This window comes from Cyprinus carpio, chromosome A3, assembly GCF_018340385.1.
Source record: "Cyprinus carpio isolate SPL01 chromosome A3, ASM1834038v1, whole genome shotgun sequence".
Lineage (NCBI taxonomy): Eukaryota > Metazoa > Chordata > Actinopteri > Cypriniformes > Cyprinidae > Cyprinus > Cyprinus carpio.
Window position 1 is genome coordinate 37,477,004 of NC_056574.1, and position 144,179 is coordinate 37,621,182.

General features: G+C 39.9%; 8 protein-coding genes and 1 pseudogene across 9 annotated transcripts; 3 read left to right on the top strand and 6 right to left on the bottom strand.

Moving 5' to 3' along the window:
* The first annotated feature begins 16,008 nt into the window (after positions 1 to 16,008).
* On the top strand, positions 16,009 to 73,702 carry LOC109108728 (annotated as a pseudogene).
* LOC109078363 (L-rhamnose-binding lectin CSL2-like) lies at positions 68,382 to 71,300 on the top strand. The gene is made up of 9 exons (XM_042731967.1): positions 68,382 to 68,609; positions 68,779 to 68,814; positions 69,291 to 69,335; positions 69,444 to 69,573; positions 69,643 to 69,752; positions 69,841 to 69,885; positions 69,977 to 70,112; positions 70,303 to 70,418; positions 71,097 to 71,300. Coding segments are annotated over exons 1-9 (705 nt in total). The 5' UTR covers positions 68,382 to 68,524; the 3' UTR covers positions 71,099 to 71,300.
* Positions 73,703 to 77,815: 4,113 nt separating the features above from the next.
* On the bottom strand, positions 77,816 to 83,334 carry LOC109105970 (14-3-3 protein beta/alpha-B-like). The gene is made up of 6 exons (XM_019119278.2): positions 83,177 to 83,334; positions 81,176 to 81,467; positions 80,841 to 80,964; positions 79,000 to 79,163; positions 78,556 to 78,651; positions 77,816 to 78,465 (listed from the first exon to the last, which is right to left on the bottom strand). The coding sequence occupies exons 2-6, from the start codon at positions 81,458 to 81,460 to the stop codon at positions 78,415 to 78,417; spliced, it is 720 nt and encodes a 239-aa protein (XP_018974823.2). The 5' UTR covers positions 81,461 to 81,467; positions 83,177 to 83,334; the 3' UTR covers positions 77,816 to 78,414.
* A 953-nt stretch (positions 83,335 to 84,287) lies between these two features.
* Positions 84,288 to 94,604, bottom strand: LOC109047901 (eukaryotic translation initiation factor 2 subunit 2-like). 2 transcript variants are annotated; one of them, XM_042731986.1, is made up of 9 exons: positions 94,445 to 94,604; positions 93,983 to 94,154; positions 93,700 to 93,800; positions 92,798 to 92,933; positions 92,548 to 92,642; positions 92,284 to 92,432; positions 85,487 to 85,543; positions 85,321 to 85,406; positions 84,288 to 85,198 (listed from the first exon to the last, which is right to left on the bottom strand). In XM_042731986.1, the coding sequence occupies exons 1-9, from the start codon at positions 94,457 to 94,459 to the stop codon at positions 85,023 to 85,025; spliced, it is 987 nt and encodes a 328-aa protein (XP_042587920.1). In that variant the 5' UTR covers positions 94,460 to 94,604; the 3' UTR covers positions 84,288 to 85,022. The 2 variants fall into 2 exon arrangements, with proteins under 2 accessions (XP_042587920.1, XP_042587915.1); XM_042731981.1 differs by having other exon boundaries at positions 92,798 to 92,966.
* A 547-nt stretch (positions 94,605 to 95,151) lies between these two features.
* On the bottom strand, positions 95,152 to 98,100 carry LOC109047902 (charged multivesicular body protein 4c). The gene is made up of 5 exons (XM_042731995.1): positions 97,776 to 98,100; positions 97,134 to 97,311; positions 96,927 to 97,041; positions 96,348 to 96,471; positions 95,152 to 96,144 (listed from the first exon to the last, which is right to left on the bottom strand). The coding sequence occupies exons 1-5, from the start codon at positions 97,957 to 97,959 to the stop codon at positions 96,080 to 96,082; spliced, it is 666 nt and encodes a 221-aa protein (XP_042587929.1). The 5' UTR covers positions 97,960 to 98,100; the 3' UTR covers positions 95,152 to 96,079.
* A 3,984-nt stretch (positions 98,101 to 102,084) lies between these two features.
* Positions 102,085 to 118,588, top strand: LOC109047900 (embryonic polyadenylate-binding protein-like). Its single transcript, XM_042731997.1, has 16 exons — positions 102,085 to 102,232; positions 102,921 to 103,127; positions 103,344 to 103,538; positions 104,970 to 105,084; positions 105,916 to 106,055; positions 106,248 to 106,342; positions 106,411 to 106,548; positions 113,077 to 113,169; positions 113,973 to 114,242; positions 114,327 to 114,408; positions 114,541 to 114,660; positions 114,926 to 115,065; positions 117,661 to 117,763; positions 118,006 to 118,136; positions 118,220 to 118,297; positions 118,407 to 118,588. Exons 2-15 carry the CDS (start codon positions 102,935 to 102,937, stop codon positions 118,277 to 118,279), a joined length of 1,875 nt encoding a protein of 624 aa, XP_042587931.1. The 5' UTR covers positions 102,085 to 102,232; positions 102,921 to 102,934; the 3' UTR covers positions 118,280 to 118,297; positions 118,407 to 118,588.
* Positions 118,589 to 120,119: 1,531 nt separating this feature from the next.
* On the bottom strand, positions 120,120 to 125,776 carry LOC122138796. Its single transcript, XM_042733418.1, has 5 exons — positions 125,756 to 125,776; positions 125,439 to 125,678; positions 124,997 to 125,256; positions 124,588 to 124,833; positions 120,120 to 120,528 (listed from the first exon to the last, which is right to left on the bottom strand). Exons 1-5 carry the CDS (start codon positions 125,774 to 125,776, stop codon positions 120,120 to 120,122), a joined length of 1,176 nt encoding a protein of 391 aa, XP_042589352.1.
* Positions 125,777 to 126,160: 384 nt separating this feature from the next.
* Positions 126,161 to 128,348, bottom strand: LOC109102841. Its single transcript, XM_042733422.1, has 5 exons — positions 127,993 to 128,348; positions 127,448 to 127,908; positions 127,017 to 127,344; positions 126,250 to 126,882; positions 126,161 to 126,187 (listed from the first exon to the last, which is right to left on the bottom strand). Exons 2-5 carry the CDS (start codon positions 127,615 to 127,617, stop codon positions 126,161 to 126,163), a joined length of 1,158 nt encoding a protein of 385 aa, XP_042589356.1. The 5' UTR covers positions 127,618 to 127,908; positions 127,993 to 128,348.
* LOC109056028 lies at positions 127,629 to 130,629 on the bottom strand. The gene is made up of 6 exons (XM_042733427.1): positions 130,504 to 130,629; positions 129,320 to 129,855; positions 129,118 to 129,230; positions 127,993 to 128,084; positions 127,760 to 127,908; positions 127,629 to 127,659 (listed from the first exon to the last, which is right to left on the bottom strand). Exons 2-6 carry the CDS (start codon positions 129,850 to 129,852, stop codon positions 127,629 to 127,631), a joined length of 918 nt encoding a protein of 305 aa, XP_042589361.1. The 5' UTR covers positions 129,853 to 129,855; positions 130,504 to 130,629.
* Between the last annotated feature and the right edge of the window lie 13,550 nt (positions 130,630 to 144,179).

The window sequence follows — 144,179 nt, forward strand, 5'->3', positions numbered from 1 at the left end:
ATTACATGGAAAAAAAAATCACCATCCATTACAGTATAACAACAAAAGAAGAAGAAGAAAACAGCTTGGCAGCTAGTGTACAGGTTAAGTCTTAAAACAACTCTGATTTTGAATGAACTTAGCCATTTTTGGAAGGTAACTATAGAGTTCAGGGTTGCTTTAACCCTGCTTTTCTGGAAATAACCCAATCAGTTCTCAACTTGCCTCTGTGTGAATGTTTCTGTGTACACTCAGTTCACACTCTGATGAGCTATGTTTTCAGGTGCTGGGACAAACAAAATGTGCAGAGCAGTGGGTCCCGAGGCCTTGAGTTACCACTGCCCCACAAATATGTTTCTGAGCTTTTAGTATCAACAAATATGGTTACAACAACCAAAGAAAAAAGTAAGACAGAAGTCAAGGGGTCAAGAGCCCAACTAAAGCAAACACTGATCTCTAACATGGTTACTTCAAATGAAACAATAAATCACATCTAAACCTTAGTTAATTCTCAATCAGATCTTCTGTAGACGTCTGACAGAAATAAAGTCAGTCTGGTTATTAATAAGTGGAGCTGGTGATGCTGTTTGTGGGGTTGTTTAATCAGATCTTGAGAGATTTAATGTATTTTATTTTAGTTGATTTAATCTAATTCTGTGTCTGAAGTCAGTTGGAGTTCTTGTGTTTCTCTTTTCTTCAGCAATTCTGTTTGTTAACAGCAGCTGTTCATCACTAATGCTCAATTATCACTCAATTAATCACTTAATTACTTAATTGCAATGTATATCTTCTTTCAGTGAACTCGACTGAATTAAGTTCAGAGTACTCACAACTATTAGTTTTAGTTTTAAACTTAAATGGTTTAAGGCAATTGGTTTCCTCAAACTGTTTGAGTTAACATAACTTGTCAGGTTTTTAAGGATATCTGTTTACTCAAACGGTTTGAGTTACGTTACTTGTCGAGTTTTACAGTGCAATTGGGGTCAGCGGTGATGTGACAAAAGTCAGACAGCAAGTTGTGTAAATATGGATAGACTCCAGAAGCAACATTTCTGCCTTTCACAACATGATCTCCCTCAGTGTCATCATATTTACCTATAAGGTTTTACATTAATTAAACTATTAAATAAACTATTTAAAATGCACATGCAGACCATGTGAAGCTTCAGCCTGACACAACCTGTATGATTTGTGCATAGGAGTGTAAAAATGGTAAATGACATGTAACTCTCTATTCAGTGAGGTAAATGAGCAATGAAAAACAGCAAAGTTAAAACATTCAATATGGCAGGTCAACAAGCTGCTTAATGAACGTCATGATGAAAAGTGTGAAACTGGAACCACAGACAGACAGCTGAAGTAATTCAACAATGTCATCTTTTGTTCAACACTATGAATCAGAAAGTCACACTGTAACACTTTTTAGATCATTAATACAAGCTGTAGGGCAGGGATGTCAAACTCATTTAAGGTTGAGAGCCAGATTGGAGAAAATGTCCCCTTGTGTGGGCCAAATTACCTTTTTTTAAACCCTAGTGTGCTTACAATTATTAACCATACAAACAAAAAAATTATAGGAAAACTTTTTTTAAAGATGATTCTAGGTTATTTTAGGGGTGTGCAAAATTGACACAAAATTTTATTTTTTTCATTTGTTTGTTTGTTTCTGATAGTGATAATTACCATATTTCCCAGAGTGTGAATTCTATTTTGAGATAGAACCGTGGTTGGATTAAGCCTGTCATGAATAAATAAATATGACACTGAAGCCGCCAGTAGGTGGCAGCAAGTCTCCATCTTAACGAGTGATCCATTGACTCGTTCATTTCAAACGACTGATTCATTCAGAAACTAAGCTAGTGATTGTCTTTATAGCTGTGTCCCAAAATTGAGTGTGTACAATTCGAAGGCCACGGACTTCGAAGACCAGGGTTCCAAAGTGCATGAACGGTCCTCTGAAGTGTGTGAGCCTTTGCAGGATTTCCTAATTCTGCCACCAGGTGTTCCCGATTACAGCTTTGTTTTTATGTTTTACGTCATAAAGGAGGAGACGGTTATGTACCTCAGGCTTAGCCAAGACCAGGTAAATTACACTGGTTTGCTGCGTCCTTTGTCGGATTACAACTTTAAAAGCAGAAATTGGCTTGGAACTTACTTGAATTATGTAATGATACATATGAAAAACTACAAAATACACACACATAGCAGTTCAAATGCTGAGTGATATCTTACAAAGGTGTGATTTTATATAGTTTATTGTCTTGACCATGGTGATCATATGTAGACAGGTCTTGTCTCTCTCTGGAGTTTGATGTCCTCTCTGAGCAGCTCCACCAGCTTCCACTCACTCCCTCACCTGTCCCAGGACATTTGCAACCCTAAGGCAGAGCAAATAAACCATGCCTATTAATGTTGTAGAATTTTCCTTGTTCAAAATAAATTGCTAGAGAGGTTTTGAAGCCAGTTGACTTTACTGATCACACAACAAAGTTGAGTTACGATTTGCCAAAGGTAACTCCCAAATGTCTTTTCTACACAGATTTATAGATATATGCCTGGAGCTGGTTACCGAATTCCATATATGCATTGTTGTATTTTTAGACAGGTTCTTTTTACCATATGTAGCTGTCATGTATGTATTTCTAGGTCCTAAACAGATTCTTTCCATATATCCAGGGTCTTCAAGCTTTAAAATAGCTCACTCCGTTCTTTCACCGCAACCTTTAACACACAGTTACTACATACAGATTTTTAAATAATAATAGTAGAATAATGTCTTCTTATCTATAGGTATAATTTTATGCATTATCATAGCTGGGTAGTAACGGATTACATGTAATCTGGATTACGTAATCAGATTCCAAATCTCAAGTACTTGTAATTAGAGTAAACTACTTTTTAAAATACTCGTAATCAGACTACAGTTACTTTTTTAAGGATAACATGATTACATATTATTTACACAATGGTAATAAATTGTTCACAATTCATTGTTTCTCATTAGTTTCCTCTTTTAACGTTTATATTTTTTCCTAATAAACCTGCCGCTTATATACGTTCGTGATTCTTCAAGTTTTTCCGGCGGAGAGGGGGAGGGGTGTCAGAATCGCGCTCAGAAGAAATCAGCAACAGGATAATGGAAAATGGAGGGGAACGCAGCCCTTAATCACTGGATTTACAGAAATGATTTAATTTTAAAAGAAAGACACGGGAAAATGTCACTGTTCAGTGTAAACTCTGCCTACCACGGATTAATTTGCTGTCCACGGAAATCTTTGACCTACCAAAGTTATTGCTGGGAATTTCAAGTTCTTTAATATATTTTTTGTTATGTTGATTTTTCTTCATTGTTACTACCTTATGCACTTCAAGGCCCCATCCACACAGAGACGCGCTTCGCTGTATACGCATAAATTTTGTATCGTATAGGTGTTTCGTCCACACAGATCTGGCATTTTGGGAGAGTGAAACCGATATTTTTTTTAAACTGGGTCCTAGAATGGATAAATTTGAAAACGCCGCCTTTGGGTTTTCATGGGGACATCGAATCCATATATTTTCTGAAACGATGACGTCATCAGCCCACATCTTGCCCCTAGTCAGACACAGCTACGTCACGTAACAGCAACAAAAACATGAATAAACACTGAACGATTGTCTTTTTATTAACTAACATTAACACAGATTAATAAATGTATTGTTCCATGTTCGTTTGTATGCCCCGTGCAAAAGGTTTATGCACATAGTCCATGTCTTCTCCATTTTTAGTGTATCTCTGTGGCAGAATTACAGCACCACATGCTGGTCTGGCATGTATACTACATAGTTTTTTGTCGGTTTTGTGGTTTCGTGTGGACGCAGATATTTCTTGAGACGAGGGGGGAAAAAAAAGATCTGATAGGGAAAGCTGTTTTGAGATGAAAGATTTGACCTAGAAATGGTCTTTCATATAAATATTAGCAATGTTATTGTTGTTAGTTTCATGTTCTTTAATATTAATTTGTAATATTGTTTGTCTTTTCCTCATTGTTACTATGCACTTAAAATGTTTTGAGATGGATAGAAATGTCATTTCCGTGTAAATTTAGTCTTTTTCAAAATTCATGTTTGCAATGTAACTATTGTTTGATGTTTTTCATTGATACAGTCATATACACTTCTAGTATTTTTTTAGATTTAATATTTGACCTAGGAGTGATATTGCTGTGAATTTCATGGTCTTCATTATTGTTTTTTGTAATGTAGCTGTTTTCTAAATTTACTTAATTCTAAGTAAATATGCTTTAAAATCATAAGATTTGATTCTGTTTTATTCAGTGTTACTAGCAAACACTAACAGCAAAGTACATTAGTGTTAGTATTTTTTAAGTATTAACTTTCCATACATTGCACTTGAAAAATAAGCTATTGTGGCTCTTGTTGGTGAATTAAATATATATTTTTGGAATATATTTTGTCTTTGTATCTGTCAAAATAGTACAAGATTAGGCTAATTCAATATATGTGATATCAAATAAGGGTTAGCACAAATGTAATCTAAATGTAATCTAAAAGTAATCAGATTACGTTACCAAAAATGTGTAATCTAAGAGATTACGTTACTAACTAGAAATTTTGGACTGATTACAATTCATAAGTAATCTACCCAGCTCTGTGCATTATATTGAATTAAAATCACTGAACATTTTCTACATTAACAACAACAGCACAATGAATTTCAGCAAAAAAATCTCTCTATTAACTTGCTTACTTTGTATTTTTTTAAGTCTTTCCCCAGCAGGCTCATTTTCTCCAGAATAGTACTAAAACAAGAGAAAATTGAAACACTTATGAAAAACATAAAGACAGGTTTGCATTGCAATCTTAACATTAGAAAATATGACACAGCATACAAAAAACTGAAGTGCTAAAGTTCTTGAATGAAAGCACTACAAACTCAACAAAGGGATTCTGGGATATGGTAGAGATGTACACACTTCATTTTCCCGGGAAATGGAGGGCGCATTTGAAATACGTCAGCCTTCATTGCGCTGCGGTGACACAATCGGCCTTGGAATGCTGTCTTCGGAGGGCACATTCTGACTTTGAGACAGCTTACGTCATGACGCTGTGACGCAATCGCACTCCACATCCGCACTTCGGAGTCCACACACTTCAGTTTGGGACAGTCTTTGTCGCGCCGTTGTGACATATTCGCACTTCAAATGCACCCTCTGGAGTCCATGCACTTAAGTTTGGGACACAGCTTAGGAATGGGCCACTGAATCATTGACTCAAATGATTTGTTCAAAAACACAGATTCATTCAGTAATGAGCTCATTCATAACTGTGAATGAGCACAGTGCTGCTCGGAGACGCACAACTGGTCTTACTTTGGCTTCGTTAAAAACTTTTCCTTGCTGAAACAGAGATAAACGACAGCATTGTGACTAATATAACACTTAATACTAGCATCTTTTTTATTGAGCTGTTGTATAAAATCAATTCATTTGCGATCGTGCTGACATTCGGGAAAGCAACACTCTTGTTATACTTAGGCATTACTTAACTATCATGACATAAATATTTAAAATAAAATTTCTTACAGGGCATTTTTGCCCCCATATCTTGAATTATATTGTATTCTGATAGCCTTCATCCGGCACTGGAAAACACTCATGATGTGTTTTTTTTTTTGTTTTTTGTTTTTTGTTTTTTGCAAAGTTACAAATAGTCAGCTCGCACATCATTAAAACAACAGTTAGGATATTAGTACATGGTAAATATCGCACACTCCTCGCTCATTTACTTTCTCCATGCGAAGCTGTCCAGTGCGTCACAGTCAGGTTTTAATATTGCACACATTTACCACAGCCTCAAGTTGTGATTAAACATACACTGATCAAAATTATAAACGCAACACTTTTGTTTTTGCCCCCATTTTTCATGAGCTGAACTCAAAGATTTAAAACTTTTTCTATATACACAAAAGGCCTATTTCTCTCAAATATTGTTCACCAATCTGTGTTAGTGAGCACTTCTCCTTTGCCGAGATAATCCATCCACCTCACAGGTGTGACATATGAAGATGCTGATTAGCATGATTATTGCACAGGTGTGCCTTAGGCTGGCCACAACAAAATATGGAGGTAAATTAGTAGCTAAACTCGAGAGGTTGAAAATAGCATGCAGTGAATTGGAAGTGTTTTTGAAATGGAAGTTGAAGATTATTTGTTATGAATATTTAAAATGAAGTAAATTTAATGAAAATTATGTATTTTGAATGGATTTTTTTTTTTGAACTTCAGTTTCGCTGCACATTTGCACAGTCGGCACTTACAACCTCTCAGATCTGGCAGTTCAAGTTCAAATCCTAGTGCTCTGACTTTTGATACTCCTTTTGCGGTATTCCTATTGCAAAACTCACTTGTGTAGAAAATGCAGATGTAGAGATGAGCAGAGCTGGGGGGCAGGGCTTTGGTGTTACTGAAGACATTTTATTGGTCGATGCCTGACCAATGAACAACGCCAGCCATCGCGACTTGCCAAAAAAGAAATTTGTGTTTTATTCATATTTATCAGTTATTTGTAAAACCCTGCAAACTATTTCCACTGAATATCCTTAGCTTTTACAGGATTTTAAGACACTAGATTCATCTTGTCATTCAGGTATTTTCTGGTTGACAAGTAATGTAACATCTTTCATATGTATATCCCACTGCATATCACTGTACCAGTTACAATAATATTAATAATAATAATAAGCAGTTATGACCAGCAATACTGTTCTAAACAACTAGAGTAGAGCTAAATACATGTATTTATTAAACATCAATAATCCATCTAGTGGTCAAACAATGCCATTACATATGAATATTATCTTTCTGGTTTCTGAATGCATCTAATTTGTCTAATTTGCTAATTTGACTGGTTTTTATGGAATTTATTTATATTTTTTATATTTTAATACTAAATTCTACACTTATTAAATAATAAGCATATTAGAAATTGTTATATTTTAAATGGTCATTCATGGATCATAATTATTGCGCATATTATTTAGTACCATGATCTCTTCAAATGAACTTAACAGGACTCAGCTAAAGTGTAGTACAGTTATTTTATTGGTTAAAAGTTACACTTAAGGTGTTTGATCACATTTGACTGCCAAGGAGTATGAGAATATAATGCTGTTTCATTCCCCAGAATAAAATGCTATTGTAAAGCATATTCAGCTTAGTTATCCATGCACGATCAATGCACATTCTGTGTTAATAATTACTAGAAATCGCTGCAAATATAGTGAAACTGCTGTCTGTCCCAATTAATCCCATTCAGACATATTGCCAGCGCGATTTGTTTAGTACTATTAATAGCTTCATGAACTACATGACCGCGTGGCGGTGAGATCAAAGCATGTCACAAATGTTTCTCAGCTGCTCTGGTACAGCTATATTACTCTGCAATATGCAATAGGATATACATATGAAATATGTTGCATTTGTCTACCAGATAATACCTGAATGACAAAATGAATGCAGTGTCTTAAAATCCTGTAAAAGCTAAGGATCAAGTTCAAGTTCAGCTTATTGTCATTCCGCTACATGTGTGGACATACAGTGGAACGAAATGTCGTGCCTCAAAGGACCACGATGCTACATAGATACAAATACACAACAATGAAGTAAAACAGTAAAACCTATACACAACTAACCTACTGACAGATTTTGACTTTAAATACTATATATAAATGTTTACCTATAAATAAACTAAAAGAAAATAAATACAAACTATACAAATGCTACACATAAACACTGTACCTACCTATTCACAACTAACCTACTGACAGATTTTTAATATGAATATACTATATATAAATGTTTACCTATACATATACTGAACAGGAAAAAAAAATATATATATAGACTGATGAATGCTTCACATAATACTGTACATGTGCAAAGAGAAACATTGTAAGTCAAGCAGCTGGCTGGGGAACAGTGCAAGATGATTAGTAGTGCACGAGCATGTAAAAATATTTGAGTCTTTGTGGGATTATGTACACACAGTAGTGTGTGTGAAAAGTGTCTAGTGCGCATAGAGGAAATTTTCACAAAACAAAAAAAACTTTGGTTTTTCAGACAGTTTTTCTGTGATGTGGTATGGTTGGGTGGGGGGGGGGGGGGTGGAGTTGGTGAGATAGCCCATGTTTCAGGAGGTAGGGGGGTTTGTGTGGGGTTTCAGAGGAGGGCGGGGTGATTTGAGTTCAGGGTTCTCACAGCTTGAGGGAAAAAAGCTGTTGAGCAGTCTCTGGCTCTGATGCTCCGGTACCGTCTTCCTGATGGTAGGAGCTGGAAGAGACTGTGGGAGGGATGGGTGGGGACCTTCACAATACTGTTGGCTTTGCTGGTGCATCGTGTAAGGAAAATGTCCAGGATGGAGGGGAGAGGGGCACCGATGATCTTTGCAGTTGTGTTCACTGTCCGCTGGAAGTTCTTGGGGTCTGCTACACTACTGTTCCCGTACCACAGTGATGCAGCTGGTCAGCATGGTCTCTATGGTTCCTCTGTAGAATGTGGTGAGGATGGGTGGAGGGAGACTTGCCCTTTTTAGCCGGCGGTGAAAGTGTAGGCGCTGTTGTGCCGCCTTGGAGAGTGACATGGTGTTTGTGGTCCAGGTGAGATCCTCTGTGATGTGCACCCCCAGGAATTTAGTGCTGCTGACTCTCTTCACAGTTGAGCTGTCGATGGTCAGTGGGGGGTGATCAACGGAGTTTCTCCTAAAGTCCATCACAACCTCCTTTGTCTTCTCCACATTGAGGGACAGGTTGTTAGTGCCACACCATTCAGCCAGTTGTGCCACTTCCTCTCTGTAGTGCGTTTCATCGCTGTTGCTGATGAGACCTACCACAGTTGTGTCATCCGCAAACTTGATGATGTGGTTGGAGCTGAACTTGGCAGTGCAGTTTTGGGTCAACAGTGTAAAGAGCAGTGGGCTGAGCACACAGCCTTGTGGGGCACCTGTGCTCAGTGTGGTAGTGCTCGAGGTGTTGTGGCTGACACGGACTGACTGAGGTCTTCCAGTTAGAAAGTCCAGGATCCAATTACAGAGGAAATTGTTAAAGCCCAGCAGGTTTAATTTGTTTATAAGCTGTTGTGGTATTATTGTATTGGAAGCTGAGCTGAAGTCGATGAACAGCATTCTGATAGGAGTATTTATTTTCTAGGTGGGTAAGTGCCAGGTGGAGGGTGGAGGAGATTGCATCGCCTGTAGAGCGGTTTGGACGGTATGCAAACTGGAGCGGATCAAGTGTGTTTGGGAGGCTGGATTTGATGTATTATTTTTGTGATGACTAACCTCTCAAAGCACTTCATCATGATTGGAGTCAGCACTATGGGACGGTAGTCATTTAGACAGGATACAGGTGATTTTTTGGTACCGGTATGATGGTTCTGGATTTGAGACATGTGGGGACGACTGCCTGGCTCAGCGAGGTGTTGAAGATATCTGTTAGGACATTTATCAGCTGTGCAGCACAGTCCTTCAGTACACGGCCAGGTATGTCGTCAGGTCCAGCAGCTTTGCGTGGGTTTGTAAGGGTGGTTTCCCTATCTTTCTGAAAATAAGGTGGAGGTCTACCCCTACCCAGTGACCAGCATTTTTCCTCTGTATGGCCTATTTTGTGACAGGAATTACAAAACCTGCTATCTTTGCCACAGGGTTGTTTGCTGTGTTCTCCTGAAGTTTGAGGATTTTCATGACTCTCTAATTGCTTTTCTAAAACTTTCTGTTCTGGTATATGACTCTGCGCTATTATGATGCTGCATCGCCTTAAGAACTGAAATCGGCACACTTTTTTGAGCAGTGGCACATGCTTCCTCTGAACTAAAAGTTCTAGAATCATCACAGCAAGTCACCTCTTCCAAGAAGTGAACGTGCTTTTTAGCCCCATTGCTGTTTGAGTGTTTTGGGAGACATGAACTCTTGTTCATTTAGCTTAGCCTTAAGATCTGCAATGGTGCCCATATGATTTTTACATTTGTCACTTAGAGCGAACTGTTCAGCAAGTAATTTATCTAGCTGTGATTGAAGATTCTGAATCATTGCCTCTGATTTTTGTATTTCTGCATTTTTAGAATGCAGTTCTCTTTACAATTGGCATCTATACTTGAAGATAGATGTTTCATCAAATCACGGAGCCGAGTACAGCTTATGAAGTTTTTAAAGACTCAATTATTTCACCATGTTTTGATTTCTTTTGATGTTTACCAATTATGTCCCACCATCTGAACATTTCATCATCTGAACATCTAGTATCAATATATTCTTTCTTGAGTTTGCACAAGGTAGGCTCAAGTTTTTTGCTCCATAAAGCAAACAATGCATCACTTTCTTTAGAGATTTTCCCTTCCATCCCTGAGGAGATAATCTGAATAGTGTTGGATTGTACAGTAATGGGACTACTGAAGCTACTTTCAACCTTCTAATTACTATACCATGCAAAATGGAGAATGAAAACATACTTACCAAGTCCGCAATCAGAAGGCCAGCTTTAATCCATTCATAAGATCAACTATGAAAAAATCCTCATTCTGATGACCAAACCAAAGTAAATCTCAGAAAACTCACTGCAAGGGATCCTGTGTTTCGGCACCATCTGTAAGGGTGGTTTCCCTACAGTGGTTCAGGGCTGTAGGATTGCTGAAGGACTAAAGAACCGTTATCAGCATGATGGTATAATACTGTACATTTCTTGTCTATTACCACCCACTGCCACTTATTCCAACGACGGAAATAAGCGGAGTGACAATAGCTAAATTGTGGGAGAGCGTTGCTATTAAGTGACTATATTGTACTGCAATAGGTAGCACTTCAAAGTTAATATTGAATCAAGATTAGTTAGCACATAAATAATAATTGAAATGGTTTAATAACAATATTTGTTATGGTTACACTTGAATGGTTACAAAATAGACGAAGGATAGTAAAACATATAGTTAATTGTACCTAACATGTATGTAAAATATAACCTGAGAGAGAAAGAGAGAGGGGAAGATGGAAAGAGGGAGAGAGGGCAGAGGGCAGAGCCCTGAGAAGAGAGCTCCAGCAAAGAAAAGCCAGCAGAGAGAAAGAGACAGAGCAACATTTACAGTCTTCTTTTATCCCTTCCTTGACCATGTGACTGAAACCCAAATGTGAGACATTCAAAACTGACCAATCAGCAGACTACAGCTTCACCCACTGTGCAAAAGGTGTGACAATTAGCAGACCCCCGATATATAAACATGTTGGCCTACAGGCCTTGATCGATATCAGCAATTCTGTGCCTTCAGGAATGCCAAATGGTCCTTTTGTTACTCAAGATAGTTTGGGACAGGAAAACAGAAGTCTTTGATAATTTTTGACCCTACAGGTTAATCCTAGATAGGGTCTTCCTTACATCGGCTGGAGACAGACAGAGCACCTGATCGTTGGGAGGTATGGGCAGTTTTTGTGCGGTGTGTCATTCTGCATTTCAAACCGTGAATAAAAGTGGTTGAGTGCATCAGGGAGGGATGTGTCATCATCACAGGCCTGTGGCGGGGGGTTGAAGTCAGTGATGGTCTGAATGGCTTCCCACAGGCTCCGTGTGTCTCTGCTGTCTGTGAAGTGATTGTTGATTTTTTTGAGCATATGACTGTTTTGCATTTTTGATGCCACAGGACAGATTGGCTCTTGCTGTTTTGAGGGCTGCTTTGTCTCCCACGGACCTCTGCTGTCATCCACGGCTTTTGGTTTGCACGTGTGGTGATGGTCTTGGTGACTATAACATCATCAATGCACTTTTTTATATAAGCACTCACAGTTTCAGTGTACTCCTGCAGATCTGTGAGGTTGTTGTAGGTGGCTGCCTCTTTAAACATGTTCCAGTCTGTGCACTGAAAGCAGTCCTGCAGTTCTGAGGTAGCATCATCTGGCCAAACTGTGATGAGATTTTAAACACCGAAGTTGTTTCAGAAGTGGTCTGTATGCTGGAATTAGCATAACAGAGATGTGATCCGAGTACCCTAGGTGGGGGTGGGGTACAGCTGTGTATGCGTTCTTTTCTGTTGTGTAAACAAAGTCCAGTGTGCTATTTCCTCTTGTTGCAAAGTTCACATGTTGGTAGAACTTTGGCAAAACTGTCTTTAAGTTTGGGTGGTTGAAGTCACCGGCTATTATGAAAAAGCCGTTGGGGTTATTTGTTTGTTGTTCGCTGATGGCACTGTACAGCTCGCGAAGCGCGTCCTTCACACTAGCACACGGTGGGATGTAAACTGCGACAGTAACAATGGCCGTGAACTCCCGCGGCAGATGGAACGGTCGACACTTCACAAACATAAACTCCACCAGCGATGAACAGTGTTTTGTCACTACCACAGCATTATTACACCACTCTTTGTTGACGTACACACACAAACCTCCTCCGCGAGCTTTACCAGACAGATCTTTGTCTCTGTCCACTCGATAGCAGGCAAGTCCATGTAGCTGAACAGGGGAGTCTGAGAATTTGTCATTTAGTCATGTTTTGGTGAAAACAAACATACAACAATCCCTTGTCTCATGCTGTGTATACCGACTGAGTTGAATTAAGTCCAGTTTTTATTTTCCAGAGAGCAAAAGTTTGAGAGCATGAGTGATGGAATCGCTGGTCTAGTAGGGTTAGCCCTTAGCCTAGCTTGTGTACCTCCATGCTTGCTGCGCTTCTGTCCCTTCTCACACCGCCGGCGTCGTCGTTTTGTGCGGGTAGCGTCAGTAGGCGAGGCCGCGGTCTTGGGGTTCGGCTTCAGCAGCAGACAGAGGCCTCTTAGCTTCTCAGTAGTCTCCGGCAAAAGCTGTTGTTTGTACACACTGCCGATTTCCAAAAGGCTCTGTTGAATATAGATGTGTTTCCGAGTGTTTATCTGCTGGTTTTGCGATAAGGTGAGACTGTTTGAAGACGAGGAAATGAGACTAACAGACATAAAAACACCATTTTTGGGACCCGGAGTAGCCGCTGCATCGTGCCGCGCCGCCATCTTGGATCTTCAGTGAAATTAGCTTGCAGTGTTTTACAAATAACTGATAAATATGCATAAAACACAAATTCCTTTCTTGGCAAGTCGCAATGGCTGGCGTTGTTCATTGGTCAGGCATCGACCAATAAAATGTCTTAATTTGCACAAAAAAAGAAAGGCCCGCAGCTATGTTTTCTCTCTTATGTATGATAAATGTAAGTAAGTGAGTTTTTTTTGCAGGAGTAATTAATATTATGAAGCTGCAGACTCGGAGCCTGAGCCTGCTGCATCTACAGTCCCGCACCCAGAGTCCCGCATTCTTAGCCACCTCATAAAAAGCCACCTCATAAAATACGTACGAATTGGACGATTTGTCTAAACCCCATGTTTCAGTTAGGTTAAGGGGCGGGGTTAAGTGTAGGTCATTTGTACAAATTCATGCGAATTGTTCAACTCGTAAAATATGTCTTATCCCCTGTGTCGGTTAAGTTTAGGGGCGGGGTTAGGTGTAGGTCATTCGTACAAATTCATACAGGTTGCAAGGGGTCTGAGAATGCGGGACTCTGGGTGCGGGACTGTAGATGCAGCAGGCTCCAAGTCTGCAGCTTCATACTACTCACAGGAATACCGCAAAAGGAGTAGCAAAAGTCAGAGCGCTAGGATTTGAACTTGTACTGCCAGATCTGAGAGGTTGTAAGTGCCGACTTGACGTTGTGCAGCAAAACTGAAGTAAAGTGAAAACATTTGTGTGTGTCATTCTCTTTATGTGAATGTCATTTTACACATTTGTAACTATTAATCTACAACTTCTATTTCAAAACACGGGTGTTTTGATCATTGTCTGTATGTGCAAATTGAAAGATTCAGCTTTTCATATCAGAGCTGTGAGTGTAAATTTCAACTTACAAATACAAATGTTAATATGACAAGTTCTTACATTCAGATTTTCAACCTCTCGAGTTTAGCTACTGATTTAACTCCATAATAAAAGGCCACTCTAAAATGTGCAGTTTTATCACACAATGCCACAGATGTCACAAGTTTTGAGGGAGCGTGCAATTGGCATGCTGACTGCAGGAATGTCCACCAGAGCTGTTGCCTGTGAATTAAATGTTCATTTCTCTACCATAAGCCGTCTCCAAAGGCGTTTCAGAGTATTTGGCAGTACATCCAACCGGCCTCACAACCGCAGACCACATGTGACCACACCAGCCCAGGACCTCCTCACCCAAACATCTTCACCTACAAGATCGTCTGAGACCAGCCACCCAGACAGCTGTTGCAACAAATGATTTGCATAACCAAAGAATTTCTGCACAAACTGTCAGAAACCGTCTCAGGGAAGCTCATCTGCATGCTTGTCGTCCTCATCAGGGTCTCAACCTGACTGCAGAGTGGCCCATGGTGGCGGTGAGGTTATGGTATGGGCAGTCGTATGTTATGGACAACGAACACAGGTGCATTTTATTGATGGCATTTTGAATATCAACATGAATAAATGAGCAATTTGTTCTGCTTTATATTCAAAATAAAATATTGATGCGAATGCACTTTATTGATGGATTTTTGAGTATTTTGTTCTATTATTTTATATTATTGTTTAAAACCTCCGAATGCACTTTATGAGGGCCGATTTGGACACCTCTGTGGGCTGTATTTGCCCCGCGGGCCTTATGTTTGACACCCCTGCTGTAGGGTCACTGCTGCTGTTTTTTGTTTTTTAGGCTCTTTAAAATCTTATATGTAATTGACTCATTTACTTTCAGGTGAGTTTAATTTAATGGAAAAAATATGCACTGTGAAATATGCGATATGAAAATATTTGCACTAACTCTTAAGAAATTATCAAACAAGTTCCTATTATAATAGGAAGTGTTTGCTCAACATCACATTTTTTACAGAGACGGCATTTTGAATGCACAGAGATAACGTGACGAGATCCTGAGGCCCATTGCCATTCATCCACGACCATCATCTTATGTTACAGCATGATAATGCACGGCCCCATGTTGCAAGGATCTGTACACAATTCCTGGAAGCTGAAAACATCCCAGTTCTTGCATGGCCAGCATACTCACCGGACATGTCATCCACTGAGCATGTTTGGGATGCTCTGGATCGATGTACACAATAGAGTGTTCCAGTTCCTGCCAATATCCAGTAACTTCACACAGCCATTGAAGAGGAGTGATCCAACATTCCACAGGCCACAATCAACAACCTGATCAACTCTATGTGAAGGAGATGTGTTGCACTGCGTGAAGCAAATGGTGGTCACACCATATACTGATTGGTTTTCGAACCCCCCAATACAGTAAAACTGCACATTTTAGAGTGGCCTTTTATTGTGGCCAGCCTAAGGCACACCTGTGCAATAATCATGCTGTCTAATCAGCATCTTGATATGCCACACCTGTGAGGTGGATGAGAAGGAGAAGTGCTCACTAACACAGATTTAGACAGATTTGTGAACAATATTTGAGAGAAATAGGCCTTTTGTTTACATGGAAAAAGTCTTAGATCTTTGAGTTCAGCTCATGAAAAATGGGGGCAAAAACAAAAGTGTTGCGTTTATTATTTTATTCAGTGTACCTGTCGGCATTGAGATTACAAAACCTTTCTTACCATTTCTCCTTAAATAGCCTGTCTGCCCTTCCAGGTCAAATTTCGTCTTTTGGACAGGTTTAAAATCACCAGAAAATAGCCACACAAGCATCAGTTACAGCACAGCTATCATCATATCCTCCTGCTGCTAGAGATTCTGGCGCAGCTTTAAAACGCGTATGTTAGGTGTCCTGACTCCCGAGGCGTAATATCCCGAGGCATAAATAAATGAGCTATTTGTTCCGCTTTATATTCAAAATAAAATATTGTAGCAATTGCACTTTATTTAATTTTCAAAATGATGTTTTATTTATTATTTTATATTATTGTTTAAATCCTCCTGCGGGCCGATTTGGACACCTCTGTGGGAAAATATTTGCACTAACTCTTAAGAAATTATCAAGCAAGTTCCTATTATAATAGGAAGTGTTTGCTCAACATCACATTTTTTACACAGATGTCTTTACTTTCAAAATAAGTTTAAGAGTTTAAGTTTAAGATTCTTATCTGATTGAGTAATCAGAAAACAGACTATAGAAATATGGATCAGCTCATCAGAGGCTACATCCACACCTTCTACGGTGACAGCAGAATCATGTTCTCTCTCAGTGTCCTCCTACTTACCTGTAAGTTTCTTTCATCTGATTAAATTGCAAAATCAGATGCACAGTGGACACTATTGTATAGTTGCACATTTAGACATTTGGGTTAAATTTAGGGTTGAGAATAGTGTGAATGACTTTAAGATTAGCATTGCACAGTGATTTTAATCATGTATCTTCTGTTGTCTTACAGTGGTGCTTCTGAACTCCAGATTGCTGATATCTGCAGGTATTTCATTTGTCCATGAGCCACATCATCAGTCATCAGTTAAGCAAAGATTACTTGACTTAATTGTTCAGTTTTAAATGTCATAGTTGTTGTTTATTTGGATGGGTTGTGGTGTGAATGTCACTGCTGTATGTTTTTATTATTCTCATTAACATTATTAGGTTAGTTCAGGTTATATGTTATGTGGTGCAACTCCCCTTAAACATAATGATATTTATGAATGAACAATTCCATATATTTATAATAAAAGAGTACATTAAACCACCATAAATACAATAAGTACATTTGTAAGAACTTTGCATGTGTTTTGAACTAGTGTTTTTTTTTTTTCTTCTCAGTATTGGACAGTCTTATATGTAAATCTTTCAAATTTAGTATTTCCCTATCTTGAGTTTATTGTTTTTATATATATATATATATATATATATATATATATATATATATATATATATATATATATATTTTTTATATGAGCTTATAGTTTGTCAATCACACCTTGACAAATAATATCTTAAAGCTCCACTCTTTAATTTTTCAGAGACTGTAGTTACATGTGATGGCTTTGTCCAGTATCTCAGTTGTGGTAAGATGTTGTTGTGTCTAATAACTAAAGTTATTTATTTATATAAAGCTTACTATTGTTATTGTTGTGAACAGTAATCTATTGTGTAACGATGTTTTTCTTCTGTTCAGGTACTGGTGTGATCAGTGTACAATCAGCAACATATGGTCGCACAAGCGGCCAAACTTGCAGCGTTGGACGACCACAAAGTCAAATATCTAATACTTGGTGTTCAATAAATGTCCCAATGATCTTTAAATGGTAAAAGGAAATAGATAGAATTATGAGTATGTTGCTGGTTTACTTACATATGTCCTTATCTTTAAACAGGTGTAATGGACTGAGAACATGTGAAATGTCCCAATGAGGACTCGCCAGACCAGATCCATGTTTTGGCACCTACAAGTACTACACTACCAACTACATTTGCATCACAGCAGGTTTGGACTTTTTCTCTCTCTTCCTCCAATTCCAGTTGTTTATCATTTCCTTCTCTGTATAACTCTTATATGCACCATCATCTTCCAGAAACAAGTGTAACTTGTCATGGTGGATACGGTTATTTGAAATGTAGTGAGTGATTTTTCCACATCTCTTACTTTGTTTCAAGAAATCAGATCACATGGATTCATTTAAGAAATTTTTTATCTCCATATAGAACATGGTAAGATACAGATAAATACTGCAAACTATGGACGTACAGATAAAACCACCTGCTCTCAAGGACGTCCATCTCAACAGCTCCAAAACACCAACTGCTTTTCACCCAATGCACTGGATTTTGTGTCGAAAAGGTATATAAATGAATTGTTTTAAAGTTCATGATCTTCTTTAAATACCGTCTGCAGCTAACAGGGAATTTTCTGAAATTTAACAAATGTTCCTCCAGTAGAATGTTTGAAGTTGTCTAGTCTTTAATAGCACTTTGAAAATGTAGCCTATTGTATTAAAAAAAAACATTTATAATATGTTCATGGAATGTTTTTTTTTCTGAAATTTTTCTGATGTTTTTTTTTCTGAAATTTTTTAGTAGGATATTAGTCTAACGTTCAAAAGTCACATTCCCATGATAAAATGGAACATTTTCTTAATGTTTTCTTTAACTTTTGCATAGCTAAGAAAATGTTTTTAAAATATTCATAGATCATTCAGAAATAATGCTTAATAATGTTCCTATAACACATTTTTGTTTGCTGGGATAAAGATGCAATGAGTAATGAAAGTCTTCCTTTTTTGACATGTAAAGCTGCAATGGCCTGGAGATTTGTGAGGTGTATGCAACACATATGATCTTTACTGATCCCTGCTTTGGCACATACAAGTACCTTGCAATCTCTTATTTTTGCCTCCCGCATAGAATTCGTGAGTATTTGTTTGCTACTCAATTCATTCTGTTATCTTCAGGAAGTGTGTTTAGAATATTTTGATTTAAGAGACTTTTGAAACACATTAGTCAAAGTTCAAACGTTCAAACGCCTGCAAGCAACCCTTGCAAAAAAAAAAAAAGTACACTTTAGCATATTTTTTTTTAAAAGAGTACTTATTGTGGTTATAATATACTTTAAAAGAATATACTGGGAACTTAATGTTATGTTTTTGGACATTTAATTCCATGCTAATATCCAGAGGTGGAAAGTAACGAATTACATTTACTTGCGTCACTGTAATTGTGTAGCTTTTTTGTGTACTTCTACTTTTTCAAGTGATTTTTAAAATTTGTAATTTTAATTTTACTTAAGTATATTTTGTTTGAAGTATTGTACTTTTCTACATTTTAAAATGCATTAATTACTGAGTAAAAAAAATAAATAAAAATCGCTCCCTGGAAACTACTGCAGTAAATAATGGGTAGGAGAGCAAATCACAAGAAAGGTGCAGACGGACAGACAAGCGTTATGGTGCAGACCCAGCTGAAAACGAAACCCCGTAGTATTCTGCTGAAGTTGAACTCGAAGGAAATGAACTGAACCCCATGGCCATATTTATGCTCTATAATACAGTGTAGCCTAAGCTGTGTTTGCCTAGGGAGACCAAACTAGCAGTTTATAAAATCTCGAAATCAACCCTTTGCAAGCATGTAGAGGTAAGGTTAATACTTGCATTGTTGCACTGGTGGTTAAAATGAAGCTTTGACAGTTTAGCCAAAAAGACAGTGGTGCAGGGTGTGCAATCTGTGATAATATTGTAATTGTTGTTTTAACGATGTGCGATTTGACATTATCAGTATTTTGCCAAAAACCAAAAAACACTCCTACAGAGTGCCGTGGTCTAGTAGATTAGACTAGTGCGCACGCGCATTTAGAGTGCGTTCTTTCACTGCCTGATACATTCTGTTAAAATGCATTTACAATGATCACAAAACTGAAGATACAGGGGCAGAAAATGTATATATTTATATAATTCCATATAGTAAATCAGTATCACATGAAGAGTGGGTTTTTTCTTCCAAAAATCAGCATGATTACATAGGTGTTTTTTTTTTTTTTTTTTAAAGAACAGTTCAATAAACAAGAAGTTAATTAAGAGACTTGTGGTTTAGACACCATATTGCCTGTTTTTGACAACAAAAATAATTCCAAACACAGCCACCATAGCAGTTTTGCGTCTCTGGGGAATGACGGTCTTTCGTTCCTGAACGAATCAACTGTTTAAATGATTCAGTTCAATCGCAATGACTCACTTATTAACAGTGACTTGCTGAAACCTACTGGTGATTTTTATTTTACATTTAATGTATTATTTTATTATTTTTCATAATTTCAAATGAGTACTCAACATTTTATGTCTTATATATCAAAACAATCTTTTTGCATGTGTAACTGCAGGTTAAATGCATTCATGTCCTGCATTAAACAGTGTGTAAATACATCTAAATGCCACTTCAGATGCAGCTTCTCTGCATTGAAAAGATGAATTTTGTTGATACTGATTTAATTTGCCTGGTAACAGCCCAAATGTCTTATTATTATTATAAAAAAACTGATTCCTTCAACTGGTTTGAGATTTAAAGGCCTATCTCAGGGGTGTCAAACTCAGTTCCTGGAGGGCCGCAGCCCTGCAGAGTTTGCAACCCTGCTCTAACACACCTACCATGTAGTTTTCAAATAAGCCTAAATGATTAGATTAGCTGGATCAGGTGTTTAATTAGGGTTATATCTAAACTATGCAGGACTGTGGCCCTCCAGGAACGGAGTTTGACACCCATGGTCCCATTTTTGCCTCCCTCCCACTGTTAAAATGTAACTAAGTTATTTTTACTCTGAGTAAATTTTAAACGAGCTACTTTTTACTTTTACTTGAGTTGATTTTTAGACTGGTACTTGTACTTAAGTAAAATTTAATTAATGTAATGGTACTTTTACTTAAGTAAAATATTTTTGTACTCTTTCCACCTCTGCTAATATCAATAAAATGAAAATGTATACATTTATTTGAAATTCAATTGGTAGAACTTAAGAGTCCTTTTTTGAACCACTTAAGTAGGATCCAAGTACATCATTATATGTAACTGCAGAATTACTTCTGTTGTCTTTGAAACATGATTAAAGTTTTGAGGGTGGAAGAACCTCAGACACTTTGATCTCCTGAAATTTGTACAATACAAACAGTATATTAACATACAGACATCTCACCGAGTGAAGATGTGGGAGTCCTTCTTTTTCACCTGTCCTTCCTTCACATTTGTTCCTTCTCCAACATTTCCTTCAATTTACCCATCATTTCCTTCACTTAGTTCACTTAGAATTGTAAATTGCAAAATATATTGTTCCACATGAATGCCAGTGATATAGTGTTCATTTTGTCAGCTTTTTTAAAATTTAATTCAATTCAATTCAATTCAAGTTTATTTGTATAGCGCTTTTTACGATACAAATCATTACAAAGCAACTTTACAGAAAATTAGTTTTCTACAATATTTAGTAGTAGCTTATCAGTGGTGACTGTCAGTTCATGTGCATATGGCAGAAATGTTCAGAAAAATCAATAAAAAAACGTAAACAAACAGACGATTAACACTATTAACAGCAATTATGCAATCAAACTTATAGCAAAATGTGGTAGTTCTGTATGTTGTCTCTGGGTTAGCATCATCTGAGGTCCTCTGAGGGGCTGGCATCATCTCTTCTCAGGTGTTCTGGATCCAGACTGGAGCTTGTGTAAATCCTAGTTACCACGGGATGTAAATCCCGTGGCAAAGCAGAGAAACAAATAGAGACATAATTAGCGTAGCTGCTGTTCCAGCCAAGTAAAATTAATTAGTTTAACCCAAGCTAAAGAATAATAATGCACATTTGATCAGATATAACTGCAGTCCAAAATTATGAGATGCATTATTTGAATGCTTGGCCAAAGAGGTGTGTTTTTAATCTAGATTTAAACAGAGAGAGTGTGTCTGAGCCCCGGACATTATCAGGAAGGCTATTCCAGAGTTTGGGAGCCAAATGCGAAAAAGCTCTACCTCCTTTAGTGGACTTTGCTATCCTAGGTACTATCAAAAGTCCAGCGTTTTGTGACCTTAGGGAGCGTGATGGGGTTGTAGTGTGGTAGAAGACTAGTTAGGTATGCAGGAGCTAAGCCATTAAGGGCCTTATAAGTAAGTAATAATATTTTGTAACTGATGCGGAACTTAATAGGTAGCCAGTGCAGAGACTGTAGTATTGGGGTAATATGATCATATTTTCTTGACCTGGTAAGGACTCTAGCTGCTGCATTTTGGACTATCTGTAGCTTGTTTATTGAGGATGTAGGACAACCACCTAGAAGTGCATTACAATAGTCCAGTCTAGAGGTCATGAATGCATGAACTAGCTTTTCTGCATCAGGAACAGGTAACATGTTTCGTAGCTTGGCAATGTTTCTAAGATGGAAGAATGCTGTTTTTGTAACATGGGAAATATGATTTTCAAAAGACAAGTTGCTGTCTAATATAACACCCAGATTTTGGAAGTAACAGTACATCCGTCTAATTGCAAATTGTAATCTACGAGATTCTGTGTAATGTTTTTTGGTCCAATAAGTAATATCTCGGTCTGAATTTAACCTTTTGAGCGGTACGGTCCCACATATGGGATTCTAATTTCCGTGCCCCTGGGCGTATGGTCCCACATATGGGATTTAGAACGTTCAGTGACGTCGCATAACTGCCAAATTCAAACTGCGTTTTCGCGCGTTGGTTGGTGCTGAGCCAGAGAGAGACGTGCACTGCTCTTGTCATATTATCACCACTATGCAGTATTATTAACCACGTAATGCATATTTTAGTTTTCAGACATTTAAATACACATAAGTACTAGTAAAACAATACATTTAGAGTTTGAAAAATACAGGCATATGTCTATGGAAGCAACAATAATAATCAATTCAAATTTAATTTGCAGATGTTTTTATATTCATATCAGATACACATAGTGTAAGTTACTATAAAGCTCACTCTGTTCTTCACCCAGTTCATCGGCCACTTATTAGTTGTATTTTTTGGGGAGTAGTTGATTTATTGTGGTGTTGTTAATACTGATGGGAGTCTGAACTGCAGCGCGAAAAAACATGGCGGCGCCCATCTCACATTTCAGATCCCGATCAAGATCATTTAGAAAGCTTTTTAAACGACAAAACACACTCATTTACACATATTTATGAATCGGAATATCAGATTGTTCATGACATGGCATGCAAGTTTGTGAATATTTTAAATAAAAAAGGAAAAACGAAATAAAAGCAATACATCTGTCATACAGTGTTATTGTAGACGCGGTGTGTCACGCGACAAGCCTGACGCGTCGCCATGGAAACAGTAAGGGGAACGTTCTAAAATAACGGTCGTCTTAAAAAAACTCACTCTGGGGGGACCGCTGGAATATTTTAAACTCACCACTGAAAAGGTTAATAGGAGAAAATTATTGGTCATCCAATCTTTTACTTTTTTAACACACTCTGTTAGCTTAGATAATTTTGAAGTTTCATCTGGTCTCGTTGAGATATATAGTTGAGTATCATCAGCATAACAGTGGAATCTAATCCCGTATTTTCTAATGATATTACCAAGGGGCAACATGTATATTGAAAATAGCAGAGGACCTAGGACAGATCCTTGTGGCACTCAATATTTTACTGGTGATAAATTAGATGACTCCCCATTTAGATAAACAAAGTGGTAGCGATCGGACAGGTAGGATCTAAACCATCTTAAAGCCTGCCCTTGGATACCTGTATAGTTTTGTATAGTCTGTAGTCTTAGTCCTGTGTCAAATATACTCTTTAGTTTTTAACACATTTAGACAACCTTGTCCTGTTTTTGTTTTGTAAAGTTTTAGTTGAAGAAATGTCTGAGAATTAAAGTCTAGTTTTAATGAAAAGTTAAAGGGATACTCCACCCCAAAATTACAATTTTGTCATTATTCACTTACCCCCATATCGTTCCATACCCGTAAAACTTTGTTCATCTTCGGAACACAATTTAAAATATTTTGGATGAAAACCAGGAGGCTTGTGACTGTCCCATAGACTGCCAAATAAATAACAGTGTCAAGGTCCATAAAAGTATGGAAAGCATCGTCAGGATAGTCCATCTGCCATCAGTGATTCAACCGTAATATTATGAAGTGACAAGAATACTTTTTGTAGAAGCATATAACATAAAATAACAACTATTCAACAATTCCTTTTTATCAACAGTCTCCTCTGGGTCTCTCCGCATCACCATAGCGCCATTTTGAAGAATATAAGCTGATGCAGACAGCTTACGCTCTTCTGAGTCAGCCGTGCTACAAGCTTCATAACGTTACGGTTGAATCGCTGATGGCAGATGGACTATTCTGACAATGTCTTTCCATACTTTTATGGACCTTGACACTGTTATTTATTTGGCAGGTATTCAGCCAATCTCAACACACTGGATAGCTGGTCAATCACAGCACACCCTTGCTTTTCAGAGCGATGAAAAGCAAAAGTTTTTTCCGTTGAAAAAACAACCCAAACCATGCTGGCCAGGCTAGGAGACCTATATGTATCTATAGGTCATGATCAAAGGTCATGACCTCTATTTGGAGAAAACAGAAATGACATTGCTTATCGAAAAGAACAAACATGCAGGAAACCTTCAACCACCATTTGTTGGGCCAATTGGGTGGACTTTCCAAAATTATATAAAATTTACTTTTACAACAAAAATAATTTGAAATCACAAAGTGCACTTATGAAATGTATACTTGTGTTAAGAAACATTCATGAGAATATTAAGAGAGTGTTAAGTGGCCTTATATTTTATTAATATTATAAGATTTAAATACTACACTACAAGTAAATACTGTACTACAAGTGCACATTCAATACAATTATGCACAGCTCTTTTTCATAAGGCAAACCACATATAAATAAACCATTACTCACTAAGCCTGTTTCACATTTATTTTATATTTACATTTTTTAAACTGCTTTAAATCATCACTCTGTTTACTGTAGATTCAAGAATTGTCTGTGAACATGAGACGAGTGCCCTGACCTGTGGTGTGTATTCTGTTCTTAATTGATTGTTGCTTATTTTTAACATTTCAATTAATGCATTACAGTGTTTGCCAAAATCCCCAAAATTATATTATACAATTACTTTTTTTGCATCCCAGAGACTATAAAATGTTGAATTGATGTTTTCAGAGCATGGGACTGTCATACACATTCAGAGCGCTAACTATGGCCGAACTGACAGCAGCACATGCTCTAATGGACGACCTCCTGCTCAGCTTTCCAAAACTGACTGCTACACCTTAAATTCACAGACAGTAGTTGCTAGCAGGTCAGTTTTGATGCTCAATGTTCAGTTTTTCGCATGTAATTTAGTCTCCCCCTGTTGAAAAAAACAACCCCAACCATGCTGGCCAGGCTGTGAGACCAGCTAAGACTAAAGTCTAAGTATTTTCTTCCAGTAGGGTAATAAAATGACTAACTCTTTCCCCGCCAACGTTTTTGAAGTTGCCAGCCGCCTCCAGCATTTTTGATGATTTTCACTAAAATTTCATTGTCCCCAGAATATTTTGTTGTATGAATATCTCAATCTGTAATACACTAAAATAAAGAACAGATCTACTTAAAAAAAATGTATTCTAGCTTCAAGCATTCTTTTTTATCAACACTTGAATGTAGGTAGGTTTCATAAAAAAGCAACATTTTGAGTCAAAAGCTGAGAAAATCGCATTTTTTGCAAATACTACATATATCTGGATCATATTCATTAAAGGGATACTCACCCCAAAATGAAAATTTTGTCATTAATCACTTACCCCCATGTCGTTCCAAACCTGTAAAAGCTCTGTTCGTCTTCAGAACACAATTTAAGATATTTTGGATGAAAACCGGGAGGCTTGTGACTGTCCCATAGACTGCCAAATAAATAACAGTGTCAAGGTCCAGGAAAATATGAAAAGCATCGTCAGAATACTCCATCTGCCAGCAGTGACGAGAATACTTTTTGTACACGAAGAAAACAAAAATAACAACTTTATTCAACAATTCCTCTCCTCTGTGTCTCTCCAAATCAGCGTAGTGACATTTTGACAAATCTGAGCAGTACACAGGCAGTGTACACTCTTCTGTATCAGCCGTGCCACAAGGATACGTTTTTTACGTATATTTACGCTTTGCATTAAAAGAAAACAGCACATCAGTGCAGCGTGGCTGACACAGAAGAGCGTAAGCTGTCTACGTACAGCTCAGATTTGTCAAAATGCCGCTACGCTGATTTGGAGAGACACAGAGGAGAGGAATTGTTGAATAAAGTCATTAGTTTTGTTTTCTTCGTGTACAAAAAGTATTCTTGTCACTTCATAACGTTACGGTTGAATCACTGATGGCAGATGGACTATTCTGGTAATGTCTTTCATACTTTTTTGGACCTTGACAGTGTTTTTTACTTGGCAGTCTATGGGACAGTCTTAAGCCTCCCAGTTTTCTTCCAAAATATCTTAAATTTGTTCCGAAGACAAACTAAGCTTTTACGGGTTTGGAATGAAATGGGGATAAGTGATTAATGACAAAATTTTCATTGCGGGGTGGAGTATCCCTTTAAGATGATCAAAGCAAAGATGCAACAGATGGCTTCCATCAGCACCCCCAAAGCTTGCACAGTCCTTTGCCACTTCCTGGATCGACATTTTCACTTGCTAACATTGGGCAGTTTTTATTCATGCTTACAGAGCTCGCGTTCTGCGTCTTCCTCGTCTGTGTTTTTGATCAGGAGATACTGGACTCATTCAGGAGATGCGTAATAGCGCCCCCGAGCATTTAATAACCAAATGCAGAACCATTACGTCACAGCAGCGTGAGTCAGTTCAATGAATGAAACGAACTGTGATTGGTTGTTTGACATGTCGGTCAAACGGTCTCATGGGCGGGGCTTGGCTAATGAAAGCTGCCATAGATTCCAGACCTTCAATCTGAAGGTCTATGCGAGACTACATGACGAATAACGGAATATTCTGTGTTTGGCGGAGAAAGAGTTAATAATAATAATAATACAATAATGTTTTTTTAGATCAAGTTTTTGTTTCATTAATTTACATTTTATTATGGTGTAGATGTGAAGGGAAAGCAGCTGCTCCATATTAGACACTTCTGATCCATGTGTCGGCACATTCAAGTACCTCCTGAATACTCCTGCGGGTCTAAGTGTAAGTGTTATTGTATTGAGAAATTATACTGCATAGTTTTCTAATGTGTTGATTAGTTCTGGTTTGGTTTTACTCATGAACTCACACATCAGGCTAGACTGATAAGCTTATATTACTGTTAATGTTTTTGGCAGAGAATGACAGCTGATTTTGTGGATCTGGCCTCTTCAATTCACTCGGCATCTCCTCCACTTTAAATGCGCTGAAACAAAATCTATTTCTTAATTGTTAACGCATCTAATATTAAATGGTTTTTGAAAGCAGAGATGTCAGACTTACTCTGTATTCAGTGAAAATAAACTGCCAGTTTAATAACCATACAATAAAACCTGAAAATACAGATGAATTATACTAAAAAAAATGATCGTAAAAAAAAAAAAAAAAGGAGGATGAAAAATGCACAACCAGCTAAAGTGGAACGAATGGAATTATTAGAGTTCACAACCCCCGATCCCCAATACACTCACTCTCACTCACACTCACACACACACACACACACACACACACACACACACACACACACACACACACACACACACACACACAGTTACTCTCTTTTAGCAGCACACACAGTCTTACAATCCCTCAGACATGCATAAAGGACAGGGTTTGATAATCAGTACATGTTAAGTTCACAATCAAAATCACTGGACCTGCTCTAATGTCAGCATGCCACCCTGTGAGCCACCCCCACCCCCCTGCCAGCCACGGGGGCTTCGCTGAGCGTCTTCCTGCAGGTGCTGATCATCATTCAGAAGTTACAGGGGAACGGGGCTGGGAACTGGATTTTGAGAGGGGTGGGTGCTGTAGGGTGGAATGAGGTGGGAGCCATTTGTGTATTTAAGGTGGATGTGTGTGGGTGTTTGGAGATCTGTGCGGCTCCCCTAGTTCTCGTTGTCGCCTGCTTCGTCACCCTGGTTTTCTGATGTCCACAGCTGCAGGTATGAGAATTGATATAATGTATGAGCCAATAAAGCACTGAAACAGAAATAACACTGGTGCAGAATGTACGATGGAGGACTTACAGTGAGGTTGTCCCTTAGAAGCTGCATGATCAAGGTGCTGTCTTTGTAGGAGTCCTCATTAAAAGTGTCAAGCTCAGCAATGGCTTCATCAAAAGCCTGTAAGAGAGGCTCTGGTTTCTCATTTGGGTTGAATGAGCATCAAATACACTGGTGCTTGTATTGTAACAATGTTTACCGTCAAGATTTGCAAAGAAATAAAATACACATTTATATGATGAAGTGTAAGAGGCTATCCACATAGGACACATTCTTGTTTTTATGGTTTTATATGTACACATGCACTAGATGGGCATCTTTGGTGACTGTACTGTCTCTCAATACTTGGCAAGTTAAAATCAGTTGAATTTCTATAAGCAAGTCTCTTTTGTTAAATGCAAGAACCCGTCTTGTGTGAATGGCCCCTTATGTTGCTAGCGTTTAAAGAGATACCAACCGTCTTAGCGAGGTGACAAGCTTTCTCAGGAGAGTTGAGGATCTCGTAGTAAAAAACGGAAAAGTTGAGGGCAAGACCCAACCGTATAGGGTGAGTAGGCTGCATTTCCTGCTTACTTATCTCAAAGGCATCTTGGTAAGCCTTCTGAGATTTGTCAACCATGTCTGAAAGAACAAAAAATTGATCTTATGTTGATTACATTCAAAAAATATAATTATGTCAAAAATAGTCAGACAGATAGATTGTAGTGATGCACTGAAATTAACTTTTTTTTGAAGTAATAAAGGGGAGTTATTATTATTTAGTCGAAAACCAAAACTGAAAAGGACGTTTCCAGAATTCAATTTGGATAACTGAACTCATTATACTGTTGGGGGTGTAATTTTTTTTGGAAAAAAAACTTTTCAATGTTTCAGCCGAACAAATTTTACATACTGCTGCTCTAGAAGCATTTTTTTTTTGGTCACGCTGATGTGTGTCCACACTGCTGATGTGTTTACCTGTTGTAGCGTATCCACGCCATGTTCACAAAATAGAAGCTAAAACAGTCAAAACACATCTTTGGAGAAGTGCCAATTAAACTGTCAATCTAAGATTTTGGCTCTCTAAAAGTATTACGCCAGAATTTTCTGTTTTGGACAAATATTTCCGAAATTTAGGTGTATCACTCATAGATGGATAGTTAGATAAATGACAGACAGAGAGACAGATAGATAGAACAATATTATAATAGATAGAATGATAGATAGATTGACAGACATAACAGACAGACGGATTGAACGACAGACAGATAGAAACAGAACAGTGTTTCCCACAGACCTATACTCTATTTATGGCAGCACTTACCCCAATTGAAGGGGAGTTTTTTTTTTTTTTTTTGTATTGTAATACTAAAAAAAAAAACATGCTCCAATGCAAATATTTATGCGAAGAACTTTATATACATAATTAAACATCTCCCTCGCACATCATCTCTTAGCAACCTAGAGAGAGAGAAGAGACTCATCCCGGCAACATCTGCAGCTTGCAGGTAACGTTATGATTTCACTTCAGCTAAATTAGAAAAAAAAAAATCTACTATGTTAATTCTGTGACACTTAAAAGGTACTAGTAAGGCACTCGATGTGCTACAGCACAGGTGAAGAGACTGTGGCTCATTTCCAACTAACTTTAACTTGTTTAGCTAACGGTCACAGTAGCGATTTTTAAAATTAATGTTAATGCCTTAATGCTTTCCAGCAATTTCTCGGAGGGAAAATGTAAAAGCGGATTATTAAAGAGAATTCCAAACTGCTTTTTCGTGTGTTTTTCACTCTTTTACAGGCTACCAGAAAGAATCCGTCTCTATATGGTGAGCTATTGTTGCTGGTGCTTTTTGAACTACAAACCCGATTCCAAAAAAGTTGGGACACTGTACAAATTGTGAGTAAAAAGGAATAGAATAATTTACAAATCTCATAAACTTATATTTTATTCACAATAGAATATGGATGACATATCAAATGTTGAAAGTGAGACATTTTGAAATGTCATGGCAATTATTGGCTCATTTTGGATTTCATGAGAGCTACACATTCCAAAAAAGTTGGGACAGGTAGCACTAAGAGGCCGGAAAAGTTAAATGTACATATAAGGAACAGCTGGAGGACCAATTTGCAACTTATTAGGTCAATTGGCTATGGCGTTATTTCCCTGTCAAATGTCGAGAGCGCATTATTGTAGCGCGAAAGTACATTAATATAATGCGCGAGCGCGAATCTCTCTGCTCGCCCGCGGAATATAATGTGCGCGAGCGCGAATCTCTCTGCTCGCGCGCGGAATATGATGTGCGGAGCGCGAATCTCTCTGCTCGCGGGCGGGAACTGGGCGCGCGCTCTCAGATACACGTTGCTCTTGTAAGAATTTTCTCTGGGCTCGCTCAGAGAGTATGCCTGCACTTAAAACATGTTCAGTGCAATCGCGAATATCTCCTCTTCGCTTAAAGTAAGCGTGTATGTGCTTAGACTGTGTCCCGTGCATTCGCGCATGGCCAAGTACTGTTCTCTTCGAATTTCTTTCTCTTTGCTCTTGGCATAAACGCTGTCAAAACGACAACAACCAATCAGAAATAGACTTCAACGACTGACCAATGAAAACGCAACATCGTACATGGAATCTTATTGGTTGATATTGAACCGCACATGGAACACAAAGGGCATTTCGGCTCTTTTGGCTCACAAATGGTTCTTTAAAAAACAATAATGTTTTGACTATGATAGGTGTGAAAACAATTCTAATTAAATTATTAAATGAAGTCATACTCACAATGTCTCACAATTTCTTTAAAAATGCATTGATTTGTTATGGAAAAAAAGAATACTATTAAACATTTGCATTTAAATTACAACTTTTTTAATGTATAGAAACAACAACATTACAAAACAAATACAATCTGAATCTGAACAACATAATAGAACCCATATTAAAGAAAAATAAATAACTGAAAGGATAAAACTGGTCCCTCTTTTTTGGCATGTTATATAACCAGCATGAACTATCTCACTAGTTATGTTTTGTATAACTAGCATGAACACACACACACACAATGCTGATCATATTTTTATTTTATGAGAGATTTGCATTCAGAAATGCAAGCTGCCTTACTTTCGAGGGGCTGATGCGGTTTCTTCTCCGAGTTTGACACTGTGTGTGTGGTGTGTGTGTGTGTGATGGCTCGCCCCCTCCCTCATGCCATATAATTGGTTGACACCTCGTGTATGATTGACAGGAACAGAATGTGAGGCTGATCAGACAGTCGAAACGAATATGTGCGCCTTTAGGCCTATATAATATTTTTTTGTTCTTTGAATTAGTCAATTATTTTAAATAAAATAAAATGCATCCATTATTTCATTATTACCTAATGATTTAATTTCTATAGGCTATATATATATATATTTTTTTTTAAATAGAGTCGGCTCTTCAGATATGCGAGCCAGCTCCCGTCATTCACCTACAAGAGCCGGTGTTGTGCCCAATTTTGACCCCCTGCCAAAATATTATATTATATATTATCATATGGCGAACATGGCGGCAGTGTTGATGAGAGCCGCTGGTGGAGGCTCGGCTTGTCCCCGTACAAAACCTGCAATTTATAAAACGGACAATGGTGATAAGGTGATAGTGGAAGATGAACTGTTAAATTTCATCGTGGTTAAAATGAAGACGTTAAGCCATGATGAGATTGTTTTGCTAGCAACTAATAACTTTTCATCTGAGTGGATAGAGGAGTCCAAGCGGCTTTTGTTTGATGTATGCCCGGATACCACGCTACGCTGTATCGGACACAAAGGTCCACAGAAGGACGTGAATAATATCAAGGCCTGTTTGAAGGTTTTAAATGAGTGTGGTGAGAATATTCCGCGGTTTGTTTACACATTATTTGGATGAACGGCCACCTGTGGGATTTGGCCATATGGATGCCTCGGCGTTGCTTAGCCGAATGGAGCAGCTGAACCAAGAAGTTTCTGGCCTGAGGAGGGCATTGCAAATACAGGCAGAAGTGGGTGAAAACTTGGGGACAATTGTTGCGACCATGGATCGGCGAGTGACAGCGGTGGAAACGCACTGCACATCGGGTTATGATATAGGGGCTGATGGCACCGCATGTGAAGGGATGTCGGGGCGTGCAGGCCCTGATCGACAGGAGGAGTTAACAACGTCTCCTGCTGGGAAGTCTTGTCACCTGGGTCTGGATACTGAGATCGCTAGTAGCTCATGTGGGGGGGTGAAGGGACTGGAGGGTTCCGCTCAACACCAGGAGCTCCTGGATGTAGCAGTAACATCGCCACGATCACAAATACAGTCCTCACAGTGGAGTGTTGTTGTGAAAGAAGGTCGCAAAAAGTCAGGGGTCCCTTAAAGTAACTGTGCCACGGAAATCCCACAACAAGCAAAGTCACCTTAAACGTGGGCAGAGGAATGTGGGAATAATTGGTACCAGTACTGAGAGCAACATTGGTGTGGTGAAAACAAAGTTGGTGAATGTGTTTGCCACTAGGTTTTCTCCCACGCTGGATGCCGACACGCTACGTGGATATTTATCTGAGAAACTGGAGACAATCCTATACAATCCAAAACTCTGGCCCGACGGGACTTATGTTCGCCGCTATTATGAGGCCCGTGGCTCCAAAGTCTTGGGCAATGAGCGGGGTGGTGAACTGGATTGTCGTGGTACACTTGTAGCTCCACACGGGAGTCAGTCTGCAGTTGCTGCTATGTAATTAATTCATCTACATGAACATTTGTGTTGCGTCTTATAATACGCGCGGACTGCGTGTTGGCCACAGTGATACTGATTAATCACGCCGTGTTGTTGCGGACAAATTGATGGAGAGATGTGACATTTTGTGTGTCCAGGAGACGTTCCTTGCTAAACAAGAACTGGATGGATTAAATTCCCTGCATAGTAACTTTCATGGAGCGGGGTGAATCAACAAAACAGACTTAAGTGCTAAAGTTGTCCCGGGGGAGAATTCCTGGGGGGGTTGCTACGTTGTGGAATAAAAAATATGATCAGTTGGTCAGTGTTATAAGATTTGGAGTTGATTGGGCCATTGGTATTCAGCTGTGTTGTAATGACAGGAAGATAATAATTTTGAATGTTTATATGCCATATGAGTGCATATTTAATGAGGATGAGTACCTCAGTAGATTGGCATTCATTATGTCTTTTATTCAGGATAATTCATCCACCTGCATGTATGTTTTAGGTGACATGAATGCTGACATTACTGATGCAAACTCTTCATTTGGTAATCATTTATTGCAGTTTTGTACAGACAGTGGATTAATTTTATCTAGTAAGGTACTATTGCCAAATGATAGTTATACTTATATCAGTGAGGCCTGGCACTCTACTTCCTGGCTAGATCACTGCCTTTGTACAGTGGATGCCCATGACTCCATTGAGATAATGAAGATTGAGTATGATCTGGCTACTATGGACCATATACCTTTTTTCGTGGTGCTGAACACGGGCACTATACCGGTGTTGTTGCCTGTGGACAATGGCATTGATGTAGAGAAAATAAATTGGTCAAAAATTTCTAAGCAAGATCTTAATAGGTATGTTAATCATTCAGATGCTTTGTTGGCCAATATTGTGGTCCCAAATGATGCCTTATTGTGTCGGGATATGAATTGTAAGAATGTGCAACACTGTAAGGCTTTATGTTCCCTGTATGAAGCTATTGTGGAGTCTCTCAGTATTTCGAGTAGGCCTCTATATAAACCTAGGAAAAACTTGTGCATTGCTAAGCCAGGGTGGAAGGAATACGTAGAAGAGCTTCATGTAGAGGCCCGTAATGCTTTTAAAAAATGGGCTGAGTCAGGCAAAAGTAGGCATGGCCCCTTGTTTGAAACAAAAAAAAGCACTAATGCCAGATTTAAATGTGCACTTCGCTATATTAAAAGAAATGAAAACATTATGAGGTCTGATTCACTGGCATGGAAGCTGCAAAATAATAATGTTAATGATTTCTGGAAAGAAATTAAAACTATTAATAATTGCAAAATATCTCTTCCGTCTAATATAGATGGTGTGAGTGGTCCTGATGAAATTTCACAGTTATGGCGGAAACATTATTGTGAACTACTAAACTGTGTAAAAAGTAATCTGTTTGTGGTGGATAATGTGGAGTATAATGATGATGTTGTTGTTATTACTTCTGAAATCCATGAAGCAATATTGAAGCTAAGGGATAATAAGGCATGTGGTCCGGACCATATTACAGCTGAACATCTTAAACTTGCCAGTAAGAAACTGTGTCCTCTGGTGGCTACACAGGGTTTTTTGTTCATGGGGAGTTACCTGATTCTATGCTGTCTGTTGAGCTGGTACCTGTTATCAAGGATAAAGTGGGGAAGCTGAATAGCTCAGATAACTATAGGCCAATAGCCTTGGCCAGTGTTATGTCAAAAGTGCTGGAGACAGTTGTTCTGTGTAGACTTGAGAGGTACGTCCTGTCTACGGATAATCAATTTGGTTTTAAACGAAAGCATGGTACTGATTTATGTATTTTTGCGCTAAAGGAAATTTTAGATAGATATAATAAACAAAATTCCACAATGTTCTTGTGCTTCATTGATGCCTCTAAAGCATTTGACCGTGTTAATCATCAAAAATTGTTTTTAAAATTGATTAAAAGTTACTGTGGGGTCCCTGGTTTCTTGATTAGAATCTTGGTCTATTGGTATTCTCATCAGACAATGAGAGTTAAATGGGGGAGGGTAACAACGGCTCCCTTTAAAGTGACCAATGGGGTTCGACAGGGTGGAATTCTGTCTCCTTTTCTTTTTAATGTGTATATGAATGATTTGTCTATAATTTTAAATGCTTGTGGTACAGGTTGTAGAGTTGGTGACTCACTAATTAATCACCTTATGTACGCTGATGACTTGGTCATTTTTAGCCCATATAGTGCTGGTATACAACAGCTTTTGAGACTATGCACACAGTATGGTGTAGATTTTGATATAAAGTATAATCCAAAAAAAGCAGTAAAATTATGACTATAAGAAGTAGAGATGATAAACATTCTCATTTTCCTGATTTTTATCTATCTGGTACTGTACTTGATGTATGCACAGATATTACATATCTTGGCCATATTATTGCAAATGACCTGTCTGATGACAAGGATCTTTATAGGCAGCGTCGTAAGCTGTATGTGCAAGCGAACATGTTGTGTCGTAAGTTTAGTATGTGCTCTGTTCCTGTGAAGATTTCACTCTTTAGAACATACTGTACACCATTGTATACTGCCTATCTTTGGTGCCGTTATAAGCAAGATAGCATTAGAAAGCTCACAGTGGCTTATAATGACAGCATGAGGTTGCTGATAAGAGTTCCAAGAGACTCCAGTGCAAGCCATATGTTTGTTAGTGCCAGTGGTGGAATGTAACTAAGTATTTGTACTTCGTTACTGTACTTAAGTAAATTTTTACGTATCTATACTTTACTTAAGTAAAAAAAATAATGCATACTTATACTTTTACTCAAGTAGATTTTTCAGCAATTATCTGTACTTTGTACTCCACTACATTATTAAAATGCGTGTCGTTACATCCTTCCGAATCTTGCATAAAAAAAATTTTGGTCGACTGACGTTTTGGCGTTGCTGGCCAATGCACGTTGAAACAGATCGGAGATCTGATTGGTCAAAGAACTCACACGCTCAGCGCGCGTTTTGAAACAACACAAGCGGAACTGATGTAAATCGAAGAAAAGGACACGGTGGACACCAAATATCAAACATGGACGAAGAGCCAACAACGTCGACTGAGCTTGAGCCTGTGCCCTGCAGCTCTGATTTAAGCAAGTTATTTGAATTTAAAGGTTCAAAGAATGACTCCTGGCGTTTTCAATGTGTCAAGTGCCTACCTCAACGCAAAGAACTGTTGGCGTTTAAAAACTCCCCTTCAAATTTGAAGAAACATATAGAGGTAAGACATGCAATGCTAGTTATTAATATTTAAGATACAAACTTGCTATGACATGGTGCTATGACTGTTATAGAAAAACAGATGTCAACATAACAAAAATATCACACCAGTATAATATTTGTTTGACGTAAGTTAGGTGGTACCCTAACATGGCAACTTCTTTAGCTGGTTATTAGCACAGCAGGGACGATAGCTTGCTAGTACGTTACATTTTTGGAGATGAGCAAACTACTGGTATATCTGTATATTCGTAGTTGGCTAAAATAGCTGTTTGTTTTGACTCAATGAAAAAATGTTCAAACTTTTTATACGGCGTCGGCCCCTAGCTTCTTTACCATACAACATTGGGTATTTAGTTGACATTCACAAGTAAGCATGCAGGCAAAACTATATCTTGGTTTGATTCGATTGTGAACAATTTTGAACTATGACAGTTGTTTTTCGTCAATATCATGACATTTTTTAGAATTTGCAAACATATATATATATATATATATATATACATATATACATATATATACATATATACATATATACATATATATTATATATATATATATATATATATACATATATACATATATATATATATATATACAGTACAGGCCAAAAGTTTGGACACATTACTATTTTTAATGTTTTTGACAGAAGTTTCTTCTGCTCATCAAGCCTGCATTTATTTGATCAAAAATACAGAAAAAAATGTAATATTGTGATATATTATTACAATTTAAAATAATTGGTTTTCAATTTATTATACTTTAAATTATAATTTATTTCGGTGATGAAAAGCTGAATTTTCAGGATCATTACTCTCATGTTCTATAGGGGCATTTTGCCCTTTTGACCTTTGATTGCCTGGCCAAAATTTTTATTTGAAGGTCCTTTGTTTTTAAGTTTCTTATCGTAACATCTGCCTTTATATTGACTTCATTGTTTTTCACATAGGTTCTGTTTTTTTGTCCTGTTAATGTTAGGTTGATCAGAGTTCTAAATAGCAATATTGCTTGCATGTTTTAAGAGAAGCACTCACCCTTGTCAAATTTTGTTTGGTGCTTATTTTTTTCTCATTCTAATGTGTTATACATTATTAGCCTAATGCTTTTGGATTTTCTGTAATCAATGGAGTATAAGCCCTCAAATGCAGTTTTAGCTACGTTTTCCCTATGCAGGCCTAGGTAAAGGACTAAAGCAACTGTTGTTGAGCAGAATAAACTGGTCATACAAATTTGATTAAAGTGTTCAGAATAACACTCACCTGTGTACTTTTGAGTTTTTTTTACTGCTCTTAATAGTATAGTAAAAATAAAATAAATTGATGAGTAATAAGTAAATAACCAGATTTTTACAGTGTCAGTATTGCACAACAACTCTTTCCAGTACACAATAGATATTGTTTGTGATTGTTACAATTGAACAGCCCAGACATTGAGACAACTGATTGTACTTTTACTTAAAAAAAATACTTTAAAGTAAATTTAAAAGTATGTACTTATGACTTTTACTTAAGTAAGATGTTGATGTAGTAATTATACTTTTACTTAAGTATATATTTTGCAGGGTAGTTGTACTTTTACTTAAGTACTAAACTTAAGTACTTCCTCCACCACTGGTTAGTGCTGGGGTACCTACCTGTGCTGCAGTCTTGCGTAACTTAATGTTTAGATTTATGGGTAGGGTGTCTGAGTCAAAAAATGACCTAATTGCTGTGTTGGCTAACCCTAGACGAAGTTCTGTAAGATTTTCGTCCAGACTGTGGAACCATTGGTGTACATGTCTGTATGTTAGACACTGAACACTGTGGAGGGTCTATTTTTACTTCTTGTATATTTATTATTATTATTTTTTTTTTCCCTATGTATGTGTTTTTGTATTGTACTATGGATCCCTCTGGGTCTGGAAATAAAGTTTTATTATTATTACCCCCCTCGTTCAAATCGCTACCTGATTGCCTAATCCTAACCCCACCCCTAATCTTAACCCCTCCCCCAAAACTACTAATAAACCTACCAATACTAGGGGGGTAATAATCTAGCAGGGGGTCAGAATTGGGCACAACACCGGCTCTTAGAGTCGGCTCATTCGCGAACGACCCATCACATGGAATAAGTTCACTGAAGTTCAATCAAGACGAGCCGAGATGGATCCGCCGAATCGACGATCTCAGGTAACCAGATTTATTTGTTTTGATGTTAAATATGTCAAATGTATCTTAGAAATGTCTGGGAAGAGGGCGATTGGATTATTTTACATATAAATTACCTAGACTGTCAACCACATTGTTCACACTACGTGCCATGCCCATTGAAAGTGAGATTTTTTAGATAAAAAAAAAAAAAAGGTGCGTGATTGATTATAACACTCAATGCTGCAATCCGCGATAAAGAAAATCTATTGCAGATGACACTTTTCATTAATTTCACATCATTTCATTCATGACAGCCATAGATAAATGAAAGCTTTAGCATAAGTTCTGTCGGGAAGACTCAATTGTTAGCTTCACTTATTACCTCTCAATTGTCCAATCACGTTCTAATAATAGAAGTATAAAGGACCTGTGCTTACACTTGTCTGAGTTTGCAGATGCTTAACGCTTCACTCACCACCATCATCACCCACTCCAACACCAAGATGGTTTCCTCCCTCACCAATAACAAAGCTTCTTCTCTCCATCTTCCTTACCACCGCAGGATGTTCTTCCCCTCCAACCACTCCACCACCACCAGGATGGTCCCTCCTAAAACCTCACGGGGGTCGGCTGCGCCCCTGCCTTCGTCTTCAGGCAGGAAATGCTGAATCCGTACCCTCGGACTGCTAGTTACGGATGGGGCCTACGCCAAATATTATCATATGTATAGCTTGCTGGGTCATTAATAAATGGATGATTTGCCACAATATCTTCTCCGAGTCTTTCTGGTAGAACATAATTTTACTGGGGCATTTTGCCCCCTTATCTTAGATTCCCCCGAAATATTTGTTCAGATTTGAATTTAGCAGTTGATCTCGCTACGTACTTAATGTTTAATCACTGGTGTGATTGCACGAGACAATGTGTTAATTATCAGACGTAAAATACTATTTTTGCCTTTTGGAATCGGCTTTCAATGAGCATGGCACGTAGTGTGAACAATGTGGTTGACAGTCTAGGTAATTTATATGTAAAATAATCCAATCGCCCTCTTCCCAGACATTTCTAAAATACATGTGATATTTAACATCAAAAAAAATAAAAAAATAAAACTGGTTACCTGAGATCGTCGATTCGGCGGATACATCTCGGTTCGTCTTGACTGAACTTCAGTGAACTTAATCCATGTGCGGTTCAATATCAACCAATAAGATTCCATGTACGATGTCGCGTTTTCATTGGTCAGTCGTTGAAGCCTATTTCTGATTGGTTGTTGCCGTTTTGACAGCGTTTATGCCAAGAGCAATGAGAAAGAAATCGAAGAGAAGAGTACTTGGCCATGCGCGAACGCACGGGACACAGTCTAAGCACATACACGCTTACTTTAAGCGAAGAGGAGATATTCGCGATTGCACTGAACACGTTTTAAGTGCAGGCATACTCTCTGAGCGAGCCCAGAGAAAATTCTTACAAGAGCAACGTGTATCTGAGAGCGCGCGCCCAGTTCCCGCACGCGAGCAGAGAGATTCGCGCTCCGCACATCATATTCCGTGCACGAGCAGAGAGATTCGCGCTCCGCACATTATATTCCGCGCGCGAGCAGAGAGATTCGCGCTCGCGCATTATATTAATGTAATTTTGCGCTACAATAATGCGCTCTTGACATTTGACAGGGAAATAACGCCATAATTGGCAACATGATTGGGTATAAAAAGAGTCTCTCAGAGTGGCAGTGTCTCTCAGAAGTCAAGATGGGCAGAGGATCACCAATTCCCCCAATGCTGTGGCGAAAAATAGTGGAGCAATATCAGAGAGGAGTTTCTCAGAGAAAAATTGCAAAGAGTTTGAAGTTACCATCATCTACAGTGCATAATATCATCCAAAGATTCAGAGAATCTGGAACAATCGTAACAATGCGTAAGAGTCAAGGCCGGAAAACCAGACTGGATGCCCGTGATCTTCGGGCCCTTAGACGGCACTGCATCACATACAGGAATGCTACTGTAATGGAAATCACAACATGGGCTCAGGAATACTTCCAGAAAACATTGTCGGTTAACACAATCCACTGTGCCATTCGCCGTTGCCTGACCTAAAACTCTATAGGTCAAAAAAGAAGCCATATCTAAACATGATCCAGAAGCGCAGATGTTTTCTCTGGGCCAAGGCTCATTTAAAATGGACTGTGGCAAAGTGGAGAACTGTTCTGTGGTCAGACGAATCAAAATTTGAAGTTCTTTTTGGAAAACTGGGACGCCATGTCATCCGGACTAAAGAGGACAAGGACAAACCAAGTTGTTATCAGCGCTCAGTTCAGAAGCCTGTATCTTTGATGGTATGGGGTTGCATGAGTACGTGTGGCATGGGCAGCTTACACATCTGGAAAGGCACCATCAATGCTGAAAGGTATATCCAAGTTCTAGAACAACATATGCTCCCATCCAGACGTCGTCTCTTTCAGGGAAGACCTTGCATTTTCCAACATGACAATGCCAGACCACATACTGCATCAATTACAACATCATGGCTGCGTAGAAGAAGGATCCGTGTATTGAAATGGCCAGCCTGCAGTCCAGATCTTTCACCCATAGAAAACATTTGGCACATCATAAAGAGGAAGATGTGACTAAGAAGTCCTAAGACAGTTGAGCTACTAGAAGCCTGTATTAGACAAGAATGGGACAACTATTCCTAAACTTGAGCAACTTGTCTCCTCAGTCCCCAGACGTTTGCAGACTGTTATAAAAAGAAGAGGGGATGCCACACAGTTGTAAACATGGCCTTGTTCCAACTTTTTTGAGACATGTTGATGCCATGAAATTTAAAATCAACTTATTTTTCCCTTAAAATGATACATTTTCTAAGTTTAAAGGGATGGTGTGTCATCTATGTTGTATTCTGAATAAAATATTGAAATTTGAAACTTCCACATCATTGCATTCTGTTTTTATTCACAATTTGTACAGTGTCCCAACTTTTTTGGAATCGGGTTTGTACAAAATGAGTTTTAAATTCATTATTGAATTATTATTGAATGAGACTGTAAATTATAAATGTAATGTTTTAACTCTAGATGTTTGTTTGTGTAAATGCTTTGTCTGCCTTGAGTTCTGCACGAGCGGGGAGCAGAGTTGCCATGGAAACCGGGCTTCAACACAACTAACGTTACTGGTAAGCAGTAATCTCCATCTCTTGCTGCGGTTTTCACTGTTTTTAGGTAAGTTTAGTCCCTAAAATCACACAAATATTACATACAAATGTTCCTGACACGTTTCTTACTTGTTATTGACATGTTTTAATTAAATGTTTTACAAACTTTATGGTCTCCAGTTGTGTGTTCGTAATATGTATATACACTCACCTAAAGGATTATTAGGAACTGTCAGCATTCGACCTCCTGTAGTTTTTCTCCACGCCTCTAGAGGTCCCCTGTGTTGCTTTCTGCCTTAATTCTTCCTCGTTTACCCTTGTCAGCATTATGCAGGTCACCTGTGCCTTGTTTCTCTTAGAGTATTTTAGCAGTGTTTTTCCCTTTGTTCAACACTTGGTTTTTGAGTCTTGGCTGCGTGCTACCTACTTTGTTTTCCAAGTCTTTCCAAGTTACCTCAAAGTAAGGTGTTCTTTGTTATTTGATTGCCTATATGCTCTAGTTTTGGTTTCTCCCCTCGTGGAGTTTTTATTTTCCCTTGTGGTTTTTTTTTCCTCTCCATTTTTCTCTCATGTACTTATTCCTCTGTCTGAGAAGAACTTTTGTTGGATTTTTGGTTCGCAAAGACCTTTTTTTTTTAATAAACCAACCTTGCCCGGAGTACTGGCTTGAGTATTTCGTTTGGGTCCAACATTACACCCTCTGTGGCCTAGTGGCAGATCTCTCAACCACCACACCAGAGACCCGAGTTCTAGCCCGGCTTGTGACAGAAAAACCAAGTCACTCATGGACCCAGAAACACTCAGTTCCAAGGACCTGTTGGCAGTGATTGCTCAACACGAGGCATCTTTTCAGCGCCATGAAGCTGTTCTCAGCCGACAAGAGGAGCTAATGGCCAAACATTCTCAACTCCTGGCCGATGTGATGAGTTCCGTCCGCCAGCTATTCGAACACCTCCCGGGTTCTTCACCTCCGAGTGGCGTCAGGCCTATTCCTGTGGCGGAGCCCCGACTACCTCCTCCTAAGCCTTTTGCTGGAGATCCCAGTTCCTGCCAGGGTTTCCTCACCCAGTGCTCTCTCACTTTCGAGCTCCAACCCTCAAGTTTTCCCACTGATCGCTCCAAGATTGCTTACATTATTACCCTTCTCTCAGACAAGGCGCTCTCTTGGGCCTCCGCAGTGTGGCAATCCCAGGATGCCTGTTGTAAGTCCTATGTGGCATTCGTGGAAGAATTCAAGCGAGTGTTTGATCACCCTGTCTGTGGTCAGGAGGCTTCCAAGCGCCTATTCACTCTCCGTCAGGGTTCCCGTAGCACTGCAGATCTCGCCATAGAGTTTCGGACCATAGCAGCAAAAAGTGGATGGAACGATGAGGCACTGAGGGTCTGCTTTCAGGGAGGGTTGTCTGAGTCCCTTCAAGATGAGTTAGCCACGCGGAGAACAGGCTGAGGATCTTGAGTCCCTCATAGCAATGGCCATCCGCCTAGACAATCGCCTGAGAGAGCGGAGGGCAGCTCGTCGCAAGGAGTCTCAGTCCCAAGTTCCTCTGAGGAGGTCTGTTTCTCCAGGTTATATTCCCTCATCCAGAACTTCCCCAGCTCCTGAACAGCTCCATGAGCCCCCAGAAGACATGCAAGTGGGCCGTTCCAGGCTTTCTCCCAATGAGAGGGAACGACGCATGAGGGAGCGTCGTTGCCTCTACTGTGGTGCTTCTGGCCACTTCCGCTCCTCGTGCCCCGAGCTCTCGGGAAACGCCTGTCCCCATACAGCAACAGGAGGGCTGTGATGGGGAAAATTAGAGCTCCTCCTGCTAACGCCGTCCTAGCAGTTCCCGCCACTTTGTCCTGGGAGGGCCACCAGCATCAGGTCCAGGGTATGATTGATTCTGGGGCCGCAGGCAACTTTTTAGATCTAACCTTGGCTAAGAAACTTAAGATCCCGACCCAACTTCTTCCTCACCCCCAGGCAGTTACTGCCTTGGATGGCAGACCTCTGGAACCGGGCAAAGTAACAGAGGCCACTCAGTCCCTGCGACTTACCATCTTTCAACATCAGCAGGAGGAGACCCTCTATCTCATTGACTCCCCCGAGTACCCTGTTATCCTGGGTTACCCGTGGCTCTGCAGACATAATCCCCATATCGACTGGCCCACTGGCACTATTCTAATCTGGGGTTCTACTTGTCAACTCTCCTGCCTACTTCAGAGTCCCCCAGTCCCTAGTTCTGAGTTTCAAGAGTCTGTCGACCTGTCCCGAGTCCCAGTGTTTATCATCAGTTCAAGGCAGTGTTCAGCAAGTCCCGGGCTACCTCTTTACCACCTCACCGCACTTACGACTGTGCTATTGAATTACTCCCTGGCTCCTGCCCTCCCAGGGGTTGGATCTTCTCCTTGTCTCCCCCAGAGCGCTCCGCTATGGATCTCTACATCAAGGAGTCCTTGGCAGCCGGTATCATCCGTGCCTCAACCTCCCCAGCTGGGGCAGGTTTCTTCTTTGTTCAGAAGAAAGACGGGGGTCTTAGGCCTTGTATTGATTACCGGGGCCTCAACAAGATCACGGTTCGGAATCGATATACCCTACCCCTCATGGCCACAGCCTTTGAACTGCTTCAAGGGGCTTCCGTTTTCACTAAACTGGATCTCCGCAATGCTTACCATCTGGTGCGGATCCGGCAGGGAGACGAATGGAAGACTGCCTTCAACACCGCCACAAGGCACTATGAGTATCTCGTAATGCCGTTCGGGCTCACCAATGCCCCAGCAGTATTCCAAGCGCTAATTAATGATGTCCTCCGGGACCTGCTTAATCAATTCGTCTTTGTTTACCTTGACGATATTCTCATTTTCTCAAAGTCACTGGAGGAGCATGAGGGGCATGTGAGCAGGGTTCTCCAGAGACTCCTTGACAATCACCTCTATGTTAAGCCAGAGAAGTGCGAATTTCATGTTACCCAGGCTCAGTTTCTCGGATTTATTGTCACTCCTGGCCACCTGGAGATGGACCCTAACAAGGTAGAGGCGATCCACAACTGTCCCATACCTACTACGGTCAAGGAGGTTCAACGTTTTATTGGCTTTGCAAACTTCTACAGGAAGTTCATTAAGAATTTCAGCTCTGTGGTGGCACCCTTGACGGCGCTTACCAAGGGAGGAGGAACCAAGATTCAGTGGGGTCCGAAGGCAGCAGGGGCCTTCGAAGATCTCAAGCGCCGCTTCACTTCCGCTCCCATTCTTTTGATCCCTGACCCAGACAGACCTTTTGTGGTGGAGGTGGATGCCTCAGAGGTAGGGGTAGGAGCCATCCTGTCACAGAGAGGTGAAGATGGAAAATTACACCCTTGCACCTTCATGTCTCGTTGCCTGTCGGATGCCGAGCGCAACTACCATGTGGGGGATCGGGAGTTGCTTGCAGTAAAACTGGCCTTGGAGGAGTGGCGCCACTGGCTCGAGGGGGCCCAGCACCCTTTCCAGGTTCTCACGGACCACAAGAACCTAGAGTATCTCCAGCAGGCTAAGCGGTTGAACCCTCGGCAAGCTAGATGGTCACTATTTTTTAATCGATTCCAGTTTCTTCTATCTTACAGGCCCGGCACCAAGAACATCAAGCCAGATGCCTTGTCTCGAGCCTACTCTCCCGAGACTCAAGAGAAAATTCTGACATCAATAATTCCGAGGTCTAGTATCATCGCGCCCCTTCAGTGGGAACTGGAGAGAGTGGTGCGAGAGGCCCTTGCCCGTGAGCCGGATCCAGGTGGTGGTCCCCCTGGACGCCTGTTCGTTCCTCAAGCTGCCCGGTCCCGTGTCTTGCAATGGGCTCATGAGTCTCCCTTGACTTGCCATCCAGGAAGTGCCCGCACCCTTGATTTTCTCCAGCGGCGGTTTTGGTGGCCGTCCATCAAGAAGGACGTTAAGGTCTATGTAGAGGCCTGCCCCGTGTGCAACCAAGGAAAGTCTACACATCAGCGACCTCAGGGACTGCTCCGTCCCTTACATGTTCCCCGCAGGCCATGGTCACATCTCTCTCTGGACTTTGTTACTGGGCTTCCGCCATCCCAGGGCAATACGGTCATCCTGGTGGTTGTAGACCGGTTTTCTAAGGCTGCCCGGTTCATTCCCCTGCCCAAGCTGCCTTCGGTCAAGGAGACTGCGGAGCTCCTTGTGAACCATGTCTTCCGGATATTTGGTATTCCCCTGGACATTGTCTCTGACCGAGGTCCCCAGTTCTCATCCAGGTTCTGGGGAGCCTTCTGCAGGCTTATTGGGGCCACAGCCAGCCTATCATCTGGGTTCCATCCAGAGTCTAATGGCCAGACAGAACGAATTAATCAGGATCTGGAGACCACTCTTCTTTGTATGGCGGCTAGCAATCCCACATCTTGGGCCACCTATATAGTTTGGGCTGAATATGCCCACAACACCCTCCAGTCCTCGGCCACTGGACTATCCCCCTTTGAATGCCAGTTTGGGTATACCCCCCCATTATTTCCAGAGGAAGAGGCGCAAGTTGGTGTTCCCTCGGCCCAATGCTTTGTCCAATGCTGTCGGCTCACGTGGAGGAAGGCCAGACATACCCTCCTTCGGACTTCCCAGAGATACCAAGATCAGGCTAATCGCCGCCGCCGGACAGCTCCCAATTTCAGAGCTGGTCAAAGAGTTTGGCTATCTACTAAGCACCTGCCCCTCCGGGTCGATCCAAGAAACTCTCCCAGAAATACATCGGCCCTTTTCGCATAGCAAGGAAAGTTAACCCTGTTTCTTATCGTTTATTTCTCCCTCGTTCCCTTAGAATTAATCCCACATTTCATGTCTCATTACTAAAACCTGTCTTGTCTGCTACCTGCTTTGTTTTCCAAGTCTTTCCAAGTTACCTCAAAGTAAGGTGTTCTTTGTTATTTGATTGCCTGTATGCTCTAGTTTTGGTTTCTCCCCTCGTGGAGTTTTTATTTTCCCTTGTGTTTTTTTTTCTCTCCATTTTTTTCTCATGTATTTATTCCTCTGTCTGAGAAGAACTTTTGTTGGATTTTTGGTTCGCAAAGACCTTTTTTTTAAATAAACTAACCTTGCCCGGAGTACTGGCTTGAGTATTTCGTTTGGGTCCAACATTACACCCTCTGTGGCCTAGTGGCAGATCTCTCAACCACCACACCAGAGACCCGAGTTCTAGCCCGGCTCGTGACAGGAACACCATACTAATACTGTGTTTGACCCCCTTTTGCTTTAGAACTGCCTTAATTCTACGTGGCATTGATTCAACAAGGTGCTGAAAGCATTCTTTAGAAATGTTGGCCCATATTGATAGGATAGCATCTTGCAGTTGATGGAGATTTGTGGGATGCACATCCAGGGCACGAAGCTCCCATTCCACCACATCCCAAAGATGCTCTATTGGGTTGATATCTGGTGACTGTGGGGGCCATTTTAGTACAGTGAACTCATTGTCATGTTCAAGAAACCAATTTGAAATGATTCGAGCTTAAGTACCATCTATATATACATGGTTAGCTGAAATAGCTGCCACGTAAACTTAAAGAGTGGCTGGTGTTACTTCATCAGAAAAACGGACATATTAACTCACTCCACTCAGAGGCCACGCCAACAGCTTCCATAGATCTGGCCTTTGGTTACAAATCATCCCTCGTGCTTGCGATAGTAAGTCCTGTCTGAGGGGAATCTCCCACGGAGAGCCCGCTACAGATTGACCAGATCCGCAAACCATGGCTGTGTGGCTCCACACTGTCCAGCCAAATTCTGGATAGCACTGCTGGAATTAGTCGAATTGGAGGAAAAGCATAAGCTGGTCCTGGGCCAATTGTGAGCTAACGCATCCAAGCCTAGGGGCGATGGAGGGCATAGGGAGAACCATAGTGGGCAATGGGTAGTCGCGCTCGACACGAATAAGTCCACTTTCACTACTACAAATACTTGCCATATAGGGCTACCGTTTGGGGGTGCAACCTCCATTCCCCTTGCTCCAGGCTCTGTCTAGAGAACAAATCCATTCCGAAGTTCAAGTGCCCGGGGACATGAACCACTCGGATCGACAGAAATCTGTTCTGAGACCAAAGAAGAATAATCCTTGCCAGCCTGCACAGGTGGTGAGAGCGTAATCCTCCTTGCTGATTCAGATACGACACAACCGATATGTTGTCTGACCTGAGTAATACATGACGGCCGATCAGCAGATTCAAGAAATACTGGAGGACTAGAAAAACTGCCAGCAATTCCAACCTGTTTATATGCCAGCCGCGTTGTGTCGCCGTCCATGCTCCGTGAGCTGGGCGTCCTTGACAAACAGTTCCCCAACTGGTCAAAGACCATCTGTCGTGCCAGTCTCTCTGGAAGCACGAATCCCCAGCTGAACTCCAGTTTGAAGGAATTTAGCTGACATCCATGGTTTTATCGACATAACACACCTCTGTGTCACCGAAATCATCCAATGTGGAAAACAACGGGGTGAGATGTTTTGGCTTTTCATCCACCACTGAAAATGGGCGCATGTGAAGCAAGCCCAGACGGATTACAGGGGATGCCGCTACCATTAGACCCAAAGTCTGAGGCACAAACTCACCATCACTGCGCGACCTGCTATGAAATGGCGCAGGCATAATGTGAGAGACTGAACGCGCGGGAGAGATAGTCTTGTTGTCAAAGCGCGAGAGTCCAAGTCTATTTCCAGAAGGTTATCCGCTGAGAGGGAATTAAAACACACTTCTGGAAATTTGTGCATAAGCCCATGCTGTTTAGATGATTCAGCAAAAGATCCCGATGGGAGTGTGCTTGAGTCTGCGATTGTGCTAACACCAGCCAATTGTCCAGGTAATTCAATACGCGAACGCCCTGGAGCCGCAACGGGTCCAGAACTGCATCCGTGCATTTCGAAAATACTCCATGAGCCAAGGCTAAGCCGAAGGGAAGAATACAGTATTGATACGCTTTACCCTCTAAGCGAATCTGAGGAACTTCCTGTGTCTCTTGATGATCTGAATATGAAAATATGCACCCTTCAGATAGATTGTGTTAAATCTGAGACAGAATAGACTTTGCCATCAACATCTTGATTTTGCTCATCCTGTGTGCAAGATTCAAACGGCGTAAATCGCCACTTTTTTTTTTTTTTTTTTTACAAAAATAGCGGCTGTAAAACCTGACTCCATCTGAGAGCGGTGTACTTTTATAGCCCCTATTCCCAGCAGAGATGGTATCTCCTGCCGCAGCTCCATGATTTCCTTTGGTTTAACAACCATGGGAAGATTTCCGCGGTGAAGAGGCGGGCCTTTCTGAACTGAATGGTGTATCCGTGACGAATTGTGCGTAACACCCATAGTGAAAATGCCGGGCAAGCGCTACCCTGCGGCCCGGAAAAACGTAGTGGTTTCCAAGCCTCCGCCTGCAGTGTTCCCACATGCATTAATGTCCGAGCACGGAAAGCTCACAGCGTCCGTAAGCAAGGAAAGTGCATGTGTCAAAGTCACTATGTTTCGTTGTGTCTAATCCTGAAGCGTATCCACAGCAGGATTTAATCCAACAAAATGAACATCGGCCACGCCGCTAGCGTGATTATGGCAGCTGTGTGGGCCGTCATAAACGGGCCGTCTTAGTCAGCCTCTTGTGCCGTCCCTCAGACTCTGAAGGCTGGATTGTGCAGAGTGTCTGAGGGGGCGCTCAAGTGATAGCTCGATCCAATGATGCTCGAGGTGCCTTTGCTGCGAGACAGTCAATGTTAGAGTGTGGGGACTGCAGTGAGAGGGTTGGATGTGCATTAGCGGTCCAACAGCATTCTCCGGTGGAGGGTACAGTCCCTGACAAACAGGAAGGGAAGCGCATGCGTCAAAGTCGCTGCGTTTTGTTGTGTATAATCCTGAAGCGTATCCATGGCAGGATTTAATCCAACAAAATGAACATCGGGCCCCGCCGCTAACGAGAAGGCGGCAGCTGTGTGAGCTGACATAAACGGGCCGTGTTAGTCAGCCTCTTGTGCCGTCCCTCAAACTCTGAAGGCTGGATTGTGCAGAGTGTCTGAGGGGGCGCTCAAGTGATAGCTCTATCCAATGGCTTATTGAATATCAGGTCCCTTTCTACGAAAGCACTTTTTGTAAATAATATGATCACTGATCATAGTCTAGATGCACTCTGTTTGACAGAAACCTGGCTAAAACCTGATGATTACATTATTTTAAATGAGTCTACACCCCAAGATTACTGTTATAAACATGAGCCACGTCCAAAAGGTAAAGGGGGAAGTGTTGCTTCAATTTATAACAATGTTTTCAGGATTTCTCAGAGGGCAGGCTTCAAGTATAACTCGTTTGAAGTATTGGTGCTTAATATAACATTATCCAGAGGAACAAATGTTAATGATAAATCCCCTGTGATGTTTGTACTGGCTACTGTATACAGGCCACAAGGGCACCATACAGACTTTATTAAAGAGTTTGCTGATTTTACATCCGAGTTAGTGCTGGCTGCAGATAAAGTTTTAATTGTTGGTGATTTTAATATCCATGTTGATAATGAAAAAGATGCATTGGGATCAGCACTTATAGACATTCTGAACTCTATTGGGGTTAGACAACACGTCTCAGGACCTACTCATACTCTAGATTTAATACTGTCACATGGAATTGATGTTGATGGTGTTGAAATTATGCAGCCAAGCGATGATATCTCAGATCATTATTTAGTTTTGTGCAAACTTCATATAGCTAAAACTGTAAAATCTACTTCTTGTTACAAGTATGTTAGAACCATCACTTCTACCACAAAAGACTGCTTTGTAAGTAATCTTCCTGATGTATCCCAATTCCTTAGCATATCCAAAACCTCAGAACAATTTGATGATGTAACAGAAACTATGGACTCTCTCTTTTCTAGCATTTTAAATACAGTTGCTCCTTTACGCTTAAGGAAGGTTAAGGAAAACAGTCTGACACCGTGGTATAATAAGCACACTCGCACCCTAAAGAGAGCAGCCCGGAAAATGGAGCGCAGCTGGAGGGAAACCAAAACTAGAGGTATTTCGTATTGCTTGGAGGGAAAGTAACCTATCTTTCAGAAAAGCTTTAAAAACTGCTAAATCTGATTACTTTTCGTCTCTTTTAGAAGAAAACAAACATAACCCCAGGTATTTATTCAATACAGTGGCTAAATTAACGAAAAATAAAGCATCAACAAGTGTTGACATTTCTCAACATCACAGCAGTAATGACTTTATGAACTACTTTACTTCTAAAGTCGATACTATTAGAGATAAAATTGTAACCATGCAGCCATCAGCTTCAGTATCACATCAGACAGTGCACTATAGATCCCCTGAGGAACAGTTCCACTCATTCTCTACTATAGGAGAGGAAGAATTGTATAAACTTGTTAAATCATCTAAACCAACAACATGTATGTTAGACCCTATTCCATCTAAGCTCCTAAAAGAGGTGCTTCCAGAAGTCATAGATCCTCTTCTGACTATTATTAATTCCTCATTGTTATTAGGGTATGTCCCCAAAACCTTCAACCTGGCTGTTATTAAGCCTCTCATCAAAAAACCACAACTTGACCCCAAAGAACTAGTTAATTATAGACCGATCTCGAATCTCCCTTTTCTTTCCAAGATACTAGAAAAGGTAGTATCCTCACAATTATATTCCTTCTTAGAGAAAAAATGGCATCTGTGAGGATTTCCAGTCAGGATTTAGACCGTATCATAGTACTGAGACTGCTCTCCTTAGAGTTACAAATGACCTGCTCTTATCATCTGATCGTGGTTGTATCTCTCTATTAGCGCTATTGGATCTTAGTGCTGCGTTCGACACTATTGACCACACTATTCTTTTGCATAGACTAGAACACTTTGTTGGCATTAATGGAAGTGCATTAGCGTGGTTTAAATCGTACTTATATGACCGCCATCAATTCGTAGCAGTGAATGAAGAGGTATTATATCGTTCACAAGTGCAGTATGGAGTACCGCAAAGCTCAGTACTAGGGCCGTTACTCTTCATGCTTTACATATTACCCTTGGGAGATATCATCAGGAAACACGGTGTTAGCTTTCACTGTTATGCTGATGATACTCAGCTCTATATTTCTTCGCGGCCCGGCGAAAAACATACCAATTTGAAAAACTAAGGGAATGCATAGTCGATATAAAAAACTGGATGACGAGTAATTTCTTACTGTACACTGAAGAATGATCATATGTGTTAATTATAGGGCCTAAAAGCTCTCCATGTAATGACCTAGAACGCTGTCTAAGCCTTGATGGCTGCTCTGTCAATTCTTTGTCATCAGTTAGGAACCTAGGTGTGCTATTTGATAGCAACCTTTCCTTAGAAAGCCATGTTTCTAGCATTTGTAAAACTGCATTTTTCCATCTCAAAAATATATCTAAATTACGGCCTATGCTCTCAATGTCAAATGCAGAAATGTAATGCTCTATTGGGTGGTTGTACCTGCACGCTTAGTAAACAAACTCCAGTTAGTCCAAAATGCAGGAGCTAGAGTTCTTACTAGAACCAGGAAGTATGATCATATTAGCCCGGTCCTGTCAACACTGCACTGGCTCCCTATCAAACATTGTATAGATTTTAAAATCTTGCTTATTACTTAAAAAGCCCTGAATGGTTTAGCACCTCAGTATTTGAACGAGCTCTTGTTACATTATAATCCTCCACGTCCGCTCCGTTCTCAAAACTCATCAAAGTTGAATATCAAAGTCAACTGCAGGCGGCAGATCCTTCTCCTATTTACCGCCCAAACTCTGGAATAACCTACCTAACATTGTTAGGGAGGCAGACACACTCTTGCAGTTTAAATCTACATTAAAGACCCATCTCTTTAACCTGGCTTACACATAACATACTAATACACTTCTAATATCCAAATCCGGATTTTTAGGCTGCATTAATTAGGTAAACCGGAACCGGGAACACTTCCCATAACACCCGATGTACTTGCTACATCGTTAGAAGAATGGCATCTACGCTCATATTAGTCTGTTTCTCTCTTATTCCGAGGTCACCGTAGCCACCAGATCCAGTCTGTATCCAAGTCAGAGGGTCACTGCAGTCACCCGGATCCAGTATGTATCCAGCCCAGATGGTGGATCAGCACCTAGAAGGGACCTCTACAGCCTGAAAGACAGCGGAGACCAGGACTAGAGCCACAGAGACAGATCCCCTGTAAATACATCACTGAATTCAATGATGAACTGCCTTTAACTGTCATTTTGCATTAGTTGGAGATTTTTTTAATATTTATTGTTGTTATGTTGCTTTGGTTCTATCTTTTTTGTTTAAAGCGCTATATAAATAAAGATGACTTGACTTGACTTGACAATGATGCTCGAGGTGCCTTTCCTGTGAGACAGTCAATTTTAGAGTGTGGGGACTGCGGTGAGAGGGTTGGATGTGCATTAGCAGTCCAACAGCGCTCTCTAGTGGAGGGCACAGTCCCTGACGAACAGCAGAAGTATCAGGAACTGATGTAAGGGGATTGAGGACGAGAGGCTTTTGCCGTCCAACTCAGGTTTTCTATAATGTTGGCGAGATTAGCCAAGGTGGCACTCGACCGTTAACATCCCCATCATAGAACGGTTCACTGCTCGGGCAGTATGTTTGGTAGCACTTAGCTCCAAATCTGTTGCCCCCCCGCAGGTTTTTCACAGCCTCCGGTTGTGATATCTTTCTGGTTAAGAACCGCCATCAAGTGAAGTAAATTTGCCGAGATTAGACTCGACACGCCTTCGAGAGGGGGTGAGACTTTAGGCCGTGACCAAGTTCGGCGCGATATGTTCGGCTAGAGAGTTCATCCACAAGCGGCATCACTGTATAATGCCGGCCTGCCATGTCAGCAATGGTTGCGAAACCCGCAGCGTTCGTGACGCGCGCTGATTAAGGCTGCTTCCAGGACCTCGAAACCTCTTTGTGGAGGTCCGTGAAGAAGGGTAGCGGCTCACGGGGCTAGGTAGGGTTAGTTTATCCACCACGCGGGTAACCACATTCAACAGCTCACTGAGAAAGGGGAGGCACGTTTCTCCTGTCCGCTCGGAGGGAGAGAACTGCATGTGCCGGCCAGAGCGTACTCTGAGTCCGAAGCCGCGGTGGACAAACATAGTTTGTAAAAGCAAATCTGCTGATTTAACACACTCGAGTGGGGGAGAGCGAGCGAAGTGGAAAAACTCCAGCGCATCACTGTCCTCATAGTCCAAGCCGCACACATCGCCCCAAACCACCGCCTCGTGCGGCGCCTTGGTGACCGCAGAAGCGTAACGGCGGGGGTTAGACGTGAGGCGACCTAGAGAAAATACACTCCCAAGCACAGAGAGAACATGTAGAGAGGCTGCTAAATGAACCTCTCATGAGTGCCTCCCTGTGATAAACCTGTTATACGGCTCTTACCTTTCGTTGACTCATCGCGTCTGCGAAGAGGAGTTGAACACTGCTCGAAGAAAAAAACGCTGAGAACACAAGATGGTTTCCCTAGGGCACAGATGATTCGCTTTCCTGAAGGAAATGAAATCTGAGCGAAAGGTATACTATGCGTATGCATGCGTAAGGCAGTGCCAATAGCTATTTGGCCAATAAAATTGGCGGGATGGTATAGGGCTTCAGACATTCATCACACCGAAAGGTGTTACCATATGGTGACATCACCGCAGCATCGAAGTGACCTATGAAAGGGAACCAAAAGCACAATGGGAAATGACTTGTTGATGACACAGCTGAAAAGGATAGTTTACCCTAAAATGAAAATTCTGTCACTAATTACTCACCCTCATGTTGTTCTCACCCGTAAGACCTTTGTTCATCTTCGTAACACAAATTAAACTCCTTTTGATGAAATCTAAGAGCTCTCTGATTCTGCATAGAAACATAGTAAGGACAATAGTAAAATAGTAAAAGGTTAATATATTATTTCTTTTAAATGCAAAACCCATATTTTAAGATGCTTGTTAACAGCAAACAAATATTATTCATTTTGTCGTTTTTCATGTCGGGAGTTGGAGCCTTTTTTTCTGACTGACGGCTGGAATGCTGCCATAACAGTGATAACATCAACTGGTGAGTAAGTTAAGGTCACCTACACTAGTCGAAATAAACCTTAGTTAAACCGAGAAACATGTTTGTACATTCTGCTGCTCTTTAATGCAAGTTAGTTAATCTGCTGATTTATTATTAACCTTCACAGTGAACTAACGTGAAATACTGACAGCATTAATGCCGATGTATATAACAATCTTACTGAATTTATGTTTAGCATCAGCCAGCACTTGAATTTGCCAAGATGTCAGGCACTCTGACTTCCGGTAAATGTTGGACTATGGTGGCTGGTGTCTCTATTTTCACGTTCCGTACAATAGAATGTATTTGCATATCGCCCCAACCGCTCTACAGATGGTGCTATCTCCTACACATTGAACTCTGTCTTATCACATCTGATATGTCAGAATGCTGTTCATTGACTTTAGCTCAGAATTCAATACAATCATTCCACAGCAACTACTGAGTTAACTCTCTCTACTGGGTCTCAACACGCCACTCTGCAACTGGATTCTAGACTTCCTGACAGAGAGACCACAGTCAGTGCGCATAGGTGGCAGAACATCAGGCACCATCACATTAAGCACAGGTGCCCCTCAAGGCTGTGTTCTCAGTCCACTGCTGTTCACGCTGCTCACCCACGACTTCACAGCCAAGTCAGAATCCAACCTTGTTGTCAAGTCTGCAGATGACACGACAGTAGTGGGCCAAATCAGCAATGATAACAAAACACCATACAGAGAGGAGGTGAAACAACTGGTGAGCTGGTGCTACCGTGCTGCTAGTGCTGCTGTAGAAAGAGTCAGGAGCACCAAGTTTCTTGACGACCTCACCTGGTCCATCAACACTAACTCCACTGTGAAGAAGGTGCAACAACATCTTCATTTCCTGCAGAAGCTGAAGAGAGCCAGCCTCCCACCACCCATCCTCACCATTTTCTACAGAGGAACTGTGGAGAGCGTCCTGGCCAGCTGCATCACTGTGTGGTTTGGAAACTGCAAAACAGCAGAACGCAAGACCCTATCTATCAGGCACGCTGTGTACCCAGAGCCTCTGCCATTGTGAAAGACTCATCTCACCCCTCCCACCATCCATTTGACCCTCTGCCATCAGGCAGAAGACTATGCAGCATCAGGACCCACACGGCAAGGTTCTGCAACAGCTTTTCCCCCAGGCTGTCAGAATCCTGAATAAGCTGATACCACCCAGCATCATACTCCCATCATAAACTGCCTTCCCTACTACATGTCTACAGAAAAAGAAAAAAAAACATATTCCAATGGACATTTGCATACTGCACTCTGCACTTTCACTTAGCTGTGCACTATAAACACTCTTGCACAACTGCACAATGGTGAGTTTACATACATCCACACTCAACTCACCCAATGTGCACTAAAGAAGCTCTGTGCAAATGTACATATTCTAACATAATATCTGCTCTGAACCACCTCAGTTATGAACAAGCACTTTATTCTTAAACTCTAACATTTATTACATTCCTACAATTTCACATTCTACCTCATTTAACACTTTTGCCTTGTTATATTTATTGTGCTCGTCATGTTTATTGCTCGTTATATTTAATGTGCTGTTATGTCTGATCCCTGTTGTCATGAACACGTGTGTATACTTGTTTTGTCAGTGTCTTTGCACTTTGCTCAGTCAGAAACAACATTCCATTCTTCTGAATACTGTGTATGACAGTAAAGTGAAGTTGAAGTTGAAGAATCGCCAATAACTAGAGCACTTTCATCAGGTGCGTCATTGAGTGAGGAGAACCTGTTTGATGTTTTGATTGGAACGGAAGAGTGATGATTTGACCCGCGACTATGCTACCTCACAGTCACCCAGTTGCCCTGCTGTGGAGGCTCTGTAACCGGAACCGAACAATGTACAGGACTCCCTGAGCGATAGGCAACGGAATGTATGGTTTGTACAGTATAAAAACCATTATGCTTATGGAGAGTCCCCACAAGGATAGCAAACCAGACGTGTATGTGTTTTCACTGGTTTGGGTGGTTTATGGGAACACAAATTTGTATAATGACATGGGTACAGTATTACAATGTGAAGGTGGTTTATGATGACACTGCTTATGTCCCTGTTATTCAAAAGGCTTAAAAAAAACACACACTAAATGGTGTTTTTTTTTTTTTTTTGAAAATATAAAAATGCAGAAAGTTTCCTTTAAGGGGTAGGTTTAGGACAATTGAAAATAGAAAATACAGTTTGTACAGTATAAAAACCATTACGCCTATATGAGTCCCCATAAACCAAAAAAAACTAACGTGTGTGTATGTGTTAGGTTTGCCAACTTCAAAAAAGGAAAATACAGGACAATTGTGGTTTATAAGCGACAGAATAAGGGACATACTGTATATATGAAAATATGTATTTTTTCAATTAAAGATAACTTATAGATTTAAAATGGGCTGCTTTTGGTGCTTGACACTTTTTTATTAGTCATTTTTTAATTCAAGAATAAGGTCCAAGTTTAAGGATACGCTAGAAGTTACTTAAATGTAAAAAAAAAATTCTATTTAACAATATTACAATAGTGAAAGACAACTTCCTTATTGATCACGTCTCAGGTAGACTGCATGTTTTCTCACACGGTTAGGGAAGGGAATTGGCATTAGCACAAGAGACCAGCCGGCAGAGGATTCTGCAGCGTTCCTCAAACAGTTGTTCCCAATTTCTGATTTACTGCGTGAGAGGTGGCTGTCAGTGCATGATAACAGGTGATGGTGATCATTCTAAAGTGTCGTGATCAGAGAGTACCAAGTACCTCAGAAATGTGTTAAATCCTTTTATTCCCAGAAAACCAGACAGATAGAAAAATATTTTTTGGGTAAATAGGATGTCAGAAATACTTCCATACAGATTTTAACAATATTTTTCTTGTAAATTTTTTCTGTGACAGAAAATATATCTGTCCACAATGGACGTCATGCACCAAAGGGTATAATTCTGCCAACATGGGCCTATATATAGATTCTTTATCATTTATTTCAATACTTACAGTCTATATTTATTTGATCATATGAAAGTGTAGGCATGTATACATTTATACTGTATGAGTGCAGATATACAGGTGGATATTGTTAATTTAGGATGTGGTTTGGAAGTTTCTGATATAACATATTTTCCTCTCTCTTGTGAAACTTGTGTATTAAATAAATCCAGTGCATTTCCACTGTCGGGCCAGTGCGAGCCAGGTCTTAAAACGGGCCGGGCGGGGCTAATAGCCTCGGGCCAGTAGCACGAGGCCAGAATAGCGCAGCGTTTCCACAGTCGGGCCAGAAGCTCCGCTGCGCTTCACTAAAACCCGCCCTTTACATGCCTCTCAGGAACAACGTCATGCAACCCCATCGTTTCACCAACAAAGAGAAGTTATCAGAAAACTAATCAGAAATAAGTCACTGGAACTAGCGCGATCACAGAACGAACATGATAACAGCGGCCTTTTGTTTGCATGCTTTGTTAAATATTCAAATTCAAAAGCATCGATGTTTATCTATAAGTGATACATTGAGCATAATGAATCAATTTATCAGGACTCAAAATTAATCACACAGAAATAAATGTATTTCTATTTTATTTATTTATTTTTAACGCTTATGAAAATAGCCTGCTTATTCAGTCGAGTCTGTTTCTCTTTGTTTGTAGCCACAGTAGCCTATATACGTCACATTTAGAATGAATGATAATAACTCTATTTTTATAAAAGCTCCCGAACAAAAATCATTATTATATTTTGATGACATGCTATGCGGAGCTAAACTCTTGAGATGAGACCTATGACAGATAAAATATGGTACTAAATAAATACACAATTGTGATAGAGAATAAGAAGCTGACATCTGATTTCTCCAAGTGGTTACATTTACCATTTATTATGTAACGTTAATGTTTAGCGTGCATAGTCTTTTACATCGCTTATAAATATTTTTCAAACACTCGCTGCTGACTGAAAGTGAGTTTTGAGCTCAGCTTATTTTAAAAAGTTTTTAATGTTGATGTTATAGCTGTTATTTTTCTGAAATGATCCGCGGCACTGACGCTCTCCAGACGCGGAGAAACTCCGCCTTTGTTCATAACCTGCTTTGGCCCAAGGTTTTCATCGGGCCAAAAAACCCTGGCCGTTGGCCCCAAGGAAGCCCCGACGAGGCACGATCAAGCCCCGGAAGTGACAGTGGAAATGCTACTGGCCCTGGCACGCACTAGCACGCCCGCTTTAAGCCCGACAGTGAAAACACGGCTATTGACACCCTTCACAAGGAGGGTAAGCCACAAACATTCATTGCCAAAGAAGCTGGCTGTTCACAGAGTGCTGTATCCAAGCATGTTAACAGAAAGTTGAGTGGAAGGAAGAAGCGAAGGAATGAAAAAGATGCAGAACCAACCGAGAGAACTGCAGCCTTATGAGGATTGTCAAGCAAAATCGATTCAAATATCTGACTGAGGCTCGGGTCAAGGCATCAAGATCTACCACACACAGACGTGTTAAGGAATTTGGCTACAGTTGTCGTATTCCTCTTGTTAAGACACTCCTGAACCACAGACAACATCAGAGGCGTCTTACCTGGGCTAAGGAGAAGAACTGGACTGTTGCCCAGTGGTCCAAAGTCCACTTTTCAGATGAGAGCAAGTTTTGTATTTCATTTGGAAACCAAGGTCCTAGAGTCTGGAGGAAGGGTGAAAAGCTTATAGCCCAAGTTGGTTGAAGTCCAGTGTTAAGTTTCCACAGTCTGTGATGATTTGGGTTGCAATGTCATCTGCTGGTGTTGGTCCATTGTGTTTTTTTAAAACCAAAGTCACTGCACCCGTTTACCAGGAAATTCTGGAGCACTTCATGCTTCCTTCTGCGGACCAGCTTTTTGAAGATGCTGATTTCATTTTCCAGCAGGATTTGGCACCTGCCCACACTGCCAAAAGCACCAAAAGTTGGTTAAATGACCATGGTGTTGGTGTGCTTGACTGGACAGAAAAATCACAAGACTTGAACCCCACAGACAATCTAAGGGGTATTGTCAAGAGGAAAATGGGAAACAAGAGACCAAACAATGCAGATGAGCTGAAGGCCACTGTCAAAGAAACCTGGGCTTCCATACCACCTCTGCAGTGCCACAAACTGATCACCTCCATGCCACGCCGAATTGAGGCAGTAATTAAAGCAAAAGGAGCCCCTACCAAGTATTAAGTACATGTACAGTAAATGAACATACTTTCCAGAAGGCCAACAGTTCACTAAAAGTGTTTTTTATTGGTCTTATGAAGTATTCTAATTTGTTGAGATGAATTGGTGGGTTTTTGTTAAATGTGACCCAAAATCATCACAATTAAAAGAACCAAAGACTTAAACTACTTCAGTCTGTGTCCATTGAATTTATTTAATACATGAGTTTCACAATTTGAGTTGAAATACTGAAATAAATGAACTTTTCCACGACATTCTAATTTATTGAGAAGCACCTGTATGTGACCCTGCACCACAAAACCAGTCTTAAGTCATTGGGGTATATTTGTTATGGGTCAAAATTAAAAAAAAAGTTTTATGCCAAAAATAATTAGGATATTAAGTAAAATCCTAATTATTGACACTTTAAGACTGGTTTTGTGGTCCAGGGTCACATGGACCTGACTGAATAAGTGATATAAGTACAAAATAACGCATGAGAGGGGTTTAACCATTTACTGGGCAAAGACATCACAAAGCCTTTAATCCCATATATGTGGGATGCAGTACTTTTGATCTGATGTTTGTTAAAAAACAATCAAATGTAATCTGATTGTTTACTCATCTGACCAGACTGCCAAAAATGAGGACATTTTTGTGGACATGGAAAAGTAAACCTGGTTTCTTTATCGTGAAAGAATGATGTTAAAGTCTGAGTGAGCTAGAATCCTCAACAATGATTCAACATGTGAAATCATGCAGTTTCAGCTGAATCATTTAACAGAGTTCAAACACACAAATGTTTCCACATAAATTCTGCAAATTCATCTCACTGTAGAATTCAGGAAACGTCTTGTTTTGCTCTTTTACAGCTTATGACACAACAGGAAGAGAATAATGAAGTTCAAGCTGTAGGGCAGGGGTGTCAAACTCATTTAAGGTTGAGGGCCGGATCGGAGAAAATGTCAGTGCACGAAGGGCCCTCTGAAGTGCGTGAGATGCTCCGCCTTCGCAGGATTTCCTAATTCCCCCACCAGGTGTTCCCCTTTGTCACATAGCAACGGTACAAGAGGAGAGCTGATGAGAGGACAATCCTGTCAGGATAGGTGCGATTTTATATAGTTTATTGTCTTGACCATGGTGATCACATGTAGACAGGTTTGCAACCTGGATTTTTTAGACAGTTAAGCATAAAAATAAAACTGAAAAAAAAAAAAAAAAAAATAGGGCATAGTACAGCTTAATGTTCAGTGGCAGCGGTCACAGCTGTTCGGTTTGACTGGTCCGAGTCCAACAGATGCAGCCTTTGATATTAGCAAGAATTTGTTAATAATCTGACAATAAATGTTCTTACTTTCATTTTCAAAATAATCAGAGGTGGACTGTATACTTGTACAAATATGAAGTCTAAGTTTGACTAAGTTTTATTTATTTATTTTTTCTCACAGGACAGCAGCACTACAACAATATGGTCTTTTACAACATGATGCATTGTAGTAGATTAAACTACCCAACATTATATTTAGTAGGCAACTTTAAATGTTATAACCTTGAACATATTTAGAAGTAAAATGCAACATACACGGTACAGTAGTAATATTAATGTAAAACCATTGTGACTAATTCTTTTTTTTTTTCAGAACAATACTGTATACCTTTACTTTTACTCTCAATACATTAAGCATATTAGAGTATGCAAGATAATATTTTTACTTAAAGGGTAGTTCAGCCAAAAATGAAAGTTCTGTAACCATTTACTCACCCTCAAGTCCAGGTTTGGAATTTTCATTTTTGGGTGAACTGTCTCTTCAGCTAAGGTTTTAAATATGACTAGTAGTTTTTCCCCAATGTGGTATTAGTAGTTACTAAAAATAGTTTATTAAAGAATCTTAGTATTTCTTTTACTAATTACGTTGTCATAGCTCTAAACAATTTCTCTCTTCCTTCTTTCCCTAAATCAGACCAGACCCCTGTACTGCAGGATAAAGCTGAATGTGCCAGTGCTGGACGGGTGTTTAATGGTTTTTGGCGGAGCAGTGAGGCCCTGACAGTGCTGCTGGATCTTCTGAGAAGATCCAAAATCCAGACCCTGGTGTTTCTCTTCTGTCTGCCAGTGGTACATCATACAGAGTGGTCTCCAGAGTGTTTGACATGTGCCTCGTTCCACTGTCACCGCATTATCCTCCGAGTCTCTGAGGAGGTGCTGGGCGTTCACCAAGAGATTCACCTCCCGAAGACCCTGGAACACATGGAGGCAGCGCTGGGCACAAAACTGATTATGTTTTTCTGATGTTAAACCTAAGCTATGTTGTAAATAGTTGTATTTTTTTTTAAGTACTTACAGTAATGTATAGAACAATTTGTTTTAATGTGTAAAAAAATTATAAACAAAGAATGTTTGGTGAAAAAATTATAAGCGCCGTGAAAAAATTATAAGCGCCGTTAAAAAATTAACAATGTAAATAATCACTTCTCTTTTATATAAAAAATAAACTACAGAAATTAGGTTGTTTCATTGACAATGTGACATTTAAAAAAATATATTGCAAAATTGTAATGTATTTTTTCCACTGCTTTCTCTTGGCTAATAGAGAGTGGCTAATAATTTTTGTATTTTTTTGTAATTTTATCAATTTTTTATACTGTTTTTTCTTTTCTATTATGTGCTGTTGTCTTGTCTCTGTCTGGAGTTTGATGTCCTCTCTGAGCAGCTCCACCAGCTCCCCAACTCCCTCACCTGTCCCAGGACACTTGCAACCCTAAGTCAGAGCAAATAAACCATGCCTGTTAATGTTGTAGAATTTTCCTTGTTCAAAATAAATTGCTAGTGAGGTTTTTAAGCCAGTATACTTTACTGATCACACAACAAAGATGAGTTATGGTTTGCCAAAGGTAACTCCCAAATGTCTTTTCTACACAGATATATAGATATATGCCTGGAGCTGTTTACAAAATTCCATATATGCATTTTTTTGTATTTTTAGACAGGTGCTTTTTACCATATGTAGCTGTCATGTATGTATTTCTAGGTCCTAAACAGATTCTTTCCATATATCCAGGGTCTTCAAGCTTTAAAATAGCTCACTCCGTTCTTTCACTGCAACCTTTAACACACAGTTACTACACACAGATTTTTAAATAATAATAGTAGAATAATGTCTTCTTATCTATAGGTATAATTATATGCACTATATTGAATTAAGATCAATGACCATTTTCTACATTAACAACAACAGCACGATGAATTTCAGCGAAAAAAATCTCTCTATTAACCTGCTTACTTTGTATTTTTTTTAAGCCTTTCCCAGCAGGCTCATTTTCTCCAGAATATCAAGTCAAGTCTGCTTTATTGTCAATTCTTCCACATGTACAATATATACATACAGAGAATTGAAACTGTGTTACTCTCAAACCCATGGTGCATACAGATAACACTAACAGTAGAGCCTAAAAATACAGATAGATACAGATCAAATCTAAAATATAAATACAACTATACAAATAAGGGCATGTAAAAAAATAATAAAAATAAAAATAAAGTTAAATAAAGCAGCGCAAGGCACATGGCAGATAGAGTGCAAACCAGTGAGGTGAACAAACAGTGGAGATAAAAAGACTGTAGTGCAAAAAAAGCTTATTCAGTCTGATTATAGTGACAAAGGGCACAGAGAGCAGTTCATTTATTTAAACTGACTGAAGAGGTAGTAGAATGACGTCAGTTCTATGCTGAATGAGGTAGTAAGCAGACCAATACTGCACAAAGTGACTGGTGCATGTGATCGTATGTTAGTGGGAGGGGGGGAGTGGAAGGACCTTGGGATGTGGGACCTGGGGGGGGTGATTTTCCTGGGGCAGATGAGGGAAGTGGGGGCAAGTTCGGGAGCGAGTTCAGCTTCCTGAGAGCCTGATGAATGAAGCTGCCCTTCAGTCTGCTGGTCCTGGCCTGGAGATTCCGTAGTCTCCTCCCTGATGGCAGCAGACTGAAGAAGCTGTGTGACGGGTGAGTGGGATCACCTGCAATGCAGAGGGCTTTGCGAGTGAGACAGGTTCCCTAAATGTCCTGGAGGAAGGGGAGAGAAACACCAATGATCTTCTCAGCTGCTCTCACTATGCGCTGAAGAGTCTTCCAGCAGGACGCGTTGCAGGCGCCATACCACACAGTGATGCAGCTAATCAGGATGCTTTCGATGGTGCCTCTGTAGAAGGTGCACATGATGGGGGCCGGGGCTCTGGCTCTTCTCAGTTTGTGGAGGAAGTAGAGATGCTGCTGTGCTTTCTTGGCCAGTGCTGCAGTGTTTTCAGTCCAGGAGAGGTCCTCTGTGATGTGCACACCCAGGAACTTGGTGCTGCTCACTCTCGCCACAATCGCACCGTTGATGGTCAGAGGAGCATGCTGAGTGTGCACTCTCCTGAAGTCAACAACAATCTTCGTTCCACAACAACAATCTCCTTCGTCTTCTCCACGTTCAGAGAGAGATTGTTGTCACTGCACCACCCAGACAGGCGACTCACCTCACTCCTGTAGTTTGTCTCATCTTTGTTGCTAATGAGACCCACCACAGTCATGTCATCCGCAAACTTAATAAAGAGGTTGGAGTTGTGTGACGGTGTGCAATCGTGGGTCAACAGAGTGAAGAGGAGGGGGCTCAGCACACATCCTTGGGGGGCCCCAGTGTTCAGTGTGATGGTGCTGGATGTGTTGCTACTGACCCGTACTGCCTGAGGTCTTCCAGTCAGAAAGTCCAACAGCCAGTTGCACAGCGAAGTGTTGAGTCCCAGCTGGACCTGTTTGTAAATGAGTTGTTGAGGTATATTGTGATGAATGCTGAACTGAAGTCTGTGAACAGCATTCTGACATATGATTCCTTTTTGTCTATATGTGTGAGTGCTGAGTGGAGGGCAGTTGCGATGGCATCATCGGTCGAGTGGTTGGACCGATATGCAAACTGGAAGGGGTCCAGGGAGGGCAGACTTGATATGGTGCATGACTAGCCGTTCAAAGCACTTCATGAGGATAGGAGTAAGTGCAACAGGATGGTAGTCATGAAAGCAGGATGGAGACAGCATCTTCGGGACTGGAATGATGGTGGTAGCTTTGAAGCATGTGGGAACAACAGCCTGACTAAGCGAAATGTTGAAAATGTCTGTGAAGACATCAGTGAGTTCCACTGCACAGTCTCTCAGTACACGCCCAGGGATTTTGTCAGGACCCGGAGCTTTGCATGCATTGATCCTGCTGAAGGATCTTCTCACGCTGTCTGGGATCAGTGTCATCACCTGGTCACCAGGAGGAGGTGGAGTCTTCTAAAACAAGAGAAAATGGAAACACTTATGAAAAACATAAAGACAGGTTTGCATTGCAATCTTAACATTAGAAAATACGACACAGCATACAAAAAAACTGAAGTGCTAAAGTTAAACATTTGTAGACATATCTTGAATGACAGCACTACAAACACAACAAAGGGAAAGACTATTGCCTTATATAGTGGTTGTCTTATTGTTTGTGGGCTTTGTGTTAAAAAAAAAAAAAAAAACCTGGCTTTTAACACTTTCGCTAGGTATTTGAGTAAATGAAAACACAATGCTTACATTTCAATGTGAATTCCTCCACAGAACTCTTACCCGCTGTGTTCTTTGAATATAAACACGTCGTCATCTGCGCAAGTGATTCCGGAATATAGTAGGGTGCGAAGTGTCCATCGTGCCGTTGTGACGTATTTGCACTTCAAATGCGCCCTCTGGAGTCACTTGCACTTAAGTTTGGGACACAGCTTAGGAATGGGCCACTGAATCATTGACTCAAATGATTTGTTCAAAAACACAGATTCATTCAGTAATGAGCTCATTCATAACTGTGAATGAGCACAGTGCTGCTCGGAGACGCACAACTGGTCTTACTTTGGCTTCGTTAAAACCTTTTCCTTCCTTAAAAAAACGACAGCATTGTGACTAATATAACACTTAATACTAGCATCTTTTTTATTGAGCTGTTGTATAAAATCAATTCATTTGTGATTGCGCTGACATTCGGGAAAGCAACACTCTTGTTATACTTAGACATTACTTAACTATCATGACATAAATATTTAAAATAAAATTTCTTACAGGGCATTTTTGCCCCCATATCTTGAATTATATTGTATTCTGATAGCCTTCATCCGGCACTGGAAAACACTCATGATGTGTTTTTTTTTTTTTTTGTTTGTTTGTTTTTTGCAAAGTTACAAAATGTCAGCTCGCACATCATTAAAACAACAGTTAGGATATTAGTACATGGTAAATATCACACACTCCTCGCTCATTTACTTCCTCCATGCAAAGCTGTCCAGTGCATCACAGTGTCGTTTAATATTGCACACATTTACCACAGCCTCAAGTTGTGATTAAACATACACTGAACAAAATTATAAACGCAACATTTTTGTTTTTGCCCCATTTTTTATGAGCTGAACTCAAAGATCTAAAAAAATTTCTATGTACACAAAAAGCCTATTTCTCTCAAATACTGTTCACAAATCTGTCTAAATCTGTGTTAGTGAGAGTTTCTCCTTTGCTGAGATAATCCATCCACCTCACAGGTGTGGCATATCAAGATGCTGATTAGACAGCATGATTATTGCACAGGTGTGCCTTAGGCTCGCCACAATAAAAGGCCACTCTAAAATGTGCAGTTTTATCACACAGCACAATGCCACAGATGTCACAAGTTTTGAGGGAGTGTGCAATTGGCATACTGACTGCAGGAATGTCCACCAGAGCTGTTGCCCGTGAATTGAATGTTCATTTCTCTACCATAAGCCGTCTCCAAAGATGTTTCAGAGAATTTGGCAGTACATCCAACTGGCCTCACAACCGCAGACCACATGTGACCACACCAGCCCAGGACCTCCTCACCCAGCATCTTCACCTCCAAGATCATCTGAGACCAGCCACCCAGACACCTGCTGCAACAATTGATTTGCATAACCAAAGAATTTCTGCACAAACTGTCAGAAACCATCTCAGGGAAGCTCATCTGCATGCTCGTTGTGCTCATCGGGGTCTCGACCTGACTGCAGTTCATCATAACCGACTTGAGTGTGTAAATGCTCACATTTGATGGTGTCTGGCACTTTGGAGAGGTTTTCTCTGAATCCCGGTTTTCACTGTACAGGGCAGATGGCAGACAGCGTGTATGGCGTCGTGTGGGTGAGTGGTTTGCTGATGTCAACGTTGTGGATCGATTGGCCCATGGTGGCGGTGAGGTTATGGTATGGGCAGGCGTATGTTATGGATAACGAACACAGGTGCATTTTATTGATAGCATTTTGAATATCAACATGAATAAATTAGCAATTTATTCCACTTTATATTCAAAATAAAATATTGTAGCGAATGCACTTTAATTTTCAATATGATGTTTTATTTATTATTTTATATTATTGTTTAAATCCTCCTGCGGGCCGATTTGGACACCTCTGTGGGCCATGTTCGGCCCACGGGCCTTATGTTTGACACCCCTGCTGTTGGGTCACTGCTGCTGTCTTTTGTTTTTTAGGCTCTTTAAAATCGTATATGTAATTGACTCATTTACTTTCAGGTGAGTTTAATTTAATGGAAAATATGCACTGTGAAATATGCGGTGAAAATATTTGCATTAACTCTTAAGAAATTATCAAGCAAGTTCCTATTATAATAGGAAGTGTTTGCTCAACATTTTTTACACAGTTGACATTTTGAATGCACAGAGATACCATGACAAGATCCTGATGCCCATTGTTGTGCCATTCATCAATGACCGTCACCTCATGTTACAGCTTGATCTGTACACAATTCCTGGAAGCTGAAAACATCCCAGTTCTTGCATGGCCAGCATACTCACCGGACATGTCACCCATTGAGCATGTTTGGGATGCTCTGGATCGGCGTATACGACAGTGTGTTCCAGTTCCTGCCAATATCCAGTAACTTCGCACAGCCATTGAAGAGGAGTGGACCAGCATTCCACAGGATCACAATCAACAACCTGATCAACTCTATGTGAAGGAGATGTGTTGCACTGCGTGAGGCAAATGGGTGGTCACACCAGATACTGACTGCTTTTCTGAACCCCCCATACAGTAAAACTGCACATTTTAGCGTGGCCTTTTAGTGTGGCCAGCCTAAGGCACCAACCTGTTCCAATAATCATGCTGTCATCAGCATCTTCATATGTCACCCCTGAAGGTGGATGGCAAAGAGAAGTGGCTCACTAACCAGATTTAGACAGATTTGTGAACAATATTTGAGAGAAATAGGCCTTTTGTGTACATAAGAAAAAGTCTTAGATCTTTTAGTTCATCATTAAAAAAATGGGGGCAAAACAAAAATGTTATAATCTGTTTTCAGTGTACCTGTCGGCATTGAGATACAAAACCTTTCTTACCATCTCTCCTTAAATAGTGTCCGCCCTGCTACAGCATTCCACAGGCCACAATCAACAACCTGATCAACTCTATGTGAAGGAGATGTGTTGCACTGACAGCTATCATCATATCCTCCTGCTGCTAGAGATTCTGGCGCAGCTTTTAAACGCTCATGTTAGGTGTCCTGACTCCCATAATATCAACATAAATGAGCAATTTTTTCCTCTTTATAATCAAAATAAAATATTGTAGCGAATGCACATTTAATTTTCAAAATTATGTTTTATTTTATATTATTGTTTAAATCCTCCTGCGGGCCGATTTGGACGCCTCTGTGGGCCGTGTTCGGCCCGCGTTGCTTATGTTTGACACCCCTGCTGTAGGGTCACTGCTGCTGTTTTTTGTTTCTTACAACAACAACAAAAACGAGTGAACATCATTTTGTTTCTGGTACAGCCATCCTCTGCTAGGAGACAGCCTTTACCTTCTGCTGACCTCCAAGGAAAACAAGAGCTGGTCAGAGGTCCTAAGCTCCATGTGCAGTCCAGGGTGCATCTCCCAAAAGCATTGTTGGCTAAGGTCCTATAAGTTCCATTGAACTCTATTGGTAATGACGGAACTTGTGACCATAGTTGCTTTTGGAAAACGCACCCCGGGGCATCTGTGTTGAAGCAAGGTCGAGATGTGAAGTATGCATCCTTCAGGTCAATCACTGTAAACCAATCTTGGTGGAACACGTGAAAATTTGCCTCTGCATCAACATGTCGAACGGGAGTTTGTGGAACATTCAAGACCCGACTTCATCTCTGTTGGAGGGACAGGCTCTTTAAAATCTTATGTAATGGAATCATTTACTTTCAGGTGAGTTTAATTTAATGGAAAAAATATGCACTGAAATATGTGATGTGAAAATATTTGCACTAACTCATATCATAACTTGCACTAAATTATCAAGCAAGTTCCTATTATAATAGGAAGTGTTTGCTCAACATCACATTTTTTTATACAGATGTCTTAACTTTCAAAATAAGATTCTTATCTGATTGAGTAATCAGAAAACAGACTGTAGAAATATGGATCAGCTCATCAGAGGCTACATCCACACCTTCTACAGTGACAGCAGAATCATGTTCTCTCTCAGTGTCCTCCTACTTACTTGTAAGTTTCTTTCATCTGATTAAATTGCAAAATCAGATGCACAGTGGACACTATTGTATAGTTGCACATTTAGACATTTGGGTTAAATTTAGGATTGAGAATAGTGTGAATGACTTTAAGATTAGCATTGCACAGGGATTTTAATCATGTATCTTCTGTCGTCTTACAGTGGTGCTTCTGAACTCCAGATTGCTGATATCTGCAGGTATTTCATTTGTCCATGAGCCACATCAACAGTCATCAGTTAAGCAAAGATTACTTGACGGAATTGTCCAGTTTTAAATGTCATAGTTGTTTATTTGGGTGGGTTGTGGTGTGAATGTCACTACTGTATGTTTATATTATTCTTATTAACATTATTAGGTTAGTTCAGGTTATATGTCATGTGGTGCAACTCCCCTAAAACATGATATTTATGAATGAACAATTCCGTATATTTATAATAAGAGTACATTAAACCACCATAAATACAATAAGTACATTTGTAAGAACTTTGCATGTGTTTTGAACTAGTGTTTTTTTTTTTTTCTCAGTATTGGACAGTCTTATATGTAAATCTTTCAGATTTAGTATTTCCCTATCTTGTTTATTGTTTTTATATAAAAATATTTTATGAGCTTATAGTTTGTCAATCACACCTTGACAAATAATATCTTGAAGCTGCACTCTTTAATTTTTCAGAGACTGTAGTTACATGTGATGGCTTTGTCCAGTCTCTCAGTTGTGGTAAGATGTTGTTGTGTCTAATAACTAAAGTTATTTCATTATATAAAGCTTACTATTGTTGTTGTTGTGAACAGTAATCTATTGTGAAATTATTTTTCTTCTGTTCAGATACTGGTGTGATCAGTGTACAATCAGCAACATATGGTCGCACAAGCAGCCAAATTTGCAGCGCTGGACGACCACGAAGTCAAATATCTAATACTTGGTGTTCAAAAAATGTCCCTGTGATCTTTAAACGGTAAAAGGAAATAGATAGAATTATGAGTATGTTGCTGGTTTACTTACATATGTCCTTATCTTTAAACAGGTGTAATGGACTGAGAACGTGTGAGTTTAAAGCTCAAGGACTCGCCAGACCAGATCCATGTTTTGGCACCTACAAGTACTACACTACCAACTACATTTGCATCACAGCAGGTTTGGACTTTTTCTCTCTCTTCCTCCAATTCCAGTTGTTTATCATTTCCTTCACTGTATAACTCTTATATGCACCATCATCTTCCAGAAACAAGTGTGACTTGTGATCGTGGATACGGTTATTTGAAATGTGGTGAGTGATTTTTCCACATCTCTTACTTTGTTTCAAGAAATCCGATCACATGGATTTATTTAAGAAATTCAATTGTTTTATCTCCATGTAGAACATGGTAAGATACAGATAAATACTGCAAACTATGGACGTACAGATAAAACCACCTGCTCTCAAGGACGTCCATCTCAACAGCTCCAAAACACCAACTGCTTTTCACCCAATGCACTGGATTTTGTGTCGAAAAGGTATATAAATTAATTGTTTTAAAGTTCATGATCTTTTTTAAATACGTCTGCAGCAAAACTAAGAAAATGTTTTTAAAATATTCAGAGATCATTCAGAAATAATACTTAATAATGTTCCTATAACACATTTTTGTTTGCTGGGATAAAGATGCAATGATTAATGAAAGTCTTCCTTTTTTGACATGTAAAGCTGCAATGGCCTAGACACTTGTAAGGTGTATGCAAAACGTACGGGCCTTACTGATCCCTGCTTTGGCACATACAAGTACCTTGCAATCTCTTATTCTTGCCTCCATCATAAAATTTGTGAGTATTTGTTTGCTACTCAATTCATTCTGTTATCTTCAGGAAGTGTGTTTAGAATATTGTGATTTAAGAGACTTTTGAAACACATTAGTCAAAGTTTTTTTTTTTTTCTCGCCTGCAAGCAACTCTTGCGAAAAAAAAAAAAAAAAAAAGAGTACACTTTAGCATATTTTTTTTAAGAGTACTTATTGTGGTTATAATATACTTTAAAAGAATATACTGGGAACTTAATGTAATGTTTTTGGACACTTAATTCCATGCTAATTTCAATAAAATGAAAATGTGTATATATTTATTTGAAATTCAATTGGTAGAACTTAAGAGTGCTTTTTTTAACCACTTAAGTAGGATATACTATATGTAAGTACATCACTATATGTAACTGTAATGGTGGGCACCTCTCTCCGACTCATTCCTGCTGTTCATCCTTGTTTTGTCTCTGTCTGCTGCACATGGTGGTTTATTTTCCTGTCAGCTGCTACTGCACGTGGGGGAGCAATCAGTGCTAACTCACAGGGCTGTGTGCTCCACTAATTGCGCACCTGTTACTCGTTTCCCCTTCCTATTTATTCCCGTCGATGGCTTCTCTCTGTGTCACTATGTCATTTGTGTTACAGCTGCCCTTACCGTGTATGTTTTGAGATCCTCTCTGCTTATCATTTTTTGTACTGTGTCCAGGATCCTCAGGCGAGGATTAATTAATCCACTGGATAAAGTGTCTGGACTGGGAGCGCTTGACTGAACTCTTCTGTCATCCTCCCAGCCATCAGTCCAGTTGGTGTGGGCAATGGGAGCCCCGTTTTCTCCAGAATTTTGTGTTGTCTTGTTTTGATGTTATAATCTGAAGTTTCTAATAAACTTCATTCCTTTTTTGGCACAGAACTTGAGTCCTCCTGTTTTTACACAGTGTTTTTTTTTGTTTTGTTTTGTTTTGTTTTTTTGTTTTGTTTTTTTTACAGTAACTGCATAATTAATTCTGTTGTCTTCAAAATATGATTAAAGTTTTGAGGGTTGAAGAACCTGAAATTTGGACAATACAAACAGTGTATTAACATACAAACACCTATTTCCACATCTCACTAAGTGAAGATGCAGGAGTCCTTCTTTCTCCCCTGTCCTTCCTTCACATTTGTTCCTTCTCCACCATTTCCTTCAATTTGCCCATCCTTTCCTTCACTTAGTTCACTCAGAATTGTAAACTGCAAAATATATTGTTCCACATGAATGCCAGTGATACAGTGTTCATTTTGTCAGCTTTTTTTTAAATTTTGTCTGTAGTCTTAGTCCTGTGTCAAATATACTCTTTACTTTTTAACACATTTAGACAACCTTGTCCTGTTTTTGTTTTGTAAAGTTTTAGTTGAAGAAATGTCTGAGAATTAAAGTCTAGTTTGTGCAGACTGCCAAATAAATAACAGTGTCAAGGTCCAGGAAAGTATGAAAAGCATCGTCAGAATAGTCCATCTGACATCAGTGACGAGAATACTTTTTGTACACAAAGAAAACAAAAATAACAACTTTATTCAACAATTCCTCTCCTCTGTTTATCTATTAATCTGCTTAGTTTATTTTTGACAAATCTGAGCAGTACACAGGCAGTGTACACTCTTCTGTATCAGCCGCGCCACAAGGATACATTTTTTTTACGTATATTTACGCTTTGGATAAAAGAAAACAGCACATCAGCGCAGAGCGGCTGACACAGAAGAGCGTAAGCTGCCTGCATACAGCTCAGATTTGTCAAAATGATGCTACGCTGATTTGGAGAGAAACAGAGGAGAGGAATTGTTAAATAAAGTCATTATTTTTGTTTTAATTCGTGTACAAAAAGTATTCTTGTCACTTCATAACGTTACGGTTGAATCACTGATGGCAAATGGACTATTCTGACGATGTCTTTCATACTATTTTGGACCTTGACAGTGTATTTTACTTGGCAGTCTATGGCAGTGCTTCCCAAACCTGTCCTGGAGGCCCCCCTGCCCTGCACATTTTATATGTCTCCCTAATCAGACACACCCAGTTTAGTTCTTGCAGTCTCTACTAATGAGCCAATGAGTGCAAACAGGTGTGTTGGATAAGAGAGACATACAAAAAGTGCAGGGCAGGGGGGCCTCCAGGACAGGTTTGGGAAGCACTGGTCTATGGGACAGTGACAAGCCTCCCGGTTTTCATCCAAAATCTCTTAAATTGTGTTCCGAAGACAAACGAAGCTTTTACGGGTTTGGAATGACATGAGGATAAGTGATTGACAAAATTTTCATTGTGGGGTGGGGTATCCCTTTAAGATGATCAAAGCAAAGATGCAACAGATGGCTTCCATCAGCACCCCCAAAGCTTGCACAGTCCTTTGCCACTTCCTGGATCGACATTTTCACTTGCTAACATTGGGCAGTTTTCATTCATGCTTACAGAGCTCTCGTTCTGCGTCTTCCTCATCTGTGTTTTTGATCAAGAAATTCTGGACTCATTCAGGAGATGCGTAATAGTGCCCCCGAGCATATAATAACCAACTGCAGAACCATTACGTCACAGCAGCGTGAGGACAGCAGCAGGCCAACAGTCTGAGGCCGGAAATGGGCGGAGTCAGTTTGAAAATTCAATTTAAAGTTCGCGGCATAGAATCTTTAAAATATATCAGAGAGTTTTACACACTGGTCTGTTATTGTGGCAACATTTCCACGCCCCGAAACGTGACGCTGAATGAAACGAACTGTGATTGGTTGTTTGACATGTCGCTCAAACGGTCTCATGGGCGGGGCTTGGCTAATGAAAGCTACCATAGATTCCAGACCTTCAGTCTGAAGGTCTGGCTACACGAGACTACATGATGAATAACGGAAAATTCCATGTTTGGTGGGGAAAGAGTTAATAATAATAATTCAATCATGTTTTTTTTTAATCAAGTTTTTGTTTCATTAATTTATATTTTATTATGGTGTAGATGTGAAGGGAAAAGCAGCTGCTCCATATTAGCCTCCAACAGTGTCTTCTCGGATCCATGTGTCGGCACATTCAAGTACCTGAACATCTCATACTCCTGCGGGTCTAAGTGTAAGTGTTATTGTATTGAGAAATTATACTGCATAGTTTTCTTATGTGTTGATTAGTTCTGTTTGTTTTTCTCATGAACTCACACATCAGGCTAGACTGATAAGCTTATATTACTGTTAATGTTTTTGGCAGAGAATGACAGCTGATTTTGTGGATCTGGCCTCTTCAATTCACTCGGCATCTCCTCCACTTTAAATGTGCTAAAACTAAATCTATTTCTTAATTGTTAATGCATCTCAAATTAAATGGTATTTGCCATTTTTCTTCTTGTAAAGGTATGGCAAAAGGGTAATGGTAGAATACTACTATAGAAGTTGCTTTGATTTACAAACCCGATTCCAAAAAAGTTGGGACACTGTACAAATTGTGAGTAAAAAAGGAATGGAATAATTTACAAATCTCATAAAATTATATTTTATTTACAATAGAATATAGATAACATATCAAATGTTGAAAGTGAGACATTTTGAAATGTCATGCCAAATATTGGCTCATTTTGGATTTCATGAGAGCTACACAATCCAAAAAAGTTGGGACAGGTAGCAATAAGAGGCCGGAAAAGTTAAATGTACATATAAGTAACAGCTGAAGGACCAATTTGCAACTTATTAGGTCAATTGGCAACATGATTGGGTATAAAAAGAGCGCTCTCAGAGTGGCAGTGTCTCTCAGAAGTCAAGATGGGCAGAGGATCACCAATTCCCCTAATGCTGCGGCAAAAAATAGTGGAGCAATATCAGAAAGGAGTTTCTCAGAGAAATATTGCAAAGAGTTTGAAGTTATCATCATCTACAGTGCATAATATCATCCAAAGATTCAGAGAATCTTGAACAATCTTTGTGCGTAAGGGTCAAGGCTGGAAAACCATACTGGATGCCTGTGATCTTCGGGCCCTTAGACGGCACTGCATCACATACAGGAATGCTACTGTAATGGAAATCACAACATGGGCTCAGGAATACTTCCAGAAAACATTGTAGGTGAACACAATCCACCGTGCCATTCGCCGTTGCCGGCTAAAACTATATAGGTCAAAAAAGAAGCCATATCTAAACATGAACCAGAAGCGCAGGCGTTTTCTTTGGGCCAAGGCTCATTTAAAATGGACTGTGGCAAAGTGAAAAACTGTTCTGTGGTCAGACGAATCAAAATTTGAAGTTCTTTTTGGAAAACTGGGACGTCATGTCATCCGGACTAAAGATGATAAGGACAGCCCAAGTTGTTATCAGTGCTCAGTTCAGAAGCCTGCATCTCTGATGGTATGGGGTTGCATGAGTGTGTGTGGCATGCACTGTTAAAAATAATACACTATATTTACTTAATAAAATTGTGGCAACAGATTACATGCAATATTATTAATTAAATTTAACACATAAAAATTTGTTAGAATAAATCAAATGAGATGCTTAGAAATTAACCATTCAAAATGAGTCAAAAAGCACAAAAAAATAAGTAAAGTTTAAACAAAACAAAACAAAAAAAAATTCTTTGAGAAAGAAAAACAAAACACTATGCTAATGAATACTATGTTATGCATACCAGGCAAGTAGTTGACCATTAAGAAACACAGCGCAAAAATGTAATTCACAAATTCATGTTTTTGTTGCTTACATGGAGATGATACAGGCATCGTGTTCAAAACCTTATGTTTTCAAGCCCCCAACACAGAGTTATTGAAGACACCTGATGTTAACAAACAGAATCACTGAAGGGGAATAATCTACATTTTGGTTACCATTACGGTGGTCAGTGTTTGCTTTTAAACTTTTAAACAAATTTTTTGGTTGCTATAATTGTGATACAGCAGTTAGACAAGCCAATAAAGAATAAGATCAGGTGGTGTTGTTTGTTTTGACATCATTTGATCTGGGTTTCTGAGTTGGGTGTGTCTTATCAATAACAGGCGTCCTTTGGTTGTACAGTATAAGGTCAGGTATTTTCAGCATAACCAGAGAGATTCTTAGAAGCATTTCTGATCAAAACATAAAAAAAAAAAAGAAAATTTATTTCATTTAGGCACACAGACATCAAGAATCAGGCTGAAAACCTCAACAATGGTGACCATCAAAAAGCATGTTGCACTGCATTCTGGGTGCCACCAATCAAAACTCATTTATGGCTCCCATCATGCTTTGCGGCATGAATAAATTATGAGATGAATTGTCTTAGATTTATTCTTAATATTTTGTTTTATTTTTACTTTTTTATGCAATTTTTAGTAGCTTGTTTTGTGATGCTTACAGTTCATCTGTTAATCTGAATATGCTGTTTGTCACCGTTCTTGAGATTCATATGCTGGTTCTTGATGTCACTGTGTACCTGAAAGAAGGTTTCCCTTCCCCACTACGAATTTTTCTTAATCAGAATTCTTAAACTCTGCATTTTACAGAAAATTTCGGGTCTTCTATTGTTGAATTACAGGGGCTGTTATATTAAATGTTAGGTTAACTCAGAGAACAGGCTCTATTTCTAACACTCAGGATAAACAATGATTATGTAAAAGCATAACCAACACCACCTGAACATCTTTACTTTTAGCATGTCTAGTTGTTATAATTCAGTTACAACGGCCATACAAAATGTAACATTAAACAGTCAAGGGTCAAGAGCCCAACTAAAGCAAACACTGACCACTATAATGGTAACCCTATAAATTTACCCTTTTCTCCTTCAGTGATTCTGTTTGTGAACTTTAGGTGTCTTCAATAACTGTTTTGGGGGACTGAAGACACAAACTTCTGAATATGTTGCCTGTATCATATCTATGTAAGCAACAAAAATGTGAATTTGTAAAAAAGTTGACGTCATGTGCATGCATATAATGTTTTCACAGGGTGTTTCAGGATCGCCAACTACTGGCCTGGCATGTATAACATAGTATTCTTTAGCATAGTGTTTTTTGTTTGTTTGTTTTTCAATGAAATCAATATTTTTGTGTAAATTTTACTTAATTTTTTCATGTTCTTCTACTCATTTTGAATGGTTGCTTGTAAGCATCTAATTTAATTATTTCTAATTAATTCTAATGTGTTCAATTTAATTAATAATATTGGATGTAAAATTTTAAACAATTTTATTGAGTAAATAAAGTGAATCATTTTTTAAGGTACCATCAATGCTGAAAGGTATATCCAAGTTCTAGAACAACATATGCTCCCATCCAGACGTCGTCTCTTTCAGGGAAGACCTTGCATTTTCCAACATGACAATGCTAGACCACATACTGCATCAATTACAACATCATGGCTGCGTAGAAGAAGGATCCGGATACTGAAATGGCCAGCCTGCAGTCCAGATCTTTCACCCATAGAAAACATTTGGTGCATCATAAAGAGGAAAATGTGACAAAGAAGACCTAAGACAGTTTAGCAACTAGAAGACTGTATTAGATAAGAATGGGACAACATTCCTATTCCTAAACTTGAGCAGCTTGTCTCCTCAGTCCCCAGATGTTTGCAGACTGTTATAAAAAGAAGAGGGGATGCCACACAGTAGTAAACATGGCCTTGTCCCAACTTTTTTGAGATGTGTTAATGCCATGAAATTTAAAATCAACTTATTTTTCCCTTAAAATTGGTAAGTTTTATAAGTTTAGTGATTTGATATGTCATCTATGTTATTTTTTTAATAAAATATTTAAATTTGAAACTTCCACATCATTGCTTTTCTGATTTTATTCACAATTTGTACAGTGTCCCAACTTTTTTGGAATCGGGTTTGTAATAAATTTTTCTATAGTTATCGCTTGTACACTATGTTGTGGGATTTTCCTTACAATAAACGCTTTTTGAAATGGAAATCAGGTGTGTCCCTATTGTTCTTAAAGCATGTGAACTGTAAACACCGTAACATCATTTACCAAGTTTAAGGATAAAGAATACATCAGGGTACACATTGTTCATTTATTACAGACACTGTAACAATGCAATACTGGTTAGCCTTATCCTTTAAAATATCAAGTGCAAATAATTGCACAAACCAACTTATCTTTCATTCACTGAAAAAACATTATGGTGCAACATCAAGTTTGAGGTTAGTAAATTTAAAATAAGTTAATGTCTAATAATGTCTAACCTCATTTGATTGTATTGCAGGGTTATAACCCTATATGTATTTATGTACTTCATTGTATTATTAACATAGTATGTCAAAGCAGAAAGAGAACTTAATAGCTAGCTGTACTCATTCAAGTTAATACCATTTAAATTAGTTCAAAATACTTTAGTGTTCTCTTTAAAATTAACGTTTAAAAGCGTCACTGCTAGTGTTTAAGAATATGACATTAATGAAAAAAGCTTAAGCAGCACAGAATTGAACAAGAAAGCAGAGATGTCAGACTTGTACTTGGTGAAAATAAACTGCCAGTTTAATAACCATACAATAAAACCTGAAAATACCGATGAATTATACTAAAAAAAAATATGATCGTAACAAAAACAAAAAAAGAGGATGAAAAATGCACAACCAGATAAAGTGGAACGAAGGGAATTATCAGGAAGGACGATTAGAGTTCACAACCCCCGATCCCCAATACACTCACTCACTCACACACACACACACACACACACACACACACACACATATACACACACAGTTACTCTCTGTTAGCAGCACACACGCTCTTACAATCACTCAGACATGCATAAAGGACAGGGTTTGATAATCAGTACATGTTAAATTCACAATCAAAATCACTGGACCTGCTCTAATGTCAGCATGCCACCCTGTGAGCCACCCCCACCCCCCTGCCAGCCACGGGGGCTTCGCTGAGCGTCTTCCTGCAGGTGCTGATCATCATTCAGAAGGTATAGGGGAGTGGGGCTGGGAACTGGATTTTGAGAGGGGTGGGTGCTGTAGGGTGGAATGAGGTGGGAGGGTTGGTGGAAGCCATTTGTGTATTTAAGGTGGATGTGTGTGGGTGTTTGGAGATCTGTGCGGCTCCCTAGTTCTCGTTGTCACCTGCTTCGTCGCCCTGGTTTTCTGACGTCCACAGCTGCAGGTATGAGAATTGATATAATGTATGAGCCAATAAAGCACTGAAACAGAAATAACACTGGTGCAGAATATACGATGGAGAACTTACAGTGAGGTTGTCCCTTAGAAGCTGCATGATCAAGGTGCTGTCTTTGTAGGAGTCCTCATTTAAAGTGTCAAGCTCAGCAATGGCTTCATCAAAAGCCTGTAAGAGAGGCTCTGGTTTCTCATTTGGGTTGAATGAGCATCAAATACACTGGTGCTTGTATTGTAACAATGTTTACCGTAGTAAAGATTTGCAAAGAAATAAAAAACACATTTATATGATGAAGTGTAAGAGGCTGTCCACATAGGACACATTCTTGTTTTTATGGTTTTATATGTACACATGCACTAGATGGGCATCTTTGGTGACTGTACTGTCTCTCAATACTTGGCAAGTTAAAATCAGTTGAATTTCTATAAGCAAGTCTCTGTCCAAATTTTGTTAAATGCAAGAACCCGTCCTGTGTGAATGGCCCCTTATGTTGCTAGCATTTAAAGAGATACCAACCGTCTTAGCGAGGTTACAAGCTTTCTCAGGAGAGTTGAGGATCTCGTAGTAAAAAACGGAAAAGTTGAGGGCAAGACCCAACCGTATAGGGTGAGTAGGCTGCATTTCCTGCTTACTTATCTCAAAGGCATCTTGGTAAGCCTTCTGAGATTTGTCAACCGTGGCTGAAAGAACAAAAAAATCATCTTATGTTGATTACATTCAAAAAATATAATTATGTCAAATATAGTCAGACAGATAGATTGTAGTGATGCACTGAAATTAACTTTTTACCGAAATCAAAAGGAAAGTTATTATTTAGTTGAAAACCAAAACTGAAAAGGACGTTTCCAGAATTCAATTTGGATAACTGAACTCATTATACTGTTCAGGGCGTAAACTTCTTTGGCAACCAAACACTTCTCAATGTTTCAGCCGAACAAATTTTACATACTGCTGCTCTAGAAGCATTTTTGGTCACGCTGATGTGTGTCCACACTGCTGATGTGTTTACCTGTTGTAGCGTATCCACGCCATGTTCACAAAATAGAAGCTAAAACAGTCAAAACACATCTTTGGAGAAGTGCCAATTAAACTGTCAATCTAAGATTTTGGCTCTCTAAAAGTATTACGCCAGAATGTTCTGGCCAAATATTTCCAAAATTTAGGTGTATCACTCATAGAAATACAGATAGATAGACAGATAGATAGTTAGATAAATGACAGACAGAGAGATAGAACAATATAATAATAGATAGAACGATAGATAGATTGACAGACATAACAGACAGACGGATAGAACGACAGACAGATAGAAACAGAACAGTGTTTCCCACAGACCTATACTCTATTTATGGCGGCACTTACCCCAATTGAGGGGGAGTTTTTTTTTGTTTGTTTTTTTGTATTGTAATACAAAAAAAAAAAACATGCTCCAATGCCAATATTTATGCGAATAACTTTATATACATAATTAAACATCTCCCTCACACATTATCTCTACATTTTTTCAGCAATTTAACACTCTCTATTGTTTGAAGATACTAATTTACAGGGCTTTCTGAAAATTCTTTTTTGGAAAATATTTTTGAATTTTCATCTGGATTGAAGGAGGAGACACTGAACAACAGAGTTAAAGAAGTTAACATTATAGTTAATATCATTTAGCCTATGTCAAATTTAAGGCTTTTAACCACCTTTAAAAAAATCTGCAAAATGAATACTGTAACATTTTAACCCGTAATATGACTGTATAAAGCATGATTTACAGTTCAGATACAGGGTTTTAATGGTTCCTCACATTTTTAGGTTTGCTGCTTAAAAATAAGGGTGGATTTTTGCACTGGTCTTAACAAAAACATCAGACAGGCTGATTGAAAATGCAAATTCACTTTCTGCCAGTAGGTGTCACTTTTGGAAACTGCAAAAATAAAGTGGTTTTCCAAAGCAAAGCAAAGCAACGCTGCGCCCGTAAATGCTACTTTATCAGGCATTATAAGAAAATGCCATCGATACTTTTCTGAAGACAGTCGGTTCCCTTCAGCAATACATTCACACTAACATGCTGCATTTTGACTGTAATATGCAGCGCTCATATTTATTCAGTGAATCAAAGCCTTTTGAATTTTAATCCAGCCATTTCACGATTCTTGTGCAAATCTATTTGTGGTGGTCAATGTTGATATTGTGGCGGGCATAAATATAAATCTAATCTAATAAATATAAATAAATAAAAATTAAAATAAATCAATGTATGGGAAACACTAAAACGTAAGACAGAACAACAGAACAATAGACAGATAGATAGATAGATAGATAGATAGATAGATAGATAGATAGATAGATAGATAGAATGCACTTACTGGTCTTGGATTCTCCAGACGCGACCTCAGATAAGTATCTAAAGTAATCGCCTTTCATTTTCAGGTAAAACACCTTGCTCTCTGCCTGAGAAGCATTGGGAATGAGGAACTTCTCCAAAAGACCCTGTCAAGACAGGTTGGGATCATCAGGATGGGTCATATTTGTGGTCAAACATAGTGAAAAATGGAACAACATTTGAGTCTTACTCTTTAAATACTGAAATTAAAGTGTTCTTTGTAAACTGAAAACGAAATACTTTGTATTTAAGAATGAACTTCATTTGATGTCATCATTATAAAATGTTCAGAGGATCATGAGAAAGAAGTGCAGGTACCAGCACATCAGTGCAGATTTCCTGCAGTTCAATCTCGATCTTTTCACGATACTCGCGTGCCATCTGTTGCTTCTTCTCGTTCCCCTCGGTCTTCTGCTCGATGCTGGAGATCACACGCCAGGAGGAGCGGCGGGCGCCCACCACGTTCTTGTACGGCAGGTTGAGCTGTTTGTTGTATTGATTGACGCCGCCCTCGGTAACAGCCTTCATAGCTGCTGCCATGTCATCGTAGCGCTCGGCCTGCTCAGCGAGCTTGGCATTCTGCACCAGGTCACTCTTGTCCATTTTTAGACTGAGAATCAGATACGAGTAGGTATGAGCAGAACAAGAAAACCACAGAAAACCACTAAATTAAATGGTTTTTAGAAATAATTGATGATGAGCAGGAGATAAACTATTTAAATCTACTCCGTTTTCAATCAATCTTCATTTTCATCAACTTATATTGATTCTTAAATCAAAGTTTGATATTTTAGTTTATGCTGTTTTCAGCTGATGCACAAAACTTCACGAAACATTATTTGTAGCGTGCCTCCCATCCAATAATTTTAATAAGTTTCTTTTGATATAAACAATGCCTCAGCTTTCAAATTTTAATCATGGAATTACAAAAATAAATGCAGTTCTGACAAACTTTAATACGGCATGACAGATCACTGTAGCCACACAAGTTAAAATGGCACATGAACTGATCATTTCTCCCTCTTGACTAATAGTTAATAGCACAAAATTAATTTTATGAACATCAGGTGTTGAAAGAAACAGTACAATTTACTGAAACACATCATGTCTCGTTCAATCTGTGTTTCAACCAGAGGTTAATCTCAATTAAACAGCTTGTAAGCAATGTCACAAAGTTGCATTCACGCCTCAGAAAAGCCATTCAAATGTCCACGAACTCAATAGTTAGCAAGAAAAATGAACTCTAGAGAAGAGCATTTTGATAAATATATGCACAGTTCTACACAATCATTATATTTTTACTTATCCGGGTCGTGAATTCTTATTTAATGTGTGTGAATACATCTGTCATCTACACAAGTTATGAAAATCACGTTTAAATGTTTATATTTTCAACAATGAATTGGACTAGAAACAACTATTATCATTAAGAAATTTATACTTAACTTAATTCATTGTATGCAATTCAGCGCGGATGACTATGTATAAAAATTAAAAGCAATTGTATTTAACAGTTTGCACTCTTTAATATCCATGTAATAATTGACGGGGTTCTTTATATATTTTACAGCATTACTTCAAAGATATTTTTTCTGTAAGAAAAATCTGACACGTCCTGTACCTATATATCCATATGAATCGAAATCGGATCGAATCACGCGCTTGTGAATCGTAATCAAATAATAAAACAGATTACAAAACACAGCCCTAACAGGTTTACGATCTCATTGAGAAGAAAGTGATCAGAAAGTGTGAAAAAAATGTCACGCTCTACCAACATAAAACATTATGACATCATGTCTAACACTCACTTGTCACATTTAACAAGGCCTGTTTAGAGCCAAAACAGCGAGTACATAGTAGATGAAAGCGTGTTTTACCAAAACAAACTGAACACTCAGGCCGTTGCTAAAAAAAAAAATTATAATTCATAATTTGTCCTTTTCTCGGTCGAGACGTTCAGCCCTCGATTCATCTGAACTCTCGTCAGGCTGCGCTGATAGGAGCTAGCACGCTAATCACACATCCTTCATTGAAAGGACGAAATTCTCCGATTATATGTAATGATTCTTAACTTTCTAAACAATACTGCTAGCGTTATTACGTTAACATCATCTAACACAAAATGCTGGCAGTGTGTTCGGATATTTTATTGTAACGATTCAGCGCTATTTCTGACAGACTGTGAGGCCTGAAGCGCTTAGCTATCGTAAATCCCTCTAGAACGGTGCACAAGATCATTCACGCAATCAAAGCAGAGAAAGCATGTTATGTACGACACGTGAACAGTGCTAGAACGAATCAGGGAAATACACTCACGTTGTGAATGGGGTTTACGCTGACTTTAATCGTTAAAAAGACACAAATCGGGTCCTCGTCCTCCGCCTCGCTCTTCGGTTGTTCTGGGCAGTACCTCTTCCGCTTACAGTGACACTTCCGCTTCCTGTAAACCGTTCCCACTGTCTGAAAGTTTTTTTTTTATTTGTATTTTTTTTATTATGTAACATACATTTAACATCATGAGTAACCCGTTTAGTTCGGCGAGTAGTGTTATAATGAACGACTCATTAAAGCAACGACAAGCACCGAATTTAAGGACTTAAATTAAGAAGTTATGCAGAGAAATCATTTGTATTAACGTCTGTGTTCTTAGCTCTGGTTTTTGAACTTCATTAGTATTATGTTTATTTGTAAATGCCACTGTCTGCAGGTATAAGTGACACATTTCCTGCAAAAATACAGCATGGACAAAAAGTTTTCAGCAGTTCAGGCTGAGACCAGCTATAATCAGTGAAGCACATCTGTGAGAGTGAGGTGTGGCAGTTCTACTCTGGTGTCTCCAATATACTGAAATCAGAACAAAATCAAGTCACAGAAGTACTGCATCTAAACAATAAATAAAAGCAAACGCAAGCAATGTTTGAAAAAGCTACATCAGCCCGACAAAGTGAAAGATGTTAACTACTTTACAGTTCAAAAGTTTGGGGTTGGTAAGATCAATCTATACATTTTTTTTTTTTTTTTTTTTTTTTTACAATTTAAAATTGACTGTTCTCTATTTTGATGTAATTTATTCCTGTGATCAAAGCTGCATTTTTAAGCACTATTACTCCAGTCTTCAGTGTCACATGATTCTTCAGAAATCATTCCAATATGCTGATTTGCTGCTATAGAGACATTTCTCATTATTATCAGTGTTGAAAACAGTTGAGCTGCTTAATATTTTTTATTTAAACTGTGATACATTTTTTTTAGTATTCTTTGATGGATAAAAAGTTCAAAAGAACAGCATTTATTTGAAATCTTTGTTGCATTATAAATGCCTTTACTGTCATTTTTGATCTATTTAATGTTTCCTTGCAGCTTTTAAAAATCTTAGACCCAAACATTTGCATGCATCAATAAGCAAAAAACAAGAACACAAAACCGAAACCTTTAGTCATTTTTATTAAACAAAACAAAAAAAAAATTATAATTCCAATTTCATATATGCCAACAAAAACCATTCAGTTCCATCCGAACACTGGAAACATGCCCAAACATCTGCTGCCCGATGTTCTACTGAAGAAATCAGTGCAATCTGTAATCATCTGTATAATTACATGAGAACATTTTTCTCATCGTCTAGAGATCGGAGGAGATTCAAAGTCACACTTTTGCTGGATGTCTGGATCACAAAAAAATAGCTTGGATCCAATCTGAACATTGGTGTGCACTGACTGTCAATGACTAAGCATCGGAGATTCAGTTTTCCTTTGATAAAACAAAGCCTGATATAAAAGGCTGTGGTTCATTTTGCAAAATTCATTTTCATTTTCCATCCAATAATATCCCTGCATTTTCTCTGAAAAACAAACACTGCTCTGAGAGTAAAAAATTTACCAAATGGACAGAAATAGCCTCTGGTTATCAGATATGCTAAATGCAAAAAAAATATTATGTTTCTGGAGGAAGGAGGTAAAGTAAGACAAGCAAATCAGAGGCAGCCTGTTGGCAAGCCTTCTAGCTTCAGAGTCAGATTTATTAATAGAGATTACACTCAAAAACCTCCACAGTTCCCTCCATGCCTTGGGTCACCGCGCTTCAGAGGAGAGCAGCAAGGACAGTCGTCAACCAGAGGGGCAGAGCATCAGTCTGGAGAAGAGGCCAGAGCAGGGTGCTTGTATTAGTTGGCTTTGGCTCGAAGCTGGGCTCTTTTGCCGGTGACAGCCTGGAAGCCGGTCTTGATGCTGGCTACAGAGCAGCGTGAGTGACAGGTTTCACACTGCAGGAAGTAGAGACGCGTGTCCTTCTGCAGAATTGTATCCGGTGAGCGGCAGGTGTGACAAGTCACATATTCCTCTGTGAAACACAAAAAGAAAATTCATTGTCGAAAATTATGTAGTAAATTAAATGATACCAAGTTACAGCAAATAGTATTGGTACACAAACTGCACATTCATACGTGCAAATGTTTGACTTACTTATATATCTTCTCAAGACATTTTCTATTTGTTTCTGTTGAAAGCGTCCCTTAATTACAAGCTGGTTATTTCCATCTATGGATCCACTAGAAGCAAGAAGACACTGCTCGCGTTACAGGAGAAATCACCATTTGACAGAATTCTGGAAATGCAATTAAAAGCTTACCTCGTTCCTAACTCAGCTAACAGGAATGCCAAAAGATGTTTGGGCTGTCGATGCAACCTGAAGATGAAAATGCAAACATGCAAGAGTTTAATAGATAAAATTACACCGATAAACTAGAATCACTGATTTGGTTATATTCACATATGGGTCAATGACAAGTAAAAGTGTCCATGTTAAAGAAAAGGAATTTATTTGTCACACCCACATGTGAGTGTACACACCTTAATCGTTTTCTAAAAGGTATATATATTGTGACGAGCACTCCCAGAGGAATCAGCGTCGCCCTGGAAACCAAAGTAAAACACCTGCATGTCCTCGTCACCGGCTGATCGGTCACAGCTGCTCCCCATCAGCCAGCACGTTTAAAAGGAGCACATGTTTCACACAGAAGGGGTTCTCGAACCGAATGCACCACTGGACTAATCCCACTCTCCTTGTTCCACAGAAAGCAGCGAGTGACCGACAGCCCACACCCTTGGGAGCACGTCAGGACACCCCCTTTCACCTTGAGTGGCACCGAAGCGCACGGAGAGCACACGGGGCGCACCAACCAGCGGGAAACGGATCAGGACACTTCACCAGGCACCCTTCACTGGTCAATAAACCCACCCTCCGGGGCTGTTAATTCACGCATCTCTTGTCGAGTGTTTCTTCACCCCGTGACAGTGGTGGCGAATGCGGGCATTACAGTGAGGAATCACCGACAAGATCACCGCCCCAACGCTTATTTTTTTTCACTTTCTTTTTTTCCCTGTTGTCTGTCACCAGCACCACGGAAGGCGGCACGCGCGGCCCCGCGATGGAGGACGTCTTACAACGCCTCGCTGAAGTAAGCATCCGCCAGCAGCAAATAGCGGAACACCTCGCCACTCGCCTGGGCCGGACGGAGGATGAACTCGCCGCCGTCCGGGCGGCCGCGGCCCAGCGCGTTCCGCTACCTGAACCTCGGGCACAAGCTACCCGTCTGCTGCCGAAGATGACGGCCGAGGACGATGTGGAAGCCTTCCTCCAGGTCTTCGAAAACACCGCCCACGGCCAGAGGACGAGTGGGCACGGGCGCTGGCACCCCTCCTCACCGGTGAAGCGCAGAGGGCTTACTTCTCGCTCCCCCTGACAAGTGCCGACAGCTACATCGAAGTTAAGCGAGAGATCCTGGCGAGGCTGGGTCTCTCCCCGGTGAGCGCCGCCCAGCAGTTCCACGAGTGGGAATACAAGCCCCGGGTGCCAGCCCGTGCCCAGGCGGCCGAACTCAGCCGCATCGCCCAGCACTGGCTGTTGGACGGAAACCCCACCCCAACGCAGGTAGCGGAACGAGTGGTGGTCGATCGCCTCCTACGCGCACTGCCTCGCGCTCACCGACAGGCTGTCGGCATGAGAAACCCACGTGACGTCCGGGAATTGGTGGAGGCGATCGAGCTGGCGGATGCTGTCCATCCCAGCGGGGCCGGGGACCGGCTGCCGCCATTCCCCCGGAGGGTGGTCCAGGAGCGACGCCCGCTCGAAGGCACCGCGTGACCAGTCAGCAGGCCGACGGTTCCCCCCCACCGCGAGACGAGCCCATGCCCAGTGCAGAACCACCGTCGCCTCCGCGAGCCTGGCTGGCAGGCTGCATCCTGCACCAACGGGTGCCAGCGGGAGCCCCCCGAAGCAGAGGTGAGGGTGGATGGAAGACGGTTCCGGGCCCTCTTGGACTCAGGCAGTGCGGTCACCCTCATCCAGTCGCGACTTTGCGCCCCTCAACGCGGACGGAAAAACCTCCTACCAATAACCTGTGTGCACGGAGACACTCGCCAAGTACCGGCCCGTGAGATGGTGATTTCATCCCCCCAGGGCACCTGGCCGGTGGAGGTAGGCCTGGTGAAGGACCTGCCGGTGGCCGTACTGCTCGGACGGGATTGGCCCGGCTTCGAGAAGCTGCTGTCTGCCGCCACTCAGCCTGCCAGCCCCAAGGGGAACCGTCGAAGGCCGGGGCGGCCGCCTGGACCCCGCCGCCGACTGGCCCTGCTCGCCTCCGACAGTGGGAGAGAAGGTGAGGTCCCCTCCCGGTCCACTAATCTGTTTTATGATATCTACCAACAGGCCGCTGGAGGGGGCTCTTTTTCGCCAAGGAACAGCGGGAGGAGGACGACGACCGACTCAAGCACTGTTGGAGCCAGGTGCGAGTCGTGGATGGAGAGGACGACGTCCTCCCCCGGCCCCACCCTCTCCCACATTTTGTTATAGAGAATGGCCTGCTGTATTGTGTCGCCCAGCGAAGGGGGGAGGAGAAAAAGATTACTAGTTGTGCCACGGGCCAAGACCGAGACCATTCTCGAGCTGGCCCATTCCCACCCCATGGCAGGACACCTCGCGGCAGCCAATACCGCTCAACGCATCCGCGACCGCTTCCATTGGCCGGGCCTGGGCGCCGAGGTAAAGCGGTTTTGCCAAGCCTGCCCGACCTGTCAGGCCACGTCGCCCAGGACTCCTCCCCCCAGCCCGCTCATCCCGCTGCCTATCATCGAGGTGCCCTTCGAGCGGATAGGAATGGACATAGTAGGGCCGTTGCCGAAGTCTGCCCGAGGGCACGAGCACATCCTGGTCATCGTCGACTATGCCACCCAGTACCCAGAAGCAGTCCCCCTGCGGAAGGCCACCGCGAAGTCCATCGCCCAGGAGCTGTTTCTGCTGGCCAGCCGAGTCGGCCTCCCCTCGGAGATCCTGACTGACCAGGGAACCCCCTTCATGTCCCGGCTAATGGCTGACCTCTGCCGGCTTCTGCGGGTGAAGCAGTTGAGGACCACGGTTTATCACCCCCAAACTGATGGCCTCGTAGAGGGATTTAACCAAACCCTCAAGCAAATGCTCAGACGTGTGGCGGCGGAGGACAAGCGGGATTGGGACCTCATGATCCCCTACGTACTCTTTGGGGTCCGCGAAGTTCCCCAGGCCTCAACTGGCTTCACCCCCTTCGAGCTCCTGTTCGGCCGACAACCCCGGGGCCTCTTGGACGTGGCCCGGGAAGCGTGGGGAGCAGCAGCCGGCCCCGCATCGTACCGTCATCGAACATGTCCCGGCAAATGAGGGAACGGATCGACCGAGTGATGCCATTAGTCCGGGAACACCTCACCAGGGCCCAACAGGCGCAGCAACGTCATTACGACCGGGCAGCCCAACCACGGGAGTTCCAACCGGGAGACCGCGTCATGGTCCTGGTCCCCAGCTCCGCCTGCAAATTTCTGGCCTCCTGGAAGGGACCCTACTCGGTCGTGGAGAGGATTGGACCGGTCACCTACCGCCTGAGACAGCCGGGGCGACGGCAGGCGGAGCAACTCTACCACATCAACCTCCTAAAGAAATGGGGTGGGGACCCGGGACCAAGTAGCGGCCCTGAGTCTCACCGAGCCCGTGGTTGTGGATGTCAACCCCCACCTTTCGGCTGCCCAGAAGACGGAGCTGCAGCACCTGGTCAGTCAGTTCCAGGATGTGTTCTCCTCTCAGCCCGGGCAGACCAACGTGATACAACATCATATCCGGACGGCCCCAGGAGTCGTGGTTAGGCAACGGCCCTACCGAGTCCCGGAGGCTCGTCGGCAGGCTATTGAGGACGAGGTCCAACAGATGCTGAAGTTGGGGGTAATAGAACCATCCCGGAGTCTGTGGTCCAGCCCCATTGTGATGGTTCCCAAAGCCGGATGGCACCCTCCGCTTTTGTAACGACTTCCGCCGCCTGAACGAAGTCTCCGAATTCGACGGGTACCCCATGCCTAGGGTGGACGAACTGCTGGACCGGCTGGGAAGGGCCCGGTATATCAGCACCCTAGACCTCACCAAAGGCTATTGGCAGGTACCGCTCTCTGAGGCCGCCAAGCCGAAAACCGCCTTCTCCACCCCCAGTGGCCACTGGCAGTACCGGACCCTTCCCTTCGGCCTACATGGGGCCCCTGCGACGTTCCAGCGGATGATGGACATCCTCCTGCGGCCTCACCAAGCGTACGTGGCCGCTTACCTGGATGACGTCGTGGTCCACTCCGAGGCATGGGACGAACATCTGGATCGTCTGCGGAGGGTGCTTTCGGAGCTCCGGCGGGCTGGACTTACCGCCAACCCCCGCAAATGCCACCTAGCCCTCTCTGAGGCCAAGTACCTGGGCTACCAAGTCGGCCGAGGACTCATCCGGCCGCAAGACAAGAAAGTTGAGGCCATCCACGCCGCACCCAGACCCACGACAAAGACCCAGGTACGAGCCTTCTTGGGGTTGGCGGGGTACTACCGTTGTTTTATCCCCAACTTCTCCTCTTTAGCCGCCCCCCTGACAGACCTGACCAGGAAGGGGCAGCCGGAGAAAGTATGCTGGACCCCGTCGGCGGAAGAAGCCTTCTCCCAGGTGAAAGCAGCACTCACGTCCTCGCCGGTACTCCGCGCCCCGGACTTTAGCTGCCCCTTCCTGCTGCAGACGGATGCTTCCGACACCGGACTAGGAGCGGTCCTCTCCCAAATCCAAGAAGGTGAGGAGCATCCGATCATCTATATCAGCAGGAAGCTGTCCCCCGCCGAGAGGAAGTACGCCGCCGTGGAGAAGGAAGCCCTGGCCATCAGGTGGGCAGTCCTGGAGCTCCGGTACTACCTCCTAGGCCGCAAGTTCACCCTGGTAACCGACCACGCGCCCCTACAGTGGATGGCCCGCGCCAAGGACACCAATGCCAGGGTGACTCGCTGGTTCCTAGCGCTCCAGGACTTCCACTTTGAAGTCCGCCATCGAGCTGGGGCTGCCAACGCGAACGCCGATGGCCTCTCCCGGATCTGGACAGCTTATGCAGGTCTGTCAGGGGTCATTCCCCTAATTTCACCTCTACTGTCTACATGTCTTCGCAGGACCAGAACGACGCTTGGGGGGGGGGGAATGTGACGAGCACTCCCAGAGGAATCAGCGTCGCCCTGGAAACCAAAGTAAAACACCTGCACGTCCTCGTCACCGGCTGATCGGTCACAGCTGCTCCCCATCAGCCAGCACGTTTTAAAAGGATCACATGTTTCACACAGAAGGGGTTCTCGAACCGAATGCACCACTGGACTAATCCCACTCTCCTTGTTCCACAGAAAGCAGCGAGTGACCGACAGCCCACGCCCTTGGGAGCACGTCAGGACACCCCCTTTCACCTTGAGTGGCACCGAAGCGCACGGAGAGCACACGGGACGCACCAACCAGCGGGAAACGGATCAGGACACTTCACCAGGCACCCTTCACTGGTCAATAAACCCACCCTCCGGGGCTGTTAATTCACGCATCTCTTGTCGAGTGTTTCTTCACCCCGTGACATATATATATATCTATATACCCCGTATATATATATATATATATATATATATATATATATATATAAATAAAAGATATATATAAAGAAAATCCTGAAGAAGAATGTCCGGCTGTCATTTCGTGACCTCAAGCTCAAGTGCACTTTGGTTATACAGCAGGAAAATGATCTCAAACACACCAGCGGGTCCACCTCAGAATGGCTCCAGAAGTACAAAATTAAGGTTTTGGAGTGGCCAAGTCAAAGTCCGGGCTTAAAGCCGATTGAGATGCTGTGGCATGACCTTAAATAGTCCTTTCATGCTCGAAAGCCGTCCAATGTGGCTGAATTAAAACAATTCTGCAAAGAAGATTGGGCCAAAATCCCTCCACAGCGATGTGAAAGACTCATTGACAGTTATGGCAAACGTTTGATTGCAGTTGTTGCTGCAAAGAGTGGCACAACCAGTTATTAGATTTAACAATTACTTTTTCATGTAGTGCCAGGCAGGTTTGGACAGCTTTTTCTCTTAATAAATGAAATCATTATTTCAAAACTGCATTTTGACTATCTCAATCTTTTAAGTGTGACAAATATGCAAAAATTGTATTAAAAAAAAAAAAGGGAGGGGGCAAAAACCTTTTCACGGCAGTGTACATATACATACATACATACAGAGTTTATTTGCAAAAACGAATAACTCGGTTATTTCAATTTTTCATTGTGCATTCCAAATAATTTCAAACAAACTGCAGTTGAGTTATTTTGATTAGGTTAAAAAAAAAAACTCAAAATACAGCTAACTAACACAATAAAACATGATAACATAAAAAAAAACCCATGATTTTTTCAAATAAACAAAAAAAACTAGTTATGTCTTTGCAAGTAAACTTCACACACACACACACACACACACACACACACATACATATACATACATATTATATATACACACAAAAACCATTATTATTTTTATTTGGTTATTTATGTATATTCAGTATTTATTTTTTTATAATTATTATTAATTAAAATATTCTTCAATTAATAATAAATACAAATTACAATCTGTATTAACCATGGCTTGTTGAAAAAAGTTATTTTAAAATATCTCAATAAACTTATTTATCTTGACACACATAATGAGGGGCTTTTATTGATTTTTTTAATTTAATTTTATTGATTTTTTTTTTGCATTTTATTGCACTTGATTTTGATTTGGCAGACATATGTTGGTCAAATGTTAATTTTAGAATTTTAATAAGGATTTACTTTGTGATATTAGGACAGCTGTGTCACTCTAAATTTAATTCAGAAATTAAAAAACATTGCATCATCATTGTATGTATGAATTTTTAGTATTTCCATGTTTTAATGTATTTTTGAATAAACGGGTAGGACCAAAAACAAAAGCCTTGTAACTGACCGATATATCATCTGTTGTATTATTTTATTTAAATTTTATTTAAAAAAAAAAAACAACAACAAAAAACACAGCAGACATGGACACTAAATGTTGATACTCACAGTTTACAGATGTCAGTAAAGTTGACAAAAGATGTTTTCTTGGTCCCAACTCGGACCACCTGAGGTGGCTTCATCACAAACTTCCTCTTCTCCCCAGCCACCATATCAGGGTTCTTCTCCCTCATGATGTTAAACACCCGGCTCAACAACTGTAAAGATGCAGACATGGAAATAAAGACACTCCAAATCAAAGGAAAACTATGCCATTAGCATGGGGTAGAAGTATATCAGATGTGTGAGGAATAAGAAGGATAATCATCATACCTCATCGTAGGTGTAATCTCTTTCTGTACCGGCCCATGCTGGTCCCGACTGTGAACTGAATGTAACGCCATCTGTGCTTTTATCATCCTCAATGACTGTAGAAAAATATAGGTGAAGAATTCACACTATCTAATATTTAATCATCGCCATTAAAATCTTTTTCATATAGTATCTGATATTACAGTAATAACTGATATAGATATAACTGAGCTGCATAATTCGACTAATTAAATGAAGCATGTCTTCATACCATCATCCTTTTTCACAGTATCACTTTCCTCAACAAATTCCACTTTTTTTGACTTCTTTTTTTTAGTTGGAAGCATCAGATCAAATTCATCGTCCTCCTGCATCATTTCCTGCTGGTCTCCCTCAATTTTCAGCTCCTGGTCACCAATAGAATGAAAAGAGCCAACAGCCTTTAGAAGAACGATCCAAGACAAGAAAATAAGCTCAATGGACGTCACATTAGGAATCATTATACCAGACAGCTCAAATAAAAAAATACAATACCAGAGATGTAATGGACCCACTTTATATGTGTCTAACTATACACTACGTCAGGTACAATGTACTTAATGTAGCACTGCAAAACACTTCTAATGTGGGAAATGAATAAAGTTAGAGACAGGTTTGGCGGTATGGTTAGGTTTATGTGTGGGGCAACTACAGAAATTAATTACAGACATTATACATATTTTTAAAAATTCCTGTATGTAATTATGTAAAAGCATGTATCTACAAAGTAAGTGCATTTTATCATGATTAATATAAGTGTCAGTACATAGTAGTTAAAGTTATTAGTAGATAAACTATACAAAGTGGGTCCAATTTCTTTAAATAATAATAATTAATAATGCAACACACTAAATTAAAGTTGGTATGAAACAGAAGTTGTGATCATCTTTTTTTTCGCTGTTGAAACACCTTCTTAAACAAGAAAATATGTTTTTGAAGATTACAAGGGCACATAATTTCTTTTAAAAATAATGATGTGCATTGATAAATCATTAAATGTCAGCACAGTAGTTAAAGATAAAGTGGGCCAAATGTAATAATGACACAGATATGGTCACAGGAATTTCCAATAAGTGGTGAAAACATTTCATGTGCATTGCATCACTCCCTGGCAATCTCCACATAAACAATTACCTTCATGCCCTCCTCAACGTCATTTTCAAACACCTTCTTCGGTTTCTTTTTCTTCTTCTTCTGGTTAAAGAAGTTCAGATCATCCAAATCATCCGAAGGCTCTGTGAAGATCAAAAAGTAGAATCCTGAAACCGCACCGTACACGAACTCCACACGTGCGATGAAATGTTCCAAGTTTGTGATTTAAAAACATTTGTTGAGAATCATTCGACTAAACCCAAGGCCCAGAGATAAAAGAGAAGAGCAAAACACTTCACGGATGATCATACTTGCATCCTCTCACCCTTTTTCTTGACTTCATCATCTTCGGGGTCCAGTTCTCGCTCCTCTGCTGCTTCGGGCTCAGCTTCTTTCTGTTCAGTCTGTTGAGCCTCCTCTCCATCTCCATCCTCGTCGAGCATGAAGGGCTTCTTCTTCTTCTTTTTCTTCTTTGATGTGGAGGGGTCGAATAAAATCTGAGGACACACAACACACCAGGTTCATTTGCTCAAACATGCCTCAATGTGCTGAAGGACACAACACTGAGCTCAACTCTTTTTACTGCTCAAGCAATGTTGAGTATTATTTACTTTAGTTTTTGTATTTTATACAATTAGAAATAATACGCAATGATGTAAAAACGTGCAACCACACAGCACGACGTTAACTGCTCTCATAATCTATGCCAAAAGTCACAACATGATAACTGAATATTTCCACTCAGCTGTCAATAATAACAAAATATACATATAGTCCACCACAATACCTCGTCTTCGGACATGATGACTGAATCTAATATTGCTGTTTCTCGTCCTGTTAAACCTCGCTGACACGGTTAACACTGCTGCTCTCATCCACTGTCTTGCATCAGCACAGGCGATCTTAACGCGCACGCGTACTTCCGACGACCACTGATTACATCATCGTGATGACAACATTACGCGACTTGCAATGACACTGCTGATGTATTTCAATCGATTACAATATTTATGTTCAGATTTACATTTATACTAATAATTATTATTGTTGTTTGCTTTGTAGCTTCTTACAGACATATATGTAGAACACCACGAATCGAAACGCGAATTAATCAAATAAACAAGATTTGTTTTCAGAAACAAACTGCCATGTGCTTTATTGAAAATCATGACTCCACCAAACCCATTATCAACATGAATGTAACAGAAAGAACAGCAAAATCAACTTTTGAAGAAAAGAGTGAAATGAGCAGCTAGATGCAGTACAAACACCATGCCTCACTCTTCTTATAATTTCCATCAGTCAGCCATGAGGCATTTCACAGTCATTTAAAGACATGCCACTCAAATCGCATCAGCATGCCTTTCATTAAGGCACATAACACAGCAGACACGTCTTTATATGCTTTTGATTGCAAGGGCAGGACAGAAGTTGTTTCATATATAATTTGAACAAGAACTAAGCTATATACTACAGAAGACTAACACCACCAGAGAAAAGGAATCCAAGTTTAATGATCTCTCAAATAAAAGCCATCTCATTTTTTTTAAAACATACAAATGTACACATATGCCTCAACCTGAATAGATACAGCATTTTTGCATTTCAAAAAAGTATATGCTCCCATACGGGGAAAAAAAAATATGGTAGTTTTTGTATAATTACAACCATCTACTGTCTGATAAACCCTCAGCACATCAATGAATCAGGCCTGAAGAGAGCACAGCTGGAAAGATCTGTTATTAAATAGGTCATTTTCTGCAACTTTTTGGATGCAGCACCAAAACAAAACATGATGGGCAGTCAGATTTTTATATATATATATATATATAAAATGGAGCTAATGTTAGTCATTTCAATTTGTTATTTGTCTCCAAACCATAATATGTCACTGTCAACAAACTGTAAAAAAGCTTATGCTGTTGGAAGTGCTTGAATAACATTAATTTAACAGAACACATTGAGATCGAAGATCGAAGCAAACAACAATACCAAATATATTTAATAAATCATATGAGATGAGAGCGTGTTGATCATGTATATGAAAACTGTGTATTGGCAAACATGCTTATCTTATGACAAAACAAAACAAGCAGTTTCTGAGTAGTAGAGAGGTCAAAAAACACCTCTATCAGAAGAGGGAAAATTAGAAACACCAATGCATTACCTAAATAACCAAGGGCAAACATTTAAGGGTCACTTCATATGTTATGTCATCAGATTTTATTGTCAGATTAACCTGCTTTATATCCATTTTAGTTGTAAATCGTGTTTTTTTTTTTTTTTTTTCTGGGCTTGTTTTATCCACTCTGCAAGAGCTATGGTAAAATTTGTTTTGTAGTGTTAACCCTCTAAAGGTTCTCGGGTTTGCCTGCCCAGGCCAACCACGATGAGCAACAAGAGTCTGTCAGATTGGGTACATTCACATGGCCCACGCCTTGAGTTCTTCCATGTCATCCTCATCCTCCTCTTCTCTCTTTTTTTGGGCTGGAGAAACACAAAGGCAAATAGTTATAAGGGTTTCCACAGGGAACACTCTCGAGACGTCTTTCTACTAGTGTAATCCACTTTTCAAGTCCAATTTCACACGTATTGTCTCATAAGTAAAAATCTGAAAGTAGTTTGTGAGATATAACAACAAATTCTATGTTAGTATTATGTTGATATGTACTGAACAGCATGAAACAAACCAACAGGTTTCTTGGGTAATGGGTTTGAAGGCACACTGGGCAGAGGGACATCCTCTGTGCCACCAATTTCCAGCAGGTTCTTGTCCAGTTCCTCCTGTTCCAACTCCTCTAATTCAGCCAAAAGCTCAATCCTAGAAAGGAAAAAGAATTGCATTGTTCGGTCAACATCTGTAAAAACTGCATTTGAAGAGATACATCCATGTAAGACGTATTATCAAGCAATTTCACCTTAATCAGAGAGTTAGATACTTCTCTAAAAAATGTAAGTCCAAAATTTACAATAATGTTTAATATAAATGTTTAAACCTGCCGATGTTCTTAACAAGATGATCCAAAGAGCAAAAACATCTGAGAGTCACAGGATCAGCATCACAATGTTTCTTAAAATAATGCAGAATCTTAAATAATTTTTTAGTCACAATGCTTCTTTGCTTGATATTTTAAAATCCTAACAAGTTCCGTTGAGGAACTCTGAATACCATACTGAAAATATGGAATTTTTTTAAGGGGATTCAAATTCTTGAACGCTCCTCAGTGTGTCAAACATCACACAAGTTCGCTCCCTTTGTCTCAACTCACCTCATCATAGTCTTCTCCAAAACCTATAGGCTTCGAAATGGCATCGGAAATCTCGTTTGCCAGCTCCTGCTGCTCTGTGATGTCCTGCATGAGGTCGTCCACTTTGTCTATATCCCTAAAAACAACCAATAATATTAAATCAGTTTCTATTTTTGCACATCACTAACTGTATTCTGCGGTACAGGAAATTTTACTCGGGCATCTTACATGTTTTCGTGCGCTGTCTTCATGGCCTTGGCTGCCAAGCCCATGTTTTTAAGCACTTCAGTGTTTGTATTGGCATTCTCCAATGCTTCTCGCTGGAACTCAATAGTGGAGAGAGTGCCATCTATCTGAGCCAGCTGCTTCTCATATCGCTTCTTTCTTTTCAGGGCCTGTAAAGCAGCTTTAAAAAAAAAAAAAGGGTTAACAGATTACACTCACTCTATGTATTAAATTTTTTTTTTTTATATGATAATCAAGGTGGTTGATTCAAGATTAAGACTGAACCATACACAAACAAGCTATTCCCAGCATGTGGGATGTTTCGTTATAGTAAACAATGCATTCAATTAAGTGTCAATGGTTATTTCACAACACACCACATGACACCAATCAGACCTAACTAAGTGATATCCTTAATTTAACCCCAACTCTTGAATTTAGTTCCTGGACAGCGTATCCTACCTGACATAAGTGTTATATTAATAAACTGACTTCATAGTGACGCATGGGTGTAGCTAACGTTACCTAACTAACATCACTGAAATCGACGACAGGTGGGGCGAGAGAAGAGATGAGCTTCCTTTAAAAAGTTATTTAAGACAACTATGATCCTTCTCCCATGACGGCTCGGTTTTAAATACATACCTCGTTTGTTTTTCGTGCCGTTTTTCTTTGCCGTTAATAGTTCCGCATCAATCTTTTGCTCTAAGTACTCTTGTTTCTTGGTTAACATCTCTTCTGTCTCACGGAGTTTCTGGATCGCTTCTTGTGGGCTCGGGCCTTTGCCTCCTTTCCCCCCGCCGCCGAACAGTTTGCCGAATACGGACATATTGTTCTGTATTTCGCGAAACTGGAAAATCCCTCCGAGTCTGTTTGTTTCTAGACACTACTGATAATAACGTCCGTCGCTGTTCCGTGTTCAGGTGTTGATTGTCTTACTTCCGCCTTCAGGCCCGCTGACGTCACGGGACTCGTCACGGTCATGCCACCTATCAACGCCGCGGCTGCTGAACAGGAAAACTACAACTCGTGACCAAACAAATGATTTAACACTTTTGTTAAAAAAAAAACCCACCCTTTTTAAACTTCACAAAACATCTTAAGGCTAAAAGTAGCTCAAAACTCGCCGATTTAGGAGAAAATCTTTAAAATAGTGGGCGTGTCAATCCTAAATTTAGGACTAAATGTTTGCTCTAAGAGTATTTCACAAAGCGTTTTAGCTCTAACACTAGCTCTTAAATCTTTGAAAGGTTAAGAGTAGTGAAGAGGACTCCTAAGTCACTAAGATCAAACCACAAACTATCCTAAAATCGCTGTTGTTTGCCGGCAATCTGCCTCTGAATGTAAACATTTTTGAAACATTTGATGATAATGACCTTTTAAAAAGGAATGTGCCTCTGAACGTAAACATTTTTGAAACATTTGATGATAATGACCTTTTAAAAAAGGTTTCACCTTTGGGTTTCGAGGTTACAACAGCTGTTCTTGCGTCCAGTTTTATTTTTTTTTTTTTTTCATGTATTACCATCAGCCATGATTATTCTACTCTGTTAATTAAAAGGCTGTTTATATGCATATTCACTAATTATTTACTAGAAGCATACATGTAAGAGGCGCACAATAAGCTGAACATATTCTTGTTTAATAAGAGACACTTAGCCTGCATTTTTAAATCTGTATTTGGATGTGACAACATTCTTATTTTTAAACCTTTATATATGGCAACATCGTGCTCTACAATATTTCCATGAATAAATCTCTGACGGAGACTATCAGTAAATCACTGCGTGCATAGTTAGTGCGCATGCTGACATCATCCATAGCAACGAGGTCAGCCCCGCCCTTACTCTTAGTTTAATACTTCTCTCTGTTCCTCTCTACTCTCAGCAGCTTTGTGAATTGGTTTTAAGAGAAAACTTTTACTGCTATTTAGGAGAACTCTTAGTGGTAAGATAAAAGGTTTTGTGAATACGGGCCCCGATCTAGTTCGCGTTTTCTTTAGTGCCATAGAAAATGTTTTAAAGGGGTCCTATCATGCTCTTTTACAAAGTTTTGATTTTGTTTTGGGGGTTGTACTAGAACAGGCTCTCATACTAGGTTGTAAGAAAATATTATTTTTGAAAAAATTGTTATTTTTCACATATTTTACATTATTGCAATGATGAAGGTCTGGAATTCATGGCAGCTTTCATTGGCCAAGCCCCGCCCATGAGGCTGTGTGACCGACATGTCAAACAACCAATCACAGTTAGTTTCGTTCATTGTCATGTTTCGAGGCGTGGAAATGTCGCCACAATAACAGTTAAAACTGTGTAAAACTCTCTGACATATTTTAAATTTTATTTGAATGTAGTTTCATTTTCTTTATTACATAGTATTTGTTTTCCAGTTAGTTGATCCTGGTGCTCGTAGTCACAGTTGTAAACATTACGTCTTTCTTCTTTCGTGAGGGGGTTTGGCTCCACGGTATCTTTGTTTCCAGGCGGAACGTTAAAGAAGGCGACACACACATCTCGCGGAAATCTTATAGAATTCGAACCAATCCGATGACGACTTTGACACTCCTGAAGTGTTTCCACTTTTGTATCCCATATGCATCAGACGTTCAGCCAACGGTCCGTGGCTGAGACTACCCCTGCATCTCAATGTGCCTACTTAAACTATGCCCTTAAAGTATGTACTCTTTTGGTGAAGAAAAAGAACAGTGATATAACACTCGTTGTCTTCTCTAGTGCAGCTCAACCAGGTCTCGTCCCATTCGTCAATCTTTGTGATGTCACAAATCCCGGAAAATATGCGTTGTAGTCCAAACGAGTCGTTCATTGTAGTTTTGAAAAGTGATTTCTGTTAAATAAAATATCTGCTTTTGAAGTAGACTTTGAGGTTTGTAACTTTGCAGATCTTTTTTATGCTCAAACAGCAACATTACAGACTAACTAAAGTTGAAAAAGCATAATAGGACCCATTTAAGTAAACTTTTGGTTTACAAGAGGCCTTGGCCAAATTAAGATCATGATAGTTAATGAAGAACGAAGATATTCATGTTTAAGTGCAACTATTTAATAGAAAACATATTGAAATAAATACATCTCTCAAAATACAGCAAACAAGAATATTCAGTTCTGCAGTTAATTTCTATTATTTATGGCATTAGCTTATCATAATCATTCATTGATGTGTATGAATTTTTGCCAGAGAGTATCATGGACCTTTGTAAGATTGTTCAGTACCACTGTGTCTGAGTGATTATACAGGAAGGATGATCTCTGACTTTTTGTGTGGGTACAGCGTGGGTTCAAGACTGTATTTAGAGAACAGGATGTGTGTGTGTGGGGGGGGGGGGACTTTTTTTCCAGATCAGTATTACAAGAGTGCCACACTTTCAAGGTGTTTTTCGAGACCTCTTTAATTTTCAGTAACCTACATGCTGGTAAAATTTGTACAGGCCATTATTTCATGTTTTTTTTCTTTTTGTATCATTTTTTGTATTTCAATAAATAAATAAATAAGATGAAATACTATTTTTGCCTTTTTCTTGACTTGTTGGGAAAAAAGAAGCGAGAAATACTTAAATTTTACAGTTTGTTATGTTGCATACACACATTTCATCACAGTACACTGTTCACTGACACTCCATCTGCACTTCCTGTATTTCTCACCCTGCATATTGGTTATATTGTGTGTAGGATATATTATGTGTTCTGTGTTTAGTGTGTGTTTATATGTATTATTATTTATTTTGTTACCTACACTTATTTAAAGGATGTGTTTTGAATATTGTCAATATGATGCTACTGCTGCATGAAGCCTGCATTTTCCCCCAGCATTACACCTTTTCACCTCTAGGCTTCAAATTTAGAAGACAACCAGTGATCGAGACGAGAGAAATGGGCAGTTTACAGGATTTATGAAATGCATGGAAAGATGATCAGAAAGTCCAAAAACCGAAAGACGGCGCTAATTTTATATATATATATATATATATATATATATATATATATATATATATATATATATATATATATATATATATATATAAATATATTTTATCATTTTTTTTATTTATTGAGATAACAAAAAAGGGGAATACAGAGACATTGGAATCTGTAAAACAATAAGATCGAAATTCTGCATCCTGTATCACATATCAATCATGTTTCTAATACATTAAGTATCATTTTCAGCAGTTTAGATGTCTTTAGAGCTTTTCGATTATTCTCTATTGAAGTTAGAGAGTCGTAAAAAATCTTCAGATCAGTGGAAAATAGTCAACCATTTGGTACAGTCGATATACATTTTGCTTTATGTATATGATATTTTCCTAATAGAATAAGAAGTTTAATTATATTATCCATTTCCAATAAACTAGTATCACAATCCATAAACAAGACCATTACATCAGTTATTGTGACAAACTTATAAAATAACTCAAAAAGAAACCAAAGTGTATTTTCTTCTTTACAGAAACTGCATAATGGCGAAAACCCTTCTTTAAACTTAGGCTAGTACTAAAAGAATCATTACATGTATCTGTTTATTATTTTAAAGTGAGTTTCTTTGACTTTATTAGGAATTACATATTTATTCATAGCGGACCACAAATTCTTAAAAACAAGGAAGTGGTAATCCTGATACCACTTCACCATTGCCTTAGGTGAAGAACTTTTTTCTTTTTTAAGTTAGACGGCGCTAAATATAGCATTCAACATCTGAAGTGGATCAAAAACGGTTTTAGGACAACTTTGATGAAAGGTTTTGATTCACTTCAAATTTTGACTGTATATTGATGTTGCGATATTGAACGTATAGCACAGTAACATCATCCTCGTTCGCCGAATTTGAAGTTTTACCGTACATAGCTAGTAATCTTTAATAATCAATGGACAGTGGGAGTGCACATGAAGGAACTATTTTCTTTCGCGGAACAACGCGGAAAGGCAGTTCTTCTCACAGATAGATTTTAATTGATACACAGTGGAGCGCGTTACAAATGACAGGTGTTCCTCGGTAATAATTAAAGTCGCACAAAAACAGTCCCAACGGGGTGGAGCCCGCTTGCAGCCACACTGAAGGATATGCTTATGTGCTCCACATTACACCAGGTAACTGTAACTAACATTGTTTACTCAGAGGGGTTCTTGTGTTAATAAATGCACTTTTAAGGTAGCTATTTTTACTTTTTGGCCATCAGCCACAGTTGCTGGCGAGTGCCCGATAAGGATTCACAGATATGGTCTTTTCATATAGGCCTATATAAATAACCCAAGTGAAACTCAACACGGAGCATCAAATCATGTTTGTTCTTTTTCGCGTTTTAATAAATTTAAGTTAATTGAACTGAAAAGTAATCCTAGTGAGGTCGAGGGCATTCCCATAGCCTTCAATCAGCTACAGGAATCTGTGTAGGCCTACTTGTGCTGCTACCAATCTTACATTCCCCCCTCAACATTTCACAGTAAGATTAACATGGTGAACTACATTAGTTAACAAGAAACAACAATGAAAAATACTTCCAAAGTATTTAGTTATCGTAGTATTCATTTCAACATTTACTAATACATTATTAGGCTAAAATCAAAAGATGTATCAGTTCATTTCATTTAATGGACCTGAACTAACAACTAACAGTTGTACTTTTATCAATTAGGAAAAATGTAACAAGTGATTTCCTCATTGTTATTTAAAGTGTTACCATATTTGTTAATTTAAAAGAGCCTTGATGGTGTGGACAAAAGAATAACTTTTTTTCTTCTTATCAAGTTTCTCTGATCATAAGGTGCTCTTTTGCAGACTGCGTCTGAAGGATGAATAGCAGTGGACCAGCATACCCGTTAGCCTCTCTTTATGTAGGTGACCTTCATCCTGATATCACTGAGGCCATGCTGTACCAGAAGTTTTCTCCTGCTGGTCAGATCATGTCCATCCGTGTGTGCCGTGATGTCATTACACGGAGATCCCTCGGATATGCTTACATCAATTTCCAGCAGCCTGCTGATGGTGAGCACACTCTTACTAGGGTGTTGCGAATTGAATTGAGAATGCTCTTTAATTCCAGCTCGGTTCTGGAATTTCGGAAACAAGAACCGTGATTTGAATTTAGTGTATTTCATATGAAATGCATTTTAATAATAATGAATTACTCAAACTAGTCAGCACTTTTAGTGATTCAAGCACTTCTCTAAATGGTAAATCTCACTTTTCTCCACATTAAAGCGGAATGTGCCCTTGACACAATGAACTATGAAGTCATCAAGGGTCGTCCAATCAGGATCATGTGGTCACAGCGAGATCCAGGTCTGAGAAAGTCTGGTGTGGGAAACATCTTCATCAAGAACATGGATGAGTCTATTGACAACAAGGCTCTCTATGACACCTTTTCTGCCTTTGGAAACATCTTGTCATGTAAGGTACATGCTTTTTCATTACTGTGTTTTTTTTTTAATGATTATTAAAGGCAGCTTTATCTGCAAGTTGATTGAAATAATTTACAAACAATGTAACTATATGCTTTATGGGAGTGGTGTCGTCTTCATATAGACCAGTGGTTCCCAAAGTGGGGGTCGCGACCCCCCGGGGGGTCGAGGGACCCCGGCGCAGGGGTCGCGAGATGATATATTTTTGTTGCAGTTAATTTAACCCTTTCGCACGTACGATCACACCGGTATGATCAGTCTAGGCTGGTCCCTGGAGTGTACGATCACACCGGTCAGTGCATGACGTGAAATTCAAATGTGCTCTCGCGCGTTGGCTGGCGCTGAGCCAGAGACAGGCGCGCTCAGACTCAGAGCTGTCATCAGAACTTTTAAGTGTTTTCAACCACATAATGTTTATTTTAGGTTTCAGACATATAAGTACTAAAAAAACAATACATTTAGAGTTTGTAAAATACACACTGATGTCCAAGGAAGAGGCAATAATAATCCTTTCCATTATAATTAGACACGTTTTATGCATATCAGATACACATTGTGTAAGTAACTTTAAAGTTTACTCTATTATTCTCCCAGTTCACCATCCACTTACTTTTATGTATTTCGGGAGAAGTGGATGAATTCACGTGTTGTAAATCCAACAGATCCGATTCTCTGAACTGCGTCTGCGGCACAAACTAAGATGCCGTCGCGCATACAGCTCAACTAACGCGATCGTTATAAAGGTGTTTAAACAACAAAACACTTCCACTTGCATATATTTGAAAATCAGAATATCAGCTATTTCATGCCATATCTAACAAATTTGTGAATATTTTGAATAAAAAAGGAAAAATGACATAAAAGCAGATCATCATTCATTCAGCTCTGTTGTTTCTTCTGCGGTGTGTCACGTGACAACCAATGACGCGTCACCATGGAAACCATAAAGTGACACATCTAAATAACGATCGCCTTGGAAAAACTCACGCTGGGGGGTCAGCCAGAAATATTTTACACTTACGTGTGAAAGGGTTAATTCAATACTTGTTAAATGGTGTTTGCAGAAAAGTCTGATACAAATAAAAAAATATTATATATATATATATATATATATATATATATATATATATATATATATATATAATATATATATATATATTTTAATTCAAATTGTAATTTTGTCCCAGACATTACGAGATTACGTCAGCGTCAATGACAATCAAGTTACGTACGTACATCACGCGCAGCAACACAACGTATCCCGCTGTTTGCTAAAGTTAAAGGCGTGTGGAGGCTCCAAAAAAAGGGGTTGTTGAGGTGTGTGTGTGGGGGGGGGGGTCGCGGGGCAGCAGCGCATTTATCATGGGGGTCGCGGGCTTAAAAGTTTGGGAACCCCTGTTTATCTGCAAGTTGATTTAATTATTTTTGGTTTGCGATGAGAATGGCTCAAAAGGTTATGGGTTTGTGCACTTTGAGACTCAAGAAGCAGCCAACAGAGCCATTGAGACCATGAACGGCATGCTTCTGAACGATCGCAAAGTGTAAGTACTGACACCAGTGGTTCTCAACCAGGGAGCAAGGGAAAAACTAGGGCTCTCAGCAAACACACAAAATCAAGATGTCAACTGAATCTTTTTATTTCCCCTCAGTAACTATTGTTTTTATTAAAGAACATACAGTTCTGTAACACAGAACTTCTGGAATTATGAAATTAATTGTAATTGTATAAAATGACTTAATTATTAGGCCTATCAACAAAAACTAACGAGCTGCTTTGCCCTCATTAAAACAGGAGTGCCACAAATATCTTTGTGTATTGGATATATCAAACATTTTGTTGGGTAACAATGGGCCTTTGAGTCAAAAAAAAGGTCAAAGGTGTATTTTATTTATTATTTGTGCTTTGTGTTTTGTCCTCGCAGGCAATCTTTGTTTTTCTATATTAAAAAAAATAAAATAATGAATACACCTTTATATAATTTTTTGAATTGACATTCATAGTGTTTTCTAATTTGGCTTACCACTGCTTCCTCATCCTCTCCATGATCTTTTTCCACCAACCAAGGGTGAAAAAACTGGGTCCACTTCTTCGGAAGCGAAGTAATTTGACATGATTGAAAGCAAGGACAAAATGTTATTTTAGTTCTACCATTCCTATTTGTATATTTATGGACAGATGTATATGTATTTGTGTGTATATTTTTAGCTTTTATTATTATTTGGTATAGTATTGAATATGTTTTGAATGTTTTTATATTTGAGTATTTTGTATCTGCTTTTTCTTGCAAGTTTCTTTCGATGTACTGTCTGCAATAATTCAATCTCAGTATTGCTATGCACAAAAGTAAATAAACTTTAATTGCCATTTGCAGTTTTGTAGGGCATTTTAAGTCTCGTAAGGAGCGTGAGGCAGAGTTGGGAGCTAAAGCCATGGAGTTCACCAATGTGTATATTAAGAACTTCGGTGAAGATATTGACAGTGAGAAACTGAACGGCATCTTCTCTGAATTTGGTAAGCAGTTTCAAATAGGAATGTTTTTTTTCTATAAAGACATTCATTGGAAATATAGTGTTAAATATGCAAATGCACTAAAAGTATCAGCAGGGGGGTTTAAACTTTGACTTAAGATCTATAATTCATCAGCAAGCACTTTTCACTAGGATTTTTGATTCTGCTTCTTTTAAAGCTGGCTCTGGTTCACAGGTAAGACCCTTAGCGTGTGTGTGATGACGGATGAAAGGGGACACTCTCGTGGCTTTGGATTTGTCAACTTTGAAAACCACGGAGATGCCAGGAGGGTAAGAAAACAAATTGTGCAGTATGTGTGAGTAGATATGAAGACTGAAGTCTTTTCTCTCTGTGGTAGGCAGTAACTGAAATGAATGGCAAAGAGCTGGATGGCAGAGTCCTTTATGTGGGCAGAGCTCAGAAAAGACTGGAGAGGCAGGGAGAACTCAAGCGCAAGTTTGAGCAAATAAAGCAGGAGCGCATACAACGATACCAGGTACATGTGCACATGCTTACCTGCAGTTTTGGGTAAGTTACTCAAAGTAATCCACTACAAATTACTAGTTACTTCTTTAAAAGTGTAATTTGATTACATTACTTTTTAAATGCAGTAATCAGTAATCAGATTACTAATTACATTACTTTCAAGTTATCAAGCCTAAAAAATAAACTACAAAGTTAATCTTCTTTCATTAATTTTAATATTAACTGAAAAATTACATAAGTATTACTTGTATACACTTGCAATATGAACAAAACTAATAGGGTGTGCTTTCTGCATTCTCAGTCTCCGCAAACATCTTCCTTAAACAAGTCACTAAAATAAACAAAAATGACATGAGATGTATCTAAAGAAAGCTGGAAGTGTCTATTGTCACGAACGGGTCTAGTGGCCTTTTTAAATGGTTCCTGCTCATCTGAAAGTGGCTACTCTCACACCTCTCCTCAAGAAGCCTTCACTTGATCTGTCAGTTTTAAAAAAATTATCGCCCTATCTCTGTTGTACCATTTATCTCCAAGTTTTTGGAAAAGATTGTGTTTTTTTCCAACTTCAATCTTTCCTTGCTGTAAATAATCTGAGGTTTTAAGGCTGCCCACAGTACTGAATCTGCTCTTTTGAGGGTGTTAAACTACATCTTTTTAGCCACTGATGTGGGTGACTCTGTGGTCCTTGTTTTCTTAGATTTATCAGCTGCTTTCGACACGATTAACCATTTGGTATTAATCAATGGACTGAAATCTTGGGTGGCTCTCTCTGGCACAGTTCTAAAGTGGTTCCAGTCATTTTTATCTGACAGGAAATATATGGTTAGGCTAGGAGAATTTTTATCTTCCACTGCTTCTCTTCCCTGTGGCCTTCCGCAAGGCTCTATTTTGCCCCTCCCCCCCCATTTTCATTGCTACCTCTGGGTTCTATTTTTAGAAAACATGGAGTGTGGTTTCACTTTTATGCCGATGATACTCAAATCTATTTACCTTTTAGGAAAAATGATCCACTGGCCATAACTGCTCTCTTATCCTGTCTAGATTAGATTAAATCCTGGTTCTCAAAATTTTTTATCCTTAAATGAGGAGAAAACTGAAGTAATTGTTTTTGGCACCTAGAAAATATGAAAGATTTAATTTTGACCTGGGATCCCTATCGGCATTTTAGGTCTTCACAGGTACGGAATCTGGGTGTTATTTTAGATGACTCATTAAAATTTGATAAACAAATTTCCACTGTGATTGGGTCAAGTATTCATCAGCTCCGTATACTTGCAAAACATTTCCTCACTGATAAGACTCAGGAGATGGCAGTGCATGCTTTTATTACATCATGTCTCTATTACTGTAACTCCTTATACTGTGGCATTTCTAAAGCTCAAATTTCCCATCTTCAACTGGTCCAAAATGCTGCCTCTAGATTTCTTTTAAAAAAGAAAAAAAGGGATCACGCCACTCCACTTTTAAAGGCCCTTCATTGGTTGCCTATTCAATTTAGAATACATTTTAAAATCTTATTTGTTTTTAAATCAATACACAATCAAGCACCCGGCTACCTATCTGCATCAGTGCATCCCCTCGAGAAGCCTAAGATCTGGTGACCAGAACCTTCTTTTAATTCCACATTCCAGACATAAGCGTAGAGGTGACCGTGTCTTCTCTGTAATTGGTCCTCTCCTCTGGAATGACTTGCCAGTGGAGATCCGAATGGCCTCTAGTCTGACCATTTTTAAGTCTCTCTTTTTAAAACCCATCTGTTTTCATTGGCCTATTAGGTTTTATATTCCTGCCTATTATGTTTTGTATTTGTGGTTTATTTTATTTTGGTTCTTTGTTTTAGTCTATTTTGTGTGTTCTTAATGCTCTTATGATGCTGTTTCTTTTGTGAAGCACTTTGGTCAGTCTTGTGGCTTTTTTAAATGTACTATATAAATAGTCAACTAGAAGCTTATTTCTTAAATTTAAGTCATGTCGAAAACAAATTCTGATTAAAATAATCAGTGTGAAACCAACGTGGGGTACAGTCTTTCCCCTCTGAGCTTACCTATAATGTGATTACACCCACGCATATTGCACGCTATAAGCTAATCATCGACGCCAAACCAGGCTTGAGATGCGCAAACATGTAAATGTCCACTTCACCTCCGTAAACAAAGAAAGATTCAAGTTCATCTCGGCTACTTTTCGTTTTTGGAAGAAGATACGCTGTGAGGAATAAGCCTGGATTTTACCCCAGAAGAAGAATGCGATACAACGCGGCTTAATCCAGAGGAGGATCTCATTCTGATTAGTCATTTATTTTTACTTGTATTAGTGTTACTGTGACAAACTTGTACATATTCACTTGTTGAACTTTTGCCAAACTTTAATGCCAGACTGAAATATGTGAAGTCGAATGCAACATTTTGAAATATGATAAACTTTCATTGCGTCTAAGTCCCTGTTTACATTTGGTATTAAGATGGGTTTTAGGTCGATCGGATCACAAGTGGACAATGAAGACACATACCAGTTTACACCTGCCGTTTTAATCGGCTCTTCTGTCCACTTTTGACCACTTCTGACCATATTTCCCCCCGTGGTGCTGATTGTCAAGAGGAGGGTAAATGGGCGGATCCCTCTGTCTGCGTCAAAACCATAGCCTGTAAAAAACATGGACGTAGTGTCAGTGACGTCACTTGTAAGTTTCTGAAGAGCATATGCAAAGGCAATGCAAAGGCAAAGTACATTAACTTCAAAATAGCGAGAAATAAAGTCTGAAATCATTTTCATAAAAACATCTAATATGCAGATTTCCGGTGTCCTACCTATTAATTTTTCTGGACAAATACAAATCTTTAAAGCCATTTTTCCTCAATTTCACACTCACAGCCTTTTGAAGGGCAGAGCGGCAATCCACCTGTCAAGTGGCTATGCCCTAATTAGGCAGATCTTTAAAGCCCCGTTCACACAGCATTTTTTCCTCTGCTTGTCGCTTGTGGCTGGCAATTGTGGTCGCTACTGGGCATTCTCACTACTGGTTGCCTGGTTACCCCGTAACACTCCACTACAGCAGATGAATCACATGCTCTCCACTGACTTCACTCCCATTGGTTGTCGTTTGCGAAATTCGCTGCTTATTTGCATAAAGTTGCGGAATTCTGAACTTTTGTCGCTTGACTCGCATCGCTTAATATGCCCACATTTCTTCGTCCATACGGTCACTGTCGCTCGTGTTGCCGGAAGTTTGCAGGTATTCATTGGATATGAATTGGATTGTGTTATATCTCTCTATCGCTGGCGGTGTGAACGGAAGGCTTAATATAATTTAAACGGATGACTTATAATCCAATGAGTTATAACCCCCCCCCATGAGTTATAAAGCTATATAGATCAAAACTACTTTTTGGTCCATGTGGTAATTGTTTCTCCCCTTTTTTTTTTTTTTTTTTTTTTTTTTTGTATAAAGTTAGACATTTTATTAACATGGGAGGTCTATGGGAATGCCTCTAGCAGCCAGTCAATGAATTACTGTTGGTCACTTCCGTGTTGGTTTCAAGAGCGAGACCGAGAGGTTGCCTTTTGGTCAAAACAGAGCGGGAGGGCTAAAGTTATCACACAAGTCTGCTTGTACTTACTTGCTGGTAGTGTTATTAGCAAACATGCTGCACAAAGTTTTGTTCATGTGTTTGTATGGGCTTTTTCAGATATTTCCGAGCAATGGAAGAGCATTTTTATTTTGAGCAAAACAGTTTTGTTCATGTGTTTGTATGGGCTTTTTCAGATATTTCCGAGCAATTGAGGACAAATTATATTTTGGGGTTGAAATTACTTTGGAAAAGTACACAGTAAATCTTGGGGTGGCACACCAAAATAAAGGTGTTATACATATGTACTTTTGTTTCTGGTTAATGTACAAGTTTTCACAAAAACAAAGTTCATCATAAAATGATGAACTTCACATTTCAGGCTTTAAACCATTTTTAAGAAAATGGATGAGTCAAAAGTATTACATTTTATATTAATTTAAAGAATTAACAATTAATTGTTATCAGTTTAATGATATAAATTAAGGGTTTGCAATATTGACAAAAGAATGATATCTCTGGGAATTTCTGGGATTTTATCTATAACGATAATTAGACAATATTTTGCAGAGTGTGTTATTGTGCTGGTATCTTCTAATTTTGCTGACAGCTGACTCCTGAATTTTTGATTTTTACTTTTAAGCCATTTTTTTCTTGCATTTGGGCTGTTACCAAGCAAATGCAATCAGTATAAACAAAATTGATCTTTGCAATGCAGAGAAAACACAGAAGCTGCCATTTTGATGTTTTTACAAACTGTTTAATGGATCTCTGTGGGACATGGAATAATTTAACCTGCAGTTACAAATGAATAAATAATGTTTTGATATTTTAAACATAAAACATTGAAAACTGATGTTTGAAATTATTTTTAAAATGAAAAGGTACCTTAAATGTGAAATTAAAACCGCCAGTAGGTGGCAGCAAGTCACTGTTAATAAGCGAGTCATTGCGATTGAACCAAATCATTTAAATGGTTGATTCATTTAGGAATGAAACACTATCATGTTGCTCAGAGAAGCAAACCCAGTGGCTGTGTTTGGAATGATATTTTTTTTTAGAAATAGCGCAAAAACAGGCAATATGGTGTCTAAACCGTAAGTCTCTTAATATTACCTTGTTTATTGAACTGTTGTATGAAATAAATATCACATTTGTAATCATGCTGATTTTTGGAGAAAAACGTAACTCTTCTTGTGTTAGTAACTATATAAAATTATATAAATTATCTAGATTTATAAATTTTCTGCCCCATATCTTGAAAAATGTGATAATTCTAAATTTCCAGTGAAAGAACGCACTATAAATGCGTATGCGCACTAGTCTAGACCATCAAGTAATGTATGCGTGGATTGCACGCACTCTGTAAGTGTTTTGTTTGCTTTTCGCAATATACTTGTTAAAACCACACATATATAGCACATCAATACCGTGGTAAAAATGTAAGGCTATATGGTTTTTATTTTGTATTTATATGAAAAACAGTGGTATAGCCTATACATAAATGCACATAAAAATGTAAGGCTATATGGTTATATTCTATTACTCCTTTAATACATTTATTATGTATATCAAATAAAATTAGATATGAATATCCCACATGACATTTATGACACAATGCATGGTGCAGTTAACGTTAGTGTTACTACAGTAAATCCGTGGTAAATGATGGCAATTTGTAGATTGAAAAGCCTTCTGACTATATCGTCCTTGCACACGTTTCTCCTGTTTGTCAGCGCTGTTTAATCTGGATTTAAACTAGTTTAAATCACATTTGTGTTCTTCACACCGGATCTCACAGCGCTGTAGTGGTCGCGTGACCGAGACTCATCAGTGGGAGTGAGCTCGCCTCGTGCTGCGCTACCATTTGAATTCTGAGCAGAGTGAACCTTCGTTAACGTTTTATCGCATAGCACTAATTCAACACTGTAAAAACTTTACTGAGTAACTTTTATATTGCCTGAAAAGTTAACTGAGAACATACATTCATGTCTTTACTATAAGTAATTATTGTGGTATAAGTATTGGCATACATACCTGTCTCTCCAAAAACGTGCAGGTGCTCTCAAGTGATCGAATCAGTGCTGCTTTTTGCCCTGTGCAGTCAATTTTTTTTTTTTTTTTCAATTCTTAAAATATTGTGAATTTACATTATGCATTTAAATTAATAGTACCCACTGCAAATCATCCTAGGGGTGGCCAGAGTTTATACAGTGGTGGCCATGGCCACCCCTTGGGGGCGCCCCTTGAGCAAAACTCGCACTTTTGCAAAATGAGACAAAAGAGAAAAATGTGGAGGGCAGCCACTTTCATTTCGGCCTGTCAAAGTTTAAATGCCGCCTGATAAGTGTGTCCGTGTATGTCTCGCAATGATTACATGTGTAGTAGGTCAGTAGGCGGTCTTGTGGCTGCTTGAACGCATTCGATCACAGCGTCTTCACCACGAAAGTAATCCGTTCTAATGCGTTTTCGACTGCCTCTGAAAGTGGACAATCTCAAAACGTTTCGCACCTCGTTTACACCTTTGTGTAAACGGGGCCTAAATGTTGTAGGACTGGTCTGCATTTTAGATCGCAATCTCCAATAATTTATTAAAGGGATGCTTAATGATGCACAAAACACATGTTTTTTTTTTTTTTTACTTCATATTTTTAACAGTACATTTGTAACTTAAGTAATGTAATTTTATTGACATTAGTAACCGTAATCAAATTACATAGGCCTAAATTTAAAGTGTAATGCATTACATTACTGCGTTACCAGGAAAAGTAATTAGAATACAGTAACTTGTTATTGTTTAATGCGTTATACCCAACTCCGCTTACCTGTATGGTAACTTGTATAAATCTGCAAACACAGCCAAAATTCAGTATCATCCTAATCATCTGAGAAGGATTTGCATATGCTCAGCTGTATGTTGATTTTTCAGGAATATGTTTTAATGCATGCATTGTTTCTTTGATTTTAGGGAGTCAATCTTCTATGTAAAAAATCTTGATGACAGCATTGATGATGAGAAGCTGAGGAAAGAGTTTGCTCCTTATGGAACTATCACCAGTGCAAAGGTAATGTAAAGTGCATCAGAATACACAACTTAATAAATAACGTCAATGCTAACAATACAACAAACTACAAAATATAATAGAAAATGATTCACAAGTTTGATAGTAGTATAATTTAAAATCAGACATTAGTTACGGGAGTCAGACATTATAAACAATAGTTATGAGTGTGTGATGTCAGTTGTATAGTCACTTCTCTTTCCTGCTTTAGGGTCATCATAAAATATATATATTTTAACAGTTATAAAATTAATTTGGGTCACATTTTAATGTTGGAAAATCTGAAATTTTGTATTAACTTGGAAAAATTACATTTTCAAATAGATATTTGGCCATTATTTTAGCAGATTTTTAGACATCATTATAGCTACGTTGTAACAATTTTCACCAACCAACCCATTCATATTTAATAAATTCCAACTCACCTTTTTTGCCCTCCTCTCATTGAAGAACCTGTTTCACCCGATTATCATTACCTTAAACTAAAACCATAAACTTCAGTTACTTGAAATAAAAATACCGATAATAAATTAAACCTAAAATGCATATGTAATCAAACTTAGACTGAAATTAAAGTGAATAAAAACTACACTTTAAACTTTAATTTATTTTTAACTAAAATGAAAATCAATAGAAATTACAAATACTGATTAATCTGAATGATAATAAAATAATGCAAGTTTTGCCTAAAAATGTATTGCATGAAAATGGTAGTTCTTATTGACACAAATGGAAATTCTCACATTTGTTTGTGCAATTTTATGATGAGATAAATTGAATAAAGTCTTGCTTGTATTTTGGGATAGGTGATGACAGATGGAGGCCACAGTAGAGGCTTTGGCTTTGTGTGTTTTTCCTCTCCCGAAGAGGCCACCAAGGCAGTGACTGAGATGAATGGCCGTATCGTTAGCACTAAACCACTATATGTGGCTCTTGCCCAGAGAAAAGAGGAGCGAAAGGCAATCCTCACCAATCAGTACATGCAGAGACTAGCCAGCATTCGTGCCATTCCCAGCCCTGCCATACCCACTACCTACCAGCAGAGCTCCGGCTACTACATGACCTCTGTGCCACAAGTGGGTGGAAGGGTTTATATGCATGATGATTGCATTCTGCATTACTTCTGCTGTGTGAACTTCTATACATATCTGCATTTCTAGCATCAGGTTCGCTCTTTTTACAACACCGTACCAAACCTGCGGCCTGTGCCACGCTGGACCACTCAAGCTCCTAGGACTCAAGGTAAAGTCACCAATATTATCTCATTAATATCATTCAAATACACTTTTTTTTTTTTTTTTTTTTTTGGTTAAACCCTCAGTGTGCTTTTGTGTTGTATTTGGATGAGTTAATTTCTGTTATTGGCTGCACTAGCTCCATTCACAGCTCAGTTTGTGAGACAAGCGGTGCCCCGCAGGCCCTCCACCACCATCAGCACAGTCCGCCAGGCGTCCACTCAGGTTCCTCACATTGTTAACAACACCCAGCGAATGGGTAAGGCTTTGTGCGTGTGTTTAACAATGTCAGCAGAAAGTCCTCACAAAGATGCAAAAAAACACTTGTCTGAAGGTGTGTTTGTATACAAGATCTATTACTTATTTATTTATTTTTAAAGAAGGGGAAATGGGCCTTAATGCATTGTGTATCTCTATGTAATCATATGAGATAGAGTTGACGGATGTTAATGTCATCCTGAATGTTCTGTTGTTGGCTGGAATTTGAATAATCTCTTGTTGTACCTGTTTTTCTCTTGACTTAGCCAACATTGGCACACAGACTGCAGGTGGGAGAACTGCAGGAGCCGGAGCTGTAGTCAGAGGAGTCAGTCAATACAAGTACTCGGCAGGTGTCCGAAATGTGCAGCAGGTCATCAGTGCTCCAGCTCCTGTCGTTCACCAGGTAACATGCACACTTATCTTTCATTCTGTACTCGAGCTGAACTTGGTTGTCGAGGGGTGCTTGAAGCTTTGCCTTTCGAACCGGTGTCTTGAAACTTCATCCTACCCATCAGATTGTCCTACCAGGGCTTACTGCACATGCACACATCAATATTGTCAATTTTCTCACACTGAACAACACATAATTACTGTAAGGGTAGGTTTCGGGTTGGGGTAGGTGTAGACGTTAAAGCATAATCAGATGGGTAGCATTTTTTTGGCAAATTGTGCAAATCGTCAGAACACCAGAGCTACTTTAGGGACAGTTTGAAGAGAAATATGACATTGAGTGTAATGGACTAGAACCATAGACTGTAAAAAAAGATTGACATTGTGTCTCTCTTGCCTTTTAACTGTAGAAAGTTGAAGCCAAAATGTCCCTAGTATATTGTGCTAATGATGTCATTTGGAGTCAGAGTCTGCGCAGTAGTAATCATGAGCTGGAACTGCCGTATCAAAGTCCTGCAAACCTAATCACAAGCTCACAATGTTGCCACATCCTGTTTTTATAGCATCAAATAACTAAAAGCAAACCTATTAGTAAAAACAAACACTTGAACATGCATCAACTTGATAAAAACTACCTAAATGATGGAAACTATCTTTGGAAATATCTATAGGAAGTGTAACACTTTTTTTTGAGTTAGGCTTACATCCCATTCATTTACTTGGAGAGGATGGGATTTATGACCTATACTGCAATCAGTGCATTCAAGACATGTAGCAAAGATCGTATTTACACGTTGATAGCACATGAATGTCAGTCACCACAAAGTCGTCAATAAGAATGGGAAACCCAGAATTGTCTTTAAGCACCGAGTTAGGGGCATGTCAGTGTGTCAGGTTTCATTGGTAGCAGGACAAAATGTTCCGGATGCCATCGTTTAATTTGCTGCTGGACAAAATTGGTGCGTTCCAAACGGGATATTGCCTTCCGAAGGGCACTTTGGAGTGAAAATGATCATGGCTGCCATATTGAAAGGTTGTTCCAAACTGAAGTACTCAAAACTGGCCACTTCAAAGGGCCCTTCAGAACTAATGATTTTGAAGGGTATGACTGATGGAAGCTTCGGGCTCCCGTGATCCTTTGCGCGGATTGTTTGCATGATGACGGTGTCTCCGTATGGGCACGTGATGATTGATGACGCAGAAGGGCACTTCAAGAAACAGTTGTTTGGTCCCCTACACCCTTCAAACATTTGATGCCCTCACTCTGAAGGGTAAACCCTTTGAAGGGATTAGGGCATGAGCCCTTCCAAATGAAACGCAGGGATAGTTTCCCGAAACTCCCATGGTTTCATTGGTTTACAACCACGTGCTCGTAATAAACATCTCCGGATTGAACGACTTACAGTAGCCAAATGGAGACTGAGCAGCATCAGACTGAGCACTTGAGAGCTCGTTGAGTAAGCTGCTCTATTTTCAATGCAGCTCTTTCCAAGCGAGTACTTATTACTAGCAACTGCTGTATTGGAAGTACTCCTCAGTGATAGATGTTTTACACTTAAGCCCCTCCCCATGAAGAACTTTATGCATATCTCTGGTCTGGTGCTTCAATATTAATTTCTTAATATATTAAGCCGCACTGAGTACTGTCTTTTTAGTGGTTTTCTACGGGAAAAAGTGTAACGTGCAATTTATCGTGTTTCGTTTGTATTCTGGGCATATCTGCTTTTGTGTATATACTATGCATAAATAAGGTGCATACAGAATTCGGTGTTGTATTAGGACCGTGATGCATGAAGTCACGTTAGAATGCCCCGAAGAACGCAAACAACCCAGCGAACCGCAAACACCTCCCTCTAACTCAGGCTTATGACTGATCAAATGCATGGAACAACAAATAAGACTTAATTTGTTGTAATAAGTGCAACAAGCTAGCAGGATAGGTAAAGTTTAAATTAAGGAATTAGATCCAAATTCGCTAATTATCTGCTTATGCAGTAAAATACTGAAACTTAAGACAGAAGTGACTCTTTTATTGATAAGCAATGCATAACAACAAGCTAGTGGGTTTTGTCTGTGGCCACCCTGTGCCGCCAGGGGCCCCTGGGAGCCTTCCATGACCCTGAACTTCATGGTAGCGACCCCAAAACTCCAATGGGGCCACCTGTTGGGTGGTAAGGTGCTCATGCTGCTTAAAGTAAAGAAATCACACAATAGTGGAACAATTCAGTAGGCGGGCCTAGTAGGCTGCCTGAGATTTGCATGATAAGTAGCCATGTGGCATATTAAGTAGCCACTGTCATATAATGTGTTTATAATGTGATTTTTAAATCAGAAAATTTTATTATTATTTGTATGTACATATTAAATGTAAAATATTATATGTTAAAAGTATTGTTATATTTAAATAGTTTAGTTTAATTGCATGAAATTGTTTTTTTTTAACTGCTTTCATACTAATCCTAAATGTTAGTTTTATCAATCTTTTATCAACAGAAAAGCAACAAAAACTGACAACTTCATGAAATAGTTTAAGATCATTGCAATGTGATGACACTTAGGAGCATTTAAATAGAGAAATATAACAGTTTTTCTTTTACTGTTTCTTTAGGTAGTACAGAATACAGAGCCGGCGGTTCATGTGAGAGGCCAGGAGCCCCTTACTGCCTCCATGCTGGCGGCTGCACCATTAAAAGAGCAGAAACAACTCCTGGGTATGGGTTGCACACACTCGGTCACTTAAAAATTAAAGTTGTGAGCAGTTTGAATCATGTTATACCACCTGCTAAATTAATAATACTCTTCAGTAGAGGGTGTAGTGGCGACACTTTACAGTGTCTGTTTAGTGTGAAGCAGCAGATAGTTATCATATGGCTTCAAGAGGCTTGGAATAAAGCACACAATCTATGTACTACATCATAACATGAAAACGACCAAACTGTTGCATCCCATACAGGCGAGCGGCTGTATCCACTTATCCAGGCCTTGCATCCGACTCTTGCGGGAAAGATCACAGGCATGCTGCTGGAGATCGACAACTCTGAACTACTGCACATGCTCGAGTCTCCAGAGTCCCTGCACTCCAAGGTTCACCGGCTCAAAAACATGTACCCAACAATCAGTCTAAGACCAGATTTTGTTTGATCATTGTGCTTTTCTGTACTGTGTAGGTTGAAGAGGCTGTAGCTGTGCTTCAGGCTCATCAAGCCAAGGAAGTGTCTGCAAAGTAATGGAGTTCTGTAAGACAGGTAATCTGCTTGCATTCTTCTATCTTAATATAAATCGTGTACAATGCCAATTAATAGTAAATGCAATCGTCACACACAAATGTTGACCAACTTCATTTAATTTTTGCAGGCATGCACACTGAAGGACTGTGAGAGTTGTTCCAGAGAACGGGGAAAAGAAAACCGCACTTCAGAGTTATGCTATTTAATGCATGATTCACACACTGCAAATGTCCTTTTGCTCTCCACAGTGTTAAGTTTGTTCTGATTTTGTTTATTAAAAAAAAAAAAAGTAAAATGACAAAAAAAAGGCTAAAAAATATTTTTTGAAATTTCTCTGTGTGCAATAAAAATGATCCTGTCTTAATGGACATGCAAAAAGAGTTTTTTGAGTGTCTTTTTATTACAGTGATTTTAAGTTTGTGACAGGTACACATTTGCAAGGACTTTACAGAGCTTTTATTAAAATAAAAGTTAATAAATGTGTATTAAATTGTTTAGTTTCCTGAAATATACAATCCAGCATAGAAAGCTTTTAATTGTATAATGTATGGTTAATTGTTTTGTGCTGAATATCAAGGTTTTATCATGGTTTTGCATGAATACAATTTAACAATTTCAGTTGTATGCATAGAAAATATCTGCTGAATTAAATTGAGTGCTTGTGGTCTGCTGTTAACTTGAGATACTCCAAAGTCTACTAGAGCAGATATGTAAACATAAACACACTTTATTGATATTTTTTATTAATATTATTGATATTATTATTGGTTTATATATGTAATACATATAATTTTTATTTACAATATAATGTTTTACAATTTGTAGTTTTCATTTAATTATTCTTGGTCAATTACCTGATTTATTGTTTATATCATATGTATCAATGGCATTGAGGAAACTTATATTTTACACTATATGAGGCAGTTTATTGTTTTTGTAAAGATGCTTTCATACTAATCCTTATTAATCCTAAATGTTAAATATTATCAATCTTAAAAAAAAATAAATCACAAAAAAAACGTTTTAATGTCAATTTCATAAAATTTCTTGTTCATACGATATGCATAAAGGATATATTTAAATGTATAATAAATTATTTTAAAATATATTAAACCGATTGTTGATTTAAATAGTATTGTATAATGTTATATTTAGATAGTATTTTGTTCATATTTAAAAAAAAAAATTTTTTTATTTAAACTACTTTGACTTCTATTAAATGTAGTTTTCATTTCCAATCCTCCCTATCCATGAGTATTTCAATAAATGTAACTGAAAGTGAAATTAAATAAGAAATCATCACTGTAGTTTTCAAAAAAATATTAAAACAACCATATGTATATGTATAAGCAGGATGCTTTTGGAAGTGCTTTTAAATTAATTTAAAACAGGTTCTTTATCTCTCGTATGCAACTAAATTACTGTGGTATTGTAAAATACATGAATTATACATGAAATATTTTTCAAAGATTCTTTTTGAGTCACTCATTCTTGGTATACTATAAGTTCTGGACAATTATCTAATAAAGCAGAAATGTACACAGACATTAGAAAAAGGAAAACATATGTTTATTTGTATATACATATATGAACTAAAACAAAACAAAATCTTAACGATATATTAATTGTGTCCTTGATTATTTTATCTCTCCTTTCTTGACCTCCTCCATCCACTGTGCCACTGTCTTCCCAGAAACCTTTGCACAAAAGTGGACACCCCTGAACTGGCTGTGACCAAATTCTTTAGTCTTAGGCTGCCAACACTTTTGGCAGAGGAACTGCTGAGGTGATTTTCTCTTCCTAGTGGCCAAACCTTGAGCTGCAGCTGCAGCGGCTGCCTCTACCAGCTTCTTTCGTCGCCACGCTGTGGTCCTGGGCACCCTCTTCTCGTCTGCTGCTGCAACTGGTTCAGGTGCCCCACAACAGGTATGAGCACTGTACCAACAGGTATGAGTGTGGCAGGTGCTGCGGTAGCTGTGGTAGATGTATGTGCAGCAGCAGCAGGTACAGACGCAGAGGCAGAAGAGACTTGACCCCCTGGAGGAAGCTGGCCTCGAGAACGCGATGCTGCCTGTCCAGAAGCATCCTGTGGTATTTTAAACTCAAAGGATGAGTGTCCATGCAGGATTGCTTCCGGTAGTTTTGGCAGTACCGGTGGGAGCTGTTCAGGGGCCACCAAAGGAGCAGTAAAAGGCTCAATGTCCTGCTGCAAGACCTCCCTCTCCTGACTCTTTATTCGGGCATTGTGCCCAGTGCACATGTTATGCAAGCAGAATAGAAAGTAATGTATTTAAATGCCTCTTTTCAAAATCTCATGCATAGGACTTTCTATACTTATTAGAGTGTTGTGTATGTAATGCAATGATATTTACACATTTCAAGAATGTAATTAACCATTTTTTTTGGTGAATCAGATCTTTTTTCCCCATGAAAATGTCATTCCTGGGTAACGTAATGAATTTTTAAATTAATTAAATTTCTACCATTGTTGTCATATAAAAAATTTACTGATCTCCATATTTGGAGCTCAACAAACAATTAGTGCTCGAAAAACTACATTTTAATCATAATTAATATAATCAATTTGGGATTTCATATAGACACGGGCTCATTTTTGGCTGCTGCTAACTCAAAATTCAGAACCAAATAAAAAAAAAAACCTGGAAAAAGTTTAAAAATGTTTTCCAATAAAGTAAATAAGACTTATTTTATCATTAACTCAACAAAAAAACTGAATTGTGTAATCTAACAAACAAATATGGGTTAAATGAATTGCCTGTGTCATCGTTAGCCGGAATGACATACTGTTAGACAGAATGACATTCTGCAATATTTTTCAGGATTACCAAAAAACCATCATCAGTATAATTTTTCTTTCCAATACTCAAACTTGAAACAAAGTAAGAGACACAGTAAATCTGTAAAATTATAATGCTTCATAAACAATGGCCCGGGGTATAGTGTATAATGTGTAATAACACATTACACAGCTAAAACATTTAGGCTTATTGCAAATGAGTGTGAACCTATTTCGATTAATATTTCAAGTTTGCTTGTTACTGACACATTATTATTCCACTGAATCATCACCATAATACTTTGCTCTCTTTTCTGCAAGATACTCAGCCCTAGCTTCTGCATCTGTGTTTATCCTGGCTTTGAACCGTCTCTGCCTCTCTTTATTAGACAGAGGCATCTGGAAGAACAGAATTGACCTTAAAACACCAGAAGCTATACAAAAGTTTTAAAATGGGTAACACTTTATAATAACGGCACGCTATTAATCATTAGTTAAACATTAGTAAACAGTTAATTTATCATGTATATAAGAATACAGGTCCTTCTCAAAAAATTAGCATATTGTGAAAAAGTTCATTATTTTCCATAATGTAATGATAAAAATTAAACTTTCATATATTTTAGATTCATTGCACACCAACTGAAATATTTCAGGTCTTTTATTGTTTTAATACTGATGATTTTGGCATACAGCTCATGAAAACCCAAAATTCGTATCTCAAAAAATTAGCATATCATGAAAAGGTTCTCTAAACGAGCTATTAACCTAATCATCTGAATCAACTAATTAACTCTAAACACCTGCAAAAGATTCCTGAGGCTTTTAAAAACTCCCAGCCTGGTTCATTACTCAAAACCGCAATCATGGGTAAGACTGCCGACCTGACTGCTGTCCAGAAGGCCATCATTGGCACCCTTAAGCGAGAGGGTAAGACACAGAAAGACATTTCTGAACGAATAGGCTGTTCCCAGAGTGCTGTATCAAGGCACCTCAGTGGGAAGTCTGTGGGAAGGAAAAAGTGTGGCAAAAAACGCTGCACAACGAGAAGAGGTGACCGGACCCTGAGGAAGATTGTGGAGAAGGACCGATTCCAGACCTTGGGGGACCTGCGGAAGCAGTGGACTGAGTCTGGAGTAGAAACATCCAGAGCCACCGTGCACAGGCGTGTGCTTTTGAACCAGAAACAGCGGCAGAAGTGCCTGACCTGGGCTACAGAGAAGCAGCACTGGACTGTTGCTCAGTGGTCCAAAGTACTTTTTTCGGATGAAAGCAAATTTTGCATGTCATTCGGAAATCAAGGTGCCAGAGTCTGGAGGAAGACTGGGGAGAAGGAAATGGCAAAATGCCTGTAGTCCAGTGTCAAGTACCCACAGTCAGTGATGGTCTGGGGTGCCATGTCAGCTGCTGGTGTTGGTCCACTGTGTTTTATCAAGGGCAGGGTCAATGCAGCTAGCTATCAGGAGATTTTGGAGCACTTCATGCTTCCATCTGCTGAAAAGCTTTATGGAGATGAAGATTTCGTTTTTCAGCACGACCTGGCACCTGCTCACAGTGCCAAAACCACTGGTAAATGGTTTACTGACCATGGTATTACTGTGCTCAATTGGCCTGCCAACTCTCCTGACCTGAACCCCATAGAGAATCTGTGGGATATTGTGAAGAGAAAGTTGAGAGACGCAAGACCCAACACTCTGGATGAGCTTAAGGCCGCTATCGAAGCATCCTGGGCCTCCATAACACCTCAGCAGTGCCACAGGCTGATTGCCTCCATGCCACGCCGCATTGAAGCAGTCATTTCTGCAAAAGGATTCCCGACCAAGTATTGAGTGCATAACTGAACATAATTATTTGAAGGTTGACTTTTTTTGTATTAAAAACACTTTTCTTTTATTGGTCGGATGAAATATGCTAATTTTTTGAGATAGGAATTTTGGGTTTTCATGAGCTGTATGCCAAAATCATCAGTATTAAAACAATAAAAGACCTGAAATATTTCAGTTGGTGTGCAATGAATCTAAAATATATGAAAGTTTAATTTTTATCATTACATTATGGAAAATAATGAACTTTTTCACAATATGCTAATTTTTTGAGAAGGACCTGTAGACATTAATAAGCAGTTTATAAATACAGCTATAAATGCTTTATTTTTGATTTAAAAGCATATCTATAATGTGTTTAATAATTGTATTTTCATACTTTAATTTCATACTTATGGATAGGCTTATAAATCAAGCATTAAGCATTTATAGCTGCATTTATAAAATTCTTATTAATGTTAAGTAATGCTTTATAAACTAATTAACTGTTTAATGATGCTTAACTAATGATTAATAACGTGTAGTTATTATAATGTATTACCAAATGTGGATATATTAATAAAAATGATTACATTATTCATGATTTGACCATTAACATTACAAAAGTTCAATTCAATGATAATTGAATGTGAATCATATGAAATCAAGATGAATGACAGCAAAAATACGGCAAAAAACTAACATTATTTAAATAATTGTATATGTTAATAATATAACTATAATAACTATACCTAAAAGTTTACAAATGTTAATTAAAAACTAGATTGTTATGCCTATGTCATTCTGGATAACGGATGACATGTCCTGGCTAACAGAGGTTTTTTGTTATCCAAGAATGACATGTTGTTATCCAGGAATGACAAAGTAAACATTTTTCTTTATAATCAGGCACTAATTTAACCACCTATGGAAAACTACAACTTAGCCATCATCGCTTTAAGGTAATCTTTTAGATCAAATAGATAGTTTTTTAATATAAAAAACATTATAAATAGTTTATCAGTGTTATCCAAAAGGACACATGATATTGCTACAAAGTGCATCAGTGACCGAAAAGGTCAAAATATCAACATTTTAAGAGACGCTTACTCACCTTTGCACATGTTCTGGTGCTCTTTCAGGGTCTTCTTTTTGATACAATATTATGTCACATGACATACCACAATGCATTATGGTCTAAAATGGTCATTGGTGTCTGTTATCCAGGAATGACATTACAGAAATCACAATTTGGGGACAAAAGTCTTTCTGTCATTAAAATGTAATTAAGCTTAGTATTATAACCATATTTGCAGGTATCGTTTTAAAACATCAATACAATTATGCCCAAGTAGATTTTAAATATTTTTATTTTTTAAATTTTTATTGTATTTTTGTATTCAGATTTTTAGTCGGGACAGTTACCCGGAATGACATTTTGGGACTTTTGAGCTCAATGGATCCTTAAAGATTAATTATTTATAATGAATTCTCACATGAGTAATTAAAGAGGGGAAAGTTGAGTCATTTAATGAAATGCATTTAAAAATGTATACATTTTTAATATTATGAATATGCTTTGGACACCAGAATTGACACGCCACGTCATTGACCCGAATATGGAAAATACAAAAATAAGTATATGCCTGTAAAAATATCTATGAATATGAAAACAGACACAAACACAAACAATTAATTACTGAACCTACCACTGGGAGATAGTAAGCTGGTTTAGCTCAAACAGTTTTAGTTTTGTCTGAGCCATGATTCCGGGGCTGCCCAGGACTATGTCTCGTATCCTCCTGTAATCCCTTAGGATGGCAGCCCATCGGTTTACCCGGACTCCGGCGATGGTCTGACCGGCAGGGTAAATTCGGCATAGAGCCAGGCAGATGGCTTCCACTACCCGGCTTGTGCTGGGCCACTGAGCTGGTCCACCTTTACCAAGGAAGCATCTGCAAGGAGGAAAGTACAGTTAATCAGACTATTTGACAGATAGCAGTCAAACAAGTGGATAATATTGGTTACGAGACTGGTTATGATTATAGCCAAGATACAAAGAACTTTCAAGAAAATCAAATGATAATAACTAACAAAAGTACGAAAAATAAACAATACCTCTTCAGACTTTCAGTTCCAGGGGTCACACTGGTCTTTGAATGGCTGACCTTGAAGCGACCCTTCAGGACTCTGTCACGGTGGCGGGGGGGATAGATGAGAGTGCCCTTGTCATGATCTGACAGTTGATTCCACAGAATGACAATCTCATCCACCTTACCCTGAGTGACAAAACCCTGATGGCGCAGGTCAACCAGACTGTCGGCCAGCCTAATGACGTGGTCATAACCAGCTTGGCCATCTGGTCCCACACTTTCCATCTGTAAATGAAAAGAAATTAATAAACTGCTCTGTTATCAATGTCAAATAAACTTACCAAAATTAAAGGATTTTTCAGTCAGCCATTTATTATTACTAAATAAACCCCAAATGAAATATCAATTTCATCACACACACCATAAAATCTCAGTGTACACAGTGTGTTTATGGGTATTCATTTAACCTGGCTCTGAGTGGACAAGGCAGGAGAGGAAGACTCTGCTGCTGATGATGAGGGCTGACCAGGAGGTTGTAGGGCCACTGTCTGTTCCTGAGGGGGCTGCAGGTCATTGCCCTCGAGTTCCAAAAATTCAGTGGACTCATCAAGGCACAGATCCTCAAACCCCTCATCACCCTCCAGATCACCCTGCAGGTCTTCATCCCGAATCCCATCTGGAATGTCAGGATCTACACCTAGGTCTTCCTCAAATGCTCTGCTGGTTTGTGAATACAAATATTCCACACCAAAGAGCTCACCTGTAGAAATACAGAGTGTATCACGTAGATGTTTTGATAATACATGGGTGAAAAACAACTAAAGTAGAATGTCTGCGTGAACGATACCTGTATATTCACCGGGGCTGGTGTAATCCTGAGCCAGTTTCAGACCCAGAAGCTGCTGGCTCAGTGCATTACAGTACTGCAGCATCTGGCCGCCATAGCAGATCTCCTCCCTGCTGGCACCTTCAACTGCAGCGACCCCACGTGCCTCGTTCCACTGCACCAGTCCTTCCAACAGGTACATTTGAAAATGCAATGCATTTGCACTTGTACCTAAATACAAATTCAGAAATAATCACCATGAAAAAAAAAACATATAGAGTGCAAACACACAAATAAACAACAAACGGTATTTTTGAGTAATGCAAACCTGGCACGAAGCGATTCAAGTGCAGGTGGAACGACTCAAGAGATGTCGAGCCACGTGCACAGCTGTACACGGGTAGAATGACCCCATCCTTGGTCACCTGTCCCGTCTTCCTGTACAGCTGTACACCTGGCGGGTCCTGGATGCACTGCATGTGGCGCTGCTGGGTCCGCCAGATCTCCCGCATCCTCTCCTGGTCAAGGAGCTTGATGCCCATGGTGTCCGTAGCTCCACCAAAGTCTTTAAGCAGCTTCTCAGTGAGCTGCTCTGTCTCCTGGGCCCCTCGAGTGCGGCGGCGGCAATGCTTTGCCAGTTCTTTAGGGGTGGGCTGGCAGCCTGTCGACCGCTTGGCCTCCTTTAGCCTCTCCACATCCGAAGCATCCCATTCGAAGATGCAAGCGGTGAGGCGTTTCATGAAGGGGCCATAAAGCGGGTGGCTGTCTGTGGTCACTCCTACTGCAAACCTCCGCATGAAGTGCCCACACACGTCCAGCCTGACAAGCAGCTGGTCCCACTCACTAAACATTGCTGCCGCCTTTTCTTTCCCTGTGGCAGAGCAACAGTCACGGTCCACATAGAGGACTTGGGGAGGAGCTTCTCCAGCTCTCCGGTAGCGCTCCACGAGACCAGAGCACATGGGAAGCAGGCCGTCACCCTCTGCCTCAGTGAGGACACACACGAGGACCTGCCCAAACTCGTTTCCCACATCTGTGACCCATGCCGCTGTGCCAGCAGCCTCACCAGCCAGTTTCTTAGTGACCTGAAATAGGATGAAAATAATTATTAACGTGGAAAGACCTGTCAGTTTACACTGAAAAAATTATAATTTTGTAACAGAAAAAAATTGGGTGATGTAGCCTGCACCTATCTCTACTAATGGTGATGTTACCTTACCTTTTTAGTGGAATCCATTTTCAGGATGGTTCCATAAATAGAAGTCACCCTGGCCTTTAGTTCCGGCAGCCGTGTCAGTACATCTTTGGCATAAACTGACAGCAGCCATCCCGGACAAGGCACAGGTACCATCTGAGGCAGCTGGGCAGTGAGACTGCTTGGGTCTGTGGCATAGTCTGGGAACTTCCCAATCACAGAGAGAAAATGGGTTGTCTGGGCAATCCAATGCTCTCTGTGCCTGACACACAGGTTCCGGTACACTGAAGTCGAACTGTTCCCCAATGAGCGCCCCCGCATCCACCTCACAACCTCCTTATCACACGACAACCTGCATGATACAAAAAATAAAGACAACAGATCAATATCAGATGAGCATGAAAGACATTTTCTCATGTTAAAACTTCAAACAAAAAACAAAACAGTGTGCCAACCTGTAGGTCAACACCGCAGAAAACATTTCCCTGTGCACAGGATCGAGCTGGTTCAGAATATCCTGTGACCAGCCTGCCAGCTTTTTTTTGCAGGACCGGCATTCAAGGTACTCTGTAGCCATGAAGTACCAGCCACTGACGTCCAAGACCCTCCTGACGGTCTTGTACATTCCGCATGCTGTCAGCGGGAAGCCAAGACGGCGACAGTTGGGCTGTGAGCACAGCAGCCGGTATGACCACAAGCGGTAAGGGACCCACAGGAACAGCCTGGCATGATAAAAGCTGTCAGGTGATGAAGGAGGCTGTGTATACAGAGGACGGGGGCCAGGAGGATGCCACCAGAGACGCAAGTTTTTGGTCAGCGCCAGCCTCCCAGACTTGTCTCTGGTGAAAAGAGCCTTGCTGACCCACAAATGCTGCTCTTTGGGCAGGGTCTGTCTCCAGCCTTCAGGCAGCAACAGCTGAAAGGGCAAGAAAAAGAGAAATCATGTTGGTGTTTTTTTCGGCTGCTGATTTTTGATTAACCATTCAAGCATTTTAGTTACTTCTTCTGTGGACAGAGGCCGCTGTTCTGGTGCAGCAGCTCTCGTTGCAGAGGGCAGAGGTTCTGGCTGACTGGATGGTTGAGTCACATCAGCTGCGTGGCATAAAAGGAAAAAGAAATGAGATACATAGAAGTGGCGCCATCAGTGTCATTTACTATTACAAGATTAATACAATTACTACAACTACTGCTAGATATTAGTACTACTATTTAACATTAGTAGTATGTTAAGATTAGTGATTGTAGCTGTAGCCACCCATTTAAAGATTGAAAACCATGCAATGACAAAAAGATGATGTCAAACATAAATGTGCGGTGATAAAAAGACAGATGCTCAAAGCTGAGCAGGGTGCAAAAATCGCAGCGTGTGTTGGAAAAAAGCCATAAAGTGTAAATAGATGTCAAAGGACAAAGAAAGGCCACGTTAGCCGGACGACCAGAAGGTCTAGTACACCTCCTACCTTACTGTTTCCAAAACCATCCAACTGAAGGCTGATAATACATAATAACAAAACAGGTTATGTAATGTACAAAAAAAGCCAAGTGTAAAAAGATGACATTAAATTTTACTAAATGCAGAAAAGGACAAAGAAAGCCCTTTAGCCCACACGACCAGAAGGTGTAGTACACCTCCTACCTTACTGTTTCCAAAACCATCCAACTGAAGGCTGATAATACATAATAACAAAACAGGTTATGTAATGTACAAAAGCACGGGTATTCTTTTATTAAACTACAAATGTAATCCCATTAAAGAGAAGGTAATGCTCAACCACGAACATCTACATGTGCCGCTGCAGCAAGCAGATCTTCATCAGATGGTTCCTCTGCAGAATCTGAGCTGGAGGCGGCCACTGTTAATATCAGGATGAACGAACAGTGTTAAGTCCCATTTATTTATATAGTGCATAACACAATACAGATCGTTTCAAAACGCTTTAAAGTATGCAAAAATACTGCAGAAGTCATTAAACATGAAACAGATTCAAATTCTGCTTTAAAGCATGTCTAAAAAGACTATCAGCTCAGTTCAGGTCCAGATTCAGTTCAATAACAGTGTTAAGATAATGCAAGAATTATAATATAAACCCTACAAAAACAAAACAAAGTTGAGTTAGATTCATGCCTGGAGGCGCTGATTCTGACAGCATCTCAGCGTCTCTTCTCCGAATGTACTTCTGCAGAGTTTCCATCTTTGTACCCGGTCTGGCTGTCTGCTTCCTCGCCCACTTGATGAAGCTGAAATGGAGGGACACAGAATTAGCTCAAACCCCAACACTACACAGTCTCTACTGTCTGCATCTTCTGTTAGAGATGTGAACCCATACCCTTTTCTGTCACGGTCCGTCGCCTCATATAGGTCCTTAAAGGACATGGTGGCAAAGTTGCCAAACCCAACAAGCACCCGATCTTCCTGGGCTGGTGTGCCAGTGCCCTCTCTGACCCGGCGCTCGCTGATGGCAGCCACCATGTCAGGAAACAGGCTGGCATACCACAGCAATGCGTCCTTGTTGCCCATGACAGCAGACTGGGTGGTGTCGCCGCCCTCACGCTCCCGCTGATGCACGGCCAGCACCATGGCTGCGTAACCAACATCACTGGAAAGCAACCATTTAAAGGTTTTACCCCGGTACTGGCCAAACTGCAGGGCGCTTTCACTCAGCACAAGATGGTGACTGGATGTGTCACCTCCCGCTGCTGCCACACGAGCGATGGCCTCCTCCTTCACCCTTGAAGCAGGCCACGAGCGTCCCGGGGTGGGATTTTTCCTGTAGGCAGTAGCAAGAGCCACTGCCTCAGGAGAGGGTTTAAGGGTGAGCTCACCAGAGGCCTCCCTGCGGAACTGGACACTGTAATCCATCTTCTACAAGACACAAAAGAAAAAAAATCAACTTACACAGCGCTGTTCAAACACACAAATACACTTGTCAGATTTACAGTAATGCCCAAAAGTGATGTCCAAGGGGACATTTGCACAATATTCGCTTTTAATGACCCTACAAGTTTAATTAAACCATCAAAATATATAAGGAATATGTTGGTTAAGGTATTTAATTCATTATTTGGCAATCAGTTATTTTCATTATTTATACTTCTGCTTTAAGCATTCATTATTTATACTTCTGCTTTAAGTATATATGAGTTATGCTTTAAGTATGCAGATAACATTATGCATTTATTTCAAAACAATAATTCGAAGCACATCAAACCTTACGAAGAGACGACCACAGCCCTGCGAAATATTACCATGGCTTTACTACAGTAACTACAGTTCTATACCAACTATGTAACTAAGCACTGGTGAAAACACGTTAAATAACACAATAACCACGAAACTACCGACGCTATACTACGGCATTGATATTTTAAACACGATAGTTTTTACTGTCTATGGGTTAGAATCATGTTTGTGGTAAAAAAATTTGGTATATGAGTTTACATCACTTCACACAAGTAACTTACAGTACAGACGGACCACACGAAAATTAAGCAAAACTTAATTACCTCTTACCTTTTCAAATTTAAATGAACGGATGTCTCCAAGTGATGATAATAATTATGAATCACCGATCGATCACATTCAAAAAAGCAATGAATGGTACTGATGTCGCACGCGCCTCTAATGCAAGGTGGTCCCCGCCCACAAGCCAATCGGGCTGCTGGAAAAAAGTGGAACATTCGCGAAGGACCAACGGCAGGCTACTCGCCATGACCATATCGGGAAGCTCGCTAAGTGGAACAGAGCTCCGACCAATGACGAGCCAGACGACGGGCCAATCAGGATGCAGGAAAAGTGGAACAGTGGAACAGAAGTGGAACCGAAGATCGGCTCGCACGGGGCGCAAGGATGACACGCAAATTCGTGAAGCGTTCCTCATTTTTGAATGATTTTTAATCGTTAAACATAATTAAGATTAAGCTGGATTTAACAAAGTCTTTTTGACATACATAGAAAGTGCCTAAAACATGCACCTATATCAAACTTTGTGAATTGACAGTGTGGAGGCATTTTATTCACCATTTATTTATGATGGAGCAGCACCCCAGTACAACACAATCCAGGAGCCCCAAATCCTCCCCGTCTCGCAGTGTGAACTTTGCTGACTGTCTCTGTAAACACAAGAACACTGTTAAAAATTATGTGTCAACAGAAAAGAAACAGAAACAAAATTCAATTTAAGGATAAGTACATATAGTTAGAGTAAAGTTTTAGTTTTATGCGATGTGATTTGTGATTTGTGGATAAGGAAATAGAGAAATATATAACTGACTGTCTTTTACTGTTCATTTTTAGGTAGTACCGACTACAGAGCCGGCGGTTTTTTAGCATAAAATTTGAATTTAGTTTCATGCCATTTTGACAGCCCCTTACACACAGTAGTGACGGAGAACAGAACAGATGGGCATATGCTAATCCAGGTTCACACACTCTGTCTGTGCTGCGTATTTTTTCCGAGCCATGTTAATGGATCAGAACGTTCACACTGCCCGGTGAAAAATGCGAATATGGAACGGAAAAGGTTAGAAATGGAAAGGGTGCGAAAATAAATTTATCTCTAGCTATGAGCATAGAGCGAGTTGTGGCGTTGCACAGGATACCGTTGAAGACGTGAGGAGGACAAACATTTTAAGTGCGCGCACTCTCTCCGAGGCGAAATGCATCGTCGTATCTGAGCCAGCTCCGTATGGTTTGTGTGACAGAGCAAAAGAAATCTGCGTGCGAGCGAGATATTCTCCGCTCGAAGCCATTATTTTAATGTGCTTTCGCATTACAATCATTGCGCTCTCGCTGCTGCCTTTGGCACCGCATACACATACTGCTATACGCACGTGCATACGTAGTACGTGTGAACCTTTATAAGGTATAACAAATCTATTTCAACACCTGAGACACTACATGAGTTCTATGAGCACTGCCATGGCCCCCCAAAAAAGAAAAAAAACCACAACCCCTGGACACGGATTATATTTTATTTAATTGATTTATATCTTCTTTGCACTTGTCGAGACATTTTGTTTGATATCTTTACTTTAGATGATTTTTTTGACTTATGTCTGTTCTATAGGCATGTTACAACCTTTTGATAAAGCTCTCATTGGTTTTCTTTTGGAAATATGTTTCCAATTTATACTGAATGCATTTATGACTGTAAAGCATGTTCTGCTGTGTGTCAAAATCGTGATTAAAATCGAAATCGCAAAATTGATCAAAAAAATATCGTGATAGGTTTTTGTTTTTTCTTTGTCCATATCGCACAGCCCTACCACACAGTGTTTAAGATTCGTTTCTGATTGTGGTAGTTTAAAAATGAACAATTAGAAAGAAAGGAAGATGACAAAATGGCTAAATAATAGTTTGAAATTTGTGGGAACAAAACAAATATCCTGGTTTAATGGACATGCAAAAGGAGTTTTTGAGTGTCTTATTCGTATCATTTACTGTGATTTTTTGAGAGGGTGGCAAGAACACATTTGCAAGGAAAATGGGGCCAGGCCATGATGGGGCAATAAATCGTGCTGTAATACAGTTTTCAGTGGGACGCAACTTGACTATTCCAACACACCCAACAAAACTTAAGCGTAGTATAATTTATTTCAAATCTGTGCTGTCTGAATGGACCTGTTTTCCCAAAGACTGAATACAATTCAACAATACTTAATTTTATAAATAATTTTAATTTTTTTTAGTTTTTTAGATATTTTAGGAGAAAATCATTGATGCAGTTTACAGATGTTCCAGAAGTGCTGCAGGCGCGTTTTAAACGGGAGGACGAGGAACTGCTTGGCCTGTGAGAGTAGCCTAGTCAATGCCGGTGTCTGTTTCTATAAAGTTGGGCAATTCCAACTTTTCCAAGGACACTCTGCACTTCTGACTCACAGCCTGTGAGTCTGGACATTATTAAGGTTTGCCACTGATGATTCAAACGTGAGTTTTAAGCTGTGTAGAGTAGAGCGTGTTGTTGGTCGTTTCTCGCGCTCACAAATGAAGACATGGTTTTAGGGTTACGTGGCGTGATACGCAACACAACGCATAAACCCACAGTATAAGTAAGTATAATCAGTAATTATGTCCCACAGTAATTGGCCAAAAACAAAAAAAAAATCCAAATGCCTAATTTAATAATGGTTTTGTTTGTTTGGTTTTGGACGTGGCACGCTGGACAAAAAAAATCACAAAGACTGGCATCATCAGTATGGTAAGGCCAGCGTTGTCCCAAATCTAAAGTCCTCTTAACAACGTACGACGTTTGGTCTATTCGCCAGTAAGGGAACTGCGAAGTTGACATCACTGGATATTCCGCAATGACCCCAGTTCAGCAAACGCGTGTATATGTGCCATTCAAAAAGGATTAAAAGTGTGTTAGAGGGGAATCTAAATGGTAAAGTTATTTACAGAGGTATATGATGTCACACCGTCGTCTGTGTGAGAAGACGCGCAGGCAGAAGCGGCAGGCACAAATCCAGAATCAAATGTTTGTACGTGAAGTAAAACTTCAACTTCATTAATCAGGTCGTGTTAACTAAGAGAGACGTGCAAAATACGCCAGAGCAGGGGACGGTGCGAGGGACTGGGTTAATTGGAATAAACACTTAATTGAATATATTTAATTGTGTTGTGGCTTTTGTTAATGTATTATTGATGATCGATCAGCACGGTGCATTGCTGGCTTAAAGGGGTTATATGACGTTGCTATAAAAGAACTTATTTTGTGATTATGGTGTAATGACTGTGTTTATGAGTGTAAGGTTCGAAAAACACCATGATTTTCCACATTTGTACATTAGTGTTTCTCTGATATGCCCTGACCTTCGGAAACGCTGGCGAGTTTGTTACAAAGATCAGCGGTCGGGAAAAGCGAGGGTGTGCTTCTGATTGGCCAGCTTTCCAGTGTGTTGTGATTGGTAACGAAACTCAAGCGTGTGATGAAAATGGACGCAATTAACATATTGTGATGCTGATGCAGTCCCACGAAGCGTTTCTTTTTGGGGTTTTCATCACTTTATCCTTTGCATACTTTAGGGATATTATCATACTGGCATTAACACTTGAACCACGCAAAGAGATAAGAAAACTTGAAATTGCAGAATATGCCCCCATTAAACTGGTCGCAGAATGGAGAAGCAAAACCAACAATGTGCTTGAGGCAGGGCAAGGAGAGCTGGTGGAGACATTATGGAGCAAGATCATCTTATAAGTGGCTAAGGGGAAGCCCTGTTGTGACCAAAGAACCTTTGTTCATGTTCTGCATCTCAGCTATTGGTGCAGCCACAGCTTCACCTTCAAGATTCTGCTCCTTCCCACTCAAAAACCACATTGTTAGGCAGCCACAGCCAATGATGGGGGGTTCTTATATCGGAGTTTTTATATTTATCTTTTACGTAGTTCTTTTGCATGTTGTAAACGGAATTATGATATCACATTTCCAAGTTCGTTAATAAAAACAGACAAGATGAATAGCAATGGAGCTACAGTTTGGGCACTAACCCGATAGCCTGATGTGAGCACCCCTGGCGACAACATCTACCACCCGGACGAAGTTCGCAAACTCCGATTGTTCACAGAACAGTAAAAATCTTGCGGGTGCAAATGAAAATGTATTAAACCTAACACCTCCGTGAAGGGGGCTACCGACCTAAAAAGGAATAATCAACAAAACTAAACGCCATTCGTTTGTGCTGATTTGAGCCGCCAAAAAATGACACTTTTGTGCTGGTTTGGTGTGTGACATAATAAACCTTAATTGCCACTTAAATGTCAAACCCTGTCTCTAGGTTCCTTCCCATAGATATAACCAAAAGATTTTATCGACAACGGAGGCCGTGACGTCACTCTCCACCCCAGTTCGTTTAAATCGCACAAAACTGGTGTCCAGCGTTTGTGCCGGTTTGTGCTGTTTGAATGAATGTTCAAATATATTTCTCCTTCTTAGAAATAACAAAAAAACAATTTTGGGCAGTGACCGGCACTCTCCACCCCCATGGGCGTCCAAATCTCTCCAAAAAACCGGTGCGATTCGTTTTGTGCTCGATGTGGGATGGTGTGGATGCCGTTAAAAGAAGAACACCCTTGGAACTATGACCCGCTTCTTTATATAAAAAAAAAGAACCGTTTTACGAACCGTGACGGTCACTCTCCACCCTATGGCGTCACCAAGCTCTCCAAACCGGGTGCCATGAAGTTCTGCTCGATTTTTGCTGTTTGTGCTGTTCAAATTTGCATTGGATCTTGTCCCGTCTCAAGAAACATAACAAATACAAAAGGGCCAGTGACGTCCCGTCCACACCGGCGTGCGTTTCGGTTGGTGAGGTATATGAACTCCGTGAAGTTGGCCCCCCACCCAACGCAAAAAACGTCAGCAAAATCGGCCTCAATCGTATTGTGCTCCGTGGTGCTGTAAAAATTTTCGTTTGTGCATCTTTGGTTTTTTAGATTAAATTAAATATTTGTAGGTCATCCTGATGTCACTCAGCCCCCCCAACATAACTCCAAATTCAGCAAAATAGACTCGTGTTGTGTGTGCCTCGGTTGTGCTGGTTTGTGCCGTGGAAAAGTGCCCATTGGTGATGCGTTGGTTTTTAAAATATTAGATAATTGAATTATAGACGATGACGTCAACGCAACCCCCCCACATGCTCCCAAAGTCACCGCAAAAGTATCTCTTCTTCTTTGTTTATGTTATAGTTTCGTGCCGTCAAAAGGTGCGTTTGTGATGCGTCGGTTGTTTAGAATATTGTTAGTGATCATTCGGAGGTCACGCTCCAAATGTTAATCCGAACATAATATTCTTTTGTCTGGGGCGGGATATTTTATTAATTTATAGTGCTGGCGTCGGTCTTTTAGATCTTAAAATAATATTTAGTGATCCTTCTGAGGTCACTCAGCCCGCCAACATTCTCCAAAGTTTACCCCAAATAATCTTGTTTGTTTGTGCTTCGTGTTGTGCAAGAATATTTTCGGGTATTTGCTAGCTGTTCTTGTGTAAAGATTTTTTGTTTGTTCATAGTTCAACTAGGTCATGTTTATATTAAATTGATACTATAAGAACATTGATAAACAAGCCTTGAATATATAGCACTTAGAGCTAGTCCCATTTTAAGGATTATATAGATGTAGTTCTTGTCTGTGAGACGCGTTCATTGTTGTGAAATGCTCCATTCAGGGAGACTGCAATTAGACGACAGAACGACATCCACAAACAATTATTCCGTTCCGCTGGAAAAAAAATGTGAAAAAACAAAATTAACTAAAACAAATGTAAAAAAAAGGCGAGGGATTAGCGCAGGGCGCCCGCCTATTTCATACAGTAGATAATCTACTCCACCACTCCTCATAACCACATGAAAGGCGGCCTATATTCAGTGCTTTATATTATTCATATTAAAAGATAATATAAACATCCGATTTTGGTCCAAGTCACGAGTAATTGTCCCAGCTCCACATCACTAATCTACGCACAAGAAATATACTTCTAATCGTAAACGTGATAAGTAATTACAATGACTTCTTTTTTTTGCCCCGATTCATTCAATCAATATACTTTCAAGTGCTTTTATTGCCGCTTAAGCGTGGGAATCAGCTTATAAATGCTATATATTAAAAAGGATTGGTTTAATAGGTTATTATGAATCATATTTAATATAAACATGGGGACTAGTTGACTAGGAAAAAAAATCTCTAAAAAAACACAGTAGCAAAAACAAAATATTCCAGCACCAACGAAGCACAAACAACGAAGATTATTTGGGGTAAAATTTTGGAGCGTGACCTCAGAATGACCTTATAAATATTATTTTATTATCTAAAAAACTGGAAGCAGCACAACGAAAATAAGTACTGGCACAAACAAGCAAAAACGAAGCACAAACCAACGAGTCTATTTGGGGTGAATTTGGAGTATGTGGGGGGGACTGAGTGGACCTCGAATGAACTATAAATATTAATTTAATATCTAAAAAAACTGAAATTGCACAAACAAAATAGTTCCGACAACAAACCAGCACAAACGAAAGCACAAACGATGAACCCTGTTTTGTTGAATTTGGAGTATATCGGGGGGCTAGGGAGGGCGAGTGACGTCATCGCCTATAATTCAATGTCTAATATTTTAAACTGACTGAGGCAGCACAAACAAAACTTTTACACCGCACAAACGAAGCACAAACAAACAAGTCTACGATATGGTGAATTTGGAGTATGTGGGGGGGCTGAGTGACCTCGGAATGACTTATATTATTTTTAATATCGAAAAAAACCAAAGCGGCAACAAACGAAAATTTGTACAGCACAAACGGAACACAAACGATTTTGAGACTATTTTGCTGACGTTTTGCGTTGGGTGGGGGGGCCAACTTCACGTAGGTCTCGAACCTCACACTGGGTTGTGCCCGTTAAAAGAAACAACCATGACCTCTTCTTAAAGATAACAGAACAATTACTGCATGCCGCCCTCCCGGTTTAGTTCGGCCGCAGAGTGGTAAAAAAAAAAAAAAAACGTGCTCGTGGCTGCCTGGTAAAATTTTGTTTAGTCAGCTCCAAGTTTTCACTAACTTCATATTTCAAAGTTGACCAAGCTTAAATTTCAAGGCAGCATTAAGTTGAAATGGTGAGACCGTTTTTTTTTTGTTTGTTTTTTTACTGCGAGTTTAAATCGTTCTAATTCGCTTGTGCTCGATTTGTGCCATTAGAAGACTAAACATATGTCCCCTAGGAATAACAAATATATGCTAATTTAGGAAGCTCTCAGTCCATGCCAAAGGCAAAATTCTGTTCGTTTTGCTTAGAGGTTTTTTGATTGCAAAAGTCATCATAAATACAGTTAAAAAAAAAAAAAAAAAAAAAAAAAAAAAAAAAAATTAACCTTTTAAATGTATAAAAAACAGTAAAAAAAAAAAAGGCCTATCTATAAATTTTTTGTGGTCTTTTTTTTCACACGTTCAGTATAGGTTAAATTTTTTGTGGTCTTTTTTTTCACACGTTCAGTAATTAGGGCCTTTTTTGTCTTATGTATGCAGTGCGATAAATAATCGTTTGTAAGGGGAACAGAAAAAAGTTAACATAATATTAATATAATAATATTAGCTTTTAAATGCAGTAATACCATGCAAATACAGTTACATATAGCCTATAGCTAATGGCATACCAAGTGCTTCTTTCTGTTTCCACCCTTTTTAAATAGGCCTATTTAAGAAGAATTTTAGGTACAAACCAGGGATTTCATTTCACTAAACAAATCGAGCACAAATAAACGCGCATTGGGTGTGGAGATCACCTGGAATTAGGCTAGGCTATATGACCTAATTAATATTATTAATATTAATTTTACGATAAATATTAATTACGAATATTTGTGGGGAATAGACATAGATGTTTGATATTATGATGGCACAAATCAAACACAAATGAAACAGAATGATGCTGCCCTTGAAATTTAAGCTTAGTCCAACTTTAAAATATGAAGTTAGTAAAACTTAGATCTGACTAAACTTAAAATTTTAAGGCAGCACAAGCACTTTTTTTTTTTTTTTTTTTATAACTTTGCGGCCACGCTAAACAGGGAGGAGAGTAATGTTTCTGTTATATTTAAGAAGAGGTCATGGTTGTTTCTTTTAACGGCACAAACGGAGCACAAACGATTGAGACTATTTTGCTGACGTTTTGCGTTGGGTGGGGGGCCAACTTCACGGAGGTCAAATACCTCACAAATGAACGACACCGGTTTGGAGGGACGTCACTGGCCCGTTTTTGTATTTGTTTTATTTTTTGAGGACGGGAAATAGATACAATGCAAATTTGAACAGCACAAACCAGCACAAATCGCGAGCCCAAAACGAATGGCACCGTTTGGAGAGATTTGGACACCCTAGGGTGGAGAGTGACGTCACTGTTCGTAAAAAGGTTATTTTTTTATATAAAAGAAGCGGTCCTAGTTTTTTACAGGGTTTTCTTTTAACGGCACAAACCGCACAAACTAATAGCACCGGTTTGGAGAGATTTGGACGCCATGGGGTGGAGAGTGACGTACACTGCCCAGAATTGTTTTTTGTTATTTCTAAGAAGGAGAAATATATTTGACGTTCATTTCAACAGCACAAACCGGCACAAATCGAGCACAAACGAATGACACCAGTTTTGTGCGATTTTAGACGAACTGGGGTGGAGAGTGACGTCACGGCTCCCGAATATATTTTGGTTATATCTAAGGAAGGAAAATAGATAGTGTTTGTTTTAACAGCACAAAAGGCCAAAAACTGAGCACAAACGAGCTGCGCTTGTTTTGAGCGATATGGGCAACATGGGGTGGAGAGTGACGTCACACGGTCAAAAAAGAATGTTTAATATCTCAAACACCAAACCAGCACAAAAAACGCTCATTTTTTGCGGCACAAATCAGCACAACCGTAGCACAAACGAATGGCATAGTTTTGGTGATTATTCCTTTTTTATGGGGTGCCAACTTCACGGAGGTAAACCTAACAGCTATTCTTGCTTAAATGAGAGGCATACATAAATTCTTTATGTAGTAAAGCTTAAGTAAGAAACAGAGAAGAAGACACAGAGTGCTCATTAGTCTCGTAAAGCTGTTGTTCCCCAGGTTGATGCTCAGGGATGTTAAACATCCAACACTCGATGTACCTTTTAACAAGATCCACTCTGAAAAGTCTCTAAATTCTGTAAACATTTACATTTATTAGGGGCCAAGCACCGAAGGTGCTTAGGCACCTATTGAATCCGTTAGCATGATTTTTTTTTCTTCCGGAGCACGGTCTATGGCAGCCCATAGAACCGCTTGTTGGAAAGTTGTGAAATTTTGGCACACTGATAGAGGACACGTGTCAACATTAACCATAGCAAATTTGGAGTCTCTAACTCTCTAGCGGGCCACCACTTGTCCAAAGTTTCAATATCTTTATGCTAATAACTTTTGAACTGTAAGGCACAGAAGGAAAAAATTTTTTCCCTCTGAATCCTTGGCTCATTCCGAGTCGAATGGACCCCAAAATTCAAAAATCGCAAGGTTTAGTTTTTTCGCTTTCTTATTTTATTTTGCATGTTTGACACTCTTTAATGTTTCAGATCATCAAACTAATTTAAATATTAGTAAAAAGATAACACAATTAAACACAACATGCAGTTTTTAAATGAAGGTTTTTATTATTAAGGGAAAACAAAATCCAAAACTACATGGCCCAAAAAGTGTTTGCCCCCTGGACCTAATAACTGGTTGGGCCACCCTTAGCAGCACAACTGCAATCAAAGCATTTGCGATAACTTGCAATGGTCTGTTACAACGCTGTGGAGAAATTTTGGGCCACTCATCTATGCAGAATTCGAGCATGAACCGCCTTTTTAAGGTCATGCCACAGCATATCAATAGGATTTCAGGTCAGGACTTTGACTAGGCCACTCCAAAGTCGTCATTTTGTTTTTTCTTCAGCCCATTCAGAGTGGGACCTTGCTGGTGTGTTTTGAATCATTGTCCTGCTGCAGAACCCAAGTTCGCTTCAGCTTGAGGTCACAAGCAGATGGCCGGACATTCTCCTTCAGGATTTTTTGGTACCAGCAGAATTCATGGTTGCATTTAATCACAGTAAGTCTTCTAGGTCCTGAAGCAGCAAAAACAGCCCCAGACCATCACACTACCACCACCATATTTTACTGTTGGTATGATGTTCTTTTTCTGAAAATGCGGTGTTTACTTTTACGCCCAAACGTAATGGGACACACAACCTTCCAAAAAAGTTCAGCTTTTGTCTCATCAGTCCACAGAGTTTTCCAAAAGGCGATCATCAAGATGTTTTTTCTGGCAAAACTGAGACGAGCCTTAATGTTCTTTTTGCTCAGCAGCGGTTTTCGGTCTTGGAACTCTGCCATGCAGACATTTTTGCCCAGTCTCTTTCTTATAGTGGAGTCTTGAACACTGATCTTAACTGAGGCAAGTGAGGCCTGCAGTTTCTTTGGATGTGTGTTGTGGGGTCTTTTGTGACCTCTTGGATGAGTCCCGTCGCTGTGCTCTTGGGGTAATTTTGGTCAGCTGGCCACTCCTGGGAAGATTCTCCACTGTTCCATGTTTTTTGCCATTTGTGAATAATGGCTCTCACTGTGGTTTCGCTGGAATCCCAAAGCTTTAGAAATGGCTTTATAACCTTTTTCCAGACTGATAGTTCTCAATTACTTTCTTTTCTCATTTGTTTTTCTGAATTTCTTTGGATCTCGGCACGATGTCTAGCTTTTTGAGGATCTTTTGGTCTACTTCATTTTGTCAGGCAGGTCCTGGTTTAAGAGATTTCTTGATGTAGAACAGGTGTGGCAGTAATCAGGCCTGGGTGTGGCTATAGAAATTGAACTCAGGTGTGATAAACCACAGTTTTAAACGGGGGCGGGGGGTGGCAAACACTTCTTCACACAGAGCCATGTAGTTTTGGATTATGGATTTTTTCCCTTAATAATAAACACCTTCATTTAAAAACTGCATGTTGTGTTATCTTTGACTAATATTTAAATTTGTTTGATGATCTGAAACATTAAAGTGTGACAAACATGTAAAAAAAAAAATAAGAAAGCAGGAAGGGGGCCAACACTTTTTCACACCACTGTACATATAAATTACATAAATTAATGTAGCCTAATTGCTAGCAATTACAAGGTTAACGGGGTGTTTTTGGAGTAAGATCGATTTCTCTTTCATGAGTACTTCCTCTTTTTGGCTGGGTTTCGTTTCTCCGTGTCATAAACTCTAGGCGCAAGGCTTAGGGGCGTGATATTCAAATGATGATTGTTTTCTGACCCCACATTTATCAACGTGCGATCATTCGTATGATGAGATTGGTGGCATACGAATGTTTCATGAATCACAAGTGAACTGTCGTAAGTTGATTTGTGTGAACTGATCAGCGCTCGTTTCTATGTTTAAATTGATATATGAGGCCCAATGTGTGGTCTGCCTTAGTCAGGGCCTGTGCAAATACCATGCTTGCAGTCTTGCACTTGTCTACTTGTTTACTTACATGACGCATTTCCTGTATTTTGGGTGGGTGTGAAGACTGTAACTGTGGTGTAGAAATTTGATTGCCTGATGGGACACACTTGTAAATCTCGAAGTGTTGTTTACAAAGCTTTATTTTGTTTTTCAATACTTTGCATTTTATCCAGCATGACTGCTGTCAGTATTTGCCGAAAAAATGCCCTGACTTGGCTTCTGGAACTAAAGGCAAGAGTGACTTTCATCTATGGCCCCATCCTAAAGATGGACTCCACCAAAAAGTAAGATGACTCAGTTGACGTTTTTGGTTAATTTTATTTTTTTCCCATTGTAAAACAGACAGGTTCTGGGACTTTTAATATTAATACTTTCTTTTTATCCAATTTTAGGTCACAAAGAACCTTGCTGGTGATTGTGGTGGCACAGGCACTGTGGGGTTACAGACATATAGGGCTCCTCAACAACTATTGTTCTCCCATGGGTATTTGCAGAGCAGCTGCAGTGTTTGGTGAATGGGACAAACATTTTTTTTTTTTTTTATTGCTTGCAGTAGGCAGTAGTGTCGATGATGGACCAGGGTTTGTATGGCCTCTGCCTTCCTGCTGAATAGGTTCTGGGGAAGTGAGCTCCATGATTTTGAGGGGGCTCACCATCCAAGTCCCATATCCTAAAACCCCTCATCACTCTCCAGATCACTCTCCAGGTCTTCATCATGAATCCCATCTGCAATATCAGGATCCGCACTGAAGTCTTCCTTGAGCTTTATTTGTTTGGGAATACAAGTATTCCACACCAGTGATTTCACCTGTAGACAATCAAAGTGTCGATGAGCACATGGGTGAAATGCAGGTGTCACAGCTACTACACAAGTGTCGTGTGTGCACAAACATGTTACCTGTGTATTCGCCAGGGCTGGTGTAGTCCGCCTGCCATATTAAAAGCCCATAAATTGCTGGCTCAGGATGTTGGCGTACTGCTGCAGTTGGCCACTGTAGCAGATATCCTTTCTACTACCTGCCACCTTCAACATTAGAAACCACACAAGCCTCATTCCATTGTACAAGCCCTTCCAGCAGGTATATCTGAAAGTGAAGGTTACTTGCACTTGTTCCTAAAAAAGCAGGCAGAAAGAAGTTGGCACCATGAACAAACAACTCACATTGTTAAGGAAAAATACATACCTGACACAAAGTGGTTTAGGTGCAGGTGGAAGAACTCCAAGGACATTGAGCCATGTGTACGGCGATACTGGGTGCAGAATGATCCCTTCTTTGGTCACATGCCCTCTTCCTGTACAGCTGCACACCTGGTCCTGGATACAGTCGATGTGGCGCTGCTGTGTCCCGCCAGATTCTCTTTCATCCTGTCCTTGTCAAAGAGTCTCCTGGGCCCCATGAGTGCGGCGGCGACAGTGCCTTGCCAGCTCTTTAGCAGTGGGCTTGCAGCCTCAGGCCTCCTTCATCAGCCTTTTAACATCACCAGCTTCCCACTTGAAGATGCAGATCAAGAGGCGTCACACATAAATCGGGGCGTACAGTGGTGACCCAAACTGCGATGCGCTTCATGAAATGCCACACATCCAGCCTGACCACCAGCTGGTCCCACTCGCTAAACATTGCTGCCACCTTGCTTTTACCTCCTGTGTAGCAGCAGTCCCCGCTCCACATAAAGGACTTGCGGAAAAGCTTCTCCAGCTCGGCGGTAGCGATCCACAAGTCCAGAACACATGGGAAGCAGGCCCTTCCCTCTTCTTCTGAGGACACATGAGGAATTTCGTTCGCCACATCCGTCACCCACACAACGGTGCCAGCAGCATCACCAGCTAGCTTCTTGGTGACCTAAAGTACACAATGAGAAGTATTATAAAAGAAACAAGACATTTTTATTTTTACAATGAAAAAATAACATTCAATTTAACACTAAATCAAGTGTTACCTTCTTGGCTGAATCCATCTATAAGTTGAAGCCATAGACAGAGGTGACCGGGGGGCTTTAGTTCAGGAAGCTGTTTCAGTAACGTCTTTAGCTTACACTAACAGCAGCCAAGATGGAATATGGTACAGGCACCATCTGTGGCAGTGGGTCAAAAAGACTGCTGGGGTCACAAAATTCCTCAGCACAGACAGGTGCATTGATGACTGGCCCAGGAAATGGTCTTTATGCCTGAGGGACAGGTGCCTGTACCCAGCTTGCGCCCCTGCATCAG

Bases quoted from the DNA above. Each gene is read 5' to 3' on its own strand.
- LOC109078363 (XM_042731967.1), top strand. From the start codon at position 68,525: ATGGATCAGCTCATCAGAGGCTACATCCACACCTTCTACAGTGACAGC. The intron at 68,815-69,290 runs GTATTTCATTTG...TTAATTTTTCAG, and splicing joins CAGATTGCTGATATCTGCAG to AGACTGTAGTTACATGTGAT. The intron at 69,336-69,443 runs GTAAGATGTTGT...TCTTCTGTTCAG, and splicing joins TGTCCAGTCTCTCAGTTGTG to ATACTGGTGTGATCAGTGTA.
- LOC109105970 (XM_019119278.2), bottom strand. From the start codon at position 81,460: ATGGACAAGAGTGACCTGGTGCAGAATGCCAAGCTCGCTGAGCAGGCC. The intron at 80,965-81,175 runs GTACCTGCACTT...CTGTCTTGACAG, and splicing joins AAATCTGCACTGATGTGCTG to GGTCTTTTGGAGAAGTTCCT. The intron at 78,652-78,999 runs GTTGGTATCTCT...CCTCTCTTACAG, and splicing joins CTTGTAACCTCGCTAAGACG to GCTTTTGATGAAGCCATTGC.
- LOC109047901 (XM_042731981.1), bottom strand. The intron at 92,643-92,797 runs GTATGAAGACAT...ATTTTTCTACAG, and splicing joins TACTGTGAAAAAGGATGATG to TCATTGAGGATGATAAAAGC. The intron at 85,544-92,283 runs GTGAGTATCAAC...TTTCATCTTCAG, and splicing joins TTTACTGACATCTGTAAACT to GTTGCATCGACAGCCCAAAC.
- LOC109047902 (XM_042731995.1), bottom strand. From the start codon at position 97,959: ATGTCCGTATTCGGCAAACTGTTCGGCGGCGGGGGGAAAGGAGGCAAA. The intron at 97,042-97,133 runs GTAAGATGCCCG...GGTTGTTTTTAG, and splicing joins AAGACAGCGCACGAAAACAT to GGATATAGACAAAGTGGACG. The intron at 96,472-96,926 runs GTGAGTTGAGAC...TCTAGGATTGAG, and splicing joins TTGGAGAAGACTATGATGAG to CTTTTGGCTGAATTAGAGGA.
- LOC109047900 (XM_042731997.1), top strand. From the start codon at position 102,935: ATGAATAGCAGTGGACCAGCATACCCGTTAGCCTCTCTTTATGTAGGT. The intron at 113,170-113,972 runs GTAATGTAAAGT...ATTTTGGGATAG, and splicing joins GAACTATCACCAGTGCAAAG to GTGATGACAGATGGAGGCCA. The intron at 114,409-114,540 runs GTAAAGTCACCA...TGGCTGCACTAG, and splicing joins TCAAGCTCCTAGGACTCAAG to CTCCATTCACAGCTCAGTTT.
- LOC122138796 (XM_042733418.1), bottom strand. From the start codon at position 125,776: ATGTATTATCAAAACATCTAC. The intron at 125,679-125,755 runs GTGATACACTCT...AGAGCATTTGAG, and splicing joins TGTATTATCAAAACATCTAC to GAAGACCTAGGTGTAGATCC. The intron at 124,834-124,996 runs GTATTGTTTATT...TCCTCCTTGCAG, and splicing joins GGAACTGAAAGTCTGAAGAG to ATGCTTCCTTGGTAAAGGTG.
- LOC109102841 (XM_042733422.1), bottom strand. From the start codon at position 127,617: ATGTACAAGACCGTCAGGAGGGTCTTGGACGTCAGTGGCTGGTACTTC. The intron at 127,345-127,447 runs GTTGGCACACTG...TGTATCATGCAG, and splicing joins TCTGCGGTGTTGACCTACAG to GTTGTCGTGTGATAAGGAGG. The intron at 126,883-127,016 runs GTAAGGTAACAT...ATCCTATTTCAG, and splicing joins AAATGGATTCCACTAAAAAG to GTCACTAAGAAACTGGCTGG.
- LOC109056028 (XM_042733427.1), bottom strand. From the start codon at position 129,852: ATGGATTACAGTGTCCAGTTCCGCAGGGAGGCCTCTGGTGAGCTCACC. The intron at 128,085-129,117 runs GCATGAATCTAA...TATGCCACGCAG, and splicing joins GTCAGAATCAGCGCCTCCAG to CTGATGTGACTCAACCATCC. The intron at 127,660-127,759 runs GTATACACAGCC...CTGTGCTCACAG, and splicing joins CCTCCTGGCCCCCGTCCTCT to CCCAACTGTCGCCGTCTTGG.